The sequence below is a fragment of the Thalassophryne amazonica genome, chromosome 2 (genome assembly GCF_902500255.1).
Source record: "Thalassophryne amazonica chromosome 2, fThaAma1.1, whole genome shotgun sequence".
Lineage (NCBI taxonomy): Eukaryota > Metazoa > Chordata > Actinopteri > Batrachoidiformes > Batrachoididae > Thalassophryne > Thalassophryne amazonica.
In genome coordinates, this window is record NC_047104.1 from 14,498,135 (window position 1) to 14,642,313 (window position 144,179).

At 42.0% G+C, this 144,179-nt stretch overlaps 1 protein-coding gene across 1 annotated transcript; it reads right to left on the minus strand.

The window, feature by feature from the left end:
* Window positions 1–11,751: 11,751 nt before the first annotated feature.
* Window positions 11,752–99,565, minus strand: vstm2b (V-set and transmembrane domain containing 2B). Its single transcript, XM_034183826.1, has 5 exons — window positions 99,349–99,565; window positions 97,409–97,596; window positions 96,713–96,742; window positions 91,165–91,600; window positions 11,752–12,706 (listed from the first exon to the last, which is right to left on the minus strand). The coding sequence occupies exons 1-5, from the start codon at window positions 99,419–99,421 to the stop codon at window positions 12,618–12,620; spliced, it is 816 nt and encodes a 271-aa protein (XP_034039717.1). The 5' UTR covers window positions 99,422–99,565; the 3' UTR covers window positions 11,752–12,617.
* Window positions 99,566–144,179: the final 44,614 nt, after the last annotated feature.

The following is a 144,179-nucleotide window of genomic DNA, read 5'->3' on the forward strand; positions in this document are numbered from 1 at the left end:
CCAGTAGATTCAGTAGATTCTCACAAATCCAACAAGACCAAGCATTCATGATATGCACACTCTTAAGACTATGAAACTGAGCTATTAGTAAAAAAAAAAGTTGAAAAGGGGGTGTACACAATAATAGTAGTGTGGCATTCAGTCAGTGAGTTCGTCAATTTTGTGGAACAAACAGGTGTGAATCAGGTGTCCCCTATTTAAGGATGAAGCCAGCACCTGTTGAACATGCTTTTCTCTTTGAAAGCCTGAGGAAAATGGGACGTTCAAGAAAATGTTCAGAAGAACAGCGTAGTTTGATTAAAAAGTTGATTGGAGAGGGGAAAACTTATATGCCGGTGCAAAAATTTATAGGCTGTTCATCTAGCGTTGGGACCAGGAGGCAGAGCTGTGGTCTTATACACCTCTCTGCAGCTTCTCTCCCCCTGCCATCCCCTCATTACCCCATCCCCGTAGAGACGGTGCCTGCTCCCAGACCACCAATAACCAGCAAAAATCTATTTAAGCATAAAAATTCAAAAAGAAAAAATAATATAGCACCTTCAATTGCACCACAGACTAAAACAGTTAAATGTGGTCTATTAAACATTAGGTCTCTCTCTTCTAAGTCCCTGTTGGTAAATGATATAATAATTGATCAACGTATTGATTTATTCTGCCTTACAGAAACCTGGTTACAGCAGGATGAATATGTTAGTTTAAATGAGTCAACACCCCCGAGTCACACTAACTATCAGAATGCTCATAGCACGGGCCGGGGTGGAGGATTAGCAGCAATCTTCCATTCCAGCCTATTAATTAATCAAAAACCTAGACAGAGCTTTAATTCATTTGAAAGCTTGTCTCTTAGTCTTGTCCATCCAAATTGGAAGTCCCAAAAACCAGTTTTATTTGTTATTATCTATCGTCCACCTGGTCGTTACTGTGAGTTTCTCTGTGAATTTTCAGACCTTTTGTCTGACTTAGTGCTTAGCTCAGATAAGATAATTATAGTGGGCGATTTTAACATCCACACAGATGCTGAGAATGACAGCCTCAACACTGCATTTAATCTATTATTAGACTCTATCGGCTTTGCTCAAAAAGTAAATGAGTCCACCCACCACTTTAATCATATTTTAGATCTTGTTCTGACTTATGGTATGGAAATAGAAGACTTAACAGTATTCCCTGAAAACTCGCTTCTGTCTGATCATTTTTTAATAACATTTACATTTACCCTGTTGGACTACCCTGCAGTGGGGAATAAGTTTCATTACACTAGAAGTCTTTCAGAAAGCGCTGTAACTAGGTTTAAGGATATGATTCCTTCTTTATGTTCTCTAATGTCATATACCAACACAGAGCAGAGTAGCTACCTAAACTCTTAGGTAGTTAGAGTATCTCGTCAATAGTTTTACATCCTCATTGAAGACAACTTTGGATGCTGTAGCTCCTCTGAAAAAGAGAGCTTTAAATCAGAAGTGTCTGACTCCGTGGTATAACTCACAAACTCGTAGCTTAAAGCAGATAACCCGTAAGTTGGAGAGGAAATGGCGTCTCACTAATTTAGAAGATCTTCACTTAGCCTGGAAAAAGAGTTTGTTGCTCTATAAAAAAGCCCTCCATAAAGCTAGGACATCTTTCTACTCATCACTAATTGAAGAAAATAAGAACAACCCCAGGTTTCTTTTCAGCACTGTAGCCAGGCTGACAAAGAGTCAGAGCTCTATTGAGCTGAGTATTCCATTAACTTTAACTAGTAATGACTTCATGACTTTCTTTGCTAACAAAATTTTGACTATTAGAGAAAAAATTACTCATAACCATCCCAAAGATGTATCGTTATCTTTGGCTGCTTTCAGTGATGCCGGTATTTGGTTAGACTCTTTCTCTCCGATTGTTCTGTCTGAGTTATTTTCATTAGTTACTTCATCCAAACCATCAACATGTTTATTAGACCCCATTCCTGCCAGGCTGCTCAAGGAAGTCCTACCATTATTTAATGCTTCAATCTTAAATATGATCAATCTATCTTTGTTAGTTGGTTATGTACCACAGGCCTTTAAGGTGGCAGTAATTAAACCATTACTTAAAAAGCCATCACTTGACCCAGCTATCTTAGCTAATTATAGGCCAATCTCCAACCTTCCTTTTCTCTCAAAGATTCTTGAGAGGGTAGTTGTAAAACAGCTAACTGATCACCTGCAGAGGAATGGTCTATTTGAAGAGTTTCAGTCAGGTTTTAGAATTCATCATAGTACAGAAACAGCATTAGTGAAGGTTACAAATGATCTTCTTATGGCTTCGGACAGTGGACTTATCTCTGTGCTTGTTCTGTTGGACCTCAGTGCTGCTTTTGATACTGTTGACCATAAAATTTTATTACAGAGATTAGAGCATGTCATAGGTATTAAGGGCACTGCGCTGCGGTGGTTTGAATCATATTTGTCTAATAGATTACAGTTTGTTCATGTAAATGGGGAATCTTCTTCACAAACTAAAGTTAATTATGGAGTTCCACAAGGTTGTGTGCTAGGACCAATTTCATTCACTTTATACATGCTTCCCTTAGGCAGTATTATTAGACGGTATTGCTTAAATTTTCATTGTTACGCAGATGATACCCAGCTTTATCTATCCATGAAGCCAGAGGATACACACCAATTAGCTAAACTGCAGGATTGTCTTACAGACATAAAGACATGGATGACCTCTAATTTCCTGCTTTTAAACTCAGATAAAACTGAAGTTATTGTACTTGGCCCCACAAATCTTAGAAGCATGGTGTCTAACCAGATCGTTACTCTGGATGGCATTTCCCTGATCTCTAGTAATACTGTGAGAAATCTTGGAGTCATTTTTGATCAGGATATGTCATTCAAAGCGCATATTAAACAAATATGTAGGACTGCCTTTTGCATTTACGCAATATCTCTAAAATCAGAAAGGTCTTGTCTCAGAGTGATGCTGAAAAACTAATTCATGCATTTATTTCCTCTAGGCTGGACTATTGTAATTCATTATTATCAGGCTGTCCTAAAAGTTCCCTAAAAAGCCTTCAGTTGGTTCAGAATGCTGCAGCTAGAGTACTGACGGGGACTAGCAGGAGAGAGCATATCTCACCCGTGTTGGCCTCTCTTCATTGGCTTCCTGTTAATTCTAGAATAGAATTTAAAATTCTTCTTCTTACTTATAAGGTTTTGAATAATCAGGTCCCATCTTATCTTAGGGACCTCGTAGTACCATATTACCCCATTAGAGCGCTTCGCTCTCAGACTGCGGGCTTACTTGTGGTTCCTAGGGTTTGTAAGAGTAGAATGGGAGGCAGAGCCTTCAGCTTTCAGGCTCCTCTCCTGTGGAACCAGCTCCCAATTCAGATCAGGGAGACAGATACCCTCTCTACTTTTAAGATTAGGCTTAAAACTTTCCTTTTCGCTAAGGCTTATACTTAGGGCTGGATCGGGTGACCCTGGACCATCCCTTGGTTATGTTGCTTTAGACGTAGACTGTGGGGGGGTTCCCATGATGCACTGTTTCTTTCTCTTTTTGCTCCGCATCACTCTGCATTTAATCATTAGTGATCGATCTCTGCCCCCCTTCTCGGCATGTCTTTTTCCTGGTTCTTTCCCTCAGCCCCAACCAGTCTCAGCAGAAGACTGCCCCTCCCTGAGCCTGGTTCTGCTGGAGGTTTCTTCCTGTTAAAAGGGAGTTTTTCCTTCCCACTGTGGCCAAGTGCTTGCTCATAGGGGGTCGTTTTGACCGTTGGGGTTTTTCATAATTATTGTATGGCCTTGCCTTACAATATGGAGCGCCTTGGGGCAACTGTTTGTTGTGATTTGGTGCTATATAAGAAAAAAGTTGATTGATTGATCTACAATGATCTCAAATGCTTTAAAATGGACAAAAAAACCAGAGATACGAGGAAGAAAACAGAAAACAACCATTAAAATGGATAGAAGAATAACCAGAATGGCAAAGGCTCACCCACTGATCAGCTCCAGGATGACCAAAGACAGTCTGGAGTTACCTGTAAGTGCTGTGACAGTTAGAAGATGCCTGTGTGAAGCTAATTTATTTGCAAGAATCCCCCACAAAGTCCCTCTGTTAAATAAAAGACATGTGCAGCAGAGGTTACAATTTGCCAAAGAACACATCAACTGGCCTAAAGAGAAATGGAGGAATATTTTGTGGACTGATGAGAAAATTGTTCTTTTTGGGTCCAAGGGCCGCAGACAGTTTGTGAGACGACCCCCAAACTCTGAATTCAAGCCACAGTTCACAGTGAAGACAGTGAAGCGTGGTGGTGCAAGCATCATGATATGGGCATGTTTCTCCTACTATGGTGTTGGGCCTATATATCGCATACCAGGTATCATGGATCAGTTTGGATATGTCGAAATACTTGAAGAGGTCATGTTGCCTTATACTGAAGAGGACATGCCCTTGAAATGGGTGTTTCAACAAGAAAATGACCCCAAGCACATTAGTAAATGAGCAAAATCTTGGTTCCAAACCAACAAAATGAATGCCTCGCAGATGTGAAGAAATCATGAAAAACTGTGGTTATACAACTAAATACTAGGTTAGTGATTCACAGGATTGCTAAAAAAGCAGTTTGAACATAGTAGTTTTGAGTTTGTAGCGTCAACAGCAGATGCTACTATTATTGTGAACACCCCTTTTCTACTTTTTTTTTTTTACTAATAGCCGAATTTCATAGCCTTAAGAGTGTGCATATCATGAATGCTTGGTCTTGTTGGATTTGTGAGAATCTACTGAATCTACTGGTACCTTGTTTCCCATATAACAAGAAATATACTCAAAACCTGGATTAATCTTTTTAGTCCCATAGCACTACTATTATTCTGAACACTACTGTACATCAAAATTATTCTAAAGTAAAGTAACAAAGTATTTCTACTTTGTTATATAACAAGACTGGGTAAGAGTTGCTGAGTGTTCCAAAGTGTACACACTGGAGTCTAGTAGCAGCAAAAGGAACTCACAGCTGTACATGTCTGGCTCCTGGTACTCGCCAAGTCCACACATGATCAGATTCTATGATGGATCATCCATCAATTTGAAGACCAAAGCCCTATATTGTACGCTATGCAAATGGTGTGTGATGCAACATAAGTAGCATTGCTTGTTTTCATCTACCAGTTACCATTTTCATATACTTGAAGCCATCTGTGAATGCATGGGTGTGTTCCTCTACAAAGTAAAGACTGCTGCAAAAAAGTTGGGGCAGACTTTGTGTCAAATTGTGTCTTCTCTCACTAGTTTGAATTACTCAGTTTTCCAGACCTGCATACTCCAGACAGATTTACCACACAACACCATATTGTTTCTATTTGTTAATGAGTGATACATATGATGTTCAAGACATATTCAGTGACTTGTATTATGTATCTTGTCTCCTGCGTTGTCGAAAGAAAACTGGCTGTAAAAGTGAACATACTTATATATACATTGGGGCCAAAAAGTATTTAGTCAGTCCCTGATTGTGCAAGTTCTCCAACTTAGAAAGATGAGAGAGGTCTGTAATTTTCATTATAGGTACACTTCAACTATGAGAGACAAAATGAGAAAAAAAATCCAGGAAATCACATTGTAGGATTTTTAAAGAATTTATTTGTAAATTATGGTGGAAAATAAGTATTTGTTCACCCACAAACAAGCAAGATTTCTGGCTCTCACAGACCTGTAACTTCTTCTTTAAGAAGCTCTTCTTCCTCCACCTCTTACCTGTATGAATGGCATCTGTTGGAACTCGTTATCTGTATAAAAGACACCTGTCCACAGCCTCAAACAGTCAGACTCCAAACTCAACCCTGGCCAAAACCAAAGAGCTGTCGAAGGACACCAGGAAGTACATTGTAGACCTGCACCAGGCTGGGAAGAGTGAATGTACAATCGGCAAGCAGGTTGGTGTGAATAAATAAACTGTGGCAGCAACTGTAAGAAAATGGAAGACATACAAGACCATTGATAATCTCCCTCGATCTTGGGCTCCATGCAAGATCTCATCCCATGGGGTCAAAATGATCATGAGAACGGTGAACAAAAATCCCAGAACTACATGGAGGGACCTGATGAATAACCTGCATAGAGCTGGGACCAAAGTAACAAAGGCTACACACTATGCAGAGAGGGACTCAAATCCTGCAGTGCCAGGTGTGTCCCCCTGCTTAAGCCAGTACATGTCCAGGCCCATGTGAAGTTTGCCAGAGAGCATATGGATGATCCAGAAGAGGATTGGGAGAATATCATGTGGTCAGATGAAACCAAAATAGAACACTGTGGTAAAAACTCAACTCTTCGTGTTTGGAGGAAGAAGAATGCTGAGTTGCATTCCAAGAACACCATACCTACTGTGAAGCATGGAGGTGGAAACATCATGCTTTGGAGCTGATTTTCTGCAAAGGGGACAGGACGGCTGATCCGTGATGAAGGAAGAATGAACAGGGCCACGTATCATGATAGTGTAAGCCAGAACCTCCTTCCATCAGTGAGAGCATTGAAGATGCAACATGGCTGGGTCTTCCAGCATGACAATGATCTCAAACATACCGCTCGGGCAACGAAGGAGTGGCTCCGTAAAAAGCATTTCAAGGTCCTGGAGTGGCCTAGTCTCCAGACCTCAACCCCATAGAAAATTTGTGGAGGGAGTTGAAAGTCCATGTTGCCCAGCGACAGCCCCAAAACATCACTGCTCTATTGGAGATTTGCATGGAGGAATGGGCCAAAATACCAGCTACAGTGTGTGCAAACCTGGTGAAGACTTACAGGAAATGTTTGACCTCTGTCATTGCCAACAAAGATTATGTTACAAAGTATTGAGTTGAATTTTTGTTAATTGACCAAATACTTATTTTCCACCATAATTTACAAATAAATTCTTTAAAAATCCTACAATGTGATTGTTTTTTTTCTTATTTTGTCTCTCACAGTTGAAGTGTACCTATGATGAAAATTACACACCTCTCTCATCTTTCTAAGTAGGAGAACTTGCACAATCAGGGACTGACTAAATACATTTTGGTCCCACTGTAGCTTGTCGTATGACCTCTGATTATAGAGAGATTATGTATGGACACTGTCATTCTGTAAATGAGTGTAATTCTTAAATAATTAACACAATACTTTGGATAAAACCCTTGAATAATACACCTTGAATCATCACATCATTGCTTTGTTTCAACTCCATTGGGGGTGGTGTACAGAGACAAAATAACAAGAATTGTTACTCTCCAACATTATGGACCTGATTGTACTTTAAGATCAAATAAAAATACTGGTGTGACCCATAGCATCATGAAGGTCTAACTTATTCCCAGTGAATACTGACATTGATCAGAAATGTGTTCTTGCTGTGTGACACTGTTGAATGCTTGCACGGAATGGGTTTTGGGTAGGGTTTTAGAAAATTAGTAACAAAAGTCCGTCTTCTATTGCTGATATTTGACACTTGATTTGCAAATTCCCAAATTAGGGACTGAAATAGGATGTAGTATGTATTAATAGGTGGTAAACATGGTATTGTAGGTCATTTTGAGCTACCAGAACACTTTTAAACATGTTCTAAAAATTTGTGACGTGGACACATCGTGAACCAAAACAGTGAATAGTTAGGTGTAATTGAGCAGATATAGGATAATATTTAACAAAACTCAGGGCATGCGAGCGGTGTGAGTACAGTATGGAGACAGGAGGACAGATTGTGACTGGAGCCTGTGTGGGGTGATATATTTGAATAAAATAGAGCGACACTTCATCTGTCACATCGCCTCGCTGCACTGTCACATACCGGAATGCACACATAATCCAGAACATGGCTATTCATGATATTTTGTCTGTGCCTCATGAAAAAACAAATAAATTAAGCTAAGTTAAATGTGGATTTGGCAGCTCGGTTGTTTTAATGCCAGGCTGCAGTAAGTAAGTCCCTTCGGCTGCTCCCTTGTTTGCACTTGGGGTCGCCACAGCAAATCCAAGGCGGAGCTGCATGTTGAATTGGCACAAGTTTTACGCCGGATGCCCTTCCTGACGCAACTCCACATTACATGGAGAAATGTGGCAGGGGTGGGATTTGAACCCGGAACCTTCTGAAATGAAACCAAGCGCATTAACCACTTTGCCACCACCCCCCCCTAATGCCAGGCTGCAGGCTGCAGTGTAAATTAAAATTAAAATACAATGCATTTGATCTTATTTTTTGGAGCAATTAGTGGGTGATTTAATTTCAGAGGACCGGGCAGTGAATGCAGCGGGAAGTGAACGTGTGTGCATCAGGTCACTGTTCATTCAACCTGGGGCCTGTACTACGAAGCGGGGTTACTGGCTTATCAGGGTAACTTCGGGAGTAAGTTGATGACGTGTGGAGTAACGTCTCGGTTAACCCGCACTACGAAAGGTGGATAGGTTTTGATCAAGGTATGCTGCCATGGCAATTTATGCTGTGTGCCAAATCTGCTCCGAGCAGGTTATGTTCTCGGTTAGCTTGAGGTTTTCGCTTAACCACTCCCTTTATAAGTACCGTCCATCCACCTTCAATCACTCCGAAGACAATGCCGGCCTACCTGGATGATCCGTTTGATATTGGGGCACAAATTGTGAGGGGCTCTGTTCGCAGGGTGAGGGTTTTTAAAGACCACCAGAATCTGATGACATACCCGGATGATATTCTCTATGAAAGATATAGCTTCTCAGCCGAGAGAATTCGTTATCTTTGTCAGCTGATTGGGCCAGACGTCTGTAACATCACCCATCGTACACTGTAAAAAAACACTGGCAGCTGTGGTTACCAGGGAATTCCTGTAAAAAATACAGCAGTTAAATGTACCAAAAAAGAGAGCTCTTGTTTGTAGATTTAACAGTTCTTTTAATGTGAGTCAGCCGTGGTTCATTCACTGTAAATCCATATACATATTATGTCTGTAATGTTATCTACTGTGCTGCTGTATGTTTTACAGGAATTCCCTGGTAACCACAGCTGCCAGCGTTTCCCTGTACAAAAAAGTCATTTTTTACAGTGTAGCAATGCCCCGACGATCGAGCAGATAATGTGCCTTGTGCCTATTTTGCCAGTGGACAATTTATGTATTCCATCGGTGATGCTGAACATCTGAGCAAGAATTCTGTATGTCGTATGATTCGCAAGGCAGTACTTGCTCTTTCTAAACTGTTGGATGCGTTTTCCCTGGCCATTTATCTGCAATGCAAATCAAAGAAGGGTTTTATGCAATCGCGGGTAATTACTAATATCAAAATAGGTCTAATGCATGTCCATTAATTAGGCAAAGTGGGGCTTATTAAGCTATGAATACCTATCGTTCTGAAGAATGTTTTTATATTTCATCTTCACCTGCTGCCAGGTGCGTTTGGCACTGCTATTGCATCTGAAATATTGACAGGATTAGGAATAGCAATCATACAGTCAAGGTAGCCTATGTAGGAAACATTAAATTAACCTAACATTTATTAGTAGGCCTATGCCCACTTCTGAATCGTGTTGCATTTGGGCGTAATTAATGAAAGAAGGTCATTTTTTTACACATATTAGACATTCCACAGGTTAATCATCTGTAACAGATTTGGGGAACAATTGAATTGTACGTACGCATTTACCCGATCAGCAATACGTTGCCAACAAGCCTGTCTTGCTTTATTGGCAGACGATGTGTTCGATTTCCCCCTTATCGTTAATTTAAATTCCTCGTAGCTCCGCATAATCGTGCATTCTTCTTCGGTAAAGTAAGGTGACCACACCATCATTGAAAAATGGTGACGTGCTGCAAGTTGCCCCTTTTATGTGAATGCGCACAAACTCTAATTAGGTTAACACAGGTTCAACAAATCAACATCTTATTCAGCGTCGTAGTACAGATTAACACCACTTGAGGAAACCAGGTTTTGTCAACCCCGGTTTAAGAGGTTGACCCTGGGTTACATCTGAGTAAGTTAACCCCGCTTCATAGTACAGGCCCCTGGTCTCACAGCAAGCCGTGATTCAGCAGCATGAAATATACATTAATCTATTGGTTTGTGATATTGTGACAAAAAGCGCCTCATTTTCATCATGGCAGCACAAATTCATTCTCATTCATTCTGTGATGGCTGCACAAAATTAAAAGTGAAGTGGGGGGGTCAGGGTGGTTATGGTTAGGGTTGGGGGAAGGAGTAGGGTTAGGTTATGGTTAAGGTTAGGGTCGGGGGTTGGAGTAGGGTTAGTAATAGTGAGCTAAAAAACCCCGTCATGAAAATTTGACTCATTTCGTGATGGGTGCATGAAAAAAAAAAAAACAACAACAACAACAACAAAAAACGTGAGGCTGGGCTGTGTTCGCTTACCTCCAGAAATTTCCTCTGGAAATTTAATATACATCCATAATCCCATGAAAAGCATGCCACTCTCTTCAGCAGAAGATAGTTTTCAGATGTTAACACATTTTTCTTTGGTCAAATGTTTTAATCACAAATGTTAGTGCATAGACTGCATAGTCTACCAATGTGTGCATGCCCATAATTTCTCGTGCCATGGGCTGCATTCAAAATCATTTGTGGTCTGCAATAACCTGCTGTGTAATAACATGACACATTGGTTGAGAATTCCCCATTCTTTGAATCAGAAAGACCTAAACCCTGCAGTGGGTGACAGGCTTTAGGTGTCTTTGTTGGTGAGGAAAGGTTTCCTGACCTTGACTTTGCGGACAATGCTGTGATCTTTGCAGAATCAATGGATTCTCTGATTGTAGCAGTTAAGAAGCGGAGTGGGTAATTGGAGTGTCTGGGTTTGCGATTGTCCCAGATCAGTGGTGTCCAAACTATTCCAGAAAGGGCTGAGAGGGTGCAGGTTGTCCTTGCAGTCACCGACTCCAGCAGGTGATTTCACTGAGTAACATCAGTTTGAGCAGGTGGGATGAGGTCATCAGTGAGATCACCTGCTGGAGTCAGTGGCTGCAAAGAAAACCTGCACCCTCTTGACCCTTTTTGGAATAGTTTGGATACCACTATCCTACATCAAGACAAAGATCCAGGCTTGCAATGAAAGTACTGAACTTGCAGAAACATTTACTGATCACAGCAGTGACATGCATGTCTCGCTGTCCTTGAACTTTGAGATCATGAGATGCCTGGAAAGAGTTTATGGAGTCTTGTGGTCTCTGGACACAGGTGCTTGGTGATACCTTTGATACCTTTGAAGGAGAACAAAGGTCCACATCTTTAGAATCCTGGTGCTTCCTGTCTTACTGTATGGTTGTGACAACTGGATGCTAACTGGTGACCGAAGGAGATGAGTTGATGCCAAGGTCTCTTCAGAGGATCCATAAGTGCAGCTGAAATGACATTTTGCCTTTGTGGCCATGAGGTGGGGATGGACCACTTGTGAGCCTAGACGGATGCCATCCAGGACCAGGTGGTTCAGTTGTGTAGTGGATGCTGTGACCTGACCAGATCATGATGAAAATATTCATTCTTTTGTGAACATTGCTACTGTTTTGGAAATTCTGTATCAGACAGTAAAACGCATCAAGACATTCAAATAAGCATTGGGTTCATGGAGATGTTTAACCAAGGATGACACATTTAAGCAGGCCAAGTGTTTTGGGTCTTTTGATGGCGGTACAACACGAAAGCTCAGGATCACTTAAATCATTATTAATCATAGATGTTTATTTCATGAAACTGTGAGCAGAAGTTTTGTAGATAATTTTTCCTGGATCAAAAAGTTCTTGAAGCAGACATTCACTTCTGTGCATTTCTTTTCACAAAGAAAGCCGTTACCATGTGACAACTTTATATCCTTTTATTACAAAACGAATAAACCTTCAATCTGAACATCGGTTTGCAAGATACCGATACATATTTTTTTTTTGTCTCATAGAAATGAAATGTCTGACTCTGTTCACCACATCATTAATAAAAAATAATAATTATTGGAGGTGATTAACAACAACGGTAAGGTGTGCCTCACCTTACTGAAAATATATCAGCTTATCATTTGTTGTTTACAACATAGAACACAACAATGAGAACAGAAGCATGTAGATTATGCACGTGTGCAGAGGAGTGTGGACATGGCATACATCAGACGAACACACTGTCGAGATGAAAGGTAGCGGCGTATAACGATGTCGGCTTTGCCAATTAAAAATATGCAAATGAGAACAGATCATGCTAATCAGATGGTACACGTTACCTCTTCCAAAGACTACACACAACATGGTGCTCAGACGTCATCCATGCAACAAAAGAGGAATGATGAAATTGTGTGTTTTGTTGGAATTCACAGTGGAACTGCTGCAAAAAAAAAGACTCAGTGGTATCTGAAAGCAGGCGTGTGTGAAGCCGGTGCAGTGCCTCATGTGGCCACACTGTACGAGCTGTGTGTAGTGAAGATCCCAAATGTTTCTCTCTTGTACTCCATCATTCACCGACTTTGTAGTTTTCTGACTGTTTCAGTCGTTGCAGTTTGAGACGCATTGTTCTCCACACGTACATCAACTCTTTTCTTCCCTGCACTGACGTGTTGCAACAGCGTACATCCATTAAATGCGATTACTTTTTCTCCATCATGGTTCCCTGACTGCTGCTTGGTTTGGTTTATAGAGTGAGAGTGTTTGCCTGCCATCTCTTCAGTGGACCAACAGCAGGGAAAGAAGCTTATGCAAGAAGAAGACAGTGATGCAAAGAAGGGGATCCACGGTGCTCATTACCCCACAGCCTACAAGAGAGTGAAGGCAGAGAGACACAGAGGGAGAGAACAAATAATAATGTTAATCATTCTTGGAAAAACACTGTATTCACAATGTATATATTATCCATATTATATTATATATATTATCCATGGACATTATCCATGTCCATAATTATCCCGCAGCTTCTTTACCTCAGGCAAAATAAGAAATTTAACTGATTCTGACTCTGAAAAGTCAAAAAATGTCAAAGATCTGTCAAAGGGATGCAGCAATCTTGAAACTGAACCATCAAATGTTTTGTTAAAAATAGTCAACATGGTCACAAGAAAAAGATGTAAATTAACTGCCGAAGATTTGAGAACAATCAATTGTGAAGTTACCAGGAACCCATCATCCTCCACTGCTGTCATATTCCAGAACTGCAATCTGCCTGAAGTGCCCAGAAATATAATGTATTCAATCCTCAGAGACATGGCCAAGGTGAGGAAGGCTGAAGCCCAACCACCACTGAACAAGACATATGTTAAGACTGGGCCAAGAAAAATCTGAAGACAGATTTTTCAAAGGTTTGATGGACTGTTGAGATGAGAGTGACTCTTGGTGGATGAATGGTCCTGAGGCTGGATCAGTAATGGGCCCAGAGCTCCACTTCAACTTAGACGCCAGCAAGGTGGAAGTGGGGTACTGATATGGGCTGGTATTATTAAAGAGGAGCCAGTTGGACCTTTTTGGGCTGAAGGTGGACTGAACATCAAGTCCCAAACCTACTGCCAGTTTTTCAAAGATACTTTCTTCAAGCAGTGGTACAGGAAAGAGTCTGCATCATTCAAGAAGACCATGATCTTTGTGTAGACAATGCTCCATCACATGCATCAAAGTACTCCACTGCCTGGAGAGTCAGTAAAGGCATTAAAGATGAAAGAATAATGACTTGGCCCCTTTCTCACTTGACCTAAACCCTATTGAGAACTTGTGCGCCCATTGTAAATAGGAGATTTAAGTTAAGGAAAACAGTACACCTCTCTGAACAGTGTCTGAGGGGCTGTGGTTGCTGCCATACAAAAAGTTGATTGTCAACAGATCAAGAAACTGACAGACTCCATGAATACAGCCATAACAGACTTATGGCTGTTATTGGAAAGAAGGGTGGTTATATTGGTCACTGCTTTTTCATTTTTAATGTCAGAAATGTTCGTAAATTTTCAGTTGTTTGTTTATTATTCTCACTTTAACAGATGAAAATAAACAAATGAGATGGGGAAATTTTCATTTTTCATTTAGTTGGCCAAAACCTCACTTTTTCTTCCTTAAATATTCAAGTTAAAGGTTTATTTTTGTTTTTGCTATTCATTTTGTATTGCTTAGCATTTTTGGTTTTGGCTATTTTTTTTTTACTGTTATTGTTGTTAATCTGTGCTGCAAATGGAGCCTTAATTTCCCTGAGGGACCTTGCACAATGGATCGATCGATCTATCTATCTATCTATCTATCTATCTATCTATCTATCTATCTATCTATCTATCTATCTATCTATCTATCTATCTATCTATCTATCTATCTATCTATCTATCTATCTATCTATCTATCTATCTATCTATCTATCTATCTATCTATCTATCTATCTATCTATCTGTCTGTCTGTCTGTCTGTCTGTCTGTCTGTCTGTCTGTCTGTCTGTCTGTCTGTCTGTCTGTCTGTCTGTCTGTCTGTCTGTCTGTCTGTCTGTCTGTCTACAGTTTGGATTGACCAAAAGCAGTACACTTGTTCAATAATAAAATTACAACTTGCCTAAGAACTGTGCACACTGTGTTGTTTAATAATTTTAGACTCAACTTTTACATGTCACAAACATCCATAACAGTGGGTGATGACAAATACCTGTGAAACAAGTGTGTTCCTCAGGACAGCTATAGCGATTTTGATATACATACAAATTAGCTCCTGATGCCCCCCCACCACACACACACACACATACACACAATTTAATTTCAACAATGGATCCATGCTCTTCTATTGTCTCTGCTTAAATTGAATCAGATAAAATTTTATCATAAAAAAGATGTCACCAGAATCACACCACATCGTGTCTTTCTCTCCAACATTTTGAAATATTGCAAGATCTCGAGTGCAGGATTTCATCTGAGATCTGTGAACAGCCTAATATTCATTTTGCTTCACTTTCTGTAAAGGAATAACAAATGTGATAAATGTTTCTTCATATTTTGATTTGGAATAGAACATGCAGTGTTCACAGTGGATTTGTGTGGATGGAAATTAAAGCTGTTTTAAGGATTCTGAGCTTTACTCACTTTTTAAACACTGCTGGTATTTTAAACACAACTGTAAATCATTATTGAGATGTGTGATGAGTTATATCAGGATATGCAATTCTGGTCATACTGCACATTGACCACCATGAGAACACTGACTGTTTGACCTGCATACAGCCTTGTTCAGAGCTGTCCAGGGTGCTGAATGGACAGCAACCACTACAACTGTCATGAAGCAGTACAGTTGCTGATGGATAATTACAAACATTATAAGTTACCACAAAGTGATGTCTGATGCTAGTTTTACAAGACAAACATTGGTAGAGGGACAGAGGTTCTGCTGATCCCAATACAAGTAATGGACACATTCAACAAACATTTCTGGAGACATGATCTGTGGTCAGGGGAGGCTAGATATTACTCATTAAACATAAAGTGGCACACAAAGTTTGTGTCTTAGCTGCATGAAGGAGAGATGGGTGGGGTGCAGGTCAGGGATCACACAATTCATTAATTGCAGAATAACTCACATGGGTTCATGAACTAAGGGTGTGCAGATGGTGGAGGTCACTGCTCAGCCGGGAGACAGTTTAGTCTGCTATATTTTTTTTCATCATTCAGTGTGTGTCAGAACAAGCCAGATTGGACATAAAAAAATTAAACTGTGAAGTTAATGTGTCACACATTTTGTTGATATTCTTTCACTGTGGACATATCTGTCACCATGCTTGTGCACAGACACAATGTTATGCACACAATAACTCCAGATTAATACACAATACATACTCAAAATATGCAGCCCCTAGGAAGCAGATGAGCTGCATAATTGCTGGGGTGTTCTGTGCATAAATTAGCCTACCAATAAGGGGAATGTGATGCTTTAGGAACCACTTTAAGTCTATGGGTCGGAAGGTTCATATTCACATTACTTCATATTCACCAGTACCTCTTGTAGATTAGCTGTGCTTTGTGTTATGTACCTAACAGTCTGGATGCATTGAGTATTATCTTGGAATAGTTCCGCTACTGCTGCCCACACTGTAGCATATATAACAAACATAATTTAATTTTAAGTGTGTTTCCATAGAGAAACCATTAACATGCTCCACTTTTTGCTCATGATGGCAGCTCAGCACTGCAGGGTGGGGGGATGCAGCCCAAGTACCTTGTGATCTTTTTAATATTTTCACTGTTGAAGATAACACCACCTGTTAATCTAAAGCAGCTTGTAAAAGCTTGTGAAGTGCTGGGATGCTTATAAATTTTAAATTTTAAGGGTATACAATTTAAAAGAAAGAGGCCTTCAACCACTGAAATGTAGAGACTGTGCGGTTTAGTGGACATTAGTGAGAGGATGCATCCTCATTGTTTTAAAATTGAGGATTAAAACCATCTCTCATCTATTTTATAGTTTAGGTCTGGAATCTGAAGGACATAGGATCTTGGGCGACAACTGACCTACTCTCATATGTACCTTTTGTGGTGTTTTTTTTTTTTTTGCAAAGATGCAGATAGGATCTCACCCTCACTGCAGGGTGATTATAATAAAGGCAGCTTCAGATGCCACAAAAATCAAGCAGACAAAAAACTTGTTTAGTGTGGCTGAAAAGATAAATGCCCAAACATAAAGTACTGCAGAAGCATGAGGTAATATTTAAGAACATGCCTGCAATGCAAAGCATTTTTATTCTAGCCTCAGTCTAAAGCGTGCTGCAAAATGAACTTCATTTCTTTTGGGTAGATATGAATATAAAATGTCATTTCACTCACCTCGAGTAGAGTAAGTTATTAAAGGGATTAAACTAACCTGAAAGCAATGCGCAGAAGATTACACTCACAGAATGACATGATAAAGCCTTAAAAATACCCAAAGTACACGCAGCTGAATCACTCTCCTCCTCTCCTCTCCTCCTATTTTTTATTTTTATGTTCTTTTTTTATGTGTTGTTTTAAAATTTTATTTTATGTGTTTTATTTTTGTAAATTTGTGTTTTTAATGTTAAGCACTTTGGACACCAGTCGGTGCTGTAAAACGCTTTATAAATAAATGTTGATTGATTGATTGATTGATTTTAATTTGATGCACTACGTGTATAAGTGGGAGTATGACTATGACAGCATGTAAAGAAAGAAAAAAATCTCTGCTCACTGTGAAAAAGAAAAGTAAAACATGAACTGAAATCATATGAGGAATTCAGAATAAATAAAAACTAAGCTTTTAAAGTTAAGCTGTAGTAACTGCAAATTTTATCGAGTATTTTTCTCAGATGGGAGCCCGGAGCTCTTGTTTGGCTGTTTGATTTGAATGTTCAGCTAATCATCATGCATAAATTTGTCACAACTGCAAAGTTGTTTTATTATTATCATTATTATTATTAACTCACTCACACGCAGTGTTTGTGGTGTTTCAAGGTGCATGTAGCACTCACACCACTATTTGCCACAAACATGTCACACAATGCTACACAGTTGTGACACTCTCAAATGTATGACAAGTGTTTTGGTCATGTTCAAAACACTTGCCACTCAGCTTCCTTTGTCACATGGTCACCACTTATACACCACTGACATGCCATGCACATCCCACAAACACAGACAGTCTATCTGGCAGACTAGCATCAGGATATTCTGAAAGTCCAAATCCAAGATAAAATAGAACCCGCCCCCCAAATAAACAAAGCAAAACAACAACAACAACAACAACAAAAGAGCAATCAGAGATTTCTGACGTCCACTAATCCGGATACGGATTACCTCCAAAATTTAATGGAGTCTTTCTTGGTCTAATACCGTGGTAAAAATTTGGTGACAATTCGTGAAGTAGTTTTGATGTAATCCTTCAAAGCCTATATAAAGTGAAACTTGATCCAGAATCCGGATCCGGATCTGGATCACATCCAAGATTGAATGGAGCTGACAGACAAATAAATAAACGCCAATGATTTCATTACGTCCTTGGCGGACGTAATAATTAATAGAGACGATGTTGATAAAACACTGGCCAGGAAGGCAACATGCCATGTCAAATGCGAGAATCAGTGAACTCTATGTACACGCGGTGGTCGACGAGCACACATGGGTAGTCGCCGGTACTGGTGACGAGTGCTGGCAAGTACAGCACAACAATGGTTGGCACTAACATGCCACGCATATATATATATATATATATATATATATATGTGTGTGTGTGTGTGTGTGTGTGTGTGTGTGTAGGTATATCAATTTCAATTTGTCAATTTATTAATTTATATAGCGCCATCTCTCGACATAGTCAACCCCAAGGCACTTCACATAACACACAATTTATGACAACACAAAGTAATTTAAAATCAAAATTTAAAATCAAAATGGTACAATAAAAAAGGTAAAACACAGTAGAATAAAAAGAAATTACAAAGCAAACATAAAAACAGAATAGAGTAATGATAAGACAGTCTAAAAAAGTGGGTCTTCAGTCTTGATTTAAAAGTATCCACCATGTCAGACTGCCTAATAACTGCAGGTAGCTCTTTCCAAAGAGTAGGGCCACGGTAGGAGACGGCTCTATACCCCACAGACTTTTTATTCACCCTTGGAACATACAAAAGCACTGTGCCCTGTGAATGCAAGGGCCACTCAGGTATGTAGGGCTTAACCAAGTCCGCCAGGTAGGAAGGAGCAGTCCATGAACAATTTTATAGACCAGCAACAGAACTTTAAAATTCGATCTGGCAGAAACCGGAAGCCAAGGAAGGGATGCCAGAAAGGATATAATGTGGTCAAACTTTCTACTTTGTGTCAAAAGTCTGGCAGCAGCATTCTGCACTCATTGAAGACCCCGAATGCTACACTGCGGTAGACTAGAAAATAAAGCATTACAATAATCCAATCTGGAAGAAATAAATGCATGTATCAAAGTCTCAGCATCAGTCATAGACAGGATGGGACGAATCCTCTCTATGTTTCGCAGATGGAAGAAGGCAGTCCTCACAATATCTCTAATGTGGGGGCCAAAGGATAACGTAGGATCAAAAAGTACCCCAAGATTTCTCACTTTGTCCATATGATATATAACACACAAACCCAAATTAAGTGCCAACAGGTCAAATTGATGCCGATGACCAAGAACCATCATTTCAGTCTTACCAGAATTTAAGAGTAGGAAGTTACTAGGCAACCAAATTCTCACAGATACAAGGCAATCTTCTAAGGAATTTTATATGGATAAGATTACCAGCCGTTATCGGCATGTACAATTGAGTATCATCAGCATAGCAATGAAAGGCAATCCGCAGAGTATATACTCATAACAACAAATACCAAAGAAACAATCAATCAATCAATCAACTTTTTTCTTGTATAGCGCCAAATCACAACAAACAGTTGCCCCAAGGCGCTCCACATTGCAAGGCAAGGCCATACAATAATTATGAAACACAGTCTACGTCTAAAGCAACATAACCAAGGGATGGTCCAGGGTCACCCGATCCAGCCCTAACTATAAGCCTTAGCGAAAAGGAAAGTTTTAAGCCTAATCTTAAAAGTAGAGAGGGTATCTGTCTCCCTGATCTGAATTGGGAGCTGGTTCCACAGGAGAGGAGCCTGAAAGCTGAAGGCTCTGCCTCCCATTCTACTCTTACAAACCCTAGGAACTACAAGTAAGCCCGCAGTCTGAGAGCGAAGCGCTCTAATGGGGTAATATGGTACTACGAGGTCCCTAAGATAAGATGGGACCTGATTATTCAAAACCTTATAAGTAAGAAGAAGAATTTTAAATTCTATTCTAGCATTAACAGGAAGCCAATGAAGGGAGGCCAACACGGGTGAGATATGCTCTCTCCTGCTAGTCCCCGTCAGTACTCTAGCTGCAGCATTCTGAACCAACTGAAGGCTTTTTAGGGAACTTTTAGGACAACCTGATAATAATGAATTACAATAGTCCAGCCTAGAGGAAACAAATGCATGAATTAGTTTTTCAGCATCACTCTGAGACAAGACCTTTCTGATTTTAGAGATATTGCGTAAATGCAAAAAGGCAGTCCTACATATTTGTTTAATATGCGCTTTGAATGACATATCCTGATCAAAAATAACTCCAAGATTTCTCACAGTATTACTAGAGATCAGGGAAATGCCATCCAGAGTAACGATCTGGTTAGACACCATGCTTCTAAGATTTGTGGGGCCAAGTACAATAACTTCAGTTTTATCTGAGTTTAAAAGCAGGAAATTAGAGGTCATCCATGTCTTTATGTCTGTAAGACAATCCTGCAGTTTAGCTAATTGGTGCGTATCCTCTGGCTTCATGGATAGATAAAGCTGGGTATCATCTGCGTAACAATGAAAATTTAAGCAATACCGTCTAATAATACTGCCCAAGGGAAGCATGTATAAAGTGAATAAATTGGTCCTAGCACAGAACCTTGTGGAACTCCATAATTAACTTTAGTCTGTGAAGAAGATTCCCCATTTACATGAACAAACTGTAATCTATTAGACAAATATGATTCAAACCACCGCAGCGCAATGCCTTTAATACCTATGACATGCTCTAATCTCTGTAATAAAATTTTATGGTCAACAGTATCAAAAGCAGCACTGAGGTCCAACAGAACAAGCACAGAGATAAGTCCACTGTCCGAAGCCATAAGAAGATCATTTGTAACCTTCACTAATGCTGTTTCTGTACTATGATGAATTCTAAAACCTGACTGAAACTCTTCAAATAGACCATTCCTCTGCAGGTGATCAGTTAGCTGTTTTACAACTACCCTCTCAAGAATCTTTGAGAGAAAAGGAAGGTTGGAGATTGGCCTATAATTAGCTAAGATAGCTGGGTCAAGTGATGGCTTTTTAAGTAATGGTTTAATTACTGCCACCTTAAAGGCCTGTGGTACATAACCAACTAACAAAGATAGATTGATCATATTTAAGATTGAAGCATTAAATAATGGTAGGACTTCCTTGAGCAGCCTGGCAGGAATGGGGTCTAATAAGCATGTTGATGGTTTGGATGAAGTAACTAATGAAAATAACTCAGACAGAACAATCGGAGAGAAAGAGTCTAACCAAATACCGGCATCACTGAAAGCAGCCAAAGATAACGATACATCTTTGGGATGGTTATGAGTAATTTTTTCTCTAATAGTCAAAATTTTGTTAGCAAAGAAAGTCATGAAGTCATTACTAGTTAAAGTTAATGGAATACTCAGCTCAATAGAGCTCTGACTCTTTGTCAGCCTGGCTACAGTGCTGAAAAGAAACCTGGGGTTGTTCTTATTTTCTTCAATTAGTGATGAGTAGAAAGATGTCCTAGCTTCACGAAGGGCTTTCTTATAGAGCAACAAACTCTTTTTCCAGGCTAAGTGAAGATCTTCTAAATTAGTGAGACGCCATTTCCTCTCCAACTTACGGGTTATCTGCTTTAAGCTACGAGTTTGTGAGTTATACCACGGAGTCAGACACTTCTGATTTAAAGCTCTCTTTTTCAGAGGAGCTACAGCATCCAAAGTTGTCTTCAATGAGGATGTAAAACTATTGACAAGATACTCTAACTCCCTTACAGAGTTTAGGTAGCTACTCTGCTCTGTGTTGGTATATGACATTAGAGAACATAAAGAAGGAATCATATCCTTAAACCTAGTTACAGCACTTTCTGAAAGACTTCTAGTGTAATGAAACTTATTCCCCACTGCAGGGTAGTCCATCAGGGTAAATGTAAATGTTATTAAAAATGATCAGACAAAAGGGAGTTTTCAGGGAATACTGTTAAGTCTTCTATTTCCATACCATAAGTCAGAACAAGATCTAAAATATGATTAAAGTGGTGGGTGGACTCATTTACTTTTTGAGCAAAGCCGATAGAGTCTAATAATAGATTAAATGCAGTGTTGAGGCTGTCATTCTCAGCATCTGTGTGGATGTTAAAATCGCCCACTATAATTATCTTATCTGAGCTAAGCACTAAGTCAGACAAAAGGTCTGAAAATTCACAGAGAAACTCACAGTAACGACCAGGTGGACGATAGATAATAACAAATAAAACTGGTTTTTGGGACTTCCAATTTGGATGGACAAGACTAAGAGACAAGCTTTCAAATGAATTAAAGCTCTGTCTAGGTTTTTGATTAATTAATAAGCTGGAATGGAAGATTGCTGCTAATCCTCCGCCCCGGCCCGTGCTACGAGCATTCTGACAGTTAGTGTGACTCGGGGGTGTTGACTCATTTAAACTAACATATTCATCCTGCTGTAACCAAGTTTCTGTTAGGCAGAATAAATCAATACGTTGATCAATTATTATATCATTTACCAACAGGGACTTAGAAGAAAGAGACCTAATGTTTAATAGACCACATTTAACTGTTTTAGTCTGTGGTGCAATTGAAGGTGCTATATTATTTTTTCTTTTTGAATTTTTATGCTTAAATAGATTTTTGCTAGTTATTGGTGGTCTGGGAGCAGGCACCGTCTCTACGGGGATGGGGTAATAGGGGGATACAAGTGTAAACAATATAAATTAATCAATGAACTGACATTTCTCCACACAACCAAACAAACAACAGTGCACAATACACAATTCAAAAACAATAAAATCGGTAAAACCCAATTTGTCATACTGTAACAAGTAATTATATTGATTTTAAGGGAGCCTTTTAAAGCCAGCTAAGGTACCAAATGAAAACTGTCACCGTGAGAGTGACCAGTATCTTGCCAAAAGGTGAAAAAAGAGACTACCATGAGCGCCATGAAGAGGGACTGGCTGGCACGGTAATATATGATATTTATGTGAAATTTGGAGGCAAAATTTCAAAAATTACGACGGAAAGTTGTTTCATTAAATTTAGTGTTTGACATTCCTGTGACCTTTATCTTGATCCTGTTGTGTGCTGAAAGGTATCTCCATATGACTGCTGTATGTGAACTTAAAAGAGTCTGCAATGATGATTTACATACTTTGTCAAACCTTTAAAAAAATCTAAATTTAGCATTTTTTTCATGATGACATCACCAAATTACATCATAACTGAATGTTTTACTATATTCTGCATCCTCTCATCAAGCCCTTTAATGTGGTGAATTACATGACATGTTTTACTGTAATCTGAAATTTGACTTAATTTAGGCGATCTTTGATCTAAAGCAAAACCCTGCCAAGAAAAACACTTGCTACCTACAGTAACATTTGGAGGTGGTTCTATCATGCTGTGAAGCTGTGTGGCCAGTGCAGGTACTGGGAATCTTGTTAAAGTTGAGGGTCACATGAATTCCAGTCAATATCAGCAGATTCTTGAAACAATGTTCAAAAATCAGTGACAAAGTTAAAGTTGCACCGGGGCTGGATCTTTCAACAAGACAACGACCCTAAACACTGCCCAAAATCTACTAAGGTATTCATGCAGAGGAACAAGTACAACATTCTGGAATGGCCATCTCAGTCCCCAGACCTGAATATTATTGAAAATCTGTGGTGTGATTTTAAGTGGGCTGTCCATGCTCTGAAACCAGAGCAAATGTATGCACCTATCTAATTTTGTTTAAAGAATTATTGCACACTTTCTGTAAATCCTATAAACTTCATTTCACTTCTCAAATATCACTGTGTTTGTCTGCTATATGATATATTAAACTGAAAAAGCGCCTTGGGGCAACTGTTTGTTGTGATTTGGCGCTATATAAATAAAATTGATTTGATTTGATTTGAAATTACTAATCAAAACAACCAATGATTTATAAAGGAAAATCATGGAAATCATCAGGACCGCCCAAACTTTTGCATACAACTGTATATATATATATCCTGGTAGTCAGGAGGACATAAAAGAAACTGCAATGGCCCAAGGACTGAACCCTGGGGCACACCACACATGATCTTCGAAGATTTAGAATTCAGAAAATCCCACAAATATGAAGACATTGATACCTATTAAGGTATCAATGTCAATCAGCCCCAACCAGTCCCAGCAGAAGACTGCCCCTCCCTGAGCCTGGTTCTGCTGGAGGTTTCTTCCTGTTAAAAGGGAGTTTTTCCTTCCCACTGTAGCCAAGTGCTTGCTCACAGGGGGTCGTTTTGACCGTTGGGGTTTTACATAATTATTGTATGGCCTTGCCTTACAATATAAAGCACCTTGGGGCAACTGTTTGTTGTGATTTGGTGCTATATAAAAAAAAAATTGATTGATTGATTGACCTATTGTGTAAGTATCTACACTCAACAAAAATATAAATGCAACACTTTTGGTTTTGCTCCCATTTTCTATGAGATGAACTCAAAGATCTAAAACTTTTTCCACATACACAATATCACCATTTCCCTCAAATATTGTTCACAAACCAGTCTAAATCTGTGATAGCACTTCTCCTTTGCTGAGATAATCCATCTCACCTCACAGGTGTGCCATATCAAGATGCTGATTAGACACCATGATTAGTGCACAGGTGTGCCTTAGACTGCCCACAATAAAAGGCCACTCTGAAAGGTGCAGTTTTGTTTTATTGGGGGGGGATACCAGTCAGTATCTGGTGTGACCACCATTTGCATCATGCAGTGCAACATATCTCCTTCGCATAGAGTTGATCAGGTTGTCAATTGTGGCCTGTGGAATGTTGGTCCACTCCTCTTCAATGGCTGTGCGAAGTTGCTGGATATTGGCAGGAACTGGTACACGCTGTCGTATACGCTGGTCCAGAGCATCCCAAACATGCTCAATGGGTGACATGTCCGGTGAGTATGCCGGCCATGCAAGAACTGGGACATTTTCAGCTTCCAAGAATTGTGTACAGATCCTTGCAACATGGGGCCGTGCATTATCCTGCTGCAACATGAGGTGATGTTCTTGGATGGCACAACAATGGGCCTCAGGATCTCGTCACAGTATCTCTGTGCATTCAAAATGCCATCAATAAAATGCACCTGTGTTCTTCGTCCATAACAGATGCCTGGCCATACCATAACCCCACCGCCACCATGGGCCACTCGATCCACAACATTGACATCAGAAAACCGCTCACCCACACGACGCCATACACGCTGTCTGCCATCTGCCCTGGACAGTGTGAACCGGGATTCATCCATGAAGAGAACACCTCTCCAACATTCCAAACTCCAGCGAATGTGAGCATTTGCCCACTCAAGTCGGTTACAACGACAAACTGGAGTCAGGTTGAGACCCCGATGAGGACGACGAGCATGTAGATGAGCTTCCCTGAGATGGTTTCTGACAGTTTGTGCAGAAATTCTTTGGTTATGCAAACCGATTGTTTCAGCAGCTGTCCGAGTGGCTGGTCTCAGACGATCTTGGAGGTGAACATGCTGGATGTGGAGGTCCTGGGCTGGTGTGGTTACACGTGGTCTGCGGTTATGAGGCTGGTTGGATGTACTGCCAAATTCTCTGAAACGCCTTTGGAGACGGCTTATGGTAGAGAAATGAACATTCAATACATGAGCAACAGCTCTGGTTGACATTCCTGCTGTCAGCATGCCAATTACATGCTCCTTCAAATCCTGCGACATCTGTGGCATTGTGCTGTGTGATAAAACTGCACCTTTCAGAGTGGCTTTTATTGTGGACAGTCTAAGGCACACCTGTGCACTAATCATGGTGTCTAATCAGCATCTTGATATGGCACACCTGTGAGGTGGGATGGATTATCTCAGCAAAGGAGAAGTGCTCACTATCACAGATTTAGACTGGTTTGTGAACAATATTTGAGGGAAATGGTGATATTGTGTATATGGAAAAAGTTTTAGATCTTTGAGTTCATCTCATACAAAATGGGAGCAAAACCAAAAGTGTTGCATTTATATTTTTGTTGAGTGTAGCTATCGAGTCATGAGCCAATCCCATGATACCATTCTTCTGTAATTTATCCAATAGTAATGTATGATCTATGGTATCAAATTATTTCTGTAAATAGTAAAAAAAAAAAAAAAAAACTACAGTATATTTCTTGTTTTCAATTGCATTTGTAATTTGTTCAACGAAATCAATTCTGAAAAAAAAATCAGTGTTAACTTTAAATGGGCACAAATCTGTAATCTGGATCAGATCCTGATCAAACTTTAGTCAATAAAGGATACCATACTACATAATGCTCACAAATATATATCTTTTTTGACAAAGTTATGAATTTTTGAAAATTAGTTCAATGTTAAAGTTAGGAATTTTTTCTTTTTTTTTTTCCTGACTTTTACCTTTGACCTATGATGTTGAAAATGTAATTAGTTCTTGCCTATCAGGATATGAACCTTCAGTAAAAAATTCATAATGATATCTAAAAAAAAATTGTGAGCTCTAGACACAAACAAACAAACCAAAAGGGGCGAAAACAAATGTGTTGCCACAGCAAAGTACAGAAGGATCACAGGGAGTGAGTCCATGTCAGGGAGATGAACGAAAGAATAGGTGTCATAAGTGACTTTGAAGTGAGTTTTTCACATTAATTTGTGTTCCAGTGGGGGGGTGGATGGGTTACCCAGAACACCTGTTTGGAACCTTTGTCCTCAAATGGTTCAGATCATCTGCCCTCACACAGCTCCAGGAGGTGAGGGATTGTTTATCCTGAAACAAACTCTCGCTGTGGATTTCCTCCCCTAAACTGTATTTGCTCAGCATCACTGGACCTGTCCGCTCCTTAGCACCGAGCAGCCAGACGGTTTGTTCCCTGCCTCTCTGGTCCCAGCCTGCTTCATCATTTCATCAGGCAGCTCCCGAGTCAGTCTTCCCAGCTGTACTTAATCTGCTAATCCTCCTAATCATGCTCTTTTCAAGATGGTCTGCCATAAATCTAAGCCTGCCATTTTAGAACTAGAACCCAGCAGCTCACATCATGTTTTTGATCCAATTTCTCCAACAGAAGCCACCAGTCCAGAGGTGGGTCATCCTTGTTCTGACTCAACTACAGTTGTTGCCTCCTCCTGAGCCTACTAGCTCCTCATTGTGTGCCCACAAGAGGACAGTCAAAGGCTCCTCAGAGAGAATCTGCCAGACAATGAGTGCCGATTCTTCTGGATCAACACACAATAGTTTGAGGTTAAGCTGAGTCCTGTCATCACTGCCCTGTGCCAGTGTCTGGAGCTGCCTCACGATCCTGCCTGCTTCTGTATCCTTCCTGCACTTTGGCTTGTCTTCAGACCTTGTTAGTCACATACGAGGTCTCTTAGATAATAAACCGACCCTTTTATTTTTTTTTTAACTATATGGATTTGAATGACATGCGATTACACCAATCATGCTTGAACCCTCGTGCGCATGCGTGAGTTTTTTCACGCGTGTCGGTGACGTCATTTCCCTGTGGGCAGGCCTTGAGTGAGATGTGGTCCCGCCCTCTCGGCTGAATTCTTTTGTTTCACACGCTGCTCGAGACGGCGCGCGTTGCTTTATCAAAATTTTTTCTGGACCTGTGAGGAATATCCGAGTGGACACTATTCGAGAAATTAAGCTGGTTTTCTGTGAAAAGTTTAACGGCTGATGAGAGATTATGGGGTGTTTCTGTCGGTGTAAGGACTTCCCACGGAGTGGGACGTCCTGCAGCGCTTCCAGGCGCTGTCGTCGGCCTGTTTCGAGCTGAAAACATCCTAATTTAAGGCTTAATTCACCCAGGACATCGTGAGAGAACAGAGAAGATTCAGAAGAGGCCGGCATGAGGAATTTATGCGGACATTCCACTATTTAAGGACATTTTTTTAATGAAAGACGTACGCGCAAATTCGCCGAGTCGTTTCCGTGACGACTCGGCAAATCTGTGTGCGCCGCGACAGGAAAAACACCTCCGTGTTGAAAACCATTTGTAGAATTCAGGCGGCTTTTAATGGCTTTCAACAAGTGAGTAACTGAGAAATTGTTTAACAGCTTGGGCATGTTCCAACTTGCCCGTTAAGATTTCCAACGGAGGTGTTTTTCCTGCCGCGACCCCCCGCGGTTGGGTCCAGCCCGACATGCGACTCTGCCCGCACGTTCTTTCATTACAAAATGACCGTTAACAATGGAATGTCCGAATAAACTCCTCATGCCGACTTCTTCTGAAAGTTCTCTGTTCTCTGACGACTTACTGCGTCAACAGAGCCTGAAATGTGGAAGTTTTCAACTTGAAACGGCGAGACGCTGCCGCCTCGAAGCGCAGATCGCCGTCAGGCGCCGTGGACCGTCCTTAAAGCGACACTACCAGACCAAAATCTCTCATCAGCCGTTAAAATTTTTACCGAAAACCAGCTGAATTTATTGAATGGTGTCCACTCAGTTGTGCCTTACAGTTTTGAAAAAATTTTTATCAAACAAAGCAACAGTCTCTGAGCCATTCCTAAACAATGAAAAAAATCGACGAGCGGGTGGACGACTCCTCACTCAAAGACTGCCCACAGGTGAATGACGTAACCGACAGGCGTGAAAAAAACTCTCGCATGCCCACGAGGGTTCAAGCATGTCTGATGTAATCACACGTGATTCAAATCCATATGGTTTTTGAAAAAAATAATAAGGTCGGATACTTTTATAATAGACCTCGTACAGTCGCAGTGCCCCAACTGGCATCCCACTTCAATCACTCCTGCTTGCTTCCTCTGTCCCGATCACGCTGATTCATTTGACCCCTGCATGTTCCTGGGCATCACAGTCATACTTGAAAACCCCAGACAACCCAGGAGAAGTTATGGGCTTATGTGACTGTGATTGGAGAAAATGTGCACAGTGCAAGCTTTGCATTTTGCATCACAACTCTTAGCTTGATCATGGAGTAGAGCAGAGAAGGGTTTTCATTCACCAAAACAGATCAAATCCAGGATTGCATCTCAGATGTACCTTCTGGCAATTTGTAGCTAAACTTTCAGGACTTCTTTTTAAAAAAAATCCTCCTCTATTCTCCTCTTCATCATGAAGATGGATAACTGGTGATACAAAATGCAAAGCTTGCACTGTGCATAATTTGTCCAATCGCAGCCACGTAAGCCCATAACTTCTTCTGGGTTGTCTGGGTGTCTTGGTGGCTTTCCTCACTCTTCTATTTCTTGCACAGCCACTCAGTTTTTGAGAACTGTCTACTCCATGCAGATTTACCATAGAATGCCATATTGTTTGTATTTCTTTGTAACTGATGTAAATAAAGTCCGAAACATATTCATTGGCAGCTTTACCATCAGAGAGCCTCGTCCACAACTACCACAAAAGACTCCAAGCTGTCATTGATGTTAAAGGGGTCACCACACAGTATTAAGAACAGGGGTATGTAAACTTTTGATCAGGTTCATTTGGGTAGTTCTCTTGTCATTTTGATTTAAAAAGAGGAAACACAGTTGTTTGACAATAAATGGCTTCACCCAACCACTAACCATGAGTTAGGGTTAGGGTTAGAAAAAAAAAAAAGTTTTGTGTTGTCATTCATATTCTCTTAAAAATGGCCAAAAAAGCAAAGATTCTGCCAGGGTATGTAAACGTTTGAGCACAACTGTATATATATATATATATATATATATATATATATATATATATATATATATATATATATATATATATATATATATATATATATATATATATATATATATTTCTCTTTGTTATAATGGGGTGTTGCGAGTAAAATTTTGAGGAAAAAAAAAAGAATTGCATCCATTTTGGAATAAGACTGCAACAACATGTGGAAAAAGCAAAGCACTGTGAATACTTTCCGAATGCACCGTATGCGCAGTCCATGATTTTTTTGTTCTTATTATTTAACAGTAATTTTGTGTCATGCATTTGACTCACAATCTGGATGAACGGTTCTCACTGATCCCTAGACAAAAATATTTTGCTGTATATTGTATGTATGCATAGCATAATACATAACTGCACAGGTCCCATTGGGGGAGGAGTGTTCCGTTGGTTCGTGTCAGCCATCTTTGAGAGAGTGTGGCTCAAAGATTCACCGTGTCGTTCAGTTCTGCAGCCTTACCACCTCAGATAGGCAAATGGCTGTTTTATATGGATACTTTCAGTCTTATGAAAAGTGCAAACTGCAAAGAGTGAAACTACCAGAAAGTCCATTTTTATTCTATCCAGAAAGTATAAAGATATGTACAAATTGGTCATCTGTGAGTGCTATCCTGTTAGTGCAAAATATGTCTTCTGCATATAGAACTGTGTTCATTATAAAATAACAAGATGTTCCACATTTCAAGATAATTGACACATCATTTTCTGTTCTGACCTTCTTTTAAAAATACACCATGCAACACGCAATTTATTCTTCTCTTCTGAGGCAGGCCGTGCAATTACAGGCTCAGTTCTGAAGGACAAAGTGAAGCAGCTGGATGCTTGATAAAACTGCTCATCTTGAAATACAACAAGGCCCAATATGAATGGCTGAAATGGCTTTATTCAGAGGACAGGCATCCTCCTGATATAGCCGAGAAAATACACTGCCATCAAATAGTTTTGCACTTTGATGTTTTTTTTAAATATGTTGATTATTGTTACCAAGTCAGTGGAAGCTTATGGATTGTACATCAGGACCAAGCACCAGTGGAAAGTTGATCAGGTTTTCATATCCTATAGTTGTGGTCAGATGTTTACGTGTACTCATCACCTGCATGGATGTCATGGTAATTTTGGGCTGTTAATGATGTCTTTGAACTGTTCTTTTGTCAGGGTTGAATGATTGTACAGCTTACACAATTAATCATTTAAAAAACAAGAGTCAGTTACACAAGTTTAAATTTATTGTGGATCTTCTCTCATCAACACAGGGTCAAAAATTGTACAAACATTTATAAATACAAACATACAAATCTTGACTACAACTGGTAACTTCTCTTTGAATGCACAAAGAGGATGTAGCTGACCACACTCATTGGACTGACCAAAAGGCAGAACAATGAGAAAGTCCAAAGAACTCAGTGAAGATCTAAGAAGGAGAATTGTAGACTTACACAAGTTGGGAAGGTCTCTTGGAGCCATTTCTAAACAACTACATATTCTAAAATTGTCAGTTCAACCAAGTGTAGATGAGTACAAGATGTGTCACCACATTGCCAAAGTCTGGAAAAAGACCCAAACTGCCACCTTTAGATGAAAGGAAATTGGTTACACACAGATTGCCATCGGAGTTATGAATTGGCGCACATCCAAAAAGTGTTGGATTTCAGTTCCAAACCATTCTGGTAGACATCTGCGGAAGTCCACACAGTTAATCAAAATCGGCCGGCGGCCCCAAGTGTGATGGACATGTTCAGAATTCTCTGGGCACCATTAAGATGGGCCACCTATCTGATGGTGGTCCATGTGCAGTCTGAGGACCATCTAACCATAATTTACATATTCCGATGGCGTCAAAATGGTATCCAAACGATCTGAGCGCATAGGAGGGAACCTCAAGATGAATCTGGCACAGTATGCCTGCCGGTATGACCTGCAATGCCACATATAATAATTCCGCAGGAGGAACCACACGGACATCACCTGCAGTTCCGGCAATTAGTAGCTCCCGAAATTGTCTCTTTCATGGGGGGAGGAGATGGCTGGTACAGGTTTTTTTCTCGTAAAATTACGACTTTATTCTTGTAATATTATCGCTTTGTTCTCAAAGTCTAAAAAAAAAAAAAAACAACAACAAAACAACAACAACAATGTGGCCCTAAAACACTGTTGTAACATTTAGTGTGTGATGCTCCACATTTTATGGACCTATCCTGAAATGTTGAGCTTTTCTTCTAAACTTCCTCTTTTTTATACTATAAAACACTTGTAATACAGATTGGATTCCAACATCCTTGCACCAGTTGACATTGTAAGATGGCATCATTCTGGGTGTCAAACATTCATTCAGCCCAAAAAACTAAGCTAATCACAATCATAATGATTTATTTATTTATTTATTTAGTTTAATTAAACCTAATGAGTTGTGTGAGCAGTCTCCAGCTGCTGTTAGTGGCTAACCACACTCCACACCACCAGCATCCTAAATCTGATGACCAAACTCGCGGTAATGTTGCTGAGGGTTATGTGAATGGATAATCAGGGTTTAGCTCCATGTAGCATTTCTGCCAAAAATCTGATCTATGCTTTTATCAACAAAGCTTTTTTGAAACTAATGTCTGCTAATTGCAAATGGGAACAATAAGACACTACTTAACATTATTAATATTCAACTGCACAGTTACACACTAACTGATTGTCATTTGAGAAGGACACACGTGGTGGTTTAAGTGGATTTATTCTCTGTTCCAAATGGAGCAGCATTAACAACCCTGTCATTGTTTGAACTGGGACTTAAGTTCCCGTTCTGGCCAAACTTCTCTTAAATGGACAATGATGTCATCACCTTCATTACATGCACGCGGAGGAGTGAAACACATTCTAATCAGCACTGTTGACTTGTTTTTTCATCACATTAAAGTCTTCCTTCTGTGAAAGCAATCAAGGTGAAAATGTGATGGTTTCATTCAAATGAGGCAGCACAAACTCAACTCTATTTTGGCATCAAATGGACAGTATTGGGTGGAAACAGACACCCCAGGACTGCATTCCTTTTAAGCACTATGTCAAGCACCTGATAAAGTGACAGCTATCAATATACATACAAACTGAATGATAATTAAATGTACAAATGAACAATTAAAAAACATATATTAAAATAAATAACGTTTAAAACTGTGCTATAAAATGTTTTGAGCAGGAACCTCAGTAATGCAGTCTGTGCTGACCTGTAGACTCACTCACCTATCTTCAGATGCTCATCAACAGCTCCAGCAGGGGACCCCAGACTTCCCTTTCCCAGGCCACATTAAAGCCTGGGTCCCACCAAATAATAAGCCATGAATAATGAGCCACGCATGGGTGTGTCAGCGATTATTCGAAGAATGACCCATGTTTTCATCTATCACGTATTCGCTACTAAGGTGCCTCTATGTGCCTCTCTGTACCCCGCATGTGCCACATAGCAGCCTCTAGTGAGCCACGACCGACCTGTCATTAGAGCCTCAAATGCCTCACATCAGCCACACTAAGACACACAGCGCCGTGATAGCACCATGACAACGCGATGTTGGCGCATGTTTAGGCATGGGTTTGGTCCAAACCTCCAGCCGTCCCACAACTGGTCCCTTTAAAGTGTGGGTTTTCAATTCACAGATTCACAGCAGCATTTAAAGATGTCACATTTTTTAAACGCAATCCAAAAATAGACGCTCCATTACAGTCATCTTTGACTACTTTTGGTTTTACCTTCATAATTTACCTTTAAAAACTTTATCTGGCCTTGTTTGGTGTCATTTTTTTTTTTTTTAGCACAACCTCACCTGTGTAACTTTACAGTTTTTCTTTAATTCTGACATAATGCATTAAAACAGTGACTCAATATTCTCCCCAAAACCTAACATTCGATTCAGAAAAAAGATGGTTTTTTTTACTGTGAAAACCTGAAATATGATTAATGAACCATTTTCATAACTTAGAATGTAAATATAAATTGTAAATTTCAAAAATATATGTAAAAATGTAATATAAACAAACTTATATACAACAATTCACATTAAAATGCAGGAAATGCTTCGGGTGTTTTTTGGGCTATTTACATACAATAAGATGTCACACAAATTATTATTATTTGTGCCACTCAGAAAAACAATTCCTGTTCAATGCACATCAGAAGCTCCAAAAATTTGTACAGATATTCCACCTCAATATCCATGTGTATTTCTCCCTAATTCCTTGTTTTTGCAGGATTTTTATTGGTATTGGTACAGACTGTCCTGGCTCTGGGCAGTGATAGTGCCCCCCCAAAAAAAATATATATAAAAAAGGTGTTTGTCTCTACCTGACCTCCTGTGTTCCCCACCCCTGGAGCCTGCTGACTGCTGGGCAGTGTGTGTCTCCACCTTGCTGTGCTCCAGAACTCAGCGCTGGAGCAGAAGTACATAAGTCCTGGAGAAGATGGAAAGAGAAGCATCCGGTCCGATCCACTGGGCTGATCTGTGCGCACATATCGGTGAATCCACCGGCTCTCATTCGTTTAGACCAAAACAATAAAGTCCACTTCATCATCAGACTGATCACACTCTGGTTCAGACTCTGATGATATGCGCCGCACTGTGATCGTCTTCATGCAGTTAAAAAAAAAAGAGAGACGCGCTGTTCCAAGACGCCTGATTATTTTGACACACTAAATAAATAAAATATCTACACCAGACACTAACCACACACTCTAAAACACTCCACCACACACAGTAAACACACTCCAAGCATGGCAAATACAGTAGTGTTCAGAATAATAGTAGTGCTATGTGACTATAAAGACTATATTAATCCAGGTTTTGAGTATATTTCTTATTGTTACATAGGAAACAAGGTACCAGTAGATTCAGTAGAGTCTCACAAATCCAACAAGACCAAGCATTCATGATATGCACACTCTTAAGGCTATGAAATCGGGCTGTTAGTAAAAAAAAGTAGAAAAGGGGGTGTTCACAATCATAGTAGCATCTGTTGTTGACGCTACAACCTCAAAACTATTATGTTCAAACTGCTTTTTTAGCAATCCTGTGAATCACTAAACTAGTATTTAGTCATATAACCACAGTTTTTCATGATTCTTCACATCTGCGAGGCATTAATTTTGTTGGTTTGGAACCAAGATTTTGCTCCCTTTACTAGTGTGCTTGGGGTCATTGTCTTGTTGAAACACCCATTTCAAGGGCATGTCCTCTTCAGCATAAGGACAACATGACCTCCAAGTATTTTGACAAACTGATCCCATGATACCTGGTATGCGATATATATGCCCAACACCATAGTAGGAGAAACATGCCCATATCATGATGCTTGCACCACCATGCTTCACTGTCTTCACTGTGACTGTGGCTTGAATTCAGAGTTGGGGGTCGTCTCACAAACTGTCTGCGGCCCTTGGACCCCAAAAGAACAATTTTACTCTCATCAGTCCACAAAAAAAATCCTCCATTTCTCTTTAGGCCAGTTGATGTGTTCTTTGGCAAATTGTAACCTCTTCTGCACATGTCTTTTATTTAACAGAGGGACTTTGCGAGGGATTCTTGCAAATAAATTAGCTTCACACAGGCGTCTTCTAACTGTCACAGCACTTACAGGTAAACTCCAGACTGTCTTTGGTCATCCTGGAGTGATCAATGGGTGAGCCTTTGCCATTCTGGTTATTCTTCTATCCATTTTGTTGGTTGTTTTCCGTTGTCTTCCACGCGTCCCTGTTTTTTTTTTTTTTTCTCCATTTTAAAGCATTGGAGATCATTGTAGATGAACAGCCTATATTTTTTTTGCACCTGCGTATAAGTTTTCCCCTCTCCATCAACTTTTTAATCAAACTACGCTGTTCTTCTGAACAATGTCTTGAACATCCCATTTCCTCAGGCTTTCAAAGAGAAAAGCATGTTCACAGGTGCTGGGCTTCATCCTTACACCTCCTTTTCTACCTTTTTTTACTAATAGCCCAATTTCATAGCCTTAAGAGTGTGAATATCATGAATGCTTGGTCTTGTTGGATTTGTGAGAATCTACTGAATCTACTGGTAACTGGTTTCCCATGTAACAATAAGAAATATACTCAAAACCTGGATTAATCTTTTTAGTCACATAGCACTACTATTATTCTGAACACTACTGTATCACAACTTTCAAAACTGTTTGCCGTCTGTTTTTCATTCCACATGAAACCACACTGCTCTTCTCACAGCAACCAAATTATGTGGATTGGGGATCACTGTTTATTTAGAAATATATTTTACACCAGTGATAAAGAAAAATGTGTGTATTTTTTTTTTATTGTTTGCTGTCGCAGACAAAGAGAGACTGAAGAAAAGTCCCGTTCACAAAACACGCACACACACACACACACACACACACACACACACACACACACACACACACACACACACATGTGGGCTCTGTGCGTTGTCATCAAACCCACGTGGAGTTGGTGATAATGATTGGTTAGTTCCTGAATTTTTCACCAATGGTAACACCCCTCTTTCCTGCTGCAGTTGAGGGAGTCATATTTCATTCCAGCCCTCTCGCTCCTCCAGCTGAATCAGGAAATCATTCATTTTTGCTGCGGCTGTCTGCAAAACACGCAGCGAATATGAGAATATTATCCCAAAAACTTGTGTAAATCATTAATCATAATTCAAGTTATACTTGGCCTATTAACAAAATTTAAAAAAGTGGTGTGGAGGTTGAATTCCACACGTTCAACACCCATTCAAACAGACACTTAGAGTGGAGCAGATTGTGTGCTACATTCACTTAATTAGGTCATGTGACTTTGTACACGAAGGCGTGTCTATCAACTCCAGAGGGTTAAGGGAATGAAAGTACGCTTGATTTGTTTCAGTCCAACCTCTTTCACAGTAATGTTTCTGTATTACTAGTTAGCATGCCAACATCTCTGTACAGTCTGTTGTAAATTACTTAATTTTATCTGGTTACAGAAATAACATTTTTAGATGTGGAAGCATTTATTTCTCGCTAAGCTTTGCAAAGTATGTGAGAAAAAAAAACAGTGTTTAGGTACATTTTCCACCATGTTGTGTTATTTTGTCCGTGCAAACAACCAGCTGATGTAACACTGCTTTTTCATTTGGATTGGCAGTTGGTGTGTCGCGTCGCTCAGCATTTGCATAAAATAGACCTCTTGTCTGTTCTGGCCCCGCCTAGCTGGCGGGAGAGTGACCGTTGTCTTTTGTTCCTGCAAAACACCCACTCTGACTGAAAATGAATGGCAAGTCAGAACTTTGCCTCTGTCGCTTGTAGCTAAGGTGACCATAGGGTAAGTCTGCTTAACTCAGAGTGACAAGATCCAAGACAATAAGGCAGAATCAGGAGCACAAGGGTAAGCAAAGGTTATATCAATTAACTAGAAGGTTATATCAATTAGAACAATTAGGAACAAGGAACTACTCAGTAGAAAACTCAGAACCTTGATAAGAGTACACTCTTATCAAGGTAGGGTAAGAAGGGTGTAGGGTGTAAGAACCTGTCAGAACCATTTCACATTCTGGCACTGGCCACTGGTTAACTTTAAAGGATGTGCTTTAATGAATGCCAGACTGGGATTACATGCAACCAGAAATATTGTGCCACAGGATAACAAACCAACAACGAAACGTACACACGTCGAGATCCCAGAGAAACATGCCAGCGGGGTGACACAACCAGAAAGTGGATAAGAACAGAGATAAGAACAGAGGACTAATAAGAAGCTGAGGTGCTGAGAGAGCGTGGGAGTACACATGGAGATGAAATTGAGAAATAAAGACTGTGTGCATGCACAGACTAAGAGTAACAAGGAGAAGGCACCAGTAAATGTGCACAAAAATAATACAAATAAATAAAACAATGAGTGCTGTTAAACCCATGAACTAACTGTGAAACAAGGCGGACTAGCCAGGAGGCACAAGGAGATGTGAGTGAGGGAGACAAGGAGTGACAAAGGTAAAAGAATAATAACAAGACAGTGACAGCGTGTGTAAAACAGAAGAAACTAGAAGGTCCACATGCCTTGAAAATGGCTTAAATTGTGTTGATACAACCAAGGTTGTAATCCTTCATGGACACAGACAAAGCATCCAAGGTGAAGTCCTAGAAAACGAGAACCAAGTAGTATTAATTGTGTCACCCATTTTTCAATTGAGTCTTAGTCTTGTGTCAAAGTTCATTCTTAGTCTGTCATATTTAGTTATTCACATATCATTTTTGTTAGTCATGTTTTAGTCGACTAAAAGTCTCAAAATTTTAATCTAGTTTTAGTCAAACGAGAACTCAAGGTATTTTAGTCGAGTTTTAGTCAAAACATTTAGTCTTTTTTCTATTTATTTCAGAGATCATTTTTGTTTATTCATTCCAGTAGACTTGTGTTCCACAGCTGAAATATTGATTAAATGTCTGGAATAACAAACATCTTGAATGAATTGAACTGAATGAATGAATCTTCAATGCAGCTTTGCTAAAAGTGTCTTGTTTTTAATTCAATACACATTTACATATGATGCAACTGTTCTGATGTTTTATATTTATTAGAAACACCAACAAAATAAAATAAAATAAAAACTGGTGTTAAATAATATGACTCTTACAGCTAGACTCTTATAGCCGAGCCGATTCAGGTTCTGGCACTGGCCACATTTTACCTTTTATAAATGTAAAATGTTACTTTGGCCCCGGTCTCCCCTACAATACTCGCTCCTGGAGCGCTGCAGCATGGCTGTGCTCAGACTGGAGTGCTGAGACTTTTACACTGGGATAAGTTCTCCCCGACACAACGGAGGATGTCTCATTTTAGGGAAAAACGGCTTTGATCGGTTGTAGTATGCTGTCTGTTTTACAATGTTTGGAAAGAGGTGTCGTTTAATTTAAAATGTCAATTCGCTTTGAAGTTATTGATTGTGGAATGATCCGTCTTTCCACCTTTACTCGGCAGAGAGCCACAGCAAATCCCACAACACACACAGACACGGAGTGGATGATATTATCATTATTATATTATGTTCATGAGGGACACTAACTTCAGTTTAGGAACCAGAGAAACAGGAGATATTGATGTTCCAGTCCATGGCAGAGAACCATGTCATTGGCTGCTCCACAAAAACGGCACATTAATGACGAACAAACAAAACTGTCCGTGTGAAGCTGGGGACGATTCTCGCAGAAAAAGAGTCCCGTTTAGAGACTTTAATCAGCAGAAAAAGTGACTCACGGCTGACATCTTTAATTGTGGATGCAGTGTTTCTAATCAGAACCAGCGGGTCCACAATCAACGTAGAGAAATGATTATTTTCCCCTTACACACTCTCAAAAACAACGTAGCGGCCCAACTGCAATCTAATTTCTTATTATAACAGCATAATGGGCCATTATGCTGATATAATGCCGGTGAGAACCCTGTATTGTCGCCATAATATGTTAAACTAAAACTATCAGTGGGTGCAGCAAGAGGATACGCAACGTAGCCGACAGTACAGTAGAAGAACTGCTGGCACAAACACATGACAGCTGGACTGGATGTTGCATTTCTTCTTGTATTAGACGAAAATGAGAAGGTAGTTTTTGTTTATTTTTTATTTCATGCAAAACATTGTCATCTCATTTTTATTTGTCATCAATAATGCAAATTTCACAGTTTTAGTCAGTGTTTTTAGAACAATGTTGCCGTCTCATCAGCGTCTCATCTTAGTCATGGTGTATAATAAATGTTATTGTGCTGTTTTGCACCTGTCTTAACGTAACCCTGAGAATTTAATTTTGTTTTAGCACTCTGGGGTCAGTCTGAACTGGGAGCGAAGAGCTGGATGTACTTGTTATTATTACACTGATAGCACGACTTTGTTTTTGTAGCCACTAACGACTGGGAGTGAAGCATGCTGGGATCATTCTGAACTGGGAGTGAAGAACTGCTTTTATTATGTCTTTGTAATAGAGAAAATAACTTTCAGATGCCTGTTGATTAAAGAAATTATGTGCGCCAGGGAGGTTGAGTTGGCCACTCACCCTCCCTTCGCGGACACACTAGAAAAGAGGGAGTAGAACCATGCTTCAACAGAGTCTGCTGCGGTTTAACGTACGAACGCCCAGCCGGTTGACAGGCGCACTCTGCTGAAGGTGTTGGCTCTCCACCTTAAAGGCGTCACGGTAAGAGAAAAATGCGCTGCAACCACTTGTGTTTGATGTAACTGCTTTTGTGGGGAATAAATATACGCCTTTTTATTCTAGCAAAATGCAGTCTGTGTGATCATTTCTGTGTGCCGATCTGACCGAACCTTGTGTTTCAAAACACATGGGAATAAGGGTTGCTGACAAACATACTTCATCTTGTTTCATCTGGCGAAATTAAAACTAGAATGAAGGCTGAGCATCAAAAGCACTACAACAGTGTGACACATGCAACATTAGACATGACTTTACACCAAAGACCAGGGCCTGTTTTCACAAAGACTCTTAGTCCAAAAAATTGAAAAGATGTGCTCCAGCCAATGGACAACAGTGCATTATTAAGATTAGGGTCTCCAACACAGCACAACAATGCCATACCACCAGAAACGTAAGTAAACACAACATGAAGATATTTGCCAAGTGGGAAAATGCAACCATGCAGCTGTGAAGATTTGAGTCTGTCACAGCTTTCAAGAAGCAGATTGATCACACAAGCAACTAGAGCAACACGCTCGTAGAGTGCAAACCTCCACCAACCCCAGTTTCCAATTACACCAATTTTTACCTTAGAAAACAATTAAAAGGTCAAAGTCCTGTTAGAAGTGGCTTTTCATAAACTATTTTGGATGTGATTAAATGTCAGTTCGTAAATCGTAGCTGCCTCCAACGCCTCGTACACCTGTTGCCACAAGTATTTGCGTACACCAACGGCTGAAAGGCAGAGTGTGCTGTGATCGAACCCTCTCACGGCAGGTGTCGGCCAAATTCCAGCTGACACACACGAACAATCTCCCACCACTCACGTGGCACTTAGAAAATGTGTGGCCATTCGTACTATCATCACAAAAACAGTCAGCAGACAGTCACTGTCAAGCTGCATGTGAAATTTGTCTAAGTGCCCGTGTGTCTCACATGTGTGTCCCACACTTGCATAAAATGCTTATATGTATGTACAGATCTAATCACATGGGGGCCAGACAGCCAGGTCTGAGCACACACAGCACGGGGAGGGGCCTGTCAGCTGATCACATCACACTGACAGCTGGATGACAGCTCAGTGCACACAGTAAAAACATGGAAACCACCGCTAGGACAATGACAATACCTACATACACAATTACATAACAAATAACAAAAATGAATGACCTTCAGGTCACTGAACAGGTCCTCCTGTGTAGTTCTGAGCTTTCTCAGAATCATCCTTACCCCACAAAGTGAGATCTTGCATGGAATCCCAGAGTGAGGGAGATTGACAGTCATCTTGTGTTTCTTCCACTTTCTAATAAATAATCATAACAGCTGTTGTCTTCTACCAAGCTGCTTGCCTGTTGACCTGTAGTCCATCCCAGCCTTGTGCAGGTCTACAGTTTTGTCCCCAGTGTCCTTAGACAGCTCTTTGGTCTTGGCTATGGTGGACAGGTTGGAGTGTGATTGATTGAGTGTGTGAACAGGTGTCTTTTATACAGGTAACAAGTTCAAACAGGTGTAATTAATACAGGTAAAGAGTGCAGAATAAGAGGGCTTCTTCAAGAAAAATTAACAGGTCTGTGTGAGCCAGAATTTTTGCTGGTTGTTAGGGGATCACATACTTATTTGCAGCAGTAACATACAAATAAATTATTTAAAAAACAATACATTGTGTTTTTTATTTATTTATTTTTTTTTTAGATTATGTCTCTCACAGTGGACATGCACCTAAGATGAAAATTTCAGACCCCTCCATGATTTGTAAGTGGGAGAACTTGCAAAATCGCAGGGTGTTCAAATACTTATTTTCCTCACTGTAGAGAGTGACACGTTGGTCTGCGCGCTGGGGGGGTGGGGGGGGGGGGTCCGCTCACAGCCGCAGCTGTAAAGATCTCTGTTCCTGGATGTCCCAGTGAATTTATAACATTCCTATCTCTGCCTGCTTTCCTCACATGGAAATACAGTATATAAAACATCTTTCGCCTTTGTGCTGGGCTGCAGCAGCTGGACACAGTGTACCTCCTCCATGTCTTTGTTGATTTCAGACATTTTTCCGCACTGATTATAGGCCAGTGATGGTAGTGCAGTGGTAAAGTTTCTGTCTGGTAATCAGAGCTTATGGGTTCGAATCCCGTGAGTGGCATTTGTTTTTTTAAACCAGGGTTATTTAACCACTGGGTTCTGTATTGCGTCCCCTTTTATGTATTATTTATATCAACCCAGTGATAGTCACTAATTATACAGTTGGTTTTATTTTATTGTTCTCCACATCAGTGGCATGATGTGGTGCAGCTGCTCGCACTGTTTTCCTGCTTGAAAGACTCATGGATGAACCATCGCACCAGGATTGTGGATGCCTGCCTGTCTGTGTAATGTTTTCGTGGTTTGCTCATACGAGCTGTTTTGCCGTGAATTGCCCTTGTTGTACTTATTCATACTATGTGTGAAGGGGCCCTTAGCTCTGCGCTGCACAATTTGTCATTGCTTTTTGGCACTTGACTTCCGACTGATAACTGGAAGATAGACAAACGGGCATAAAACTGGAAACTCCATCCAATTTTGGTGTTGTAGTTAAATCCATAACAGAAAAATTAGAGTGAATGAGGGACTTTTGTGTTGGGAAAGTGTAGGAACACGGACCCACAACAGGGGGCGCAAATGAACGGACAATGGAGTAAGTCAAATAACAACGCTTTACTGTTGTGAATGTGCACAACGAATACAACCAATCACAGAAATGGACAACAGTCAATTTACAAAAGTGTCGTGTGGGCAGGCTCGAAGATAGGAGACGCCTCTCCAAGGTAAGACCGGTACCACACGGCTTCCTCCGCCACAGGACCCCGGGTATACTGGAGCCGCCAATTCCCGAACTCCCAGGTGGCCACTGCCTCCGCGTGTCGGACCTGGTACTGCTGGCAAGGAACAAAAACACAATTAAAGGTGGGCGCGTTTGCACCCAGTAATCCACACGGCAGGAAAGCTACCTCCACCTCTCGTTGGAAAAAAGGTCTGTTATCACTCACAAAAGTCACAAAAGGTTACTGTCAAGCAGTCAGCTGAGAATATTACTTTCCAGGTAGAACGATATCTCGGCAATGAGGTGGAGATGCCGTCCTGCTGATATACCCCACTGATGATTGCCGTCAGCTGTCTCAGGTGATGGGTGACAGCTGTCACCGAGGCTGCTCCCGTGAGGCGGCGGCGCCCTCTGGTGCCTGGAGCACGCACTCCAGGCAGGGCGCCCTCTGGTGGTGGTGGGCCAGCAGTACCTCCTCTTCAGCGGCCCACACAACAGGACCCCCCCCTCAACGGGCGCCTCCTGGCGCCCGACCGGGCTTGTCCGGGTGGCGACGGTAGAAGTCGGCCAGGAGGGCCGGGTCCAGGATGAAGCTCCTCTTCACCCAGGAGCGTTCTTCAGGGCCGTACCCCTCCCAGTCCACCAGATATTGAAAGCCCCGGCCCATCCGTCGGACGTCCAACAACCGGCGCACTGTCCAAGCCGGCTCGCCATCGATGATCCGGGCAGGAGGTGGCGCCGGACCGGGTGTACAGAGGGGCGAGGTGTGATGGGGCTTGATTTTCGACACATGGAACACTGGATGGATCCGCAGTGAGGCTGGAAGCTGAAGCCTCACTGCGGCGGGATTGATGACCTTGAGGATTTTAAACGGTCCTATGTACCTGTCCTGTAGTTTGGGGGAGGCCACTTGTAGTGGGATGTCCTTTGTGGACAACCACACTTCCTGCCCGGGGCGATACGTAGGGGCCGGGGTCCGCCGCCGGTCTGCATGGGTCTTCGCCCTCATCCGGGCCCTCAACAAAGCAGAACGGGCGGCACGCCACACCCGACGGCACCTCCGCAGGTGGGCCTGGACCGAGGGCACACCGACCTCTCCCTCAACCACCGGGAACAACGGGGGCTGATACCCCAAACACACCTCAAAGGGGGAGAGGCCGGTGGCTGATGACACTTGACTGTTGTGGGCGTACTCGATCCAGGCCAGATGAGTACTCCAGGCCGCCGGGTGCGCGGCTGTCACACAACGCAGTGTTTGCTCCATTTCTTGATTGGCCCGCTCTGCTTGCCCGTTGGTCTGGGGGTGATACCCGGACGAGAGACTGACCGTGGCCCCCAGCTCCCGGCAAAAGCTCCTCCAGACATGCGAGGAGAACTGGGGACCGCGATCGGAGACGATGTCTGATGGTATCCCATGCAGGCGGACGACGTGGTGGACCAGGAGGTCCGCTGTCTCCTGGGCCGTTGGGAGCTTCGGGAGGGCCACGAAGTGGGCCGCCTTGGAGAATCGGTCCACTATCGTGAGGATCACGGTGTTGCCCTGGGACGGCGGGAGGCCCGTGACAAAATCCAGGCCGATGTGGGACCAGGGGCGATGAGGCACGGGCAGCGGCTGTAGCAGTCCCGGAGCCTTGCGATGGTCGGCCTTGCCCCTGGCACAGGTGGTACAGGCCTGGATGTAGTCCCGGACGTCGGCCTCCAGGGACGCCCACCAGAAGCGCTGCCGGACAACTGCCACGGTTCTTCGCACCCCTGGATGACAGGAGAGCTTGGAGCCGTGACAGAAGTCCAGGACTGCAGCCCTAGCCTCTGGTGGGACGTACAGTCTGTTCTTTGGTCCAGTCCCGGGGTCCGGGCTCCGTGCCAGGGCCTCCCGGACGGTTCTCTCTACGTCCCAGGTGAGGGTGGCCACGATAGTGGACTCCGGGATGATGGGTTCCAGTGGATCCGACAACTCCGCTTTGACCTTGTCTTCGTGTACCCGGGACAAGGCATCCGACTTCTGGTTCTTGGTCCCGGGCCGGTAGGTGATGCGGAAGTCAAAACGGCCGAAGAACAGTGACCAGCGGGCTTGCCTGGGATTCAGCCGCTTGGCGGTCCTGATATATTCCAGGTTCCGGTGGTCAGTGAAAACCGTGAACGGCACGGACATTCCCTCCAACAGGTGTCTCCACTCTTCAAGAGCCTCTTTCACCGCTAGGAGTTCTCGGTTGCCGACGTCATAGTTCCGTTCAGCCGGGGTCAACCTGCGGGAAAAATAGGCACACGGATGAAGGACCTTATCGGTCTTCCCACTCTGGGACAGCACAGCTCCTATCCCTGAGTCCGAGGCGTCCACTTCAACCACTAACTGGCGGCTAGGATCGGGCTGCACCAGAACGGGTGCAGACGAGAAGCGCCGTTTCAACTCCTTGAACGCGGCATCGCAACGATCCGACCAGGTGAAGGGAACTTTTGGTGAGGTCAGGGCTGTCAGGGGGCTAGCAACCTGGCTGTAGCCCTTAATGAACCTCCTGTAGAAATTCGCAAAGCCGAGGAACTGTTGCAGCTTCCTACGGCTTGTGGGTTGGGGCCAGTCTCTCACCGCTGCAACCTTGGCCGGATCAGGAGCGACGGAGTCGGGGGAGATGATGAACCCCAGGAAGGACAAAGAGGTGCGGTGAAACTCACACTTCTCGCCCTTAACAAACAGCCGGTTCTCCAATAACCGCTGCAGGACCTGACGTACATGTCGGACATGGGTCTCAGGATCCGGAGAAAAGATGAGTATGTCGTCTAAATATACGAAGACGAATCGGTGCAGGAAGTCCCGCAAGACATCATTAACCAATGCTTGGAACGTCGCGGGAGCATTTGTAAGACCGAACGGCATGACCAGGTACTCAAAATGACCTAACGGGGTGTTAAATGCCATCTTCCACTCGTCTCCCTTCCGGATCCGAACCAGGTGATACGCATTCCTAAGATCAAGCTTGGTGAATATCTTGGCTCCATGCAGGGGCGTGAACACCGAATCCAACAAGGGTAAGGGGTATCGGTTACGAACCGTGATTTCGTTCAGCCCCCTGTAATCAATGCATGGACGTAATCCGCCATCCTTTTTCCCCACAAAAAAGAAACCCGCACCCATCGGGGAGGTGGAATTCCGGATCAACCCGGCAGCCAAAGAGTCCCGGATGTAGGTCTCCATTGATTCGCGTTCAGGTCGTGAGAGGTTGTACAGCCTGCTGGACGGGAACTCAACGCCTGGAACCAAATCAATGGCACAATCATACGGGCGGTGCGGGGGAAGGGTGAGTGCCAGATCCTTGCTGAACACCTCCGCAAGGTCATGGTACTGCACCGGCACCGTCCCTAGATTGGGCGGGGCTCTGACCTCCTCCCTGGCCTGGGAACCGGGAGGAACCGAGGAACCTAAACATACCCGATGGCAGGTCTCGCTCCACTGGACCACTACCCCGGACGGCCAATCGATCCGGGGATTGTGCTTCAACATCCAGGGAAAACCTAAAATCACACGGGAGGTGGCCGGAGTTACAAAAAACTCGATCTCCTCCCGGTGATTCCCCGACACCACCAGAGTTACTGGTGGTGTCTTGTGGGTGATTGGAGGGAGTAGGGAGCCATCTAGTGCCCGTACCTGCACAGGCGAGGTAAGCGCCACCAGAGGGAACCCTATCTCCCTGGCCCATTTGCTATCAAGCAAATTCCCTTCTGAGCCCGTGTCCACCAGTGCTGGGGCCTTCAGGGTTAAATCCTCATAAAGGATTGTAACTGGGAGTCGTGTGGCGATGTGGGTGTGTCCCACGTGAACGTCTCGGCCCCCCCCTAGCCCAGTGTCTAGGGGCGGGCGTTGGTGTTTAACCGTTCGGGGCAGTCTCGTACCTGATGCTCAATCGAGCCACAAACAAAACACGCTCCGCGGGCCAGCCTCCTTTGTGTGACCGGTGCCCTAAATGTTGCCCTACTCGTGTCCATAGCTTCGTCAGCAGGGGGAGCTGTGATCGCACGGAGCGCAGGGGCCGTGGAGCGTGGGGAGGGCGGAACGCGGTCGGAACCGGAAGGGAGAGGGACGACGCGTGCCTGGCCACGCCCTTCGTCTCGTTCCCGACGGCGCTCATTTAACCGATTGTCTAATCGTATGACAAGATCGATAAGCCCATCCAAATCCCGCGGTTCGTCCTTAGCCACCAGGTGCTCCTTGAGGACCAATGACAGTCCGTTTACGAAGGCGGCGCGGAGGGCAGTGTTATTCCAGCCGGACCTCGCAGCCGCGATGCGGAAGTCGACTGCATAGGCAGCTGCGCTCCGGCGCCCCTGTCTCATTGACAGCAGCACGGCTGAAGCGGTCTCTCCTCTATTAGGGTGATCGAACACTGTTCTGAGCTCCCTCACAAACCCATCATATGTCTGAAGGAGCCGTGACTTTTGCTCCCAGAGCGCTGTAGCCCAAGCGCGTGCCTCACCACGAAGCAGATTTATCACATAAGCTACCTTGCTAGCGTCGGTCGCGTACATGACGGGACGCTGTGCGAAGATGAGCGAACACTGCATAAGGAAATCCGCGCACGTCTCCACACAGCCTCCGTACGGCTCTGGGGGGCTTATGTATGCTTCAGAGGATGGTGGGGGGGGTCGTTGGACAACCAGTGGAACGTCGCTGTCACGCACAGGGTCTACGGGAGGGAGAGCCGCAGCGGCGCCCGGAGGGCGCGCTTCCACCTGCGCGGCGAGAGCCTCCACCCTGCGGTTCAGGAGGGCGTTCTGCTCGGCCATCGATTCTAACCGAGTCGTGAAAGCGGTGAGGATCCGCTGCAACTCACCGATTACCCCTCCTGCGGACGCCTGTGTGCCTTGTTCTTCCATTGGCTGTTCAACAGCCGGTTGACGCCCCTCGGGATCCATGACGCTGGCCGAGATATCCTGTTGGGAAAGTGTAGGAACACGGACCCACAACAGGGGGCGCAAATGAACGGACAATGGAGTAAGTCAAATAACAACGCTTTACTGTTGTGAATGTGCACAACGAATACAACCAATCACAGAAATGGACAACAGTCAATTTACAAAAGTGTCGTGTGGGCAGGCTCGAAGATAGGAGACGCCTCTCCAAGGTAAGACCGGTACCACACGGCTTCCTCCGCCACAGGACCCCGGGTATACTGGAGCCGCCAAGTCCCGAACTCCCAGGTGGCCACTGCCTCCGCGTGTCGGACCTGGTACTGCTGGCGAGGAACAAAAACACAATTAAAGGTGGGCGCGTTTGCACCCAGTAATCCACACGGCAGGAAAGCTACCTCCACCTCTCGTTGGAAAAAAGGTCTGTTATCACTCACAAAAGTCACAAAAGGTTACTGTCAAGCAGTCAGCTGAGAATATTACCTTCCAGGTAGAACGATATCTCGGCAATGAGGTGGAGATGCCGTCCTGCTGATATACCCCACTGATGATTGCCGTCAGCTGTCTCAGGTGATGGGTGACAGCTGTCACCGAGGCTGCTCCCGTGAGGCGGCGGCGCCCTCTGGTGCCTGGAGCCCGCACTCCAGGCAGGGCGCCCTCTGGTGGTGGTGGGCCAGCAGTACCTCCTCTTCAGCGGCCCACACAACACTTTTGATTGAGATATAATGCAAAATGTACACCAAATTAAATATTAAATTCAAATGTCCACAAAATCCACAATCCAGATCAGATCCGGATCAAACTTTGTCAGGCGATAGTGAGCACCACTCTGCCACTCTTTTCAATTTTCCAAGATTTTTCCTGACTTTGACCTTTGACCTATGACTCTGAAAATTAAATCACTTCTTGCCTATCAGGATGTGATTATTCAGTGAAGTATTCATGATGACATATGAACAATTGTGGGCTTCAGGCTGACAGACAAACAAACAAACAAACGGGGTGAAAACAACCTCCGCCCAACTTCGTTGGCAGAGGTAAATATACATATGTCTGTAATGGCATTTCTGACAATGTATGACTTCATCATCTGACTTCTGTTTGACCTCATTTTGAAGTCACTGATGCCAATCAAACACAAATATTTTGCTGATCAATAAATAACAGATCATCCATCTAGGCATCTTGGTTGCTGAGATATTAGAAAAAGGTATTTTTTTTCAGACCAAGTTTTCCATCCTATCTTTGAAATCTGCAAATTTCCTCTTGTGAGACTAATAAACAAATGTCTTATCTTGACCAAACTCTTCCAAAATCCAAACTCTTCCAAAATTCCACTTCTAGATATCCTTCCTAGTAATATTCCCACCAAATTTGAAGGAAATTCATCCAGTGTTTTTTGTTTAAATTTATTTATTAATTTATCTTGTCCAGGATAATTACAGAACTTTCAGCACCTCACATTATATCAATTTGTGTTCATTTAATTTCCACTGGACATTCACACCTTGAAGGCTCAGCAAACTCGATTGACTTTCGAAGTGATGCATTGCGGCTAAATAGTGCAAAAACAGATGAATAAACATATTTTCTGAAATATTACTGTTTGTGTTTTTGATATTTCCCTGGCCTGAACGGCAGCGGCTATTTTTAGAGCTCTTTGCTGCAGAGGCAGCATCAGTCTCCCCCAGACATCTTGTCAACCTTAAAAGCCACATTGTTTGCCTCTGGCCACATATTTGTGTTGCTCTGTGTTTATTATGTCCATTACTCTCCGCAAACCTGCAACAGTATCATTTCCTGAAGGGTTGGCATCTGCTCGCATCAGGTTCTGCTGCCATTGACAATGCCTTTAAAGATATGAGTAACATAAGTGCTAATGTAAGAGCACAAAAATGAATTGCCACAGTCTCTGATCTGGATTCTACCACATCCAGCATTGATATTAGGTGAACAAAAATATCAGCGAAGGGAATCAGAGGGCTAATGTATATCCTGTACACTCCAGGCACCACAATCTAATTATATGGTATAAATATACAAACACACATATGTCTGTAATGGTGTTTTTGACCATGTATGACTTCATCATATGAGTTCTGTGTGACCTCATTATGAAATCATTCATACTAATCAATCACAAATATTGTGCTGATCAATATATGCTTTGGATCATCCATATAGGCCTCTTAGTTGTTGAGTTACACAATTTTTGGTGGGAGGGTGACTTTTGACCAAATGACTCAAAAATCTAGTCACCTGGAGATTTCTAAGTAATATTCATACCAAGTTTGAAGGAAATCTGTCCAGCCTTGTTTTGAGTTATCTTGTATACACACACACACACACACACACACACACACACACACACACACACACACACACACACACACACACACACACACACACACACACACACACACACACACACACACACACACAAGGATGCACAGATGCACATGCGCACTCATACACACACATCCAGCAGATGCAGACATATTTTTGGTGTTTATTGCATTTGATGTACTATTAAGATAAAGGTCAATATGTAGGTGATTTACTCAGATGTTTTTAAACCTACAGCAGACTGGTTCTCAGGCACTTCATTATAGCATAATGAACCACAGTGAGGTGATAGACCATGTGCAGTAGATTGCTATTGCCAAGACTGGCTCTTTATGAGAAAAAAAAAAAAAATCATGAATCCCATTCCTCAATGTTCCCTTATTTTGAGTCTTCTGGTTGTCAGTATCTTCTAAAATCACGAATATTTTCATTTATCCAAGGACAGCAATTTGAACATTGGACCATGCTTTGTTTTAGAGGTGCCACTATATCTAAAATAGAATTACACTGATTGTTAAGGGACAAAACAAATGAGTCCACATCACTGTGAGCCATGTTTGCATCAAACAAGGCAGAGAACCTTTCAGCAGTATCCTGGTTGATAATCCGCCTTTGAATTTTCAATTTAGGAGGCAAATGATCCAAATAAAATAACAGATTAAAATATATGCAGCTATGGTTACTCCCATGCACATCCTCCACACATGCATCATTTATATTTAAGCCCAGGAAGAAAATAAGGTCCACTGTGTGGCCCTTTCTGTGTGGGGCCAGAAACATGTTGCCTGAAGTTAAAAATCTCAGTGATAGCAATGAGATCAGCAGCCTTATTACAGGACGCATCATCAATATGAGGGTTAAAATCTCCTAATATTATGACCTTCTCCAATTTGATGATGGATGACAGCAGGTCATTAAATTCGGTTAAAAAGTTAGTTTAGAATACATTACAAGGTTTTCAAAGAACCGACCTTTATCATCTGTAGCTCAAAAGGAGTCCGAATTCATCAGCCTGCAAGTGAATTTGTTCCAGTACTTAAAAAAAAAAAATATATATATATATACATATATATATATATATATATATAAGCAATGGTTGAAATGTGTTGGATTTAGTAATAGCACGCCAAATGATGAGTTATATTGCCAAAAAAAATTATTAAGTCCTAGTCAATTTTACAAGGAAAACATCTGGAGTATTAATGAATCCAACAAATTTCAACTGTTGTTTTTATTAACATATACTTATTTTATTTATTTTGTTGTTGTTGATAAGTTTAGTTAATGTATTCAATACTTTTTAATCAAAACTGTAGAACTTAAAATCTATTCAATTATATTTTGTGTCACTTTGTTGCCACAATTTTTTTTTAAGTAACCATTGGTCAATTTTTTTTTTTTTACAGTGGAGAAGAGGTGAGACAATAAGCAGACCAGGACGTGAATTTTTTTTAAATGTATATTTGGCTGTGTTTCAGCCGTTTTATGCCACACTTTTCTTCTTCTTCTTAAGTAACCAAGATTTGATCACAGAAGACATTTTTTTACAGTGCACATTAATTTAGACTTTTTTCTGTTGTTGTGTGTGCAGTGCACACTTTTGCATAACATCAGAACTCTTCTGAGCTTCTTAAATGCTGCACTTTTCTGCTACTGTGTGTATTACTGCCCCCAGTGGTGAACAATAGTAAAATCCTGAAGAAAGTCCCTGTTTTTCACAAAATATATATTTGAAGGTCATAACGCCACTTCAGGAAAATTAATGTCTATATTAAAGAATTTTATCAGCTTGCATCATATCTAAATGAACCATTCTGTTATTAAAATTATTATTGTGGTGTACAGACGCAACCCTACAAAAACCATGCCACTGTCCAATTACTTATGCACACAACTACAACAGGAGTTGCATAATGTCCTCAAAAAAAGAGGACATTTCGTGAACATGCCCTCACAGTCTGTTTTTTTTTTTCAACTTATTTGTGCATGATTCACATCAGACACTTACGATAAAGTGTGTAAGGGGCACATTTCTCATTATTACAGCTCAGGCAAGTCTGCAGGATCCCACTGTGTGTGAGCAGGAAGTTAATACAACAAAACAGATGTAATCTAGGCTCAGCTCTCCCAAGTACCTTCTGGCAAAAGGCAGATGAAATTTCATGTCTTCTTTTGAAGAAAATGCTCCTCTCTTTCACTCCACCAAAAAGCTGTGCAACTGCCCCAAACACATTTACCACACAGGACCATACTGGTTGTCTGTCTTCATGACTGACATCAATGAAGTCCAAGTCATATTCAGAGTGACTTGGAAATGTTCATGTGTCCAACTCGTGACTTAAACAAAGTTGTTGTTATTTTAATGATACAGATTTGGGTCATCTACATTTAATTCTATACTAAAAAAATCAAGGATGCTAATAATTCTGACCAGGACTGGAAAGCCAGCTGTAGATATTATAACAGGATGGTACTCTATTGTAAATGAATTAATGTAGCACAGCAAAGCATTGTAGAAGAACCAAAGAATAATAGGTGCAATGTTTCCCCTTTAACAGTCCAGTCTGAGGAAGAAAGTCCTATGCACGCCCTGAGGCACATTATTAGTCGTAGACCTTCGTCAGTTGTGGTCAAGTACGATGTTGCACACTTGATGTTGACTCCAGTGTGTTTAGTGTAGCTTCTGCTGCAGGTGGTCAGGCTGATAAGAGACAAATTCTTCCACATGTGGCACATCTGAAGAACACTTCTGAGTTGATGGGTTTCTCTTGCTTGCCTTGCCAGTCCCCCCCCCCCCCCCCCAATAGGCCTTCCTTCCAGACACTTCTCCACCTGATGTGGTTGTCAGCTGATTCCTCCCAGTGCTCACTGTCAATGTCCATGGCCTTCATATCACGTATACAGACATCTATGCAGCACAGTTGTGGATGACCTGCAGGCCTTTCCCAGTGTCCAGTTCACCATAGAAGATATCCTTTGGAATGTGCTCATCAACCATATGGTGTTCATGTCCAAGCCAGCATGGTCTGCATTGCCTGAGCACGGTGTGCACTGAAGGAAGGCCAGCATGGGCTTCCCTTCACTGGCACTAATGGGCCTGAAGTCCAATAGTGCTGGTTCTTATCCTTGGACATCATAGTGGATGGGATACCAGGTTACTCATCCAGCCAAACCTGGTACTCATATATATATATATATATATATATATATATATATATATATATACAAGGCATGAACAAGGCTGTGCGCCACACCAAAAATAAACTGGACATGTATTGTAGGCCTAATAACACTAGTCACACCAAATCCGGATAGAGTACAAATTCCTGTTTAATGATGTACAGTGGTCCCTCGTTTATCGCGGGGGTTACGTTCTCCGCGTTCACACTGGGCATAACGCGAGCGACTGCAGCCACAGGTTGCCATGTAATCCCTATGTAAGGATGCATTTTGGCGCCAAACCGCGCAGCGCAACGCGAATGAAGCGATTTTGGGTGTTTTGCGCGTTTGTGGCGTAATATTGCATCGCGTCATGTCGTGTTGCCCTCCTCCCCAAGTTGAAAAATCTGAACTTTTTCGTCTCGTCGCGCCGCGATGACCAATCAGGGACTGAATATGTAGTGACGTGGAGATGTCTGGAGTTTGACTGAGGATGTGAACATGTCCTGTTTCTGGTAGCAGCCTGTGAGCAGGACCTATGTCTCTTTTGTCCTTTATTTCACAATCATGACAGAGTTTTTAGAGTGAGCAGCAGCCCCACAGCTGTGGGAGCGGAGTTTCTTTTTCTTTTTTCTTTTTTTTACGTGCGCGCACAAGGGAATCATCCATGGAGATTATTTTACTTATTAACTACACAGATGTATAATAAAGCAAATAGTGACTGGTTTCTAAAGACAATTATGACAGAGTTTTTTTGGGAAAGAGTGAGGAGCAGCCTCACAGCAAGCCGCGGAGTTTCGTTCTCTCTTTTTTTTTTTTTTTACGTGCCCCCCGCGAGTGAATCATCTGTGTGGAGATTATTTTATTTATTAACTACACAGATGTATAATAAAGCAAATAGTGACTGGTTTCTAAAGACAATTATGACAGAGTTTTTTGGTGGAGGAGCTAGCAGCAGCAAGCAGCGCAGTATCTTTTTTTTTTAAATTGTTTACATGTGCGCGCGTGAATGGGACAGTTGGTCCTCAAACTGGGTCCCGCAGAGGCAGAAGGACCGCTGAAAGCGGCTGTCATCCAGACGCAGCTCCTGCAGCAAATAATGATACTCTCTGTATTGGGAGCTTTTCACAACAACTCGCTCCGTGTGAAAGGTCCGTCATGATGACTTGACGCCGAGCGGAATGGAAGCTCCTCCTATTTAATGATGCACCGGGGTGAATTTTCGCAGCAAAATTCCACCCAAGCAGAGTGACACACCGGGCGAAGGAGGCGCGTACATTGCCACGCGACCCCCACGAATTTGTAGCGTCTGATCGTGCCTGGTGTGAACTCGGCGGAAATCCGCAAAGTAGCGCTATTTTTTTTACACTTATTATAGATGTTTTAAGGCTGTAAAACCCCTCACTACACACTTTTCTCTAACAGGCATTAACATTTTCTGACTTTTCTCTCTTGTGTAAACACTCTCTTTTTTCTTCTGTGTGAGAAGATTATAAACAGACACACGCAGAACATGATTCGCGGCTCTCCCTTCACTCACTGCCTCTGGGGGTACGGATGTGGGACCTGCAAAGAATCCAAGTCCTCTCTCGGCGGCCACGGAGCTCTGCGGCTACGGTCAACATCCGGATCAAAACAGCGAGCGTAGCCTCTGGACCTGTTGCCAGATTTGGCGCAATTCCGCACAGCAGACAGGAGGGCGGTGGTGTGATTGGCAGTAAGAGCAATCACTGTGATTTTTAAAAAATATTTTGTTAGTCAAGAGAGGTGGTGGATCACGGATCCAGTATAAATAGCTGGCGGAGCCAACGTCAGAGCAATGCAAAGCTGGGAGGGGAGCAAGCCGGAGCGCGCTCCGGAACCTCGGACGCGCGCTCCGGCTTGCTCCCCCTCAAATTAAGCCCAGTATATATATATATATATATATATATATATATATATATATATATATATATACACATATACATGAGGTCTGTTAGAAAAGTATCCGACCTTTTTATTTTTTGCAAAAACCTGATGGATTTGTATCACGTATGCTTGCATGAGCCAACCTTGTACCTTCGTGCGCATGGGTGAATTTTTTCACACCTGTCGATTGCGTCATGCTGGCAAGCACCCTTTGTCTGAGGACGTGTATTGTGCTTTCGGCGGATTTTCATTGCAAGGAAAATGGCGGAACAACTGGAGCAGAGCCAGGTGGAAACCATTCAGAAGATTCAGTCGGCTTTCGGTGGTTTTTCAGTCATGTGACTATCTGAGAAATTGTGGAAGAGGTGGGCATCATTTTTTGGAGTCCAGCATGTCCTGTGAGACTTCAACATGAAGGTGCTTTTGCTCCACCGTCAGCAGCTTCGGCACGAATTTCACCGCCACTCTTTTCATGGCCAAATCTTCTGTCACAGTGGAATGTGCTGAAAAAGTGCTGATGTCCACCTCTTCCGCAATTTCTCGGACAGTCACACGACAGTCTCGCATCACCACAGCGTTCACTTTGGAAATGATCTGGTCATTTCAGCATGTTGATGGCCGACTGGAGTGCGGCGCACTCTTCACCGTTGTGCGGATGTCTTTAAACCGGTTGTACCGCTCCTTAATCTGTGTGATGCCCATAGCATCATCACCGAAAGCTGTCTGAATCTTCCGAATGGTTTCCACCTGGCTGTCGCCCAGTTTCTGGCAAAATTTGATGCAGTGGCGCTGCTCCAGTCGTTCCACCATTTTCCTTGCAATTAAAATCCGCCGAGAGCACTACACACGTCCTCACACAAAGGCTGCTTACCAGCAAATGACGCAATCGACAGGCATGAAAAAATTCACGCATGCGCACGAAGGTTCAAGGTTAGCTCATGCAAGCACACGTGATTCAAATCCATCAGGTTTTGGCAAAAAATAAAAAAGCTGGATACTTTTCTAACAGACCTCGTGTATATATATATATATATATATAGAGAGAGAGAGAGAGAGAGAGAGAGGTTTTGTTATTGACTTATAAAGTTGTTCATGGACTGGCGCCATCTTATCTGGCTGATCTGGTGGAATCTTACCAGCCAGCCTGGGCTTTGCGGTCGCAGAATGCGGGACTTCTCTGTGTTCCCAGGGTGAGAAAGAAGTCAGTGGGTCAAAGAGCTTTTTCTCATCGTGCACCCATCCTATGGAACGGTCTTCCTGTGACCATGAGGCAGTCGGAGTCCGTGGACATTTTTAAGTCAAGACTTAAAACCCATTCTCTTTCTTATGGATAGTTTTTATTTTTTTATCTGTTTTATTCTTTTACTTCTGTTTTTAATTATGTATTTGAATTTTTTATTCATTTTTAATTATTTATTTAATTTTATGTTGGGTTCTGTGTGAGGCGCCTTGAGACAGCTTTTGTTGTGATTTGGCACATTATAAGCTGATTAAATTGAAATTAAATTGATATATGGGGGAGGTGATGGTCTAGCGGTTAAGGCGTTGGGCTTGAGACCAGAAGATCCTCAGTTCAAATCCCAGCCTGACTGGAAAATCACTAAGGGCCCTTGGGCAAGGTCTTTAATCCCCTATTGCTCCTGGTGTGTAGTGAGCGCCTTGTATGGCAGCACCCTCATATCGGGGTGAATGTGAGCCATAATTTGTAAAGTGCTTTGAGCGTCTGATGCAGATGGAAAAGAGCTATATAGAAAGAGCATATATATATTTTTTTTTGTTACCACAATGTGGTTAGCTCGTGCATACATACTTTTGTCTGCTCTGTGCACTGTGCCATTGAGCATGTGCACAGCACGCTAACTTGAGAGCACAAATAACACAGAGTGGTATCATTATTGTATGTTTATATGGATAAAAAAGATTTTTGTTTTCTCAGAAAGATAAGTGGATACATTTTTGAAATATGTCGAGATGGAAAACAAAGCGTGCCAGCGTGGTGTAGGAATAAACCTATTTCATGAGCCTCAGATACAACCGCGAAGCATAATAATGTGTGATCTGATTTGAGGCAGTAACCTGTTTGTTTTTCAGTGTGTGAAAAATTATAAAGAGCGAAAACAAAAAAAAAAAACAAATTGGTGAACCATGAAAAATTCCACCTGCCTTTGGGAGGGACACACATTCGGACAGGCATGAAGGATCCCACAGCGATGGTTTTGCGCACAGTCGTGTGCACCTGCAGAAACACAGTGTGAGGACGTACATCGCACTCACATAGCAGCAGCAGCAGCAATTACATGCGGGACATATTATTTATGCTGTGCAAAAATCAACGGAAATGTGAAAGCACAAAACAGATCATAAGAACATTGAATGTACTGTTTAAATGTAAGACAGTCATGTTACTGGCCATGAAAAACACACACACACACACACATGCACACGACCGCACTTTTTAATATTTAATTCTTCTGATAAAGAATTATCCTCCTCCTGGGGGTACACAAGGAAATAATGTACTGACATGGATGACTTATTCTTCCTTTTATTTTTAACATGAATGACCTGATGCGCTAGTATTATGGACACATCACCCAGCTCCGTGTGTCCCTCTGGCAAGCGTGCAGTGAAGCGTGCAGTGAAGCGCGCAGTGAAGCACTGACGCGGTTTTATTTATTACAATGTGAGGAGAGCCTGCAGATGCATGTACCTCGCGGTGGCATTTCGTTAGGTGATATTCTGCATGTCACCATATGTGTTCCCCAGCTGTGCGTAATCGTCTCAGCGCGCACGGCGATGAGACGATTCCCCACGTCGTCATCGTTTGGAGACACGTGTGCAGCACAGTGCCTTGCACATGGGTGATTGCAGCACATGTGACAATATGTGTTTCCCAGCTTTGCATTGCTCTGACGCAGCAGCTGTGATGTGGAGCGATGCGCGCTGCAGGACCTCAGCACTGGCCGTGGTCGGTGGTCAGCTCCCTCCCCACTTGTTTTTAAATGTCATCCAACCCATGACATGATTACATGTCAACCGTGGTCGCTTGTCAAATGCATAACTGTAGTGCGTGTGTGCGTGTTTGACCATGTCAATCAATACATGATCGACACGCGACATACCCACCTTCCCATTTCAGCAATGCGCTCACATAGATGGGCTAACTGCTCCAGCCTGTGGGGCAATTGAGCTGGCCATGCTGATTTTTCTGTGAGGCTGTCAGTCAGGATGGCACATGACAGACAGACCATGACTGGACGTTGCGATTGCATGTCATGTGATGTGCCTGTCTGGTTGGCTGGCAGACTGATGCTGTGACATGCAGCCGGGCTGCGTTCTTATTTTCATCTGTGTTGTGGTGGTGTGGGTTTGCAATATGCCATGGTGTTCCACAGCTGTCAGCTGTGCCATCATGGGCATGACAGCCATCCAGCTGTGCACACTTTGCTGACTGCGATCACACTGCACTGCAGCCACCATCCGCAACCTCAGCCACACTGCGTATAGCCACTCGACTATACGCTCATGGTGTGTGTGTTGGGGAAACAACACATTCACGTACCATCTGTGTTGGTGGGGGAGCACACTGCACACTCACATGCCATTTGTTTTGGGGATGGGATACACTGCACACTTGGATGCCATTTGTGTTGTGGGGTGGGGGCACACTCACATGCCATTTGTGCTGCCCGGTGACACACTTGTGGGGCACTTAGAAAATGTGGGGCCATTCGCACATCCAGCTCAAAAAGTCATTGCCTGCTCTCCACTTTCCTGTTGGCAGCACGAATGGCCCTGTGAGTGATGTTGGATGTTCTTGGGTGTCACCTGGACTCCAGCTGACTCCAGCCAAGAGTGGGTCGAATGGCCACTTGCAGGCCATTCAACAACTTTTGGCCACTGTTGTTGAAGGCTGCCTCAATAGCGCCATTCGGCGACGGTTCAACATGGCCAATGATTTTGTGTAGCTCCTTGGCCGCGGCACGATATGACGACCTGCGTACGGCATGCTGTGCAAATACTGTGAACACAATCAGATGGCTGTGTGACTGCATCTTGCCCGCTATTCGAATGGGTTTACGGCATGAGTGGCACACGAATATAGCATGCATGAATGGATGTGGTGACTGCTGTACGAGGCGTTCAAGTGCGGCTCCAATTTTCCACGAGTGTGATTCAAATCCTCCGTGCACCATTCTGCCTCAATCGTGTTATGTGTGATGGGGCCATTAGTAAAGTTTGACTATATTTTTTGGGGGGAGCATTTTGCCTGTAGACCAGTAATATCATAATTGCAAGCCAAATATCATATTTGATCTTCAGTTTTGCACATACAAAAAAAAAACTAAATATTTTGCCAATATCCAAAATGGCAGTTAAAATTATACAAAACCCCTCATTCTAATGTTTTCCAAAGAAGTCACCTTTTACAGTTTTAAATACCATGGAAATAATGATTTCTACTCTGAAAATGTTTGAAAGAAAAAAAAAAATTCAATTAAACATAGATTTTTGAGGAGTTTTCTTCATATTGAAGACATGGCTACACGAGTTGAATCATTTAAAACCATTATCACTTGACAAATCAACCAGACAATTTTGAACCTCAAACATGATAGAAATACTGTTTAATATCCTAAAGCCCCTGTCACAGTGGCGTATTCGTAGAGCTGCTCATTGCAGAGTTGTTTTTCATTTAAATATGCCCGAAATATGCACGTACTCAGCCTTTAACAGTGTTCGTTCATACTTGCAGCTGCGTGTGTTCGCGTTAATGTGTGCACGCAGTCGTGTGTGCCATGCCGCACCAGTTTCAGTGCTATTTTCTGCCTCTGTGGAAGTGAGCTCTGTTCTCTACTGCATGGTGTGGTGCAGCTCAAAAACAGAGTCATTTAACATTATTATTATTTATTATTTTTTATGCAGCGAGTGCACGTTTATTTTAGAGTCACAGCTATTTTCAGCTTTGATCAGACTGATTGATCAGGGCGTTTGATGAGCGCACCGACATGCTGTGTTACGTGACCTGCCATTCTTCTTCATCTACCTGGACGACATCCTGGTGGCCAGCTCCTCCCAATTGGAGCACTTGTCCCACCTACGGATACTTTTTGAGAGCCTCAGCCAGCACGATCTGATAGTCAACCCGACAAAGTGCCAGTTTGGATTCACCACCATTGACTTTCTAGGACACAGAGTCACAAAAGATGGCACTGTGCCCTAAGGTGGAGGCAGTGCTGGACATGACACGACCACCCACAGTGTGAGCCCTGCAAGAGTTCTTGGGAATGGTAAACCTTTATCACGGCTTCATCCCCAAAGCAGCTGCAGTCATGCACCCCTTGTACGAGGCTCTTAAGGGGAAAGCTTCCAAACATATGGTGGACTGGTCAGCAGAGAGAGACATGGCATTCTCCAATGCCAAAATTATCTCTCAATTTACTCTCGGAGTACAGCTCTTCAAAACTTTGTAACAAAATTGCGTTGATGACTGAATTGCTAATTTTATAATACCATGAAAGAAAAAAAATCAGCTCAGTAATCGGTCTTTCAAAGTTGATCCATTATTTTGGGTTGCCAAATATTGTAAATACCAAATTTGAGCTTTAAGCTTCCATTCAGAGCTGATATATTGCTTTCTGAATATGCAAATACAGGTCCAAAAGTGGTTTGCGCCATGCTACGGTACCCTTTTTGACATTCTACGATCATATTCGATTTTCAAGAGTCAATAATTCAAAAACCCTTCAAGTTATGACCAAAATGTTTTACACACATATAACTAGTACCCCAGATATGTGTACTCATATTTTGCAATATGAAGATCATCCATTGAATCCCTTCTTTAGTACAGCTCTTTGAAATTTTGTAACTTTTGCGAGAATGGTAAATGGTAAATGGACTGCATTAAATATCGCTTTTCCATCTGCATCAGACGCTCAAAGCGCTTTACAAATAATGCCTCACATTCACCCCGATGTCAGGGTGCTGCCACACAAGGCGCTCACTACACACCGGGAGCAATAGGGGATTAAATACTTTGCCCAACGGCCCTTAGTGATTTTCCGGTCAGGCTGGTATTTGAACCGAGGATCTTCTGGTCTCAAGCCCGATGCCTTAACCACTAGACCATCACCTCCCCCTGGACAAACTCCCATTTTTGTGATGCGACAAAATGACGTCACTTATGTATACCACATCATGACAAATAATTAGCTGGTCAGTGTGGGTTTACTAGGATTATTACTGTTATTGCTACGATAATTATGAGGAGCCCAACTGTTGTAGAGACATCTGAGAACAGTATTTTACAGAGTGTATTGTTGATGCCCTTGACCTTTGACTCATCTGTTCCAAATGTGAATCAGCTAAAAGAAACCTCAAAAATGAATATTTGTATCACCTTTGGTGTAAATCTGCTCTCCTGTTTCTACCTGAGCCATGAGTGTATGTGTTACACAAACTCATGGCTGGTGATTTTCAGTTCACATTCCACATCTCCTGCAGTGAATGTGATTGTTTTGTGAGCGTTACATTACAGCCACTTATGAAAATGGAAAGTTAAAAAATAAATAAATAACAATTCTGTAAACCCATGCTGAGCTGCATTAGAACTCACTTCAGCTGAAGCATTCAAGCAGCAAATACACAACTTTGCACAGTGAGATGTTGAATTGCTCACAGAAGCAATGTATCCAGTGCTCTGTCGATGAAGTGCACCGCTAATGCTGTAACATTTGGTGGGCTGTAAAGGTAATGCAACTGAGCTGTGAAAAGTCAAATAAAATAAAATAAATAAACTGTTTTATTTAATAATAATTAATAATTAATTAATTTAATAATTTAATTACAATATAATTCATAATTACAATCATCCTAATTATTATTATGCTGGTGTGAGTTCAAATCAACTCAACAGCAGTTTGTAGAGTGTGTGTAATATTATTACACTGTTATTACAAAAGAAAACATATGATTTATTTTATTTTACTTTAATCATTACTTCATAATAATAATAATAATAATAATAATAATAATAATTCTTATCATTATATTATTAGTGTGTGTATACACAATTATTATTATTAATATTATTACAGTGTGTCCGACTCTCTTCCTCCATCCTCCTTATCTCTTCTATAATCATGCCTCTTCCACCTTCCCATTCTGCTTTGACCACCAGCTGTTCTGTCTCCAGTCGATACCCACCTTGTCCCTTTGTACAACACCAACGATCTCCTTCAGTCTGAGGTTGCTCTCTGCCTGGTCCACTGTTCCGCCACAACCCATTTCCTGCCACAATCACTGGTTGAGCATCCCTGATGAAGGGATCCTTGGAGTCCCTCAGCATGAGGTACACCCAGGCCTTCGCTGTCTTGAATTCTTCAACCAGGGAGGTTGTACGTAGCTGGAGTTTTGCTGATGAGCTATACAAGGCCATATTGGTCAGTGATCTTGGTGCTCCAAGCCACCTCCTGATGTGACTAATCACTGATCTCTACATAGCTTCCACCTTGGTTATTGTGACAGCATACTTCTGGAGCAGCCAGAGGATCCTTGGCAGCAAGCCAAACTGGAAGCACCATACCTTAAACATAAAGGTAAGCCACAACCATCTACAAGGTCTGTTAGAAAAGTATCGGACCTTTTTATTTTTTTGCAATAACCTTATGGATTTGAATCACGTGTGATTGCATCAGCTAAACTTGAACCTTCATGCGCATGCGTGAGTTTTTTTCATGCCTGTTGGTTGCGTCATTCACCTGTGAGCACGCTTTGTGGGAGGAGTGGTCCAGCCCCCTCGGCGGATTTTCATTGTCAGGAAAATGGCTGAGCGACTGCCGCTTTGCTGCATCAAAGTTTTTTCAGAAACTGTGAGAGACAGCCAGGTCGAAACCATTCGGAAACTTCAGATGGCTTTCGGTGAAGATCTTATGGGCATCACACTGATTAAGGAGCATTACAACCGGATTAAAGACGGCCCACAGCGGCTGAGGGCGCGCCACGCTTCTAGGGGCCATCGACAGGCTGAAAGGACCAGATCATTTTCAAAGTGAAGGCTGTGTTGATCCGGGACGTCGTCTGACTACCAGAGAAATGGCAAGAGAGGTGGACATAGCACTTTTTCGGCACATTACACTGTTACAGGAGATTTTGTAATGAAAGACGTGCTGCTAATGGCGCAGAACAAAAAGCACCTCCGTGTTGGAAGTCTCACGGGACATGCCCAGCTCTTCCACCATTCAGAAGATTCAGACGGCTTTGGGTGGCTTTTCAGTCAAGTGAGTATCCAAGAAATTGTCGAAGAGCTGAGCGTATCACAACATGTCCTGTGAGACCAACATGGAGGTGCTTTCGTTCCGCGCCATTAGCGGCTCCGTGGCGAATTCCTCCGCTCCTGTTTTCAAGACAAAATCTCCTTTAACAGTGGAATGTGCCGGGAAAGTGCTATGTCCACCTTTTCTGCCATTTCTCTGGTAGTCAGATGACGTCCCGGATCAACACAGCATTCAGTTTGGAAATTATCTGGTCGTTTCAGCCCGTCGATCACCGCTCAGAGCGCAGCGCGTCCTCCGCCATTGTGCGCCGTCTTTAAACTGGCTGTACCACTCCTTAAAATGCCCATAAAATCATCCCTGAAAGCCATCTGAATTTTCCGAATGGTGTCCACCTGGCTGTCTCTCACAGTTTCTGGACAAATTTGATGCATTGCTGCTCCAGCCGTTCAGACATTTTCCTCACAATGAAAATCTGACAAGGGGGGAGGACCAGTGCTCACTCAAAGCGTGTTCACAGGTGAATGACGCAACCGACAGGCATGAAAAAACTCACTCATGCGCACAAAGGTTCAAGCTTGGCTCATGCAATCACACGTGATTCAAATCCATAAGGTTATTGCAAAAAATAAAAAGGTCCGATATTTTTCTAACAGACCTCGTATTGCATTCAGTCCCGCCTCTAGCTGTTCCTCACCTGCACCTCACCACCTCTGTACTTGTCTGTCAGTGGGAGGGAGTACCACCTTCTGAGACTCTTGACTGGTTCGTCGATGACTGTGGAAATTGTTTCACCAGCAATCTCAAAGTGGATACTCTTAGACTTGCCTTTTACCAAGGAGAGACTTCTGCTTTTCTTAGGCTTAAACTTCATCCTTGCCCAGACAATCAGCTCATCCAGCTGCTGCAATAATGCTCTTTTCTCTCTTCCACTTCAATCAAGCCAGTGATGTCATCCATAAATAACCTCATTGGGGGCATTACGATGCCATCTGCCAGCCCGACTCCAGGTTCAACCTGCTCTGCCCTTCTGATCAACATCTCCATCAACATTAACATCAATATTAATACTATTATTATTATTATTATTATTTTGCTGTCCCTTCCTCTCCAACTTTTGTCCTGGAGAAATCTTTTTTTCAATCATTAAATGAGTTCATTTTCTGCTGATGCACAGTAAATTCACCAGTGTAAAACTAACACTGACAGTGTTAAATTAACACTGACAGTGAACATATGGTCCCACTCTGGCCAGAGTAGGACCATATGTTCACTAGCAGTGTTAATCTAACACTGGTGATTTTAGTGTGTGTCTGCCGAGTCCATAGGAACATTTTGTGCATGCTCAAAACATTGAGTGGACATCAAGCGGAGAGCTTTTCAGCTGGTTGCACATTTGTTTACTGTTTTGTACTTGTATGATACTTCTGCAATACTCAACTGATTATATCTTGTGGTGATTCCAATCAGGCTCCTGGCTGGCCAAATCTCCAGCACGGGTTGTGAATTCAGCACTAGGGGAGAAAGGACAGTTCCTGATGCTGATCTAATTATGGGTCACCACTTAGATATGACTGGGTTATGTGAAACTGGGTTTAAACCTTCAGCTGTACTTCCCTTAAATGAGGCTTGCCCACCAGCGTACACATTTAGTCATGTCCCTCATGATTCAAAGCAAGGTGGGGGTGTTGCTCTTATTTATAAATCTAGGTTTAGTTTATTAGCTGTTGGGGGTCATGAATATAATTTGTTTGAACATCTAATTCTTCGCTCTGCCCACGATGCTACGTATTGCAAAGATGACAAGAATAAAAATCAGCCGTATTACTTTGTCACTGTATATAGGCCCCCTGGCCCATACTCTGAATACGTAGATGATTTTGGTGACTTGTCAACTACTGCAGATAACATTCTGATTATGGATGTGTTAGGATTCCAGCAATACTTTCAGGATTCAATGCACATTAGTGGAAATACCCTGGATTTGGTTCTCGCACTGAGTATTGCCAACCCAGTCTCATGGATTGTCGTGAATCAGCAGCACGAAAAATACATTAATCTATTGGTTCATCATATTGTCACAAAAAGTGCAAAATTTTCATCATGGCAGCACAAATTCATTCTAATTCATTCTGTGATGGCTGCACATAATTAATGAGCAGCGGGGTGGTTATGGTTAGGGTTACGGGAAGGAGTAGGGTTAAGTTATTCGTAAGGTTAGGGTTGCGGGTGGGAGTAGGGTTAGTAATAGTGAGTTTAAAAAACCACCGTCATGAAAAGTTGAATCATTTTGTGACAGGAGAATGAAAAAAAAAAAAAAACTTGAGACAGGGCTGAGCATTTCTGTCACAAATATTGACATTATACCTCTTGCATCAGTGGTCTCTGATCACTCACTTATTAGGTTTACAGTTTCACTGCCATGTTTAGTGGAACAACCACCTTATTTATCATTGCGGCGACACAACAACGCCTCAATGACAGCTGAACTCAAAGCTAGACTGCCTGATATCTTAGCTTCACATTTGGAAAATGCCCAATCAGTAAACAGTCTTGTGTACAATTTAAACTCAGTGCTCAAAACTACACTTGACATGACTGTGCCCACCTACATTAAAACCACGCCCCCCCACCCCCCAAAACACAGTCACCTTGGTTCAATGATTACTTGCGTGACCTTAACCATAAGGCTAGAGGTCAAGAACAAAAAAGGCGTTGTTCAAAATGAGATTAAACATATCCCAGCATGCCTTAATCCAGCCACACCCTGCTATTGAGGTGGGTGCCATCACTGAGGTTTTACCTGGATTTACAGAACTTGATAGTATCTCACGAGGCATGCTGACGAAACTCGTAATGTCTACAAAAGCACAACCTGCTTATTTGATCCTATAGTGCTATGTCTGTCATTAAGAATCACCTTGGTAATCTGAGCAGCTCTGTTAAAGGCAGCCTGCATAACCTGGGTGTCATTTTGGATGGAGGGATGTCTTTGGAACATCACACCAGGCAGCTTGTTAAGAACTGTTTTTTCCAAATTCGAAACATTTCCAAATTACGCAAAATGGTGGCTTTTAACGAGCTAGAGATGATTGTGCATGCATTTGTTTCTTCACGACTTGATTACTGTAACAGTCTCTTTACATGCCTCAGTAAGAAAGAGCTGGCCCGCCTGCAGGTAGTGCAAAATTCTGCTGCACGACTTCTTACCTGCGCCCACAGGAGAATGCATATTACTCCTGTCCTCAAGTCTTTACATTGGCTCCCTGTTTTTTTACAGGATAAATTACAAAATCCTTGTGCTGACCTTTAGAGCTCTACATGGGCAGGCACCGGAATACATTAAGGACCTGATCCAGCCTTATGTTTCCAGCAGGAGTTTAAGGTCTTCCAATCAGAACCTGCTGATGGTTCCCTGAACTTGTTTTAAAACTCGAGAGGACAGATCTTTTAAAGCTGTGGCACCTCGCCTCTGGAATGAGCTTCCCTGTTCTCTTCGCTCACTGGATTCTGTGGATGTTTTTAGACAGCAACTAAACACACATTTTTTTAAACTGGCATTTTAGTGTCAATTTATTTTATTGTTCTATATTTGTATGTGTTGTTTTTATTGTCTATTTATATCGTGTGAAGCACTTTGTGACCTTGGTCTGTGAAAAGTGCTATATAAATAAAGCTTACTTACTTACTATACCAACAAAACTGTTTCAGGGCCTGTGGCCCACTCTTGGGCTGACTGTGCTGGAAATTATTAATCTCTCATTAACCTCTGGACCTGTTCCTAAATGGTTCAAATCTGCAGTGATTAAAATTACTTAAGAAATCTAATGTTGAACCTAGTATATTGAAAAAGGCCATTATCAAATCTATCATTTTGCTCTAAAAATCTGGAAAAGGTGGTTTCACAGCAGCTTGTGGACCACCTTACTGAGAATAATCTTTTTGAGTCACTGCAGTCTGCTTTTAGAAAATATCGTTCCACAGAGACAGCTCTCACTAAAATAGTGAACGATCTTCTGCTTGCAATGGATAGGGACACCACCACGGTTCTGGTGCTGTTAGATCTTAGTGCTGCATTTCATACTGTGGATCAGCATATTCAACTGGATAGGCTGGGGAATCATTTTAGGATGACTGGGAGTGCACTTGCATGGTTGAAATCATACCTGACCACGACCGCTAACCTTAGTGACATGAAATTTAGAGTTCCACAGGGGTCTGTCTTCGGCCCCCTGCTTTTCTCCCTTTATATAGCACCCCTTGGGCACATATTGCGGCATTTTTGGATTACCATTCATTTCTATGCTGATGATACTCAGTTATACATGCTGATAATTGCTGATAACTGCTGGTAACCTCATGCACATAAAATCCTTAGAAGATTGCCTTGCATCAGTGAAAACCTGGATGTCTAGCGACTTCCTACTTTTAAACTCTGACTGAAATGATGGTTCTTGGTCCAGTGAGACATTGGCACCAATTTGACCAGCTAACACTTAGCCTAGTCTCATGTGTCATGCATCACACTGACAAAGTGAGGAACCTTGGGTAATTTGTGATCGTACATTGTCCTTTGACCTCCACATTAGAGATACTACGAGTAGTTTTCTTCCACCTGCGAAATATAGCAAAGATTCATCCCATCCTGTCTTTGGCTGATGCTGAGACCCTGATTCATGCATTTGTTTCTTCTTGATTGGATGACTGCAATGTTTTATTTTCTGGTTTACCGCAGTCCAGCATTAGGGGTCTCCAATTGGTTGCTGCTGCCAGACTTTTGACAGGAAGCAGATGGTTTGACCACATTACACCCATTTTGGTGTCTCCTCACTGGCTTCCTGTCCCTGTGAGATCACATTTTAAGGTTCTGCTACTAACCTATAAAATTTTTCATGGACTAGCCCCTCTCTACTTAGCTGACATACTTAAACCCTATATACCATCTTGGGCTCTGCGTTCTGTGTGCAGGACTACTTTGTGTCCCTAGGGTGAATAAAAGGTCTATGGGTCACAGAGCTTTCTCTTATCGTGCACCTGCTTTGTAGAATGATCTCCCTGCAACAATAAAACAGACAGATTCTGTAGAGTCTTTCAAGTCCAGACTTAAGAAGCACTTCTCTCTTTTGTATGGCTAGCATACTGGCATAGTATGTTACTATCCTTTTCACGCTTTTAAATTCATTTATTCATAAAGAGAATGGGCCGCGATCTCAAATTTATCTATAGTCTGGGTCTTTTCATGAAGCTTAGGGCCCTGTCCCACTGGCGTTTAGGAGGATTTGCAGATGGAATGCGCACAAAAGTGGCCCACATCTGCCAAACAACCGCAATAACCGTGTAACATTCCTGTATGAGTCGGCCGCCATCCGAACACGTCCGTGATCATCCGCAGAGGCACGCATGTCCTCAGCCAGGATTTTTGAGCGGCTCAAAAATCCTGCTGTGGATGAGATCCGCATCACTGCCTGAACACATACTGAAGACATACGCAGGACATACACAACCAACGCGCCGCATATCCCCTGTCATCTGCTGATATCCGCAACCGACGGGTTGGCGCGGCTTGGTGGCGGACCGGGACAGCATGGAAAACAGATATGACACATGCCCAGCACGGCCACATCACAGTCACAAATGGTATGTCGTGCATGCAGACAGAGTGGGCATGGATGAAGCGAGTGCATCACGGCCGCTTTGCCCCTCAGGGGGTGCCTCCGCGGTCGCCTTTGCTTCTGTTCCCTGTTATATCCGCTTTTCTTCCTCATGTATTTGCTGATCCACCCCTAAACGCCAGTGGGACAGGGCCCTTAGGGCTATTGTTCTGCAATCACCTTATTACAACCCCAATTCCAATGAAGTTGAAATGTTGTGTGAAATGTAAATAAAAACAGGATACAATGATTTGCAAATCCTCTTCAAATTATATTCAAATGAATATACCGCAACGACAAGATATTTACTTTTCAAACTGATAAACTTTATTGTTTTTTGTGCAAATATTTGCTCATTTTGAAATGGATGTCTGCAACACTTTCAAAAAAGCTGGGACAGAGGTATGTTTATCACTGTGTTAGATCACCTTTCCTTCTAACAACACTCAATAAGCATTTGTGAACTGAGGACACTAATTGTGAGTGTCTTGATTGGGTATAAAAGGAGCATCCCCAAAGCTCTCAGCCATTCACAAGCAAAGATGGGGTGAGGATCACCACTTTGTGAACAACTGTGTGAAAAAAATAGTCCAAAAGTTTAAGAACAATGTTTCTCAATGTTCAGTTGCAAGGAATTTAGGGATTCCATCATCTACAGTCCACAATATAAGAAGAAGATTCAGAGAATCTGGAGAACTTTCCACACGTAAGAGGCAAGGCCAAAAACCAACATTGAATGCCCGTGACCTTTGATCCCACAGGCGGCACTGCATTAAAAACCGACATCATTGTGTAAAAGATCTTACTGCGTGGGCTCAGGAACACTTCAGAAAACCATTGTCAGTTAACAGTTTGTCGCTACATCTACAAGTGCAAGTTAAAACTCTACCATACAAAGCAAAAGCCATACATCAACAACATCCAGAAACACCGCCACCTTCTCTGGGCCTGAGCTCATTTGAAATGGACAGATGCAAAGTGGAAAGGTGTGCTGTGGTCTGATGAGTCCATATTTCAAATTGTTTTTGGAAATCATGGACGCTGTGTCCTATGGACAAAAGAGGAAAAAGACCATCCAGATTGTTACCAGCGGGAAGTTCAAAAGCCAGTATCTGTGATGGTATGGGGGTGTGTTAGTCCCCATGGCATGGGCAACTTACACATCTGCGATGGCACCATCAATGCTGAAAGATCCACCCAGGTTTTGGAGCAACACATGCTGCCATCCAAGCAATGTTTTTTTTTTTTTTTCAGAGACTTCCCTGCTTATTTTAGCAAGACAATGCCAAGCCACATTCTGCACATGTTACAACAGTGTGGTTTCGTAGTAAAAGAGTGCAGGTTCTAGACTGGCCTGCCTGCAGTCCAGACCTGTCGCCCATTGAAAATGTGTGGCACATTATGAAGCGCAAAATATGACAATGGAGACCCTGGACTGTTGAACAAGTGAAGTCGTACATAAAGCAAGAATGGGAAAGAATTCCACCTACAAAGCTCAACAATTAGTGTCCTCAGTTCCCAAAGGCTTATTGAGTGTTGTTAGAAGGAAAGGTGGTAAGCATACCACTTTCCCAGCTTTTTTGAAACATGTTGCAGGCATCCATTTCAAAATGAGCAAATATTTGCACAAAAACAATAAAGTTCATCAGTTTGAAATTAACCCTCTGGGGCCGACGCCGTCGTATACGACGGCTAAGATCAAGCTTTACTAAATTATAAATAACTTTTGAATGATATGAAATAGAAACTTACTTTTTTTTTGCTGATAAGTTAACTCCGTGGACTTTCGAGCCAGCCATCAGCCATCTTTGTACTCCTCATAGAACCTGTGTGATGACATGTGCAATGTGAGTGTCCAATCGGAATTGGTTCACCATCACATGGTTTTCCAAAATCCAATCGTAGGGCAGATTCACCTCACGTGAAAAGCCAAAGATCATTTTCAGGAGTGATGTGTTACTAGTTGGCCCATTTAAATAGCCCGCTGGGTGCTCCAATGAGTATATACTATTAGTACATACTCAGTGTGCCTTGCGCCATTACGCACAGCGATCACTGAAAGAAGGAGCACACGGAGAGCCTCTGATGACAATCTCACATGCTCAAACAAAGAGTGTGTAACTATCAGGATTGCTCCACTAGTTTGCATGTGAATGTTACTGGATAACTCTGTTGCTTTCTCTGCATAAAGCACTGTTTACCATATCAATGGACAACAAAATGCATAGATCATTTTGTATATATTGTTCAAAGTGTGCATTTGTGTTTATTGTTTGAACCTTTTTGTTGTACAGACTTTCACACAAAACCTCAAATTACCTTTATAAAGTGTCAAAACAGTTGTTTATTATAGTTTGCTGTGTGTTTTGAATAAATGTGTGCGAAAATTATTTTTCGCTTTATTTTTTCCTTGCCTATTTTTGATTGTAAACCTTTATTACACTTATAAAACACAACAAAAACATATATATATTCTGAAGCACAGCCTGTCCTGAAAAAAACAGACATAAAACTTGATTGTGGGATGCAGGGGAGAGCTGTTAACAGCAATAATAAAACATTTATGCCAGGCGAGTGAACTGTCCAAAAAATGCCCTCGGACCCCAGAGGGTTAACTGGTTTGAGAATGATATTTCTTTGTTCTAACTGGATCAGGCATGTCAATTTTGGGGTGGAGCCCAAAACTGGAAATGTTAAAATATCGTTTCTGTTTGGAACAAACCACTTGGGAAAAATTCTGGTCCAAAGCCCTGATTCAAACATACATGTGAAGCCCAAAATGTGTACTTATCGACCACAATGAACAGCTGCTAGGGGCCTTAGCAGTGGCAGGATAAAATATAATAAATACAGCACGTGGAAGTGGATAAGAACTTGGTTGCCAAATTAATGTAAACCTTTACGTGGACATGTTCTTTGCCATGAATGACTAAAGTAAGCTGAGCACTCATGGAGGCGTAAGCAGTGTAGCGATGCACGATCCAATCTTCAACGTGAGGCAGCAAAGAAAATGTTAACATGCCTGCTTCTGCACGCTCTCTCGCCCACCTTCCTTAAAACCAGGATCAGGCAGGTCATCCCTGAACACTTTGTGCACAGCTGCCTTTCCGCTCATTCATCATTAAATTCCTGACTGCCTTTTTCTAAGAGCTGCAGCTCGTTTTCCTCAAGTAGAAACTCTTTTGCTGTCGACAGGGTTTTAGGGCACTGCTGAATCTCACCCGATCTGAACCTTTCAAACTCACATTTATGCAACTTATCAAACTGTACTCACACGAAGATGTTTCTCCATGTTGTGAGTGATGAAAATATATGATGCTGCTTCACCTGGAAGTTGGTCACATGCTGCTGACAATCCGCTGACTCTTTCATGAACTTCTGATCTGATTTAAACACAATGTAAACAAACATGTACAGTTGTTCTCCAAATAAGATGTGATGAGATATAATATGTTTAATGAACTGAAGACAGTACGTTTTACTCAAGGCCTGAGGCACAGATTTACTAGAAAGGCAAGACCTGTATAAAAAAAATTCCCCGAGCGGATTGCGGCCCCGCCATCTTGAAAGATTGAAGTGCTGCAGCGGTCTCTCACTGTCAGTGGAAAATGCTCTGCACTTGTAATCACTGTCAATTCTCTGGCCGACTTCTCCACCGTTATTTGCATTTAAGACATGAAAACTTGTGTTCAGGTCAATTCAGATACATAGATTTGATTTCTGGAGTCAGATTTATCATACAGTAGTGTTCACAATAATAGTAGTGCTATGTGACTAAAAAGATTAATCCAGGTTTTGAGTATATTTCTTATTGTTACATGGGAAACAAGGAACCAGTAGATTCTCACAAATCCAACAAGACCAAGCATTCATGATATGCACACTCTTAAGGCTATGAAATTGGGCTATTAGTAAAAAAAAAGTAGAAAAGGGGGTGTTCACAATAATAGTAGTGTGGCATTCAGTCAGTGAGTTCGTCAATTCTGTGGAACAAACAGGTGTGAATCAGGTGTCCCCTATTTAAGGATGAAGCCAGCACCTGTTGAACATGCTTTTCTCTTTGAAAGCCTGAGGAAAATGGGACATTCAAGACATTGTTCAGCAGAACAGGGTAGTTTGATTAAAAAGTTGATTGGAGAGGGGAAAACTTATACGCAGGTGCAAAAAAATATAGGCTGTTCATCTACAATGATCTCCAATGCTTTAAAATGGGCAAAAAAAAAAAAAAAAACAGACACGTGGAAGAAAAAGGAAAATAACCATCAAAATGGATAGAAGAATAACCATAATGGCAAAGGCTCACCCACTGATCAGCTCCAGGATGATCAAAGAAAGTCTGGAGTTACCTGTAAGTGCTGTGACAGAAGTTGCCTGTGTGAAGCTAATTTATTTGCAAGAATCCCCCGCAAAGTCCCTCTGTTAAATAAAAGACATCTGCAGAAGAGGTTACAATTTGCCAAAGAACACATCAACTGGTCTAAAGAGAAATGGAGGAATATTTTGTGGACTGATGAGAGTAAAATTGTTCTTTTTTTGTCCAAGGGCCACAGACAGTTTGTGAGACGACCCCCAAACTCTGAATTCAAGACACAGTTCACAGTGAAGACAGTGAAGCATGGTGGTGCAAGCATCATGATATGGGCATGTTTCTCCTACTATGGTGTTGGGCCTATACGAGTATATCGCATGCCAGGTATCATGGATCAGTTTGGATATGTCAAAATACTTGAAGAGGTCATGTTGCCTTATGCTGAAGAGGACATGCCCTTGAAATGGGTGTTTCAACAAGACAATGACCCCAAGAACACTAGTAAATGAGCAAAATCTTGGTTCCAAACCAACAAAATTAATGCCTCGCACATGTGAAGAAATCATGAAAAACTGTGGTTATACAACTAAATACTAGTTTAGTGATTCACAGGATTGCTAAAAAAGTAGTTTGAACATAACAGGTTTAAGTTTGTAGCGTCAACAGCAGATGCTACTATTATTGTGAACACCCCCTTTTCTACTTTTTTTTTTTTACTAATAGCCCAATTTCATAGCCTTAAGAGTGTGCATATCATGAATGCTTGGTCTTGTTGGATTTGTGAGAATCTACTGATCTACTGGTACCTTGTTTTCCATGTAACAATAAGAAATATACTCAAAACCTGGACTAATCTTTTTAGTCACATAGCACTACTATTATTCTGAACGCTACTGTAGGTGCATCAGTGTTGAGGACCCCAGTGGGTACAAAAAGGGGACGCCCACGTTTCAACTGGCTGCAGCAGATAGAAGGCAACTTTTAAAAGGCAAGGATGGGTCGATTGTCTGCCTGGGTGGTTGCCATCCAGAACCCACGGCAGTTCCATTGTGTGGTTGAAGGTCACATAACTGTTCTTTAAAAATGTGCTAATTTTTAAAAAAAAGTCCTGCATATTTCAATTTGGATGTGTGTGTCCTCTCAAATTAAAGCCGACAGGCTACACTGTGAAAATTATTGTTTACTTTCAACTCTGTTATACTGCAACAAGAAAGGTAGATTAGTAATTTTGTCAGCATCCAGATATATAACCATAATTTTCCACTTTGGGGCTTCTATACATGTCGGTCTTATCAGTGCAAGCAGCCGCTTCCACAGATGTTTCTGTCTTCAGTGACCTCATGTGACACTTGCTTGTGGTGATATTTCCAAACGTTCACAGCAGATATCTACCAGTGGAATGCAGCGCACAGGCCGAGAGCGCGAGTGAAAAGCGAGGGAGGTTTATCTCTTATTAAGCAAGGCCACCGCACTGCAGACGAAAAATGAAAATGGGAGAAGCAATTTGAGACACCTGACAGCTTATCTGTTCCCACCCCCGACAGCCGCCATCCTTACCTTCCATATTAATTGTTTCTGCCACTCAGTCAGATGACGTGGCAGAAATGTGACAGATGCCTGCATTTCAGCAACCCACCACCCCATGGCCCTTCCCCCGACATCGCCTGTTATTACCGAGGATAAGGCTGCAGAGCCCAGAGCGAGGTAATCTTTCAATTCTGCCACGCTTTTAACCTTCATCTGTTGTCAAATAAGTAGAGCACATCAAGTTGGAGGAAAGCACGAGAAAAAAAAACAGCTTCCTGCTGTCAGGAGAAAAGTGTCAGCAAGCCACTTAAACTGCATTTGATTAAATGTCTAACAAATGGTGACCTGCATGAGAGTCCAAAATTAGAAACTATCACCATCGTCACACAGATGTTAATCTGCTGTGCTGACCGCTGAAGCAAAATCGATTGTAGCTGCTCTCCGACCGCCAATGACAGACCGAATCCTGCTGTTGTCTCCCAATCCAGCCATCAAAGTGTAATGGATTCATCACCAGATGGGCTTTGTCAGCAGGTTATAGTAAAACCATTTGCACAGTTTATTCCCACCCAACATCCGGCCGTATGAAATGAAACAAACTGGGTATATCTTGCAGTTCTTTTAATGGTCGCTAAAGGCTGGCTCCAAAATGGAATCAGTTCCATAGAAGACCAGGTTAAAATGTCCATCTGCATAAACATGTTTACAGCCTAGTCTATAGAATAGGGGTGGACAATCATGTGCCATGAAGGGCTGAAGCACTGCAGGTTTTCCTTGCTACCAATCACCTCAGCAGGTGATTTCATTAATGTTCAGGTGTTTCAGCAGGTGATTTCATTGACAACCAGGTGGTTATGTTCAAGGGAGAAGCTCATCAGCAACCCACTGCTGAGGTGAATGGTTGCAAGGAAAACCTGCAGTGTCTCGGCCCTCGTTGCCCACCCCTGCTATAGAACTACAGGTGCATCTAAAAAAAAGAATATTCTGAAAATGTTCAGTATTTTTTGTCTGGCATTACAGAGAGTGAAATTTTTTTCATATTCTAGTTTCAATACGTAGAAACTAAAATGTTTCAGTCATTTTGTATTTTCATTTTGATCATTACAGTCGACAGCTCCAAAAAAAGAGAAAATGCATATCTTAAAAAATTTAATATTTCAGCAAATCAGTTTAAAACAAGAATTATCAATAGATGACAGACCCCCCCCCCCCCCCCCCCATCCCCCAGTAATACAAAGTGTCAGGGGATCACCCAAGTACACACTTATGCTAAATATAAATTAAATTAACAAGGGTGCCAATGACAATATCTTGAATATCTTGCTGTGACCTTGAAATTGACCCCAGGATCACCATAACTGACTTGTGTCAGTGGATCACCCAAGTACACCCTTAAGCTACAACCCCAATTCCAGTGAAGTTGGAATGTTGTGTGAAATGTAAATAAAAACAGAATACAATGATTTGCAAATCCTCTTCAGCCTATATTCAATTGAATACACCACAAAGACAAGATATTTAATGCTCAAACTGATAGACTTTATTGTTTTTGTGCAAACATTTGCTCATTTTGAAATGGATGCCTGCAACACGTTTCAAAAAGCTGGAACAGTGGTATGTTTACCACTGTGTTACATCATCTTTCCTTCTAACAACACTCAATAAGCGTTTGGGAACTGAGGACACTAATTGTGAGTGTCATTATTGGGTATAAAAGGAGCATCCCCAAAAGGCTCAACCGTTCACAAGCAAAGACGGGGTGAGGATCACCACTTTGTAAACAGCTGATTGGAAAAATAGTCCAACAGTTTAAGAATAATGTTTCTCAACGTTCAAATGCAAGGAATTTAGGGATTCCATCATCTACAGTCCATAATATAATCAGAAGACTCAGAGAATCTGGAGAACTTTCTACAGGTAAGCGGCAAGGCCAAAAACCAACATTGAATGCCCGTGACCTTCAATCCCTCAGGCGGCACTGCATTAAAATATCACTGTGTAAAGGATCTTTCGGCGTGGGCTCAGGAACACTTCAGAAAACCATTGTCAGTTACACAGTGCGTCACTACATCTACAAGTGCAAGTTAAAACAATACCATGCAAAGTGAAAACCATACATCAACAACATCCAGAAACACCACCGCCTCTGGGGCCGAGCTCATTTGAAATGGACAGACGCAAAGTGGAAAGTGTGCTGTGGTCTGATGAGTCCACATTTCAAATTGTTTTTGGAAATCATGGACGTCGTGTCCTCCGGTCTAAAGAGAATTAAGATCATCCAGATTGTTACCAGCGCAAAGTTCAAAAGCCAGCATGTGTGATGGTATGAGGGTGTGTTAGGCATGGCATGGGCAACTTACACATCTGTGATGGCACCATCAATGCTGAAAGGTACATCCAGGTTTTGGAGCAACACATGCTGCCATCCAAGCAATGTCTTTTTCAGGGACGTCCCTGCCATGCAGAAAATCACCTCTCAACATGCCACCATGAGGCGCATGCACCCACGGGCTCTCCTCGCATGGTAATAAATAAAAACACATCACCTTTGCAACGTGGTCACCAGCACCTCAGTGCACACTGGACACCATCAGCCAGGCTGTTCCATGTGAAAATACCTGTCTAATCATGTAAACGGCCAGCGAGTCAAGTGTCACATCCACCACGTGAGTGATAGTCCACATGACACGGTGTCCTTTGGCACGCTGGACAGCTGGACACGTGGAGCAGGCTGATGTGTTCATGATATGAGCACATTGCTTCATTCAAGTCAGGTCATTACTTCATTGTTTATGTGCATGGCCATGGTTCATGAACATAAAGGAACAGAAGGAGGATAATTCTTGTATTGTCTGTGCTTTATAACAGGAATTAAATATTTTAACAGGCAAAACGAAATCCATTTGTTTCATCATTTCCAACACAGACCGTCAAATCATCAGGCATCAATTACACATTACAAGAATAACAAGAACTTTTTTAAGCCTGAAGGAAATTGTTTTCCCAGAGTGCTGAAACAGTAACAGTAAGCATTGCTTTTTTTGTTTGTTTGTTTTACAGTGAAAACAGAATCATTGTCTGTCATTGCGGGTGACTGGTCATGAACAAAGGGACTCAGAAAATGCATACCGCACAACAACAGCATGTTATTTGCATTATTATCACTTTTTACTGAGATACACAACACGTAACGCGTACATAAAAAGTTGGCTCACTTTAACTTTTGTCGTGTCAGCTGGCGCACACTGCTCTCCAAATTCGGCTGTGTGTCCTCATCAAGCTGGCTGCTCATGGCTGCTGTTGTCGTACTATCCATGAGAAAATCATCCGGAATATCCATATTGGGACCAACACACACTTCTTGCCTTTTTAGTTTTTTGTTTCTTTTTTTTTACCCTCTGCGGACAGTTCTTGGGCTGCGCGCTATGATGTCATTTGTTTACGCACAGTGGGCGAGTATAGCCAGATAGCATCGACGTAAATCTACGATACCTGCCTAGCAACGCCCCGGTAAAGTGATAATAATGCTCGGTGCTCTCTCATTATTTTGTCCTTACACATTTTTGTTGATTTGTGTACATTTGTCCAACATGATTACTGCTCCTATTGTGTGAGCACGATGTGGTATCACATATCTTTCACACTGTATTCGTGCGCATGCACACGAACGAGCACAAAACCGTCCCTGCGAGATAATTCACCCCTGTCTGACTGTCTGTCCCTCCTGACAGCAGCTGGAATTTTTCGCGGTTGGCCAATTTGTTTTTGTTTTTGTTTTTTTTGCCCTTTTTCAGCTGGTTTCTGCTTCATTTGCCCAACTTTGTGTTATGTGTGAAGGGGCAATAAGTCATGAAGTGAACTGGAACTGGACACAGGCACAGCAACGAGTCTGTGTCTAATGTTACATTATGATTATGGATCAATATGATTCTAATCTCTGCTTATTTTACTTTTATCAGCTATATCAGCGACTGCAGACGTTAAAGAGATGGAAGAAATGATTTATAATCTGGTATCCAATTTTTTAAAAGATACTGTTGACTGGAGTGAGACATGTACTTTAATGGAGGGGTGGGGCATGGGCCAAGAAGGAGCCTATCAAAATTTATAGTAAATTTAGAAAAGGACAGAAAAATTGTTTTTTTTAATACTCTAATGTGACATTTTTTCAATACTTTTGTCTATTTCTCAAGAAACAATAAGTCAAAAATTTCAACAAAGAACCAACATTTAATTATTTCCATAATATCGCTGATCAAGTAAACAAATTTGTATTGACACAAACACGACCAATCTGTCAGTAGACTTGTCGTGTGCACAGAGGTGTGCACTCTGAGCGACTTTACTTCTTTGCATAGTTCTTTAATTTGTTTACTGATTTGTGCCTCTGCCGTCTCCTGATGCTGTTTTTCCAAATAATTAAATAAATAAATATTGAAAATAATGAACCCCATTAAGTTGTTGCTGGTCCAGAATTTCCTTCGTATTCAGCTTTGAACTCTTTGATGACACAAACAATGAAAAGGACTTGTTCTACAGGAACCAGATGCAGAATTGGTTCCACTTTCCTGATTTATAAAATACATAAAGCATCTGTTGTATTATGAACATGGCAGTTGATGTCTGTCCAATTCCTACTGAAAGGAAAGATTTTCATCAATAATATCCTCTAATGAAGGAAAATACACAGTAGATTTCTGGAATGATCTTTCTCAAACATTGGACAACGTTAGACTGAAATGAATTGCAAATATCAGCAAGAGATGAAAAACACTGAAGTGTCAGTCATGAAATAATTCATACTCAGTGTGGGAGTTGTTTCTGAAAGTGTATGATTTTCCCAAAAATTATGTAGAGTTCCCAAATGGAGATCCATGTTTTTTTTTCTGTTGTTAATGCCAAAATGTTCAATGGAATGATTTGCATGGGATTTGATCAACAAAGGAAACCTGATTTTCATGGGGACTGAGCAATGATCATGTGGGGCTACAAATCAGGATGTATTTGTTGAGGTATCTGCAACCACACCCCTCCTCCCCTGAATTTGGCTGAATGTTAAAAAGCTATTGGCTGTACATTCTATTCCACTGGTGATATTGTCTGGATGGTTGAAGAAGGATTGGCATGTTATATGAATACTCTGATGCTGGTGGAGAAATTCACATGAAAATTTAGATATTTTGTTCATTCATATATATATATATATATATATATATATATATATATATATATATATATATATATATATAGTGAGGAAAATAAGTAAGATAAAAATATAAGATAAAGGAAAATAAGAACACCCTGCGATTGTGCAAGTTTTCCCACTTAGAAATCATGGAGGGGTCTGAAATTTTCATCTTAGGTGCATGTCCACTGTGAGAGACATAATCTAAAAAAAAAAAAAATCCGGAAATCACAATGTATGATATTTTTAATAATTAATTTGTATGTTACTGCTGCAAATACGTATGTGAACCCCTACCAACCAGCAATCTCTCTCTCTCTCTCTCTCTCTCTCTCTCTCTCTCTCTCTCTCTCTCTCTCTCTCTCTCTCTCTCTCTATATATATATATATATACAAGGTTGGGTAGGATTACTTTGAAAGAATACATGTGGATTACATGCATGTATGTACATACATTTGGATTACTTGTAATCTGATTACTTTTGGATTACATTTCAAAGTAATTATTCTGTTTTGTCAGATTACCCTTTTTTATCCAAGAGTCAGTCTCCCTCTTTTTTTTTTTTGGACTGATTTGGCACATTGCCAGTAGCTCAAATAACATTATGCAGCTTTAAATGGTTGCATTAAAAACTGCAGATGTTCTTAAGTCCACAAAGGGCAGCCCTGGCGGAGGCCAACGTGCACTGGAAACAGGCTTGACTTACTACTGGCAATGCGAACCAAGCTCCTGCTGCGGTCGTACAGGGACCGGATAGCCCTTAGCAAAGGATCCCGGACCCCGTACTCCCGGAGCACTCCCCACAGGGTGCGCCGAGGGACACGGTCAAATGCCTTCTCTAGATCCACAAAACACATGTGGACTTCCACTGTTTAATATGTGTTAAATCTGTTCATATCAAGCATAAATGCCCAAACCTTTCATAGTTATCCACCGACATTTTATGACGATAAGTAATTGTGATGATGTTATCATCCAGCCCTCATTGACAGATGATACAAAGAGGCTCCACTGCATGAGAAATGTAGATAATGAGCCTGATTACTAAGATCCCAGATAACAAGTGCTAAATTGCGTGGACATTCCAACTTTTGTGCACTGGGCTGCTCAACATTTTGAAGGTGATTTGCTATGAATAGTTGTGCACATGACAACGGGTGGCAGCGTGACAGAGACAACGTAATGCACATAAGGATTTTGTTGGATGTAAGTGCAAAATGATATTCAATCAGCTACTTGCAGGAATACACACAAAAAGAAACATATGTTTACACAAAATGTCATTCATGTTACTATGTCATTTGTTATTTATTAAGAGTGTGTCTTGAAAATGGTTTCAAGACACACGTCGCTGTTACATGTTTGCAGAGTATGTGATACAGAAGGAGAATCATTTGTGCATGTTTCATATGTCCACGGTCCTGACAGTAGACTGTAGTGCTCACCGCTGTCAACTCTTGCGTCTTGTTGCACATAGGTGCTGCACTGGACAGATTTCCATGGGACTTTCTACACGTTTCTAGTATGCAGAAATGCATGATGATTACTGTATCATATTTTATTTTATTCCGGGGTTGGATTTTGTATTTATTTAAAATTATGTTACTATAAATGAATGTTTAATTAGTGTGTCTGTGTTTCATGCAACATCTGCTCTCAGCATCAGCAGCCGGCCTCACAGGACTATACCGAACTTCAATGAGCTTTAATTATTCAGGAGTACGCTTCATGGAACAGAACTGGGGCAGAGAGAAGAGCGACGGGAGGTATATTACAACTCTCCACCTCCCCTCAACATCTGCCAACCCCGCTGCCGGAGGCTGGAATAAATAGGTGTTCAACATTCAGACACATGTCAACAAAAGTGCTCCCTTGATTTAAAGAGATCTGAAAAGTGAGGAAAGCGTGGAAGAAGCATAGGAAAATGCTCTGCATTCATTCTGAAGAGAGCTAATGAAGGCAGAGCAGTTCTGGTTCTTATACGGTGAAGAGTTCTTCTGACAACATGATGAATGGGGAAACCAAATGTCAGCGCAATGTCATAAAATCATCTCACATTAAAACTCTAAGAATTGAGGTTGCTGGTGCGCTCCTCTTACAGTTAAGTGTTTTGTTGTTGCAGCTCCATTTTACTTAACACTCAGAAAAAAATTCACCTCACATAAGGAGTGTCACGGATCACAAACGCGGCCATTCAGATCGGATGCAGTTTTTGAGCCATGGATCAGATTATTTTTCAGATCAGCAAAAAAAAAAAAAAAAAAAAGACAAATGCTACTTTGATTTTCATTTTTAAAAATAGCTTAAGCATCAGGAACCATTGCTGGAGGCCCTGAATGAAAACAAAGTGTTTAATGATTTACAAAATATTTTAAAATGAAACACTTAGCTGTTAAACTGGAATATGTAGAGTATCAGTGCATAAAAAATATCCTTTGTCAAAATCGTGAAAAGTTAGAAAAAAAGGAAAAAAGTTAATTTCTTCAAATTCTGTCGCTCTGTTTTTTTTTTAACAAAAGATGAGGATGTCTACACCATCTGGTGAGAAGGTAACAACAGTAATTTTATTTGTAAGATACGTTGTCCTACCCACTGATCAGAATGCATTCAGATCAGTGGTCCTGCTGAGTCAGGAATACATATTATTTTCCGAGGCTGTGGCCTTTTAGCCAACTTGTCTGCATGTCCTTCGAGCACAACACTCATTTCAGTGGGCTCATGGCTGCACAAGGAAGAGACAACGGACACTTCATCCTCAACTCCTTTAACATTCACAAAAATTCTTTCTGTGGTTGGATCCATAAGTGCACTGAACCTGTTGTCTGTAGCGAAGTACAAGGTTGTAACAGACTGTGTGAGCACGCAGATATAGTGGTAGCAACAGTCTCTCTGCGAGAAAGTTTAATCAGGCTATGTGAGTACAGAGCAGCTGCATTTCTTACAGACTGATTTTACCACAACTGCATCAAAATGATCACAATTTAAAAACATGGCACAAACATCACATTTATGCAATCTTTGCAATTAAACTGCAGTTCACATGTGTGCCGAACTGTGGGGGGCGGTCCACACAAATCAAGGACCTACTATGATCCTTCACACCACTACCTAACATCCACTCACTGGAAACTGTTTTAAAAGACAGTGATATACTAGGTAAGTTTCAACTAAGGCCCCATTAAAAAAAAAAAAAAAAAAAATTAGTTATATATATATATATATATATATATATATATATATTCCTAAAATTCCTGAAATTTGCCAAAATTAATATGTATATATAATTTCATTGACGGCAACACAGCTGATGCAAAAACTGGCACATGTGCTAAGTGGAGAGTACACTTTGGCCGAAGACAGCCGAAGTCAACCTGGTCTCATGGCAAGTCGTGATTCAGCAGCACGAAATATACATTAATCTATTGGTTCATGATATTATGACAAAAACCGCCTTGTTTTTGTAGGACAAATTCATTCTAATTCATTCTGTGATGGGTGCACGAAATTAAAAGGGATGAGGGGGTGTCGGAGTGGTTATGGTTAAGGTTGGGGTTGGGGGTGGGAGTAGGGTTAGGAATAGTGAGTTAAAAAAAGCCCCGTCACGAAAATTTGACTCATTTCGTCACGGGAGCATGAAAAAAAGTATGCCTGGGCTGAAGTTTACCAAGCCGGGCCCGGAATTTGCCGATTGCTGTTACTGACAACCACATAGTCAGCGACTGCCTCACTCATCAATCAATCAATAAATCAATTTTTTATATAGCGCCAAATCACAACAAACAGTTGCCCCAAGGCGCTTTATATTGTAAGGCAAGGCCATACAATAATTATGTAAAACCCCAACGGTCAAAACGACCCCCTGTGAGCAAGCACTTGGCTACAGTGGGAAGGAAAAACTCCCTTTTAACAGGAAGAAACCTCCAGCAGAACCAGGCTCAGGGAGGGGCAGTCTTCTGCTGGGACTGGTTGGGGCTGAGGGAGAGAACCAGGAAAAAGACATGCTGTGGAGGGGAGCAGAGATCGATCACTAATGATTAAATGCAGAGTGGTGCATACAGAGCAAAAAGAGAAAGAAACATTGCATCATGGGAACCCCCCAGCAGTCTACCTCTATAGCAGCATAACTAAGGGATGGTTCAGGGTCACCTGATCCAGCCCTAACTATAAGCTTTAGCAAAAAGGAAGGTTTTAAGCCTAATCTTAAAAGTAGAGAGGGTGTCTGTCTCCCTGATCTGAATTGGGAGCTGGTTCCACAGGAGAGGAGCCTGAAAGCTGAAGGCTCTGCCTCCCATTCTACTCTTACAAACCCTAGGAACTACAAGTAAGCCTGCAATCTGAGAGCGAAGCGCTCTATTGGGGTGATATGGTACTACGAGGTCCCTAAGATAAGATGGGACCTGATTATTCAAAACCTTATAAGTAAGAAGAAGAATTTTAAATTCTAGTCTAGAATTAACAGGAAGCCAATGAAGACAGGCCAATATGGGTGAGATATGCTCTCTCCTTCTAGTCCCCGTTAGTACTCTAGCTGCAGCATTTTGAATTAACTGAAGGCTTTTTAGGGAACTTTTAGGACAACCTGATAATAATGAATTACAATAGTCCAGCCTAGAGGAAATAAATGCATGAATTAGTTTTTCAGCATCACTCTGAGACAAGACCTTTCTGATTTTAGAGATATTGCGTAAATGCAAAAAAGCAGACCTACATATTTGTTTAATATGCGCTTTGAATGACATATCCTGATCAAAAATGACTCCAAGATTTCTCACAGTATTACTAGAGGTCAGGGTAATGCCATCCAGAGTAAGGATCTGGTTAGACACCATGTTTCTAAGATTTGTGGGGCCAAGTACAATAACTTCAGTTTTATCTGAGTTTAAAAGCAGGAAATTAGAGGTCATCCATGTCTTTATGTCTGTAAAACAATCCTGCAGTTTAGCTAATTGGTGTGTGTCCTCTGGCTTCATGGATAGATAAAGCTGGGTATCATCTGCGTAACAATGAAAATTTAAGCAATGCCGTCTAATAATACTGCCTAAGGGAAGCATGTATAAAGTGAATAAAATTGGTCCTAGCACAGAACCTTGTGGAACTCCATAATTAACTTTAGTCTGTGAAGAAGATTCCCCATTTACATGAACAAACTGTAATCTATTAGACAAATATGATTCAAACCACCGCAGCGCAGTGCCTTTAATACCTATGGCATGCTCTAATCTCTGTAATAAAATTTTATGGTCAACAGTATCAAAAGCAGCACTGAGGTCTAACAGAACAAGCACAGAGATGAGTCCACTGTCCGAGGCCATAAGAAGATCATTTGTAACCTTCACTAATGCTGTTTCTGTACTATGATGAATTCTAAAACCTGACTGAAACTCTTCAAATAGACCATTCCTCTGCAGATGATCAGTTAGCTGTTTTACAACTACCCTTTCAAGAATTTTTGAGAGAAAAGGAAGGTTGGAGATTGGCCTATAATTAGCTAAGATAGCTGGGTCAAGTGATGGCTTTTTAAGTAATGGTTTAATTACTGCCACCTTAAAAGCCTGTGGTACTTAGCCAACTAACAAAGATAGATTGATCATATTTAAGATCGAAGCATTAAATAATGGTAGGGCTTCCTTGAGCAGTCTGGTAGGAATGGGGTCTAATAAACATGTTGATGGTTTGGATGAAGTAACTAAAGAAAATAACTCAGACAGAACAATCGGAGAGAAAGAGTCTAACCAAATACCGGCATCACTGAAAGCAGCCAAAGATAACGATACGTCTTTGGGATGGTTATGAGTAATTTTTTCTCTAATAGTTAAAATTTTGTTAGCAAAGAAAGTCATGAAGTCATTACTAGTTAAAGTTAATGGAATACTCAGCTCAATAGAGCTCTGACTCTTTGTCAGCCTGGCTACAGTGCTGAAAAGAAACCTGAGATTGTTCTTATTTTCTTCAATTAGTAATGAGTAGAAAGATGTCCTAGCTTTACGGAGGGCTTTTTTATAGAGCAACAGACTCTTTTTCCAGGCTAAGTGAAGATCTTCTAAATTAGTGAGACGCCATTTCCTCTCCAACTTACGGGTTGTCTGCTTTAAGCTACGAGTTTGTGAGTTATACCACGGAGTCGGGCACTTCTGATTTAAAGCTCTCTTTTTCAGAGGAGCTACAGCATCCAAAGTTGTCTTCAATGAGGATGTAAAACTATTGACGAGATACTCTATCTCACTTACAGAGTTTAGGTAGCTACTCTGCACTGTGTTGGTATATGGCATTAGAGAACATAAAGAAGGAATCATATCCTTAAACCTAGTTACAGCGCTTTCTGAAAGACTTCTAGTGTAATGTAACTTATTCCCCACTGCTGGGTAGTCCATCAGAGTAAATGTAAATGTTATTAAGAAATGATCAGACAGAAGGGAGTTTTCAGGGAATACTGTTAAGTCTTCTATTTCCATACCATAAGTCAGAACAAGATCTAAGATATGATTAAAGTGGTGGGTGGACTCATTTACTTTTTGAGCAAAGCCAATAGAGTCTAATAATAGATTAAATGCAGTGTTGAGGCTGTTATTCTCAGCATCTGTGTGGATGTTAAAATCGCCCACTATAATTATCTTATCTGAGCTAAGCACTAAGTCAGACAAAAGGTCTGAAAATTCACAGAGAAACTCACAGTAACGACCAGGTGGACGATAGATAATAACAAATAAAACTGGTTTTTGGGACTTCCAATTTTGATGGACAAGACTAAGAGTCAAGCTTTCAAATGAATTAAAGCTCTGTCTGGGTTTTTGATTAATTAATAAGCTGGAATGGAAGATTCCTGCTAATCCTCCCCCTCGGCCCGTGCTACGAGCGTTCTGACAGTTAGTGTGACTCGGGGGTGTTGACTCATTTAAACTAACATATTCATCCTGCTGTAACCAGGTTTCTGTAAGGCAGAATAAATCAATATGTTGATCAATTATTATATCATTTACCAACAGGGACTTAGAAGAGAGAGACCTAATGTTTAATAGACCACATTTAACTGTTTTAGTCTGTGGTGCAATTGAAGGTGCTATATTATTTTTTCTTTTTGAATTTTTATGCTTAAATAGATTTTTGCTGGTTATTGGTGGTCTGGGAGCAGACACCGTCTCTACGGGGATGGGGTAATGAGGGGATGGCAGGGGGAGAGAAGCTGCAGAGAGGTGTGTAAGACTACAACTCTGCTTCCTGGTCCCAACCCTGGATAGTCACGGTTTGGAGGATTTAAGAAAATTGGCCAGATTTCTAGAAATGAGAGCTGCTCCATCCAAAGTGGGATGGATGCCGTCTCTCCTAACAAGACCAGGTTTTCCCCAGAAGCTTTGCCAATTATCTATGAAGCCCACCTCATTTTTTGGACACCACTCAGACAGCCAGCAATTCAAGGAGAACATGCGGCTAAACATGTCACTCCCGGTCCGATTGGGGAGGGGCCCAGAGAAAACTACAGAGTCCAACATTGTTTTTGCAAAGTTACACACCGATTTAATGTTAATTTTAGTGACCTCCGATTGGCGTAACCGGGTGTCATTACTGCCGACGTGAATTACAGTCTTACCAAATTTACGCTTAGCCTTAGCCAGCAGTTTCAAATTTCCTTCAATGTCGCCTGCTCTGGCCCCCGGAAGACAATTGTCTATGGTTGCTGGTGTCGCTAACTTCACATTTCTCAAAACAGAGTCGCCAATAACCAGAGTTTGTTCCTCGGTGGGTGTGTCGTCGAGTGGGGAAAAACGGTTAGAAATGTGAACAGGTTGGCGGTGTACACGGGGCTTCTGTTTAGAACTACGCTTCCTCCTCACAGTCACCCAGTCGGCCTGCTTTCCCGGCTGCTCGGGATCTGCCAGGGGGTAACTAACGGCGGCTAAGCTACCTTGGTCCACACCGACTACAGGGGCCTGGCTAGCTGTAGAATTTTCGACGGTGCGGAGCCGAGTCTCCAATTCGCCCAGCCTGGCCTCCAAAGCTACGAATAAGCTACACTTATTACAAGTACCGTTACTGCTAAAGGAGGCCGAGGAATAACTAAACATTTCACACCCAGAGCAGAAAAGTGCGGGAGAGACAGGAGAAGCCGCCATGCTAAACCGGCTAAGAGCTAGTAGCTACGCTAAGCTAGCGGATTCCTAAAAACACGCAAAGTGAATAATGTGTAAATAATTTAGAGGTGATTCAGCAGAAGGAGTGCTTTAGTTAAGGCACGTAAAGATTACACTGGGAAACAAATCGTAATCTAGATAACTAGATCAATCTAACTGCGCAGATTAAACAGCTAACAGATACAGCAAAACACCGCTGTGCTGTGCTCATATACAGTATGCATGTTTATCACGCTACTAGCGTGTAGCACACTGACTGGATTCAACATGGAAACAAGATTTATTTTAAAAACAAGATTTATTTTAAAAATAGCTGATATTTTCAGTTCCTCACTTGGCATTCAGGTGCTGTATGTGTCGTTTTTCAGGTTTGAAATGACATTTTATGTATCTGGTTCGAAGAAGAAGAAAAAAAAGCCCGCTCTCATCACTTTTTTTCTGATGTGAATGATGATAAACTAAAGTTTTTTTGTTTGTTTGTTTTTTGCTTTTTGTTTTTGGTTTTTATGGGGCTTTATGCTCAAAAGGTGGGTATCATATTGGTGGGGAAAAGGTCAGTTCTATGATATCTGCAATGATAAGGAAGAGCCATGTATAATGACAATAAAGGGCAGAGTTGGGTTGATAATTTAATGTTCATATTTGACTAAAGAAAGCCTTAACCTAGAAGAAGTCTTATACAGGCCCATTGGCACCAATGTTATACCTGGGTACCCTATTTCAAAGCTCCCCCTGTAGCGTTTCCCATTAAATCTTGTTCAAGTCAGTGGAATTTACTGAACCACCCCCCGTCCCCGACCCATCAAATCACGAGATGGATTGTGCAGAAAAATGTGAGGTGCTCAGGAAAGCAAAAGCTAAAATAATGCATTCATTATTGTAATCATACCACAGTCCTGCAAAGCTGGTTTTCACAAACAAAATAAAGTATTTCTCAAATGAATGAATACCCGAAGCCTAGGATCACTCAGTTTCAGCTTCACTGACCTCCACAAAACCAAATGCATGGGTGCAAACAATATATTTGAGTAAAAGTAAAATTTAATGTTCATATTTATTGTCAGAATCCCTCCAGTCATTACTAGCAGATCTCAGGGTGCATGTGCACCCACTTTTTTCTTCAACGTTTGTAAGTCCGCGAACTTTTCCGCGGTCAAGCATGTCCACACAAAATGAGGCCAAGCCAGCACATTGGAAGACATACAAGCTGCTGTCCACCTAAACAGACCGCGGTAAGAATGACAGTTTTATTCTTTTCTTTTCTTTTTGGTTTTTTTTTTTTTGCTTATTTGTGTTTTCAATGTAAATTTACAGCTGCATGTATCTGGTGTGAAACGCTGAAAAGGACTTAATAGTGAGCGAGCGTTTCATGAAAAACGTGCAGTGCAAAAACCTATTCAGAGGTGGAGGTCTGACTTTTTTAATGTTAATATGAGTCAAAATCTGTGGAACAGATATCAGCTGCCCTCATCATAGGGCCACATATTCACACACCTATAGTCAACTTAAAGTTTCCAGTCTGCCTAACCTGCATGTCTTTGGATACAGGTGGAAGCCGGAGCACCCGGAGGGAGCCCACACAAACACGGGGAGAACATGCAAACTCCACACAGAAAGGCTACAGGTGGGAATCGATCAAATCATCCCCGTGCTGCGAGGCAACAGTGCTAACCACTAAGGCAGCATACTGCCTATAATAATCCTAATAACAACAACAATAATAATAATAACAAGAGCAATCAGAGATTTCTGATGTCCGCCAATCTGGATCCAGATTATCTCCAAAACTTCAGTGGAGTCGTCCATGCCCTAATATGTATGTGTAGTGCAAATTTGGTGAGAATCCTTGAAGTTGTTTTGAAGTAATCCTTCAAAGCCTATATAAAGGGAAATCTTGATCCAGAATCTCGATCACCTCCCCTAATTAGTCTTTCATGGCCTAATATCTATCTGTGGTGCAAATTTGGTGAGAATCCGTGAAGTAGTTTTGATGTAATCCTTCAAAGCCTATATAAAGTGAAACGTAATCCAAAATCCAGATCCAGATCACATCCAAAATTTAATGGAGTCTTCCAAGGCCTAATATGTATCTGTAGTGAAAATCTCAATCTCAATTTATTTATAAAGCACTTTAAAATGCACCAACAACCAAAGCGCTGTACACAACAAAAACAGGCAAGTTAAAATAATTGAATAAATAAAAAGTTACAGTTAAAAGCAAAAACACACAAAAAAAACAAAAAACAAACAAACAAAAAAAACAGTGTCAAGCTGTGTTAAAAGCCAAAGAGAAAAAATGTGCTTTAAGAGACAATTTAAAAGCAGAGAGAGAATCAGCCTGCCTAATGTGCAAAGGAAGATCATTCCACAGTCTCGGGGCAACGACTGAAAAGGCTCAGAACTTTCGTCAAAATCTGTACAGTACTTTTGACATAATCTTTCTGACAGTCAGACAAATAAATAAATAAAAGAATTAAATAAATTATTATGATGCCCTTGGCTGACATCATCATCATCATCATCATCATAATAATAATAATAATAAAATGCAGAAGCAGCTGATTAGTGTGCTGTTACGTGACAATAATAATAATAAAAAAAATCCACAGATGATAGTTTGTGTGAGAGAATACCGAATCAAAGTGCTGCAGATGAGCTGAAATGATTATTGACACTCAAATTAATGAACATTTGGCCATATTTGTTGTCTGTGTTCTTATCAAACTACATCTGGCTTGATGAGAGTGCTTGTTAGCCTGGCAGCTTGCCAGACCTAGAACACCGTAGGGTAAACACTGCCCTGGACAGGATGCCAGTCCATTGCAGGTTATTTTCCCAACCAACGTTGGTGCCCATTTACAGTTGGGTGGACTGGAACCATGCAGATCCACTGTCACACACAGCCAGCAGCCACACCTGGAATCGAATATCAGTCTTTAGGTTGGTAGTCCAACTCCTATACCAGAGTCACCTGCTCTGCAAACTAGCTCATCCAGGAAGATGCCAGAGAACAGACACATCCAGCAGCTTTTCCCCAAGAATTCTCACTTGTCCTTGACTCATGCCATTATAAGTTGAAAAAAGCCAAAAGTGAGCCCATACAGCATGGTGACAGAAAACATCAGGAGCAGAAATTGTACACATTTGAAAATACAAGTGTTGTCAGCAGGTGCGGTTTCTGAAAAAAAAAAAAAAAAAAAAATCCTAGAGATTGCACCGTCGTGTGAAATATCATCTGCCCAACCAGAAGATAAAGGGCTCGTGTCAAATCAAAACAACAGCACATTTGCTAGAGGTTGCAAAGACAGATGAAGCAGAAGATGAGTTCAGACCAGTGCAGCACAGTGGCTTGTTATATGTATTAGTATTACTCTGACACCACTAGGGGTCACTGTGGCTCTGCATCATTTCCATCCCCCCCTCTAAGGGTGACTTACCAGGACCTTGCTGCTGCCAGAGGATGGCTGCTTTTCCTGGCAGCGGTGAAGCAGATGACTTGGCTGCTGATGTGGTGGTGGAGGAGATGGAGGGGAGGAGGCCAGCCTGGGCCTGCTGAGGCACCTGATGCTTCCCCTGCCCTAACCTTTGACCTCCCGCCAGGCCCTGGCCAGGCTCCGAAGTTGTCCTCCCACCTCCAAGCCCTAGTGCTGGATTGGTATTCCTCAGAGGCCAGCGGTTCTGGATGTGTGACACCGCTTCCTCTGCCACCATGCCGTCGACCGGCGTGACGTGTAGCGTTGCATGAACCGTAAATTCCTGAGTCTCGTCAGCCCACAGGTCAGCCACACGGCACTCGTACACGCCCTCGTCTTCCTTTTTCACCCTGGACAGGCTGAGGCGGTGAGAGATGGCATTGCCCTGAACACGCACCGTCTGCGCACAGCAGGAAAGAAGACATGCACTGTTAAAGGGGCGGGGACAGCGAAGGCGAAGAGCACCAGCGGAACGCCTGCCCAGAGTGCCGCTCCTGTTTAGTGGCACTCTGTTTAGTGTGCTGTGACTGCAAAATTCAGATCATATCAAAGGAAAATCTGCCATGGCGTGTTTAACAACAGGGTGCATCTTGTCATTTTAACATGTTGACCATGCGACCGTTTGACTCAGCCCATTAATGCGCAACTATAAACCAGAGCAAGTGGGCAGAACTGAAAAAAGTGATGTATGAAATTACATTATTTTTTATAGTTTATATACTCAAAATAGCAAGTCATTATATTTCAACTTAGTGTTTCATATTTCTTTTCATTTCAGCTAAATTAAATCAATTCACTCAAAATACATTTTTTTAATATCAAATGAACACAGCTACAAGTAATTTGAATTAAAACAATATAGACATTGTCCAAAATAAATAAATAAGCAACTTGCATAAGTGGGTTATTCAGCCGGGGATCTTCCGACACGTACTTCAGCGATTGTGGTTTCCTTCAAGGTTAAAACATCTGACAAAGATGGTTTCTCAGTGGAGGAACCGGTTAGATGTTCAATCAGATGGTATATATGTTGAAATCAAACAACCACATTATACGAGGTCTGTCAATAAAGTATAGGTCCTTTTTATTTTTTTCAAAAACTATATGGATTTCATTCATGTTTTTACGTCAGACATGCTTGAACCCTCGTGCGCATGCGTGAGTTTTTCCACGACTGTCGGTGACATCATTCGCCTGTGAGCACTCCTTGTGGGAGGAGTCGTCCAGCCCCTCGTCGGAATTCCTTTGTCTGAGAAGTTGCTGAGAGACTGGCGCTTTGTTTGATCAAAATTTTTTCTAAACCTGTGAGACACATCGAAGTGGACACGGTTCGAAAAATTAAGCTGGTTTTCGGTGAAAATTTTAACGGCTGATGAGAGATTTTGAGGTGATACTGTCGCTTTAAGGACTTCCCACGAAGCAAGACGTCGTGCAGCGCTCTCAGGCGCCGTCGTCAGCCTGTTTCAAGCTGAAAACCTCCACATTTCAGGCTCTATTGATCCAGGACGTTGTGAGAGAACAGAGAAGTTTCAGAAGAAGTCGGTTTCAGCATTTTATCTGGATATTCCACTGTTAAAGGAGATTTTTTTAATGAAAGACATGCGGACGGGTCCGCGCGTCGGGACGCAGCCGGTGCGGTGCGGCGGCACAGGAAAAACACCTCCGTGTTGATAACCATTTGTAAAATCCAGGCGGCTATTGATGGCTTTCAGTGGAGTGAGTATATGAGAAATTGTTTAACAGCTGGACATGTTCCAACTTGTCCTTAAGGCTTCCAACGGAGGTGTTTTTCCTGTGGCGGAGTGTCGCAGCGGCTGTGAGCCGCTGCAGCATGTCTGACGTAAAAACATATGAATGAAATCCATATAGTTTTTGAAAAAAATAAAAAGGACCTATACTTTATTGACAGACCTCGTACACACTCATGGGAATGAAGTGCAGTGCTTTCAGGTGCAGCTGGTAAAGCACGTGGCTGTGGATTTTAGATCCAGACGACTTCATAACTTCTGAGAGCTGACAGGATCCCGTCTGTACAGAGAAGCCTCGCTGCACAAGCTGTCAATTTTGAGTATAGAAAGTTAAAAAAGAAAAATTTAAATAAGTTCTGCCACCTTGATTGAGTTTACAGTGCAGGTAACACCGCAGTGCGCGACAGCTGTGCTGGAACACGGTGCTGCAGAGAGGTGGTAGGCGGGGTTTAATGTCTGACCTGTTTTTTTGTGTGTGTGTATATCTGGATATGCTGTGCTTTGTTTATAATTTATAATGAATTTCAGTTTCCCTTTCACCATCACAACAAACACGACTATGCCCACAAAGGTTATGATGTCACCAACACTAAAATGCATCATTACAGAGATGTGGATGGTCCATTTAGACAAGTGAAGGTGTCTTGATTACTTGCTTGTTGTGTAGCTTCTGGTGTCGGGATCACACAAGGGTTATTTTTGAGTTGTTTTTTTTTTTGTTTTTTGTTTTTTTACAGAGTATATTCTCATTATGTGTTGTAGCTGTTAATTTTACACTTTAAACACATCAGGCCAGGACAAGAATGGCATTTCTTGAGCACGGTGATTACCAAAGGGTGGGCTGTGGTCTTCTGGTGGGCTCTGAAGGTAGTTTTTACCAAGAGTCATCAGAAGATGACATATCCTCCCAGTCCACACAAATCAGTAATACAAAGTGTTGGGGGATCATCCAAGTACATCCTTATGCTAAATATGAATGACTGGTTCTTGAGCTATCACGCTAACAAGCTAAAACGAGTGGCTGTAGATGCCGACTGCTATATCCCCCATATTTCATAATAATAAAATAAATACATGTATAAAAAGGTTCTGACTTTCAACATCGTAACAGAGTTTAAAATTGACCAGAAATGTTTGATTATTTTAAAAATATAATCAGAAGTAACAAACAGCCATGTGATTAAAAATGATGTTATTTTTTATTTGTTCACAGTAACATACATGCATACATGTAGTAAGTTTCATCAGTTCATCCCAGTGGGCATGTCTGATCCGTTCAGATATGGACTCCTTTGACAAACATCACAGAAGTGTCAAAAGTGTCATTTCAGCACTGCAAAAAAGGGGTGTCTAAAAACAAGATAAAAACACTAAATCCGAGGGAAATGATCTTACTCCATGGACAAACTATTTCACTTGACAAGATGTATTGAATTAAGTTTGTTAAATCTAGAAAGGAGCATTCAAACACTTAAAATAATAAATTATCTAACACTTCTAAATCTAAAGTTTTTTTTAACCTTGATACACTGCAAATTATTTGGTTCTTACGAACATAAAAAAAGATTTAGAAGTGCTCAGGCCATCAGACTGTACAACTCCTCACTCAGAGGGAGGAGGAATAACAGGAAGATAAGAGGTTGGGAATGAGAGGGCCAGTAGTAGCCAGTAAACCAGTATTGATCAGTATGTCTGGTATTTATATTGTGTATTTGTATTTATATTGCAAACTGTTTTTCTTTTGTTTTATACTCTGTGTGCTTCTTACCCTGTGTGCTGCTATACAATGCTGCTGGAACCTCAATTTCCCTGAGGGAGTCTTCTCAAGGGATCAATAAAGTTCTACCTATTCTAATCTATTCTCATCCAATTCTAGATAAGAAATTATCAATTCTAGATAAGAAATTATCTGTTGTATGGCTGGGGGGCCTGGCTGCCTTTTTGTTTCTGTCTTTTGTTTTTCCTTCCAGGTGGCTTGCATTTGGGACTGAGTGGCTGTGTTGCTGAGGTTATCAGGACCTCACCCTGATCACCTGCGGCTCGTCAGGACTCACAGCTGAGGTGCATCTATATGGATTGGAACATGGTGGCATTTAAGACTGGAGTATACAGTGTGTATTTGCCAGAGACTCGACCTTGTGACCAGACGGGTGAGATCGTTGTCTCGGGAGCCATCTCATCATCAGTGGATGCAGAGAACGTCCAGGGTTTGATGCACGGTCTGTGAAAGAGGAGGGGGTGAGGTCTCACGCTCGTCAGCACACTTCTTGAGGTACGTTAGATTTTGTGACTAACGTTTATACAGTCAGTAAATGTGGTGTCCCTCACACCTTATTATATTGAGCTGTTTGTTAGTCATGTATCGGCTTCCACTGCAGTGGAGTTTTGTGAACTGGATGTTCCATGCCTGCAGGTTGGGAAGCTGATTAGTAATCAAGCCAGGAAGTGTTTGCTGTTTGTACACCTTTAAGTGTTCTCTCTGTGTGTAGAGTGTGGACTCACATAATGGTTCCTTCTTTCACAGACTCGGTTTGTTGCGGCCACCTGGGGGGTGTCGGCGGGGTCCTTGGGTCCGAACAGCTTCTGGCTCCGGACCGTTAGCGCTGCTGGGAGCGCACCACGCCAGGCCGCACTTTCTTTTGTTGTATTTTGTATCACTGTTATGTATTAAATTCAGTTAGCCTTTGTACCGTGCTCTGCTTATTTCATACTGGGTCCTTCAAACGCTGGTCGGTTCTCCGAGCTGCGTCCGACACATAACATTATCTAGAATTGGATGATTTCTTATGATGAATTGGATGCTTCTTTCTAGACCTAATTCATTCATCTTGTCAAGTGAAATTAGCTCTGCAGCAAGATAATTTCCTCTGGATTTAGTGTTTTTATCTTGTTTATATTTATATCTTGTTTTTTGCATGAAATTTTGTTTAAAGGAGGGGAGTTACTCCATCGAAATGCATAGAATGTAATGTTAAAAGGCAGATTAAAACCAGTTTTGCACATTTGGTCAAAAAGCAGACAGCTGTGAGGCCAAAGCTAAAGGGACTTGACATTATTTCTCACTCACTTATCTTTAAACACTTAAAGGTCACAGGGGGCTGGAGCCTATCCCAGCAGTCACAGGGTGTGAGGCAGGGTGCACCCTGGACAGGACGCCAGTCTGTGCAAGGGCCACATATAGACAAACAAACACATTCACACGCACCTACAGACAATTTAAAGTTTCCAGTCCACCTAACCTACATGTTTTTGGATGTGGGAGGACCCGCAGGAATCCCACACAAACACCACACAGAATTGGCCACATGTGGGACTCGATCCCATGACCTTCTTGCTGTGAGGCAACAATGCTAACCACTGCTCCACCGTGCTGCCTTGACATTATTTCTGAACTACAACAATTTTGCTGAAGCAACATAAATAGTTCAAATAGGCAACATCTTTTGCTCATTCATTGGCAATTAAAAATACATCTCTGTTCTGTGATTTTAAAACACTAATTAATAACACAGTATGAGTGGGAGCCCACTGTCAAGCCATTCATTTAAAAATAAATCCCCCTTACAATGAATTTTCAAGTGTTAATGCATTTGTGATACTTTTGTTGGACTTCAGTGGGAGGATTGAAGGGATCAGAAAAAAGAATAAAGACATTAATGTGCGACTCTAAAAGACATGCTGATCTTATTCAGTGAAAGAAAAAATAAGAAAACACAGCAGAAAATACAAAATGTGTGTGTGTTTATGGGAAAATGGACACTTACACTTATTTTTGTGGCTTCCCTCGGTACAACCTGGGAGGAAAATAGAAAAAAAAAAGAGAAAGAAACCAGTATGAAAAGCACTCATAGCAAAAAATTCAAACAGTAATAAAATATGAAGCTTGATGTTGCTCAAACGTGCACATTATTGACAACAATAACACAAGCTTTTCTTTCATTTGGCTGAGAAAGCTGACAGCATGAAAAGAGCTGGTTGCATACATTTCTCAAAGACACCATTGATAACCTCTGTCTCTCTCCTTTTCTGCAGCTCACTCTGCCTGCTGCATGTTTTAATGTGCTTAAACTGCAGAGGAAGCGGCACCGACTCCTCCGCCGACTGATTTGTCACGCTGAAAGTAAATCCCACTGCGTCCTGCCACAGTGTCCTATCATGGCGGCTTTAGGCTGAGGGCTGGAGATGAATGTAATGACCCTGATAACCAACAAGTGCCACCTCTGCAGCATGAGCCACATAACACACACACACGCTAACCGCTTATGTAAGGTCATAAAGACGAGACAGCACTGCAGCAGCATGCAATTAGAAACTGTTGCTCCTTCAGCCCACGGAACCTTCAACATGCACGGGCTGATCGAATCGAATGCAACAGAGAAGAGCACGTGGATTAAAGGATTCCAGGTGGTGGAGAATATCAGATCCAGGGTCTGTCCGGGTGCCGTGGGCGTGACACTGACCTTGGCTCTGTTGGCCGGGGCGCTGATCTGCAGCTCCAGGGGCAGATCTTCAGGCACGTCCTCCTTCAGGTACCACCACTGGATCTCCAGAGACATGGGTGCCGCACTGACGGCCCTGAAGGCGCAGGGCATCTCCACGTCCTCTCCCTCCCCCACGCTTACATCTTTAGGGACTTCAGTAAATGCAGCTTCAGTGCGGCAGGAATGAAAGAGAATCAATGAGTGGACATCAGTTTAAAGCTAAAATCATCCAAACATTAGTGCTTCATCTGTTACATTCTTCTTAATTTATCTCTTGTTTTTTATGATTAATAGAAACTATTAAAAAATTATGTGAAGCCAATAATGTGGCTTTAAATTGCTTCTTCTGACAACAAGTCAAATATTAAAATCTTCTTGTCAACTAGTTTGTCTCAGATTCATCCAGTAAAAAATCACTTCACCATTGGTTCAGATTAGTTTAATGACAAATATACTTTTTAAAATCTACCTGAAGCACTTTTAAGGCACCTGGTTTAGAGTCATTTCAAACCAGAAGCCAGAACTGGTTCAGCCCAGTGTAAAACATGTTTGGATTGGTTTCAAAGCTAATTCAATTGATCTGGCTTTACTTCTGTGTTTAATAGCATCCAAGTTCAGATGATCAGCCATTTAACCATTTTAAAGTCATTCTGACATTTTGCTGCTGGTTTGGAATCATTTGAAACCAGTGGGCAATAAGAGATGGTTTAAACCAGCTGGGAACTCAACTGAACTGGTTTTAAAGGAGCTTAAGTCTGTTTGTTTGGGTTATCTGATCACATCCAAACTCAGACAATCAGAAACTGAGCCACGTTGAAGCCAGATTGATGTTTTACTAATGGTTTGAAATCATTTAAAACCAGCGATTAATATCTGCTGTCTGACTAATATCTGGTTCAAACCAGGATCAAAGACAAAACCATTATGTTGCTTTACGTGTTATATAATCCAAACTGGATTATATAACAAAATGGATAATAATAAATAATAATAATAATAAAATGGAATTGAACCATTTTGATGTTTTGTTGTTGATTTGGAATGATTTTAACCCAGTGAATAATATTACCTGGTTCAAACCAGCGTGGAACTCAGTTCAATTGGTTTGAAAAGAAGTTTGACATGTTAGCATTGGAGTCATTTAAAACCAGCGAACAAAAACTTAAAATAAAGGGTTTAAAAGCAATTTAAATTGGTGTAGTTTTGTTGTTTAACATCATCCAAATGCAGATGATCTGTACTTTGGCTTAACCAGATCTCACACCAGTTTGTGACGGCATTAGGAAATGTTTGTTAGTCACGAAAATGTGACACATTTCGTGAAGGTATCATGAAAATACGTAATGAAAAAAAAGTGTGAGGCTGTTTTGGCCATTTTAAAGCCTGTTTGACATTTTACTGTTGATTTTGAATCATTTAAAACCATCAAACAGTAATATCTGGTTCAAAGCAGTTTAGTCTACTTTTTAAATTCATATGAGCTGTAATTTTGCCATTTTAAAAAGCAGTGAGCAATAACTGAATGTCAGTTTCCTACAAGTTTAAAACAATGTTCACCTGGTTTGAAGCATTGCAAACCAGTCGTTAAATAAAACGATAGGATTTGACATTGTTGAAGCAGAAACAGACCCGTGATCTGGAGTGTTGCAATCTTATCTGAGTGCGGATTGATGGTCCATTCGTCCTCCAGCGCCAATTCACCTTGACAGCCCCCATTAAAGATTTATAGAGTGGACTGTTTTTATCTGAGCACCTGTGGCCTATATGCTGCTGTGACCTCATAAAACAAAGCCATTCTGTCCCTGTGTGACGTCATGTGCGGGGTGCTTTATGGCTCTGTTTCTCCGGGACGGAGAGGCGCAGAGCAGCAGGAGCTACCTGATCCTGGAGTCTGGAGAAGCCACCGGAGGTGAACTTACCGTTTGCGCAGATCATGAAGAGAGAATTGAGAATGAAGTAAGAGAGGAGGCTGCAGGCTCCTGGTGTTCCCATGTCCTCGCACTCCGCGCGCACATCAGACGCTCGTTTGACCTCGAATAACTCCAATTTCGGACACAGAACCACGATCCGGGAGCGGCATCAGCCAGGCAACACGCACAATCCGAATGTGGCCTCAGACATATTTCCAAGTCCAAAGAACAACGAGCTCATCCTCGGCGGCTCCTTCACTTCTCCAGCGGCGCCGGGCGCGACCACGAACCGAACTTCAGGAACCCGCCTGTCATCGTCAGCCCGCCTTCTTGACGAACTGCAGCTCCCCCGGGCTTCGATCCAACAACCGTCACATTACCGGTTCTCCGTGCTCGGCTGCAGAACCTGGTTCCGCTCATCAGTGACCCGGATCCTCCGCGCGGCTCCGGTGTGCTTCAGGAGCGCGCGCAACCAGCTCTCTCTCTCTCTCTCTCTCTCTCTCTCTCTCTCTCTCTCTCTCTCTCTCTCTCTCTCTCTCTCTCTCTCCTCTCTGCCATAAAACTAGTTGCAACTAGAATGGCACTCGGTCTGCGTTCCTCCTGCATGAATTTATATGCACTGCTGGTTGAATAATTGATGAAGAGATTATTTCATCCTCCAAAATATTTTAAATATTTCCGTTTAAATATGTTGGATTCTTTCATCATTTAAACATCTTAACTGATTTTTTATAGTTGATTGATGTTTGTTGACCTAATAATACATCAATTATAATAAAGCTGAGGCTAAACACATAAATGTTGAGTGATCTCAGAGACATATTTAGGGTTTATATATAAACCCTAAATATGTCTCTTGCATGGCAGCACCCTGACATCAGTGTGAATGGGTGAATACGAGGCATAATTGTAAAGCTCTTTGAGCTTCTGATATAGATAAAAAAAAAAGCATTATGAAAATGCAGTCCATTTACAAACAGCTCACGAGACATTTGATTTGTGCCAACTACATTATTTTGTTTGAAGATCAAATTTTCTGTATTCATCTACTGTATGTAGTTTTATTGGTGATGTTCAGTTCAAATGACCTTTTGAAGAAACAGGTGTAAGGTTGATCAAACTTATCCTGGCAATAGTGATGTGCTGCATACGGTCATCCCATGTGCTGGTTTCATTCATAGCCAACACTGTGAGGTGCCACTGTGCTGTGCACATGCATGCAGTATAGACTGCATATATACTGGACAAACAAGCAGTTACAGCAGTTAAATTGTATAATAGTTCAAAGTCCAATGTAAGACAAAGCTGACACGGTCCAAGAATTAGTCCCTGTCACTGGCGGTGGCACTTCTGGCAGTTGTTGTGGAATGCAGCAGGTCAGAATCGTCCCTCCATCATGTGGCACTGGGGAAGACTTCATAGGTGATCTGCTCAGACAAGTGACGGAACAGAAAAACATATTATTCAAGATATTTGAATCTGTGAATTCAATGAGGGCCCAAATCCATGAAACAGTTACATTTGGACCTTAGCAGAGTCAAGCAGAACCCCGAAATCAGGCATCCAGGACAAAGGGGTGAAGGAAAAAAAAAAACAGGGTGCTTTAATAATCCACCGTGGTAATAAAATAACAGCAATGGGGCGATCCACAGTGACAAATAATCCAATACATCAGTGATGGCGTGGCGAACAAAACGAGGACTAAACCGACGAAAGTCCAAACCACAGCGGGCAGAAAAGTACTTACAACAAGGTGATCACGGTTGAGACAAATACAAACGTGTAACTGTGGACAGTGGTGTCAAAAGTACACACATTTGTTACTTAAGTAGAAGTATAGATATTGCAGTTTAAAAACACTCTGGTAAAAATTGAAGTATCAACTTGACCTCTTTACTCAAGTAAAAGTGAAAAAGTATGTGCTCCAAAACCTACTTAAAGTATAAAAGTATAAAGTAACCTTTAAAAAAAAAAAAAAAGGTAGATGCCACTATATGAATTGAAAGCTTAATTTAAAAACTGATTCGTTCTACATGTGGCCAAAGACCCAAAACCCAAAATTACCCCCAACACCACCTGCACGAAAATGTTTCAATTCTAGAAGCTCTGAAATGCAATCTGGGACTATTCCAGACAATAAACTGCAGTGAGTGCAGCATCCATTTAGTGAAGAAAAAAAAAAAAAAAACTTTCCTTATTCAGATTCATTCCAGTAGTATTCTGCTCTTACAAGGATGCAGCAGTTTTCTAGTTTGGCAGATAGTTCTGGAGGAAATCACTGAAGAAATTAATACATTGAAAGTATGGTTTGACTGAAACAAATTGTCATTAAATAAGACAGGGATGAAGTGGAGGTGTAAAAGTCACTAGGTGTTCACAGGAAACACTTATTTATGTATATATGTATGTATTTATTTATGTATGTTCATTGTTAGTTGCTTTTATATTTTCTGTTGTGTTTCTATTCAGGTTCTTTTTGCCTCTTTCTCTAAAATTGTATATAATAATCATTAGATTATTAATATATAAACAAAAATAAATTTAAGAAATATTACAATTTGAAAACAAATGCACCCGAACGTGATGAGAGCTGCTTAATGCTAACTTTTAACATTGAAAATGCCATAGACAAGCTAACGCGTTAGCGTCGCTCCCGTTTTTAAGTTATAAAATACATCTATCAACTGTTTCAGAAGACCATAACAGGTCGGTTTAACATAGAAAAGATAAATAATACTCACAGAAGTATGCTCTTTAGGGTTTTAGTGGGGGAAAATTAAGCGAAAGAAAGAAAGAATAAACGAAGCAATAGGTCGAAGCATTGCTTCAATCTGCAAACCACTGCTTGGATTGGTTCACGGTTCAAAGCAAAGCCGTGCTGCAGAAAAGTTGATTACAGGCACACATGACATGAAATATATATATATATATAAACATTAAACTGAAGCCAAGAGTAACGAGGCTGTTTGTTTTAAAAATGTAAGGAATAGAAAGTACAGATACTTGTGTGAAATGTAATGAGTAGAAGTCAGAAGTAGGCAGAAAAATAAGTAAAGGAGTAAAGTATAGATACCTAAAAAGTGTACTTAAGTACAGTAACAAAGTATTTGTACTTCGTTACTTGACACCTCTGACTGTGGAAACCGACCAGCAAACCAACATTCTAATCCAATTACATTTTTTCCACAAATCTGATTGGTTAATCGTGTGAGATTTCAGACCATAAAGTATAGCGTTGATGGTGGCAAAATATTTTACCATTTCACATTTGACGTATTACTCTGCGCCCTGACCGCACGCGCTGCTATGCAGATGTCAAGAATGGCACTGTCAGCTGAGAGCAAGAGGAACAGAGCGGAGAGATGAAATGGATGAATTCAAGCTACCGTACGACAGTATCGATGTGGATTCTGCTCACAGAATTTCCAGTTTGGCATGAAGATGCTTTTGCTACAGTAATCTTTGACGAGTCAACCACACCCCTTGTCTGCGTTACAGTTTTATCAAACTATATTATTATATGTATTAAGATGTAACTCTTCTTTTGCTGAAAACACAGATCCGTGCAAAGATTGGAATTGGATTAGAAAGGGAATAACCCCATTGTGTCTGATGATTTGCAGACATTAATGCTGGATTACAGTTGCAAATATCCGTTTTATCCGTAAAACTCATTTTTATTGTAAAACTCAATTTGTGACCGTAAAATCCAGCATTAACGTCCACACAACAGGGCTATTCCCTAAATGAAAAGGTGTGGCTTAAAAGTTAATGAGTTACGAGGACTGCTTTCTTTCACCTGCAAAATACGTGTGTGTATATATACCCTCTTTCACATTTTGACATTGTCATTATGGGGTGTTGTGTGTAGACTTTTGAGGAAAAATCTGAATTTCATCCATTTTGGAATAAGGCTGTAACATAACAAAATGTGGAAAAAAGTGAAGTGAGTGAGAAGTGATTGAGGCCTGGTTCACACAGCAGGATAATTAGACCGATATTGGACCCGATCTTCCCCTTCCGACAATCTTAAGGATGCCCCGACAATCGTGATGACGCTAAAGATAATCTTATCAGATATTCTTGCAATGTGTGGTGTGTTCAGAGCACTCTGATCTGCTCGGAAGGACGTCAGGAGCGCTCCGATCGCAAATCGGGGATATTCAACATGTTGCATTTTTTTTTTTGGCCCGATATCGCAGCGTGTGTTGTGTCCTCTGACTACAAACGCAGCCCGCTGAATGTGACGTGCAGCCAATAGGAAAGCGAAGTGACGGAGGTACGGAGCAGAAAATAAAATCAAAGCAGCTGTTCTGACTTACCAGAAAGTCCGGTGGTCTCCACTCCTTTAAAGAACGCCTTTTCTTTTTCTTTTTGTATTGTTTTTTTTTTCCCCTCTTTTTTTTTTATAGTCCACAAAGTATCTCCGTTTGTTTACTCTGAAGTCACGTTTAATCTCGAGAGATTTTGCGAGATTTCCTTCTGAGCTGGGAATGTTCGTGTGTAAAATCTGTTTGTGTGTGGTGTTGTCCTTACCGTGTGGCTGAACACCACACACTGTATGACCAACACTGTTAGATCTATGATTTTTTATCTTCACGTGTGTGGTCTCTCTGGTTTTGGAAACCTAAAGATAACTTTAAAATCCTGTCGTGTGAACCAGGCTTGAGTTGGGCCTTTGTTGAATTAAACAGTTGAAACTACATAAAAGGACAAAACATGACTTGTTGATTCTGAATTAGTTTTATTTGAAATCTAATATGAAAAGAATACTACAGATGACCACTTTTTGCTTTAATTTGCATCTGCATACTTGTATACTCATCTCATCATGGGAGATCAGTTTCTAGTTTCCCAGGAACAAAACTTCGTACCAAAGTTGACATAAAGTAAAGTAATGAAGTGACATATGCAAATATTAACATGATTAAATGCGCATACATGGAGTCTACTAGTTATCAACCTCCACTCCCAATGTCAAAGTCATCATGGTCTGGACCTCGGTTATCAGTGGTCACTAACTTATTAAGGAAATCCTGTGGCTCTTCTGAAACATACCTGCCATATTTTCTGAACATCTCAAACTTTAGCTGTTCTGACACCAAGCTACTGAATGTTGAGAGGATGTTGTGAAAAAGTAATGGCCCTGATATTAGGCTTTAAGAGGCAGAACCCACTTGTGACATCTGAAAACATATTCACACTAACCTCAATGTCATTCCGAAAGTCTGCTGACAATTTAAACACTTTGTACTTATCTATATGTTGAAGCAAAATAACCTGCAACGATGACTCAACTCCCAGAGCTGGGCTTGTCTTGATGTCACTGTATGGAATATATTCAGGATAAACACATGATGCATGGGAGTTGGGGTCGTCTTGCACACAGTGGAATGCATTTTTACCTATAGATCACAAAAACAGTCCAATCTCAATTTTGGAAAATTGAGGAATTGGGCGTATTGAATTCATCATTTGTAATAACTTGCTTAAGACAAATGCAGCCTTCCAACAACATCTAGAAGTTGTTGCTAGCTGCTTCTGCAACTGGAGCTCTGTGCTGAGCTCAGCAGCAGCACACGAGCTGTCATCAAATTGACAACGCCCCTGATTATACATTATTTTATGGCTTAAAAAGTCTTAAAGTAACAAGTTATTTCAAAAAAACTCACTCACTATACAGTTGTCATGGAGGGGGAAACTAGCTATCGCGAACAAAACTTTACTTGTTTATTTCTCTTCTGAAGTTGGACATTTTAACATGGGCTTCTATGACATTATGCTTGCCATTGGAGCCAGTCTCAAGTGGCCATTGAAGGAACTCCAAGTTTTTTCTCTCTTACTGGTGGCTCCTGGTGGTGTAGGGATAGACAGTGGTGCACATGCCCTTGCACTGAGGCCACTGCACATATAGGGATCCATCAGTTTGTCTGGACAAATTTATATCATCAGAGTGAATCGTACTTTTACACACGATGTGCGCACATCACTCATGCACGTTACACAGGTGATTCATTACCTTATAGCCTTGAAGCAACCCTATCTCTGTCATGGTTTCCCAACTGGTGAGATAGTTAAGTGCAACATATTTAAAAAATGATGTGTTTTTAAACGAATAATTGTGTAAATTTAAAATAAAGAATACTCAGTTAAAAGCATAACATAATGTCTTTTAGGGTATTTCATAAGATGCTATGCAGTGATGAATGCTGGGTAAACTATACACTGCCTCCAATCAATGACATAGCTCCATTTATGACAACTAGTGACACCAAAGAGCTTGCAGAAAAATGTCTTCCTTCAAACATAAATCTGGCAATAGTAAAAGAAAGGACAGAAAAGAGCAAAGCTGACTGAGATATTTTTGGATTTTCCTGTACGGCCAGTCACCAGCACCAGCAGACCACTGACGAGTCCAGGCCCAGGCACCTCCTCTTGTTTCTGACATTGCTGGTGATGGTGGTGTCAGCTGAGAGATCGTTTTCCATGTTAAAAATGATGAAGACATAGCTGAGGAGCTCCATGGAGAAGGAGCAGCTGAGTGGCTTAGTTATCCTCTCCACTGAAAACTGGACATATGATAATCTGACTGTGGTGGGTTGCATGCCCCTTTTCTGTTTGATCACAGCTGTGCACCAGTTTCACGAGAGGTCTGTGTTTTTCCACGTTACACGGTTGCTGTTTGGTCATAAGATCTTTAAATAAAGTGTCAAAAAATCTCACTTCTGTCTTGTCATGTGATAGACTTCATTTTATTTTCATCTCTTCTTGCCTTAAGGTCTATCATGTAGGGGTGCACTCTTCTTGATATTGCAAGAAAAATTATTTTGTAGTCATTTCAGCACCGCCATGAATTAGACAGCTCCTCCCCTGCTGTCTGATGTGTTAATGAGGTATGTTGGCTGCAGACTGTTGTGCACATGCGATTCAGAGCTGGGAGTTAAATCTAGATTTTTGACATCCTAAAAATTTCTAATACAATAACCCAAGTAATTTATTTTATTGTAAAATACAACACACTGTTGGTAAAATCTATCTTGACCTCATAGTGTGGGCGGGCACTAGGGCTGTTCATGTTATATAGTGGAAAAATAAAAGTTGTGAGACACTTCGGGCCACATGTTTTTGTTCCACTTGGGGTTTTGTAGTTGCAGACCAAATTTGAACTCTATCAGATAAGACTTAGAGGTCCCCCAGAGTGCCACATTTTCCGCTCCCTCTGCTGGCAACGTCACCCTAACGGAGAAGACTCTGATGCCATTATTTTTCTTTTACAGGTATGATGGCTTCTAATAAAAAAAAGTGTTGGTTGATTGGTCACCCAGAGGAGACCATTACTGGAATTACTGGATTACTACATTGTTTATTTGTGGGAAATTGTTGCTTTGTGGAGGACCCCTAAACAATCTCCGATTACAATAAAATTTGGCACAGATCTTTTATTTTATTAGTTGAACAAGAAAAAACATGTGGCCCAAAAGATTTTATAACATTTGACATTTTGAACAGGTCTAGCAGACACTTGCATGTGCGTGATTGCGCATATAATCCTAATAAGTAAACAGGCCTGGCATGCACGTCAGACCCTTCAATATATCTTGCACTGGGGCCTGTGCTGAGGTTGCTACGCCACTGGTGGCTACATTTCTGATAGTTGGAGGTTGGTGTTTGGTAGCAACAATAATACGTAACTAGCGCGTTTCCTGTGGGGATCCACAGACTGTTGACTGGGTAGTGTTTATAAAATAGGTAGCTGACATTTTTCAAGTGTGGTAATAAATTGTACAAACATTCTATCATGAGCTGGAATAGCATGTGATTCCAGAATGTCTTTAGAACTTTAGACCTCAACAGATTTTAGAAGAAGGACTCATTCCTTTATTTCCTGTTAATTACATATTTTTATGTTAATTTACTGTCTTAATGTATTATTATTATTATTATTATTTCATTTTTATTTATATTTTGTCATTTGATTTTTAAATAGACCACAATGGAAATAAGTGTTTTATGCACACACGCACTCATACTTTTACCCCCTGCTGGACTGGCGTGTGAGTCCAGAATGTAAATATCAATGTCCATTGTTCAGTGTTGTTAGCTAATATATATATGTAGCTTCTCTAAAAATATTAGCTCTATCAACATTTGCTTTTGGTGTCATTTATCCTTGACTGAAAATACATAAACATACTAAACACCAAATGTTAGCTCTCCACAGTTTGTGCATGTTTAAAATTGCATGCACACACGCACACAGCTTTTTGTCTTTTCTGCATTGTGCTGTGTTAGGTGCTTTAAATTTGACAAACATAGATATAGCAGAAGACATTAAAAGCATACACGTTTCACTTATGGTACTAGGAGCATGACACATAAGTCACTCATGGTAACAGCAACATAACACTAAACTGACTAAACCAATTGAACTACAAAAACACAATATATCAATAACACTAACAACACTGTTAAATTAACATGAATCACAATAACAACATTTAAATCCCCAAAATCCAGAACTCCCATGGTGCATTGCAGCACAATGTCCATTGTGTACTGGTTATCTAAAATTGCTAATTTCTCAAACTCAACTTTCCATTTTCGCAGTGTTCATCCTGGACCCAAAATACATAAGCATACCAAATGGCAAATGTCACCTCTCCCCGGTTTTGCAATGATTGAACCCTTACACAAGCATGCATGCACACAGAGGCCACTTGGCTATTATAATAAAGTAAGTCCCTTTGACTGCTCCCTTGTTTAAACGTAGGGGTTGCCACAGTAAATCCAAGGTGGATCTGCATGTTGAATTGGCAAAAGTTATAGATAATAATAAGTGTGAGGTGCTGGCATGAAGCATAGGGAACCAAGGCTGCATTCAAGTAAACACAGAATATTTGCAAAAGTTTTAATTCTGACCAATCACAGCAGTGGATTTTGCTCTGCCTGGGGCAGAGTCTCTCCATCCTCACTGCTCTCAGTGCAGTGGACATAAATGTCATAATCATGTGATCACTGAATCATTGATGTCAAGCTTAAAATGTCACTACATTTCAGTAAGCTGACTGATCGACTGGTCCGTGTAACCCCGAGCAAAACTAGCACCTCCATTAGCAGCTTCTCAGAATATCTATTTGACTGCAATGTGCAAGGTTTTTGTACACTTAAATTGCAGCAGATTTCTCAGACCAGCAAATGTCTGCTTAGTAAAACTCACCCCCGCCTGTCTGCGTATTACTGTTTAGATGAGTCATAGCTGACTCAGACCTTTAAGAATATAACATTTTTTGAAAAAAAAAAATTTGCAACACACAGTGGCAGTGAGTGTCAGGGGGATGTGTGCAAGTGCTCATGTGTTTAACTATAAATGTAGCTCTATGTATAGCACGTGGAAGGTGAGAGATGTGTGAAAAAGCAACAAGTATGAGGGGGTTGTGTCAGTACCGCACAGCCCTCAGGATGCAGGTGGACCCCCTGGGCCACATGGTGAGACCTCTGCCACGGCAGCGCCACAATCAAACTGCTCTGACTGTGGCGGCCAGCCACCCCAGGAGAGGCCACACACAGCAAGAGGACAGGCAGCCTGAGGGTCAGCTCCCCACACTGCCACGGGCCATGGAGGAGCCCTGCGGGGAATCCGGGGACACAGGTTCTCAGCTCTGACAACAGGTACGGCTCCTGGGGGAGGGGGCAACAATCTGAAACCACGCACTGGAGCATTTGAAAAGACAGTAACTCACAACAAACAAATGAAGAGTTAACACCCAGAGTTTATTGTTTGGAAAATCTTCTCTGTGCACTATAACCAATGTGCACCTCCATTAGAATCAGAATCAGAATCAGAATCGCCTTTATTGTCATTGTAATTTGCATTACAACGAGATATGAGTGCTCCAAAAAGGTGCTTTCCGTGGTGCGAGTAATTTTTATCCATTATAAAAGATAGTGAAATTTAACAGTAAATTATTCAGAGTATATGTACAACTAATATAAACATAAGGTAAAAATAAAATAAAATGTGGACCAAGTAAAATGTAAAACAAGAATTATATACACAACTGTGGAATCATATTGCATGGGAAAATTTCACATGGTTTACAGATATTGCACAAGAAACTTGAAAGGTGCAGATTAGAGTGATTTGTTATTGTTCAGTGCAGTGATCGCTCTGGGGAGAAAGCTGTCCCTGGGTCTGTTTGTCCTAGTTTTGACTGACCTATACCGTCGGCCGGAGGGTAGTAGGTCAAACAGGTGGTTGCTGGGGTGGAATGTGTCTTTGCTGATGCTGGCAGCTCTGCTGAGGTAGCGGGAGCTGGCAATGTCTTCCAGAGAGTAGCTTCTCAGATAATAATAATAATAATAATAATAATAATAATAATGGAATAATTGGAATAATTTGCACTTAATTTAATGATAGTAAGTCTCTTCGGCTGCTCCCTTGTTATTCACTTGGGTTCGCCACAGCCGATCCGAGGTGAAACTGCATGGTGAGTTTTACACCGGATGCCCTTCCTGATGCAACTCTACATTACATGGAGAAAAGTGGCACAGGTGGGATTTGAACCAAGAACCTTCCACACTGAAAACCAGTGTGGAACCAGTTCCAGCAGAAGACTGCCCCTCCCTGAACCTGGTTCTGCTGGAGGTTTCTTGCTGTTAAAAGGGAGTTTTTCCTTCCCACTGTTGCCAAGTGCTTGCTCATAGGGGGTTGTTTTGACTGTTGGGGTTTTTCTGTGATTATTGTATGGCTTTTGTCTTGCAATATAGAGCGCCTTGGGGCAACTGTTGTTGTGATTTGGCGCTATATAAATAAAATTGATTTGATTTGAAAAAAGCACACTAGCCACTTGGCCACCACCCCTGCTATTCAATTTAATGCTACTGTTAGGTTAATATGAATACATTTTGAATTATATTACAATTGTCAGTGAGGTAAATGGGACAATGGCAACATTACTGTGACATGTTATTTATCAAGTATTTTCAAATTTACACTGCTTCAAAGTCATTAAATATTCTATCATTTACTGAAAAATAAGTTTGGATGACAGTAGACAAATGCTGTCCAAATGCAGTCTTAATACAAGTCCTGACATTAATAAATTTGCGCATACCTATGAAAAATTATTACATTAAATGTATGCTACTTCCAAAGCATGAGTGCTTTTTTTACCCACTCCCCAATACACATATCATGAAAAATGGAATTCTGTCCTGATCGAACATACACCAATATATTGTGTAGGTCACCCTTCTGGCACCAAAACAGCCCTGACCCATTAAGACGTGGACTCCACCAGACCTCTGACCTCTGTGTGCTGTGGTATCTGGCACCAGGAGTGTAGCACTAAATTATGGGCCCTAGGTACTAGAACGGAAACACCCAATTTCTAATGCGTAGTCAAACCAGGTCTAAATCACGTTATACCTTAGATCACACCTGGGAGTCAGAATCCTTTTTAAAGTTCGGGGAGCAATATGGACTTGGGGGGTCTGGGGGACCAAATTGCACCATTTTTTTTAGAAAGAACTGTGCAATTTGGTGGAGTTCCATGTATTTTAACAGACATATACGCCAATGTTAACTTGACTACAAATTAGGGTTAGGAATATAAGCTCTACAGTTACAGCAAAATATCCAATTTAACACAATTTTCCAAAATAAGTAATTAAATAAAAGCAAATGTAATTCATGGCTTAACAGTAGGTAATTCAGTTGGAAAAGAAAAAATACATAATACAATATTCTACAATCAAAACATTAAAGAACAGATTGCCCATCTTATGGTCAATGTCATTCAGTAAACTCCATCCATATAATAACAAACAGACTTTCAGAATATTACTTCCTTAACCTACAACTTGTAGGTTAAGGAATTACTGTACTGTCTTATGGGGTATTATAAAATAATGTCATAACAAAAATGACATATTTTATAACCCTGTATTTGAAAAAAAGAAGTTAATTCCTGTTATTTCTTAACAATACTAGACTGAATAAATCAATGCAATATATTTTTGTTTGTTAAAAAGATAAGGAAAAAGCTTAATTCATATTATATACTTTCTATATTCATACCATAATAGGCCTATTCTTATTCTGTGCACTTTGTAATTCTCTGTAATATTGTATAGTTTGTATAGTCATCTTCTATCTGTCCCTCAGTTCCTGCGACTACAAAGACACACCATTTATTAGGTAATCCTAATATTAACTCAACAAAAAAAACAAATACACAAAACAGGAAAAAAAAATGTTGTAAAGGTTACTAAAATTCAATTACATTTTAGTTAAATCATTTGCTTGTAATGTGGCTCCATCAGCTCACCACTAACATCCCAGTTGTTGCTTTGTCAAGATGAGGGACCAGCACCTGCTGCTTTGTCTGAAACTAAAGGCCATGGCGTTCATAATGTTAATATTACTGTTGTATGGCTGGGGGGCCTGGCTGCCTTTTTGTTTCTGTCTTTTGTTTTTCCTTCCAGGTGGCTTGCATTTGGGCTTGCAAATTAATTTGCCATAAATGCGCTAATAACCAGTGGCAAGTCAGGGGAGACTGGGTCAAACAATTGATTTTCCTGCAGCAGAAGCAAGCTGCCCTGCTCCTGTCCTATGTGTCGTCGCAGCAGCAGCCGCGCGCTGCCCCGTGTCCCCCTCCCTCCCTTTCTCCCTCCCATGCTTACTGTGTATCCCGTGGGGAGAGAGGAGAGATGAGCAGAGCTGTGGCTGCTTGTTGACATTCATTCAGATTATGTTTTAGTTATTTCGCCACCAAAACCGACGTGGGTTTATCGTGTCTTTCCCTTTTAAATAGTAGAGAAGCTTGAATCTTCGACTGGACTGGGTTGCTTGACCCAAGGATGTTTCGCTTCAAATCGCAGAAGCTTCCTCAGCTAAAATTCTTGCTCTGGTAGTCTGACTTCTGTCTTGACTCTTTAAACAGTAAAGTATATATCAATCAATCAATCAATTTTTTTTATATAGCGCCAAATCACAACAAACAGTTGCCCCAAGGCGCTTTATATTGTAAGGTAAGGCCATACAATAATTATGTAAAACCCCAACGGTCAAAACGACCCCCTGTGAGCAAGCACTTGGCTACAGTGGGAAGGAAAAACTCCCTTTTAACAGGAAGAAACCTCCAGCAGAACCAGGCTCAGGGAGGGTCAGTCTTCTGCTGGGACTGGTTGGGGCTGAGGGAGAGAACCAGGAAAAAGACATGCTGTGGAGGGGAGCAGAGATCGATCACTAATGATTAAATGCAGAGTGGTGCATACAGAGCAAAAAGAGAAAGAAACAATGCATCATGGGAACCCCCCAGCAGTCTACATCTATAGCAGCATAACTAAGGGATGGTTCAGGGTCACCTGATCCAGCCCTTACTATAAGCTTTAGCAAAAAGGAAAGTTTTAAGCCTAATCTTAAAAGTAGAGAGGGTGTCTGTCTCCCTGATCTGAATTGGGAGCTGGTTCCACAGGAGAGGAGCCTGAAAGCTGAAGGCTCTGCCTCCCATTCTACTCTTACAAACCCTAGGAACCACAAGTAAGCCCGCAGTCTGAGAGCGAAGCGCTCTAATGGGGTAATATGGTACTACGAGGTCCCTAAGATAAGATGGGACCTGATTATTCAAAACCTTATAAGTAAGAAGAAGAATTTTAAATTCTATTCTAGAATTAACAGGAAGCCAATGAAGAGAGGCCAATATGGGTGAGATATGCTCTCTCCTTCTAGTCCCCGTCAGTGCAGTATTTTGAATTAACTGAAGGCTTTTTAGGGAACTTTTAGGACAACCTGATAATAATGAATTACAATAGTCCAGCCTAGAGGAAATAAATGCATGAATTAGTTTTTCAGCATCACTCTGAGACAAGACCTTTCTGATTTTAGAGATATTGCATAAATGCAAAAAAGCAGTCCTACATATTTGTTTAATATGCGCTTTGAATGACATATCCTGATCAAAATGACTCCAAGATTTCTCACAATATTACTAGAGCTCAGGGTAATGCCATCCAGAGTAAGGATCTGGTTAGACACCATGTTTCTAAGATTTGTGGGGCCAAGTACAATAACTTCAGTTTTATCTGAGTTTAAAAGCAGGAAATTAGAGGTCATCCATGTCTTTATGTCTGTAAGACAATCCTGCAGTTTAGCTAATTGGTGTGTGTCCTCTGGCTTCATGGATAGATAAAGCTGGGTATCATCTGCGTAACAATGAAAATTTAAGCAATACCGTCTAATAATACTGCCTAAGCGAAGCATGTATAAAGTGAATAAAATTGGTCCTAGCACAGAACCTTGTGGAACTCCATAATTAACTTTAGTCTGTGAAGAAGATTCCCCATTTACATGAACAAATTGTAATCTATTAGACAAATATGATTCAAACCACCGCAACGCAGTGCCTTTAATACCTATGGCATGCTCTAATCTCTGTAATAAAATTTTATGGTCAACAGTATCAAAAGCAGCACTGAGGTCTAACAGAACAAGCACAGAGATGAGTCCACTGTCCGAGGCCATAAGAAGATCATTTGTAACCTTCACTAATGCTGTTTCTGTACTATGATGAATTCTAAAACCTGACTGAAACTCTTCAAATAGACCATATATATGTCCTCAGTGCTGATATTAGCAAGTTTCCTCTGTGTATGTTAAGCTAGTTTTCGAGCTCACCTCTCTTCTCAAAGAATTTGGTTAGCAGCTGTTTTGCCTCATTTAGTTTTCTTTCCCTCCAGACTTTGATTTTTTTTTAGGAAAGACATGTCTTTTTTCAGCCTAAACACCTGTCCTCATGCTGTCCGATCCCGTTTGGGATGTGTGTGTGTGGCAGCGTACCACCTGTGCGCCTGAACTAAACCATTGTACAACTGTGCAGGGGTGGGAAGGGCCCTCAGAGATCTTTCAATATTATTGTTAGAGCAGAATTATGTTTCACAACATTTATACATGCATTCTAATTATATTCTTTTACAACATGAATTGTATGGAGATTAATAACATGCAGCACAAAAATTTTTTTGTAGGGCCCCCCCATACTCTGGGCCCTGGGTACATAGTACCCTTTACCCCACCAGTCCGATGCCCCTGTCTGACACCATGATGTTATACCCCCATCACAGTTGAGGCCGAATGAGACAGAATGCCATCTGAAGGAAAATTCAACCCACATTGTGGAGGTGTCATGGTGTATTCGAGGACGTCAGACAGAAATCTGAGAGCATTCTGAGAGCAGTCTAAACAGTCGAGATGCAGTTGCGGTGGGAAAATGTCATATAGTAGTTGAGGTAAACTCTAACTGGAATTTGACTGCATTCTAAACACTTGCACGGCATCCAAACAGCATTCGATACAGTCTGATTGCATCTGAGCGACAGTCGCCATGGTCAGGCACATCTAATCCTGGCGGCACTGCACCCCCATGCATCCTGTTCGTGGTGCACAAAGGAAATATTCGCAACCGATACCCGTTGCCTTTGTTAGATTCGGTGTTCACCCCCCTGCATGGAGCCAAAATATTCACAAAGTAGGACCTTATAATGCATATCACCTGGTTCGGGTCCGGAAGGGAGACGAGTGGAAGACGGCATTCAACACCCCGTTAGGTCATTTTGAGTACCTGGTCATGCCGTTCGGCCTCACTAACGCCCCCGCGACGTTCCAAGCTTTGGTAAATGACGTCTTGCGGGACTTCCTGCACCGATTCGTCTTCGTATATCTGGACGATATACTCATTTTTTCTCCGGACCCTGAGACTCATGTACGGCATGTACGTCAGGTCCTGCAGCGGTTGTTGGAGAACCGGCTGTTTGTGAAGGGCGAGAAGTGTGAGTTTCACCGCACCTCTTTGTCCTTCCTGGGGTTCATAATCTCCTCCAACTCCGTCGCCCCGGATCCGGCCAAGGTCGCGGCGGTGAGAGACTGGCCCCAACCTACGAGCCGTAGGAAGCTGCAACAGTTCCTCAGCTTTGCAAATTTTTACAGGAGGTTCATCAAGGGGTATAGTCAGGTAGTTAGCCCCCTGACAGCCCTGACCTCCACAAAAGTCCCCTTCACCTGGTCGGATCGGTGCGAAGCCGCGTTTAGGGAGTTGAAACGCCGGTTTTCGACTGCACCAGTTCTGGTGCAGCCCGATCCCAGTCGCCAGTTTGTGGTTGAAGTGGACGCCTCTGACTCAGGGATAGGAGCCGTGCTATCCCAGAGCGGAGAGACTGATAAGGTCCTTCACCCGTGTGCCTATTTCTCCCGCAGGTTGACCCCAGCAGAACGGAACTATGACGTGGGCAATCAAGAACTCCTAGTGGTGAAAGAGGCTCTTGAGGAGTGGAGACATCTGTTGGAGGGAGCGTCAGTGCCATTCACGGTTTTTACTGACCACCGGAACCTGGAGTATATCAGGACCGCCAGGTGGCTGAACCCCAGGCAAGCCCGCTGGTCACTGTTCTTCGGCCGTTTTGACTTCCGGATCACCTACCGCCCCGGGACCAAGAACCAGAGGTCAGATGCCTTGTCCCGGATGCATGACAATGAAGTCAAAACCGAGCTGTCGGATCCACCGGAACCCATCGTACCGGAGTCCACTATCGTGGCCACCCTTACCTGGGACGTGGAGAAGACCGTCTGGGAGGCCCTGGCACGGAGCCCGGACCCCGGAACAGGGCCAAAGAACAGACTGTACATCCCACCAGAGGCCAGGGCTGCCGTCCTGGACTTCTGTCACGGGTCCAAGCTCTCTTACATCCAGGCCTGCACCACCTGCGCCAGGGGCAAGGCGGACCACAAAAAGGTGCAGGGACTCCTTCAGCCGCTTCCTGTGCCTCATCGCCCCTGGTCCCACATTGGTCTGGATTTCATCACGGGCCTCCTGCCGTCCCGGGGGCACACCACCATCCTCACGATAGTGGACCGGTTCTCCAAGGCGACCCACTTCGTGGCCCTCCCGAAGCTCCCGTCGGCCCAGGAGACAGTGGATCTCCTGGTCCACCATGTCGTACATCTGCATGGGATACCAACAGACATCGTCTCAGATCGTGGTCCCCAGTTTTCCTCGCAGGTTTGGAGAAGTTTGTGCCGGGAGCTGGGGGCCACCGTGAGTCTCTCGTCTGGGTATCACCCTCAGACCAACGGACAGGCAGAACGGGCTAACCAAGAGCTGGAGCAGGCCCTGTGCTGTACCACATCCGCACACCCGATGGCTTGGAGTGAACACCTGGCCTGGATCGAGTATGCGCATAACAGCCAAGTGTCCTCTGCCACCGGCCTCTCCCCGTTTGAGGTGTGTCTGGGGTACCAGCCCCCTTTGTTTCCTGTAGTGGAGGGAGAGGTCGGTGTGCCCTCGGTCCAGGCCCACCTGTGGAGATGCCGTCGGGTGTGGCGCACCGCCCGTTCGGCCTTGTTGAGGGCCCGGACAAGGGCAAAGACCCATGCAGACCATCGACGGTCCCCGGCCCTTGCATATCGGCCCGGGCAGGAAGTGTGGCTGTCCACAAGGGACATCCCCCTCCAGGTTGATTCCCCCAAACTTAAGGACCGGTACATTGGGCCCTACAAGATCCTCAAGGTCCTCAGTCCCGCCGTAGTGAGGCTCCAACTCCCGGCCTCACTGCGGATCCATCCGGTATTCCATGTGTCGAGACTGAAACCACATCACACCTCACCCCTCTGTACACCCGGTCCGGCGCCGCCTCCTGCCCGTATCATTGACGGAGAGCCGGCTTGGACAGTGCGCCGGCTCCTGGACGTCCGTCGAATGGGCCGGGGTTTCCAGTATTTGGTGGACTGGGAGGGGTATGGACCCGAAGAACGCTCCTGGGTGAAGAGGAGCTTCATCCTGGACCCGGCCGTCCTGGCCGATTTTTACCGTCGCCACCCGGACAAGCCTGGTCGGGCGCCAGGAGGCGCTCGTTGGGGGGGGGGGTCCTGTTGTGTGGGCCGCCAGAAGAGGAGGTACTGCTGGCCCACCACCAGAGGGCGCCCTGTCTGAAGTGCGGGCTTCAGGCATGAGAGGGCGCTGCCACCTCCCAAGTGCGGCCGGGTTGACAGCTGTCACTCATCGGCTATGACAGCTGTCACCAATCATCTGCGCCTCATCCCAAATAAAAGCAGGACGACACCTCCACCACTTCGCCGAGATATCGTTCTTCTAAGGAGGTAACACTCTCAGCCTGAGTATTCCTACATTGATTTCAGTAGATACATTGTTGCAGCTGTTTTCCCGAAGGATCGGCGTAGGCTGTGACTGCTTCGCTCTGCTTTCCGCCAGATAAGTAATTAGACAGGAGCTGCACGAGCGTGTGATTAGAGCCACCATCCTTTTTATGGGGTGTACACACACCCACACTTGACTGTTTTTGCTCTTCACCAGCAGTACCAGATCCGACACACGGAGACGGTGGCCACCTGGGGAACTCGGGACCTGGCGGCTCCAGTATCCTCCTGGTTCGGTGGTGGAGGAAATCGTGTGGTTCCGGTTCTTCTCCAGACGGACGTCTCCTATCGTCGAGCCTGCCCACACGACACCTTTATCAATTGACTTTGTATTCATTCTATAATCTGCTGTGTGTAGTTGTGGCATTCACAACAGTAAAGTGTTCAAATTTAACTTCTTCTATTGTCCGTTCATTTGCGCCCCCTGTTGTGGGTCCGTGTCACTACACTTTCACAACAAAGTAATCATGTTTGGAACCACTCCAAACGCGCTTCCCACCGCACGCCAGCCACAATACATCCATTAGCTGACATGTCATCCATGTGACATTGGTGTGAAGTGGGATGGTGACATCCACCATGATCCGAGGGCAGATCCATCATCCACTACAAAATAATTATTCCTTATCACATATTACAACAAAAATCTGCCCAAGGCTCATAAACCAGCCCTCATGAGATACAAGAAAAAACAGAGCTGATAAATCACACACTTTTCCTTTCAATGTTACTGCCCTGGAAACTGTGACAATAAAATCAGGGCGATACAAATCTTAAAACAGAGCGATACAAAAAAAAAACCATTGAAAAGACCAGGCTTTGTATCGCTCTGGTTTTGATCAAATCAAGAGCCCCCATTTCTCAGCCCCACCAAGGACACGCCACCATTTTGTGTTACCCTGGTGATAAGTGCAGGATCCTGATACAGGATCCAGATCATTTCAGTCAGCCAAGTTTTCTGTTCAGGGTGAGATCGTTTTAGCCTCCCCAGCAGGGAGAATTCTACAACTTGAGTCTCATACTGAAGTTATCAGTGAAAAGGACACTCATGACTTTATAGAGAGACATAAGAACATTCCATAATTTATATATTTACATGGTTTAACTTATTCGTTCTACATGATTCATGTAGATTATTGTTCTTTATTTTTGTTGTAATATGTGATAAAATTGTTGTAAAATGTGCACTCAATATTAGTAAGTAAGTAAATTTATTTATATAGAGCCTTTCACAGACATAAGGCCATGTACACACGTTGTCGGGTATTTGTAAAACCGAATATCTTACCCTTTCAGTTTGGGGAAAAAAACTTCATCCACACTACGTCATTAAAAAAAAAAATCCATCCACATCGAACCGTATAAATGTGTTGTAATTAGTCTGCCAAACCTTTGGGTGGCGGTACTGATTAAAATTCTATCCAATCAGGAGCCTTATTCTCTTGTCGTCACTTCCACAAAAACTAAAAACATGGCGCCAACCTCGTTCGTGTGGACCGATAAGGAGTCGGAATTACTTCTAACCGTAGTTTTAGAATACAAAGTTAACAAATATATGCACACAAAAAGCGCCTGGACAATGAGAGCAGCCATGTACCCAGACGTTTAATACTGTCATGAACACTCCTGGCCAGTAGATGGCAGTAGCAGCCTTGAAAAAATAAACAAAATTCCAGATAATCCGTGTCTGCTACATTTAAGATGCGTGGAATTTAACAAACGCAAATACACTAACATCTATAAACCCAGAGAATATATTCACAAGAGTTTTAGGCACTAGAGTTTAATGCTGTTATCTTGTAGTTCCTAGGGTTTGTAAGAGTAGAATGGGAGGCAGAGCCTTCAGCTTTCATGCTCCTCTCCTCTGGAACCAGCTCCCAATTCAGATCAGGGAGACAGACACCCTCTCTACTTTTAAGATTAGGCTTAAAACTTTCCTTTTTGCTAAAGCTTATAGTTAGGGCTGGATCAGGTGACCCTGAACCGTCCCTTAGTTATGCTGCTATAGACTTAGACTGCTGGGGGGTTCCCATGATGCACTGAGTGTTTCTTTCTCTTTTTGCTCTATATGCACCACTCTGTATTTAATCATTAGTGACTGATCTCTGCTCTCTTCCACAGCATGTCTTTTTCCTGGTTCTCTCCCTCAGCCCCAACCAGTCCCAGCAGAAGACTGCCCCTCCCTGAGCCTGGTTCTGCTGGAGGTTTCTTCCTGTTAAAAGGGAGTTTTTCCTTCCCACTGTTGCCAAGTGCTTGCTCACAGGGGGTCGTTTTGACCTTTGGGGTTTTTCAGTAAATATTGTATGGCCTTGCCTTACAATATAAAGAGCCTTGGGGCAGCTGTTTGTTGTGATTTGCCGCTATATAAATAAAATTGATTTGATTTGATTTGGACCCTGAACAGAGTGTCTGAAATGCATTTGTCTTGTCGTGAACGTCTGAGATTACCTTATGCTACCCATGATGCACTTCGTACCGCGTCCTGTTATACAATGGTGCTGGAACATCAATTTCCCTGAGAGAGTCTTCCCAAGGGATCAATACAATTCTATCTAATCTAATCTAACCTAATCTAAGATTGGATTCCTTTATAGAATCAAATCAAATCAAATCAATTTTATTTATATAGCGCCAAATCACAACCAACAGTTGCCCCAAGGCGCTTTATATTGTAAGGTAAAAGCCATACAATAATTACAGAAAAACCCCAACGGTCAAAACGACCCCCTGTGAGTAAGCACTTGGTGACAGTGGGAAGGAAAAACTCCCTTTTAACAGGAAGAAACCTCCAGCAGAACCAGGCTCAGGGAAGGGCAGTCTTCTGCTGGGACTGGTTGGGGTTGAGGGGAGAGAATCAGGAAAAAGACATGCTGTGGAAGACAGCAGAGATCAGTCACTAATGATTAAATGCAGAGTGGTGCATACAGAGCAAAAAGAGAAAGAAACACTCAGTGCATCATGACCAATGAAGAGAGGACAATATGGGTGAAATATGCTCTCTCCTTCTAGTCCCCGTCAGTACTCTAGCTGCAGCATTTTGAATTAACTGAAGGCTTTTCAGAATCAAGTCACGAATCAGAATAGAATCAAGTCATGTTTCTGCCTCAGAGCACGGAAGCATCTGATAAATGTTACTTTCATGCTTGTACTTGACTATGGTGATGTTGTATATTTCTGTGCTTCAAACACTTGTTTACAGTCCTTGCATCATTGGGCTCTCAGATTTATTACTAGTAGTAGCCGCCTTACCCACCACTGTGAACTTTATGCCAAAGCTGGCATGCCCTCTTTGGAGATAAGGCGATGCACACATTGGATGACTTTGGTGTGTAAGGCTCTTATTGAGCTAGTTCCTATACTTGTCTACTTTTTTTCAGAGAACTGTAAGCTGCTATGCCTTACCTTCAAATGACATAATTTTTTTGTTCCCCCATGGCCAAATGGAAAGTGGAAACAATGCCTTCAGTTTCGCTTCCCCATCTTCCTAGAATGCCCTTCAGTTGGAACTGAAATTGTCTGGGCAGGTTTTACTGACAGCCTTCCGTTTGTTACTGCAAAATCGACAATGAAAATCATTTGAGCAGTGTGTGTGTGTGTCTTAATCCATGAGTTGTTAGCTTACATTGTTACTGCAAAAAAAAATAAATAAACCCTTGTGTCCTTTAGTCACCTGCTTGTATTTGTGTTTTATGGTGGTTGTGTTGTTTTGTTTCATATTATTTGGTTTGTCTTGTATGTTGTGTGCTGCTGTTTTTATTTACCAGGTCACCATTGTGAAAGAGGTCCTGATCTCAGTGGGTTTGTATTGTCCAGTTTTAAACCAGACAATACAAAAAAGGCACACACAGACACACAGTGTGCATTGTACTATATGTGCAGTGTTCTGATACCTTTTCCAGGCTTAAATTAAAGGAAACTGAATAATCTATACTTCCTAGTTGCTGAGGTTTAATTCAGATTAATTCCCACAATTTCGGCTCATATATAGATTGGAGAAAACCTTTTTGCATTTCAGATTTTGCTCGGTCAGTTATACTGGCAGTTTGAGCAGCGTGAAGCCCAGAACTTACAAACAAGAAGCACGTCTTCAGCAGGTCACACACATCAGTGTTTCTAATACTGTGTGACAACCGACATTTCTTTGTAGATGTCTGCACTGCTTGCATGTCTGTCTGTCTGTGTGTGTGTGTGTGTGTGTGTGTGTGTATTGGGAGGGATGGGCAGTGGGAGGTCCAGGTGAGGCAGGGAGCCCATTGGCCTGTGTGTTAGTGGGCTGTTCTGCATGTTGCATCCAGATGACATTGTTACATGACTCATTGTTTCTGAACACAGTGTTACAACCCGGCCCAATTGTTGTGTGGGCCGCTGAAGAGGAGGTACTGCTGGCCCACCACCACCAGAGGGCGCCCTGCCTGGAGTGCGGGCTCCAGACACCAGAGGGCGCTACCGCATCATGGGAGTAATCTGGGTGACAGCTGTCACCCATCACCAAACACAGCTGTTTCTACTCAGCACCGAGGTATATCAGGAGGACGGCGTCTCCACCTCAGTGCCGAGATATCGCCTAAGACCAAGGTAACATTCTCTGCAGCATATTCTGTGATTGACAAACTTGTTAAACCTTTCAGGACTGGTGACTACTGAGACCCTCCTTCTTTGGATAAGTACTCACCTTCCTGCTGAACTTTGCCAAGAGGTGGAGGCGGCTTCTCCCCTCTCTGTACTGGGTGCGTTCATCCACTCCTGTGTGTTCTTGCTCTCTCCTGCCAGCAGTACCGGATCCGACGAGCGGAGGCAGTGGCCACCTGGGAATTCGGGACTTGGCGGTTCCAGTATTTCCAGGGTTCGGTGGCAGAGGAGATCTGGGTGGTTCCGGTTCGACTGAGACGGACGTCTCCTATCTTCGAGCCTGCCCACACGACACCAGCGGATTCGACCCTAAACATTGTGTTTGTTATACTACTCGTGCTTGTTTCAGTAGTAAATCTTGTTTTTTACTTCCTCCATTGTCCATTCATTGCGCCCCCTGTTGTGGGTCCGTGTTCCTACACTTTCACAACACCAATAGTCACAACAAAAGAGGGGAGACCACGCACGAGACCAAATGTTTTAACATTTATTAGAAAAAAGCATTAAAAAGATAAAAGAATGTCTGGTGTCGGCTGCAGGGTCCACTGGAACGGCCCTCGTGCTCACGGCAAGGGCGAGTGTGGACTGGAGGTCTGGAATCTCTTCAGCTTGGAACTCCCAGCGCACACCTGCGCCCAGCAATCAATGGCTAAGGTGGCACAACAAAACAGCAAAAACAAAGTCCTCCCTAAATAACCCCCTACACAGGCCAGGGCTGTGACACCCCCCAACCAATGCCCCACCCCCCCCAAAAAATGAAGGGGACCCTCCCTTAGGAGGGTCAACCAGACAAATTAAAAAAAAACAAACAAATGAGAAAAAAGAAGCACCCAGAGTCCGCCTCAGAGGTGTTGTCCGGCCCCAGGAATCCCAATCCGCAGCTGCTTTAAGTGGTCGCCCCAGGTGTTACTGTACACCACTATATCATCTAAATAGACGGCGCAACCTTTGAGACCATTCACAACACAATTCATCAACCTTTGAAATGTTGCTGGAGCATTTCTTAGGCCAAAACCCATAACTGTATACGAAAACAAACCAGAAAGAGTGATGGACACAGATATTCCTGTACTCCTCTGGGTTAAAGGCACTTGCCTATACCTTTAAGAAGATCAAGCTTACTCACAAATCGGGGCACTCCCCCCCCCTCCCGGTTGACACAGTCCTTAACGCGGGGCAATGGGAATGAATCAGGTTTGTTACTGCATGGGCTTATGAAAGTCTGTGCACATTCACAGAGACTTGTCAGGCTTCTGCACAATCAAACAGGGAGATGCCCAACAAGAAGCAGAGGCCCAACTAACAGCTAAAGTTATCATAACTTTACCCTATGGTTCTCACAAGGTCATGAATGTCACGTTGGAGATGTTCTGAGAACGTTCTCAGAACATTTGTATCGATCCTTAAAAGATTTTTTTTCTGAAGTAAATCAAATGGGAAAAGGAACTTAATATTTTAAAAGCATCATTTGTAATTAGCGCTTCTTTTTATTTGTGAAATCCAAATGATGACTTACTTCAAAATTCAAGTTTTTAGTAATGTTAGTGGAATGTTGCAGAGACATTAAAAAAAAAAAAAAAAAAAATATATATATATATATAGATATATATATATATATATATATATATATATATATATATATATATATATATATATATATATACAAGGTCTATTAGAAAAGAATCCGACATTATTATTTTTTTCAAAAACCATATGGATTTGAATCACGTGTGATTGCATCAGCCAAGCTTGAACCTTCGTGCGCATGCGTGAGTTTTTTCACGCCTGTCGGTTGCGTCATTCGCCTGTGAGCAGGCTTTGAGTGAGGAGTGGTCCACCCCTCTCGTCGTTTTTTCATTGTTTAGGAATGGCTCAGAGACTGCCGCTTTACTTGAACAAAATTTTTTCAGAAACTGTGAGGGACATCAAAGTGGACACCATTCGAGAAATTCAGATGGTTTTTGGTGAAACTTTTATGGGCTTCAAAGAGATTACGGAGTGTTACTGTCGCTTTAAGGACGGCCCAGAGCGACTGGTGGTGTGCCGCGCTCCGAAGCCGCCATCAACAGGCTGAGCGACCATTTCATTTCTAAACGGAAAGCTGTATGGATGTGACCATCGTGTGCAATTTCTCTGGTTATCACAAGAGCTGGACATCAACCATTTTCCGGCAGATTTCACTTTTAACAAGAGATTTTTTCATGGAAAGCCGAGCGGAGGCTTCGCGTGTCACGATGGATTCGCTACTGGAACGAGACAAAACCACCTCTGTTTTGGTCTCACAGGACGGCTTTGAGATGGTGTTCAGACAGCTGTCGGTGGTTTTTCCATCGAGTGATTATCTGAGAAGTTGTGGATGTGCCTGGACATGCCAGAACATGTCCTGTGAGGCTTTATCATAGCATTGCTTTGCGCCATACGGCACCAACTTTTATTTTTTTTTAACTATATAGATTTGAATGACGTGCGATTACACCAATCATGCTTGAACCCTCGTGCGCATGCGTGAGTTTTTTCACGCATCGGTGACGTCATTTCCCTGTGGGCAGGCCTTGAGTAAGATGTGGTCCAGCCCTCTCGGCTGAATTCCTTTGTTTCACACGCTGCTCGAGACGGCGCGCGTTGCTTTATCAAAATTTTTTCTGGACCTGTGAGGAATATCCGAGTGGACACCATTCGAGAAATTTAGCTGGTTTTCGGTGAAAGGTTTAACGGCTGATGAGAGATTATGGGGTGTTTCTGTCACTGTAAGGACTTCCCACGGAGCGGTTCCAGGTGCAGCACTTCCAGGCGCCGTCGTCGGCCTGTTTAGACCTGAAAACATCCTAATTTAAGGCTTAATTCACCCAGGATGTCGTGAGAGAACAGAGAAGATTCAGAAGAGGCCAGCATGAGGAGTTTATGCGGACATTCCACTGTTTAAGGACATTTTGTAATGAAAGACGTGCGCGCAAATTCGACGAGTCGTTTCCGTGACGACTCTGCGAATCTGTGTGCGCCGCGACAGGAAAAACACCTCCGTGTTGAAAACCATTTGTAAAATTCAGGCGGCTTTTGATGGCTTTCAACAAGTGAGTAACTGAGAAATTGTTTAACAGCTTGGGCATGTTCCAACTTGCCCGTTAAGGTTTCCAACGGAGGTGTTTTTCCTGTCGCGACCCCCCCGCGGTCGGGTCTGGCCAACATGCGACTCCTGCCCGCACGTTCTTTCATTACAAATGTCCGTTAACAATGGAATGTCCGATTAAACTCCTCATGCCGACTTCTTCTGAAAGTTCTCTGTTCTCTGACGACTTACTGGGTCAACAGAGCCTGAAATGTGGAAGTTTTCAACTTGAAATGACGAGACGCTGCCGCCTTGAAGCGCAGATCGCCTTCAGGCGCTGTGGGCCATCCTTACAGCGACACTACCAGACCAAAATCTCTCATCAGCCGTTAAAATTTTTACTGAAAACCAGCTGAATTTATCGAATGGTGTCCACTCAATTGTGCTTTACAGTTCTGAAAAAAATTTGATCAAACAAAGCAGCAGTCTCTGAGCCATTCCTAAACAATGAAAAAATCGACGAGAGGGTGGGCCACTCCTCACTCAAAGACTGCCCACAGGCGAATGACGTAACCGACAGGCGTGAAAAAACTCTTGCATGCCCACGAGGGTTCAATATATATATGTGTTTTTCTAAAAGTAAATTGGCTCTTATTTAAGCATGGAATCCATTATAGTGAAAATATAAGATATGCAGGAACTAATATCTATAATTTGATCTGTATGTCTGTCTTTGTCTTCCTTGCTATCTAAATTGCTTGCTTACTTATGATTTTAAATAATTGAAAAGTTTCAAATTTATTAGAAATTTGTGTTGATTTCTGCATTTATTAGTAACATCCAAAGAACGTTGTTGGAACATTTCCCCCCTCTTTACTGTGAAATTATATGTATGTGGGCCTGTGAGTTATTCTTCAAGATTTCCCAGTCCTAAATCAAATCGCTATAGACGGGGCTGACACGATTATTCGTGTAACTCTATAATTGATTACAAAAAATGTTTGAAGCAAATTCTGTGCCTTGAAGCTTTATTTAACATTGTAGTACATATGCCAGGCCTGTGTGTGGTGCAGTAACATCCCCATAAAAAAAACAAAACAGAAAAAGACTTCTGTTTTTGAAGCGCTACTCCATTTAACACAAAAGCTATGCGACACACCCCTAAGTAAATTAAAGCCTTTTAGGAGAATGAGGGTCCACGCTGATCATCTGAAATAGCTTACTGCACATTTAAAGCAAAGCAGTGTGTTTGTCTGTTTGGGTCTGTGGGCATTTTTTTGGACAGTTCACTCGCCTGGCATGAATGTTTTATTATTGCTGTTAACAGCTCACCCTGCATCCCACAATCAAGTAGTATGTCTCTTTTTTCAGGACAACCTGTACTTTCAGAATATATATATATATATATATATATATATATATATATCAATCAATCAATCAATCAATTTTTTTATATAGCGCCAAATCACAACAAACAGTTGCCCCAAGGCGCTTTATATTGTAAGGCAAGGCCATACAATAATTATATATATATATATATATATATATATATATATATATATATATATATATATATATATATATATATATCAATCAATCAATCAATCAATTTTTTATATAGCGCCAAATCACAACAAACAGTTGCCCCAAGGCGCTTTATATTGTAAGGCAAGGCCATACAATAATTATATATATATATATATATATATATATATATATATATATGCTATACTGGTGTTTTATAAGTGTAATAAAAGTTTACATTTAGAAAGAAGTGTTGTGTGGGCCGCTGAAGAGGAGGTACTGCTGGCCCACCACCACCAGAGGGCACCCTGCCTGGAGTGCGGGCTCCAGGCACCAGAGGGCGCTGCCGCCTCACAGGAGCAGCCGGGGTGACAGCTGACACTCATCACCTATGACAGCTGTCACCACTCATCTGATCAGCATCGGTATATCAGCAAGACGTCATCTCCACCTCCTTGCCGAGATATCGTTCTACCTGGAAGGTAACGTACCTCAGCTGACTGTTTGACAGTATTCTTTTGTGACTTTGTGCGTTGTATTGTGGACTACTTTTCCAACGAGAGGTGGAGGTAGCTTTCCTGCCGTACGGATTCCTGGGTGCAAACGCGCCCTCATTTAATTGCTTTTTGTTCCTCGCCAGCAGTACCAGGTCCGACACGCGGAGGCAGTGGCCACCTGGGAGTTCGGGACTTGGCGGCTCCAGTATTCCCGGGGTCTGGTGGCGGAGGAAATCGTGTGGTTCCGGTTCTGCTTTGGACAGGCGTCTCCTATCTTCGAGCCTGCCCACACGACACCTTTGTGAATTGACTCTTGTCTATTGTTGTAATCTGTTGTATTTGTTGTGCACATTCGCAACAGTAAAGTGTTGTTATTTGACCTACTCCATTGTCCGTTCATTTGCGCCCCCTGTTGTGGGTCCGTGTACCTACACTTTCCCAACAAGAAGACTTGAAAAAAATAAAGTGGAAATAATTTTCACACATATTTATTCAAAACACACAGCAAACTATAATAAACAACTATTTTGTTCCTACATTGTCGATCCTACATTGTCTTTTTGTCCCCACATTAGAGACATTACAAAGACTGCCTTCTTTCATCTGCGAAATGTGGCGAGGATTCGTCCCATCCTGTCTATGGCTGATGCTGAGACTTTGATACATGTGTTTATTTCTTCCAGACTGGATTATTGTAATGTTTTATTTTCTGGCCTGCCGCAGTATAGCATTCAAGGATTTCAGTTGGTACAGAATGCTGCTGCCAGACTTTTGACACAAAGTAGAAGGTTTGACCACATTACTCCCATTCTGGCATCCCTTCATTGGCTACCGGTTTCTGCCAGATCAGATTTTAAACTTTTATTGTTGGTTTATAAAACTGTTCATGGACTGGCACCTTCTTACCTGGCGGACTTGGTTAAGCCCTACGTACCTGCGAGGCCCTTGCATTCGCAGGGCGCAGGGCTTCTGTGTGTTCCGAGGATGAACAAGAAGTCTGTGGGGTATAGAGCATTCTCCTACCGTGGTCCGACTCTTTGGAACAATCTACCTGCTGTTATTTGGCAGTCTGACATGGTGGAGACTTTAAATCAAGACTGAAGACCCACTTTTTTAGACTGTCTTATCATTAATCTACTTTGTTAGTGTTTGCTTTGTAATTTCCTTTTATTCTTCTGTGTTTTATCTTTTTATTGTGCTTTTCTTGCTTTTAATTTTGATTTTAGATTAATTTGTGTTGTTGTGAATTGTGTGAAGAGCCTTGGGGTGACATTTTTTCATGAGTTGGCGCTATATAAATTAATAAATTGAAATTGAATTTGACACTTTATAAATGTAGTTTGGGTTCTTGTACAAAAGAATGCACAAAATAAAGGTTCTAACTATAAACACAAATGTACATTTTGAACAATATATACACTATGCGTTTTGTTTGTCGTCATGCCACATCTCAAAGCAGTTTCTGTCTGCTATTACACAAAGGGCCACATCACAAACTTTGCACTTCCATGGACTGTTCTTTTTGGAATGCGTTCCTGCACTGAAAATGTCTCCTAACACACACCCCCGCCCCGCCCCCGCTTCCATTCATATGCATAAACAGTGCTTTACGTGTCAATTGCTGGAGCTAGAGAGCTTGCCATAGGCTTATTCAATAACATTCACAAGCCACTTAGTGAAGCATCTCTTCTACTCACACTCTTTGGTGCACCACATGAGATTGCATGAGGCCCTCTTACTCTGATCACTTCCATTCATATGCGTAACAGTGCTTTATGCGTTGGAGCGAGAGAGGCTTATTTCAACAACATTCATGAGCCAACTAGTAACACATCTACTGACACTCTTTGGTGCATCACGTGAGATCGCTCTTCCCTACGACTAGATATTGGAAAACCATGTGACGGTAAACCAATTCCTAATTGGACACTCACATTGCGCATGTCATCACATAGCTTCTATGAGGACTACAAGCATGGTGGAGTGCTGCTTCGAAACTCCGCGGAGTGTACTTTTCTGCAAAAAAAAGTAAGTTTCTATCTAATATCATTAAAAAGCTGAGTATCATTAAGTAAAACTTGTATTCCGCCATCGTATACGATGGGATCAACCCCAGTGGGTTAAAAAACACTGTTTCGTCCACTGGCTGCTCTCCGCTCTATGTGGGGAATGACTATTCGCACAGTGGCCGGCTGCTGTCTCTCTCTGCCCGGTGCTTCACAAACATGGTAACTTAAATAAAATAATAATAAAATAATAATAATAATAATAATAATAATAATAATAATAATAATAATAATAATAATAATAATAATAATAAAAACAGTGACTGTGAGGCTTGAATGTTCAACCTACAGCTGAAATGGATCTGCTGAATTGCACAGAAAGTGGAATTTAAAAAAAAACAACACAGGGACCCAGTCCACCAACCTTAAAAAAAAAAAAAAAAAAAAATAAAAATAAAAATGGTTCAATTTTACAAGTTGAGGAAAACAAAAAAAAGAAGCCACATCCCATCGCTATTTCAGGGGTCACTGAGAAATTCGCTAAACCATTCATCAGAACGTTCTGCAAACATTTTCCTTACAGTTCTGGGAACATTCTATTTATGTTCTGATAACGTTCTGGGAACATTTTTTTGTTACCTGGGGGGTAACAGCCAGATTATTATCAAGCATATATTCCACCTCCTTATCAATGACCTTCTGCTGTTCACCTGAGACACAGAAAAATCTTTACCGGATTTGTTTTGAATCACCCACATCTATCTATCATGTTTGATCAGATTAGTCCGACTCAGTGTATCCCCAAACAAAGATGGGTAATCTTTAATTAACTCTGACAATTGTACAGCTCTTTCACTCAGCAAATGGTCAAATAAGGATTCCGATTTTTCCAAAATTTCAGAATTATTCAAACAACCAGAAAGTACAGTTTCATCTGGCATACTTCCTTCCTCCCTTCCCATGAAAGGTTGACTGAGGTACTCCACAGGCAGTCAAAAGTGCCCCCCCCCCACCACACACACACACTGCAGAATTAGATTGACACCATAAAGATTCTCTGACAAAATAGGGTTTCAGGAGATTAATATGGCAAAGCTGGTGATTTTTTTTCCTGTCTGGAGTTGCAATAAGATCTGAAAGCCGTTTCACAAGTTATAAGGACCATGAAATTTTGCTTGCAATGGAGACCCAACAATTGGCAACAAAGCCAAAACTTGATCCCCCTCACTGAACTGACGCTTCTCAGAATGTCTGTCATACAGAGTTTCATTTTGTGGTGAGTGCCACTTTCTGTTTAGCCAACTGTCCTGCCATGTAGAGGTGATGTCGAAAACTATTCACATAGTTCAACAAATTAGCAGGAGGTTTATCTGAGGCCCACTTATCATGAAGTACTGCCAACGGACCCCGTACTTTATGACCAAAGACCAGATCATTTGGACTGAAACCAGTACACTCCTGACAAACTTCTCTTGCTGCTCAAAGAAACCATGGCAGACCATCTTCCCAATCCCCACACAACACTGTACAATAAGATTTAACCTGAGATGTAAACAAAACAATGTTATTCCCAAATGCATGAAGCAAAAGGCACTTGAAGCGGGTCACACAGCAGAAAAGATCCAGCACAGTTACCTTAGGAGGATTTTGGGTCTTAGAATTAGAAAGCATCATTTTAAAATATTAGACCTCCAAAATGATCTTGATAGTCTTCACAAAAGGTTAGAAACTTTAGTGTGGGAAGAGGCCCATAATAAGATCACAAAGTTCATAATTAAAGTCTGAGCATTTAAAAAGTAAGGAGCGGCAAATCAGGAAGTTTCACAACCTTTTAGTGCAGAAAAGACGTACTTTCAGGGTGAGTAGTTTTAAAGATACACCCAGACAAATTAGTGACAACAGGGAAAATTGGGTAAAGAATCTCTCTGACAGGGTTCTTACACAGACAGAAAAGGATGTGCTCGCTAAAGGACTAAATTTCTCAGTGACCCGTAAACATATACCGACAGTAGATTACATCAGTGCAGTAGAGTCAGCCATTAAACATAACAGTTTGTCAGAGTCAGAAGCTGGGGACCTCCGACTAAGAGTCACAGCAGTGCTGAACAGTGCTAAGCCTCTTCCGTCCAACATCACAGGAGAAGAACAGAAAGCTTTGTCAGCACTGCAGAAGGATCAAAGCATCCTTATCCTGCCAGCGGATAAAGGCAAATGCACAGTGGTCCTGAACACATCAGACTAAGAGGCCAAGATCAACAACTTGCTCAGTGACTCCAATACATGCGAGCGTCTGAAGAGAGACCCCACAAGCGGCTATAAGAAGAAAATCATCAACTACCTCCAAAACCTGGAGAAAGAGGGACTCATCGACAGGCAGGCGTACTACAGACTGTACCCTGGGGACGCCACTCCTTGCATCTATGGGCTGACCAAAATAAACAAACAGGACGTGCCACTCAGGCTTATTGTATGTAGCACAGATTCCATCACTTACAATTTGGCCAAGCATCTCAAGTGGATTTGGCTCCTCTAGTGAGTAACTCAGACCACCATGTGGAGAACACACAAGATTTTGTGAACAAGATCAAGGACCTTCAGCTGGAGGCAGATGAAACTTTGGTGTCATTTGATGTGACATCGTTGTTCACCTGCATCCCCACTGCTGAGGCCATCTCAGCTGTGAGGCAGAGGCTGCTGGAAGATGTGTCTCTACATGAAAGGACCAAACTTACACCAGACCACATCTGCCAACTCTTGGAGATCTGTCTTAACACCACGTATTTCCTGTTTAGGGGGAATTACTACAGGCAGATCCATGGTTGTGCGATGGGGTCTCCAGTATCCCCCATTGTGGCCAATCTGTACATGGAGCTAGTGGAGAAGAGAGCCTTGGTGTCCTTCACGGGCATCTCCCCCAGTCACTGGTTCAGATATGTCAATGACACATGGGTTAAAATCAGGCAACAGGAAGTGGAGGCCTTTACAGAGCACATCAACTCGGTGGACTCCAATATCAAGTTCACACATGAGGATGCCAGAAACAACCATTTAGCCTTCTTGGACTGTGATGTTATGATTGGAGAGAACAGGCAGCTCCAGACAGGGGTTTACAGAAAACCCACTCACACTGACCAATATCTGCTCTTTGGCTCAAACCACCCCCTTGAACACAAGCTCGGGGTGATCAGGACTCTTCAACACAGAGCCCTACAGGTGCCCACAACTACAGAGGGAAGGGGTAAAGAATAACAACATGTACGGAAAGCCCTCACAGTATGTGGGTACCCACGATGGTCCCTGGATAAAGTGCAGAAGTCCCAAAGAACAAAGATACCAGACAGATAGAAGACAGAGCCAAGAAGAAGAGGAGTGTCTCTTTCTTATTTAGCAGGAGTAGGGGAAAAACTACAGAGGATCTTCAGACAGCACAAAATCCCAGTTTACTTTGAACCTATTAACACCTTGAGACAGAAATTAGTTCACCCTAAGGATAGGATCCCTAGTTACAAACAGAGCAATGTAGTGTATTCTCTCAGATGTCAGGAAAACTGTAATGAACACTACATAGGTGAGACTAAGCAGCTGTTACACAAAAGGCTATACCAGCACCGCAGAGAGGGTGCCGGTGGACCTCAGTCTGCAGTTAATCTCCACCTTAAAGACACTAACCACACATTTGAGGACAAGGAAGTTAAAATCTTAGCCAGAGAAAAGAAATGGTTTGAGAGAGGAGTGAAGGAGGCATTGTATGTGAAACAGCTGAAACCTAGCCTTAACGGGGGAGGGGGTCTGAGACACGATTTGTCCCCTGTTTACAATGGGGTACTCAGGTCTAAGCAGTTTCAGTTTTTTGTTCATCGTAATGAGTCATTCACGTCATCAGGTGGGACAGCTACCCAGTCATTAGGAGGGTGCTAACTAGAGCACAATAGGTGCTAATTAGAGCAACTGTTTAGTCACTAACCAATAGCAGTCTGCCTCTCGGTAGGAGGGGTCTGGTTAGGTTTTAAAACTCCAGCTTTTGTGGCTTCTGTTATTCTTCTCTACAAGAGTCAAGACAGAAGTCAGACTACCAGAGCAAGAATTTTAGCTGAGGAAGCTTCTGTGATTTGAAGCGAAACATCCTTGCATCAAACAACCCAGTACAGTCGAAGATTCAAGCTTCTCTACTATGGTACCACCTGGACAACTGAGAGCCTTCAGAGAAATGTCAGAAAATGAGTAAATTAGATAGCAGCTAATGCTACAAACACAGCTTACCCATTTGTCTCACTCGCATCTGCCGTGGCTTCTTCAACGGAGAATTGTAATCCAACCATTTCTCTGCGTAAGGATCCAGCGGTGTGGGTTTTTTCTCCACAAAATGAAAAGAACAGACATAGAAACGTTTGGGTGGATTTTTCAAATTCAGCGCCTTTAGCCAGCACCAGAGAGATCCTCGTCTTTTGATGGAGGATGGAACAAGTTAAATGTTCGTCCACAGCACTCAGATCTCTCCTTTCCATGTTCAAAAGATCATTCTGAAGCGATAGTTTCCTCTTCTTCCAGTTGTTGTGGCATGAACTGAACAATTAATGCTGATCATGTTCGTACACTTCTAACGTACTGTGTTCTCATGTAGCTTAATCACAGACACAATAGCAAACAATAGTTGCTTGACAAAATGGAGCCGCCCAGCCTGACTTCCTGAATAAGGTGAATTAGCCCCATCTCCAGCAAACTGGCAAAAACAGCTGCAAATTACCAGCATAACAGTAAAGGTTCAGTCCAAAGCCAAGGGAGCTGCATTACAGGGAAAATAACAATGGGCCTTGAACTGAACCCTGATGGACACGATACTTGAGAGTGACAAATTCAGATCTCATATTACTGAAATTATTTGTAAAGTGCTTTGAGCGTCTGATGCAGATGGAAAAGTGCTATATAAATGCAGTCCATTTACAATTTAACATAAATATACGATGTTGTTGTTGTCCATTTGGCTGCTCCCGTTTTGTGTTCGGGGTCGCCACAACAGATACAGCCAGATCTGCATTGGTAGATGGCACAAGTTTTACACTGGATGCCTTTCTTGACGCAACTCCAGTTTTACCTAGAGAAACACACACAGCCGCTGGTGTTCCAAAGAGGTCTCCCATCCAAGTACTACCCAGGTCCCGCACTGCTTAGCTTCTGAGATCTGAAGGGATCAGGCTGACACAGAGCAGATCGGCTGCACATATATATATATATATATACGGTACATAAGCCCTGAAGTGTTCACATTGCCCACTAGATGGCGCTAAAAGCTGCTCATATGTGTGGCAAGGTCTCAATTGCTTATGCTTTTGTGAAGTTAAATTTGCCCCCCCCCCCCCCCCCCAAAAAAAAAAAAACTAACTAAAAAGAAGATGGGCTGACAGTCAAAAATCAACATGCAGTTGTGTCCCTCACCCTGTGGATAATTTACTTGTAACACATGTGTATGCAATGGCTGATGCACAACCCAGGACCCCTTCACAGGGAAAAACACAGGTAGGTGGTTTAAACATTCTTTAATTCTTCAAGAAGTCGAACTGAAATTATTTTATTCTTTCAGAACAGCACCAGATCAGAACCGAATGAATGAACGAATGGATTGAATGGATTTATTTGGCACACAGACTCAACAATAACAAAAAACTGATACACAATTCCACAGTGACATGTGTGACCAAAAGGGGGTGAGCAGAAGCAAAGCTTATAAACGCCCACCCCTTATATACATACAAACATACATATACACTCATTACCAACCCCCAGAGCAAGCACACAGGTGACAGTGGTAAGGAAAATCTCCCTCTGATGTATTGAGGAAGAAACCTCAAGCAGACCAGACTCTAAGGGGTGACTCTCTGCTTGGACCATGCTAGAAACACATTTAACACAGCACAAACTCAAATCCCATCATCATAAACATATCTAGTGTAGATACTTACATATATACATATATACACATACCTACATACACCTACACATACATACATACATATGCAATGCGTGTGATTTTATACTACATATTTACAAGATAGAAAAACAAAGTGCACACAACTAAACAATGATCAACAAAACACCCTAACCCTCAACACTCTTCCTCCTCCCTATACCTAGAAATACCATGTGCCTATACCGCTGCTTAAACTGGTTCATGCTTGGACATTGCTTGAGCTCCACCCTCAATCTGTTCCACATCCTCACTCCGCAAACAGAAATACAAAAACCTTTTAATGTTGTACGTGCCCAACATTAAAAGGTTTCTGGATTTCTGAATGTGTAATACTACAAACAGACCAGTCCAGGATTAGGCACAGGCAATTGTTCATTAGGTAAAAAGATAGTCTAAACCAGTCAGGCAGTCAGACCAGGTACCAGAGTCCCGAGGGGTAGGCAAAGTAGGGTTCAGTAACCAGGAAGAACAGATGCACAAGGAACGCGAGAAAGCTCAGCATGACACACAAGACAATCTCTCACTGGACACAGAAGGAGAGAAATGTTTAATAGACAGAGATGTAATCAAGACAACACAAAACATCTGGAGAACAGCACAGGAGTTATTCCACAGACACACATAGGAGGCCCGAGGTTTCAAAATAAGACAGCAGGGACAGGACCTGACAACCACGTGACAGCATGTATGTTTGTGCAGGTTTAGAATTTTGCATCACCCCTCACAGATTCATAGTGGTGGAGTAGATCAGATAATTAATTTCATAAAACAACTGGTCAAATCTGATACTGTTTCTCCCATGTGCCTTCTAGCAAACTGGAGCTGAACTTTCAAGTCTGCTTTTAAAGAAAATCCTTCACTGTACCACTTCATCATGAAGCAGTAAAACTGGTGATGCAAAACTTGCACTATGTACAATTTCTCCAATTTTTTGTCAAAGAATCCTACAACTCCTACAAAATTTTCTGTGTGTTTTGGTGGTTTCCCTCACTGGCTCCTTTCTTGCCCACTCACTCAGTGTGACTTAATCGGAGTAAGCAGGTATAGAAAAGGAATGAATAATAATGAGAATGAATATATTTTTAACAATCATTCAGGCACCATTACCCTGAGAGTCCAAGTTTTACAACTACAATTCTGCACTAAGTAACATTGATTAGACATTTAAAAAATAAATAAATAAAATCTGTATGTTTAATTTTTTTTAAATAAATAAAGGTTACAAACATTAAGAAACATAAACATTAATTATTACTCAAGGCTTTGCTAGCTAGGCTTTGGAAATGAAAGAAAGTGAAGACATGGGTCCTAAAAGTACTGAAGTCACAATTTTAGACAATTCAAGTTTCATAAGGTTAGACCTTACTTGTGTGAAGCGCCTTGAGGCAACGTTGTGATTTGGCACTATATAAATTAAATACATTGAAAAAATACCCCCATCACATCGAGGCAGAATGAGCCCAAATCCCGTCTGAATGAAAATTGAATCCACATTCGGGAGGTGTCGAGGTGCATTAGCGGATGTCGGACAGCATTCTGAGTGCAGTCTAAACAGTCAGGCACAGTCGTGCAGCATTTTAAACTGCATTTTAAACATAGGGATGGCGTGAAAATGACATTTGTGACATTCTGATCACAATCGGGGGACATTCGGCATGTTTCTGCCATGGCCGATTGAAGCAATTGGATCTCTCTCGTACGGCGCTGTAAGTGCATTTGTCATATTCAGTGAACGCGTTACTCTAATCTGACCACTTTTTTTAGTAACGAGTAATCTAACGCGTTAATCTTTCCAAATCAGTAATCAGATTAAAGTTACTTCTTCATGTCACTGTGCGTTACTATTATTTTTCATTGTGGGTCGATAGCAGCATTAAACTTGGTCTGTGGGCAAGAGGTCGGGGTTCGACTGAACGTCCCACTTTCAGTGAGCTGTGAGCTTATCATCCGCGGTTTTTTGCAGCTGCTCGACTCGTCGTCTCCTCTTAAAGCACGGTGATCAGCACACCTGCACTGAGCTTTACAAAGACATTTTTATACTTTTTTCCTCCTTTATTTAGAGCTGAGCTGAGCCGCTCTGTATCTGCACGTTAAAACAGCTGATCCTCCGCGACGCGTCAACAACTAACACTATTTTCCACTCAAATGCACCTAAACTCTCTTTCTGAGGACCACATGATGTGAAAACACAATAAAACTTTCTTACCTGTAAATCTGGTCACGTTTTCTGCATAAATAAATGTTATCCATTCTTTGTGCTCAAACGCCAAAGTAGGGGCGAATCCAGATGGAATGAGGGCGTGGGGGAGGGATGTGCCCCCCTCACAACACCCCTAGATTAAAGGTCCAGTTTTGAAGCCTTTTTTTACTACAACTACTAATACTACTTAAAATAATATTAATTTCGACAAGTAAAATATTTAGAGAGAATTTAAATGTTAGAAAAATGCTAGAATGAATTTAATAGTTACATTTATAAACAATGTAGGTTCGAAATTGCAAGTTTTACTGTTACAGTGCTGTCAACAGTTAAATATGAGGTCAAGAAAGAGGTCTTTATTTTACTTTTTATAAAACAAGTATTTATTTTCATTGAAGTCAAGAAAGGGTGACTATAAAGTAAGTTTTGGCAAAACAGGTATCATTGTCATGTTGAGGTGGCAGAGGGTTGTTGTCGACAGCAGGGGAAAGTAACTAAAAAAGTAACTAGTAATCTAACTTAGTTACTTTTACAATTGAGTAATCAGTAAAGTAACTAAGTTACTTTTTCAAGGAGTAATCAGTAATCAGTAATTGGATTACTTTTTCAAAGTAACTGTGGCAACACTGGTCATATTCTCATTGCATTTTGATAACTGTCTGGGTAATCCTAATGTGTTCCACCAATATCCAACATCCACGTTCGGAGGCTCATGCACATGACACATGCACGAATCAGTTGGGAAGGATCAGAGCGCAGTCTGGGTATTCGAACAGCTGTACTCCGTAATTCTTATTCCCCCCAGATGTGGCACGAATCTTGTTTTTTTTTTTTTTATACATTCTGCCTGATTCGACTTGGCTTGTGCTCATTCATATACGAATGACAGTATGGCATGTATGGCAGGACATGTATGGCAGCACCCTGACATTGGGGTGAATGTGAGACATAAGTGTAAAGCGCTTTGAGCATCTGATGCAGATGGAAAAGCACTATATAAATGCAGTCCATTTACCATTCATACATGAAGTGTGATGGGGGTCTTAGCACAGAAACATGTTTTAAGAAGAGGGGAAAGAAAAAAACATCCATCCATCCATCCATCCATCCATTTTCTTCCGCTTTATCCGGAGTTGGGTCGCGGGGGCAGCAGCTCAAGCAAAGCCGCCCAGACCTCCCGATCCACACACATCTCCCCCAGCTCCTCCGGGGGAACCCCAAGGCGTTCCCAAGCCAGGCGAGAGATGTAGTCCCTCCAGCGCGTCCTGGGTCTTCCCCGGGGCCTCCTCCCAATGGGACGTGCCCAGTGAGGCGTCCAGGGGGCATCCAGAAAAGATGACCGAGCCACCTCAACTGACTCCTTTCGATGTGGACGAGCAGCGGCTCGACTCTGAGCTCCTCCCGAGTGACCAAGCTCCTCACCCTATCTCTGAGGGAGCGCCCAGCCACCCTGCGGAGGAAACTCATCTCGGCCGCTTGTACTCGCAATCTTGTTCTTTCGGTCATGAGCCAAATCTCATGACCATAGGTGTGGATCGGAACATAGATCGATCGGTAAATTGAGAGCTTTGCCCCCCTACTCAGCTCTCTCTTCACCACGACGGTCCAATACAGCGACCGCATCACTGCAGATACTGCACCGATCCGTCTATCGATCTCACGCTCCATCCGTCCCTCACTCGTGAACAAGACCCCGAGATACTTAAACTCCTCCACTTGAGGCAAGGACACTCCACCGACCTGAAGAGGGCAAAGCACCTTTTTCCGGTCGAGAACCATGGCCTCGGATTTGGAGGTGCTGATTTTCATCCCGGATGCTTCACACTCATCCATGAATACATAGAACTAAATTTGTCCTCTGCATTGAACCATCCTAATTATAGTCACAATCCAACCACTAGGAGCAGTGAACAGCCACAGTGTGACAGCCATGGACCAACTCCTGAAGTAGAGACATACTGGTCAGGCGCAGTGAAAAGTGCAAACTTCAAATAAGCATGTTTTTGATAGTGCACTATCAAACTGGTTTCACCCATGGGTGAAACCAGTGACTGGAGAAAAGCCACACTGACACAGGTAGAACATGCAAACTCCACACAGAAAGGAAGTGTGCATGGGTGGAATTGAACACCAGAGCTTCTTGCTGAGAGGCAAGAGTGCTGACCACTGAGCCACAATGCCACCCTATGTGGATAAGTCTAACCTATAAATACAGGTAAGGTGCCTAATTCTCTTTTGTCCCCTATGGTACTAACATGTTATTATGGTACACACGAACAAGTACCTAAGTCCATTACTTCAGTGTTACAATGCTTTAGTCTGAAAATATCAATCTCAAGCACCCCTTCCTAGTATCTCCATGACTGCTGACAGCTCTGACTCTTCCAGCACACTGAAATGTTGCAAGAAGATATCGACCTTGAAGTCATTCAAGCACCCAGCAGCTTATTTAGATTTCCTGCCAATCAAACAGGCAAAATACAATGAATGTGCAGCCATGCAAATGTTGCCGAGCAGGAGGGCAGTGAAACTGAAGAAGATTTCGAACAGACGGTTCTGTTCCACAGACTTCTGCTCAGATAGGCTTATATTATTTTTTTCCAGGATATAGATGTAAGGTACTGTAATGGGTGATTTGGTTACTTTGAAGTACCCGTGCTATTCAAGCGTTTTTGTTTCTTGTGTTTGTTAACAACATATGATAATTTTCATGACCACATAATTGAAGTCTTCAACTTGCAGTTTTAAGTTTTACTGCTGAAAAACACATTGTCATGAAGTAGAGCATATACTCACTTCTGAAATTTTGTTGAAATAAATAGTTCTTCTGCTTAACTGTGATTTTTGTCCTCTCCTAAATTTTAAGCCAGGAGTATTGAAGTCCTAGCCAGGTGCAAAAAGTACCTAATTTTAAAAACAACAATTGCAGTATCTCACAATCAATGAGGTTTCAAAGTGCAGAAAACATGTCTGCAAACACTTTAGTAATCAAGGATTATCAAGCAATTCATAAAAACATAAGTTTTAACAGCTTATTTTATGACTCTGCATCAGAAACAGAATCAGAATAGCTTTTTTTGACCGTTGGGGTTTTACATAATTATTGTATGGCCTTGCCTTACAATATAAAGCGCCTTGGGGCAACTGTTTGTTGTGATTTGGTGCTATATAAAAAAATTGATTGATTGATTGATTGATTTTATTTGCCAAGTATCTACAACAATCCAATGAATCTGACTCTGGTTTGAGCTGCACTCTCAGTATGAGCATGTATAAACATACACTAAACACTACATAATTCACAGTAAACATGTGAATAAAATGTGCAAACAGCCAAACAGATTGAAGTTGTACATGAGGTATGTGAAATAGTGAGTTTTTGGCCGGTTAAAATGTTCACCAGTGTCCCTGTGGAAAGAAACTGTTCCTGTGTCTGGTTGTTTTGATGTACAGAGCTCTGTAATGTCGACCTGAGGGGAGGAGTTTAAACAGTGTTTGTCCAGGGTGTGAGGGGTCTGCAGAAATGTTACCAGCTTGCTTCCTGGTTCTGGACCGGTATAAATCCTGGATGTAGGGCAGGGTGGCTCCGAAGACATTTTCCGCAGACCTGACCACTGAAGTCTGTTTCTGTTATGTTTGGAGGGAAACCAAATGGAGTGGAGATGCACATGACAGACTGGATGATGGATGTATAAAAGATGATGATCAGTTCCTGGGGCAGGTTGAACTTCCTGAGCTGTCTGAGGAAGTACATCCTCTGCAGTGTCTTTTTCCTGATGGAGTCTATGTGCGAGGCCCACTTCAGATCCGGGGAGATGGTGGATCCCAGGAACTGGAAAGTGCCCATAGTAGAAACAGTGTTGTTGAGGTTGGGGGTAGTGTTGTTGGGTTTCTCCTGAAATCCACTATCATCTCCACAGTCTTGAGCAGGTTCAGCTCCAGTTTGTTCTGACCACACCAGAGGACCAACTGTTCCACCTCCTGTCTGTATGCAGCCTCATCACCATCCTGGATGAGACCAATGATGGTGGGGTCATCCAAAAACTTCAGGATTTTAACAAAGGGGTTTCCTGAGGTGCAGATTCAGTGATATTATCAGATTTGTTTTTCTCAAAATGGACATTTGTGACTTTGGTACTTTTAGCACAAAGGTATTCAGGTGAGAAACAAACTCATTTCAAGGTACACGGTACCAGTGGTGGGCACCGTTCCGCTAATCCCCTAACCAATAATTATTGAAGCTAATGTTTTCCTTATCAGATTAGCTTTTCAGATAACTTTGAAAACCATCATCGGATCAATTATCTTACAATAAATTTTGGTCTAGTCTGATCATTTTTAGACCGCTAATATATTATGGCAAGCTTAGTGAATAAAGCTTTAACATATAAACATTTTTAAAGTGTGATATCAAAGATTATATAGCCTACCTGTTAAATGTTTTATAGGAGATGTACAGTTCTATCCTCTACAGACAGAGGAAAGCAGGTTTCAAGAGAAACTGCTCTATCATCTACATTCAGAGAAGAACTGATCACAGAAGAGAACCAAAATGAGAGAAGAAAAACAAAACAAACGAAAAAAACAAAAAAAAATTATCTTGGTACCCTACTAACTAGCCGTCAATATCGCCCAAGTCATCCAGAGGCATACAGATTTAGCTTATGGTTAAAATTTTAACCAAACTAATTTTGGACAATTTATTTAACTTAACAACATGTCTGAAGTTTTATAAAGTGAAAATATCAGCTATATGTTTTAGTTTTAAAGTATTGCATTAATTTTGAAGGTTTTAGTGTGGGCATGCCTCAGCAGTGCATTATGGGTAAAAATTCATGACAGTAGAAATACATTTGACATGCTCTGATCAGGCTCATCATTAAACCCTTTGTATATTGTGCCTAAAACTCTCGTGAATATATTCTCTGGGTATATAGATGTTATTATTGTGTTTGTTTTATGTAAAAATGCCAGAAAAAGCTCAGGTCTCCATCCATCCATCCATCCATTTTCTTCCGCTTTATCCGAAGTCAGGTCATGGGGGCAGCAGCTCAAGCAAAGCCGCCCAGACCTCTCGATCCACACACACCTCCCCCAGCTCCTCCGGGGGAACCCCAAGGCGTTCCCAAGCCAGCCGAGAGATGTAGTCCCTCCAGCATGTCCTGGGTCTTCCCCGGGGCCTCCTCCCAATGGGATGTGCCCGGAACACCTCTCCAGCGAGGCGTCAAGGAGGCATCCGGAAAAGATGCCCGAGCCACCTCAACTGACTCCTTACGATGTGGAGGAGCAGCGGTTCGACTCCGAGCTCCTCCTGAGTGACCGAGCTCCTCACCCTATCTCTAAGGGAGCGCCCAGCCACCCTGTGGAGGAAACTCATCTCGGCCGCTTGTACTCGTGATCTCGTTCTTTCGGTCATGAGCCAAATCTCATGACCATAGGTGAGGATGGATCGGGTGAGGGAGGATCGGAACGTAGAATGAGCGGTAAATCGAGAAAAACCCCCCTACTCAGCTCTGTCTTCACCACGACGGTCCGATACAGCGACCGCATCACTGCAGATGCTGCACTGATCTGTCTATCGATCTCACGCTCCATCCGTCCCTCACTCGTGAACAAGACTCCGAGATACTTAAACTCCTCCACTTGAGGCAAGGACACTCCACCGACCTGAAGAGGGCAAAGCACCTTTTTCCGGTCGAGAACCATGGCCTCGGATTTGGAGGTGCTGATTTTCATCACGGACGCTTCACACTCGGCTGCAAACCGCCCCAGTGCATGCTGAAGGATGAAAAGGTCAGGTCTCTATTATTTTCAGTTGGAAACACTGTGAGTTGCAGTCACTTCCTGTTTGCTCTATAATGCCCTGGTTATTGTCCTTTACAACACTGTTTGTCACCTTTGTTCCAGAGTTTTGTATATATATATATATATATATATATATATATATATATATATATATATATATATATATATATATATATATATATATATATAGTATATAAAAGGTGTCTGTAATTCGGTTTGTGTTTATTAAATTCCACGCAGATTAAACGTAGGAGACACGACTTATTTGGAATATTTGTTTTGGTAAGTTTCCGCAGTCTCTACTGCCATCTACTGGTCAGTAGTGTTCATGGCAGTATTCGCCCTAAGTATTGAGACATTCCATAACTCTTTGCGTGCCAGAGAGTTGCTGCCGCTGATAAATAGAAATAAAAATGTACATTTTGGTTGTATAATGTTCATTTACAATTGTCATAATTTTCTCTCTGCATTGTTTAAACCGCAGCAACTCTCTGGCACTCAAAGGATTATGAGTTAGGGTTTGAGCGTCTGGGCGCCAATAGATGGCACTGTTGCAACTATGCATTTTGACCCCGGTTATATCAGACGGTTCTCTAATCACAACTTTACTTTTGGCTTTTGTAAATGGCTTTTTTTTTTACATATGAAAAAATGGCATATTTTAAAAGCACATTTATATGTAAACCAACACACATGTCACATTAACATGTTTGTTTTTACATAGAATGAATGAGTCAACCAATCAGTGTCAGTGGAGGCTCATTTTACCCATAATCCCTTTGGGATCTGTGCGTGTTTGTTGCACAACTTCAGAATTAGTGCATTATCTAAAATTAAAAGATATGTACTATATTTTAACTTTGTACAAATGACAGAATTGTCATTAATGTAGTTATTCTATCCAGAATTATTTGATTTATAAATCAAAACCATAAGTCAAAACTGCTTTATTTTTCAAGA

Excerpts from the sequence above, each read along its gene's own strand:
- vstm2b (XM_034183826.1), bottom strand. The coding sequence starts at position 99,421 with ATGGGAACACCAGGAGCCTGCAGCCTCCTCTCTTACTTCATTCTCAAT. Across the intron at positions 97,597-99,348 it reads CTTCATGATCTGCGCAAACG|CTGCATTTACTGAAGTCCCT; the intron begins GTAAGTTCACCT and ends GCCGCACTGAAG. Across the intron at positions 96,743-97,408 it reads CCCCGGCCAACAGAGCCAAG|GTTGTACCGAGGGAAGCCAC; the intron begins GTCAGTGTCACG and ends TTTTCCTCCCAG.